Genomic DNA, 103,966 nt, shown 5'->3' on the forward strand with positions numbered 1-103,966 from the left:
CACGGCCGGATAAAAAACATACCCGATTTAATCTGGTTATTACTCCTGCCCAGAACCTAGAATATGCATATAATTATTTGATTTGGATAGAAACACCCTACATTTTCTAAAACTGTTTGAATGGTGTCTGTGAGTATAAAATAACTCATATGGCAGGCCAAAACCTGAGAAGATTCTATATGGGAAGTGCCCTGTCTGACCATTTCTTGGCCTTCTGTAGCCTCTTTATCGAAAATATAGGATCTCTGCTGTAACGTGACATTTTCTAAGGCTCCCATAGGCTCTCAGAAGGCGCCAGAACATGGAATGATAACTCTGCAGTCCCTGGGCGAAAAACAGTAGGGGTTTTGGAAAGTGGTCGTTCTGAGAACAATGACACTGGAGCACGCATGCATGTGACGACTCCATTTTTCTTCTTTCAGTGTTTGAACAGATACAACGTCTCCCGGTTGGAATATTATCGCTATTTTACGAGAAAAATCGCGTAAAAATTGATTTTAAACAGCGTTTGACATGCTTTGAAGTACGGTAATGGAATATTTTGACATTTTTGTCACGATACTCGCCGGCGCGTCACCCTTCGGATAGTGTCTTGAATGCAAGAACAAAACGCAGCTATTTGGATATAACTATGGATTATTGGAACCAAAACAACATTGGGTGTTGAAGTAGAAGTCCTGGGAGTGCATTCTGACGAAGAACAGCAAAGGTAATCCAATTTTTCTTATAGTAAATCTGAGTTTGGTGAGTGCCAAACTTGGTGGGTGTCAAAATAGCTAGCCATGATGGCCGGGCTATCTACTCAGAATATTGCAAAATGTGCTTTCACCGAAAAGCTATTTTAAAATCGGACACCGCGATTGCATAAAGGAGTTCTGTATCTATAATTCTTAAAATAATTGTTATGTTTTTTGTGAACGTTTATCGTGAGTAATTTAGTAAATTCACCGGAAGTTTTCGGTGGGTATGCTAGTTCTGAACAAAACATGCTAATGTAAAAAGCAGTTTTTTGATATAAATATGAACTTGATTGAACAAAACATGCATGTATTGTTTAACATAATGTCCTAGGAGTGCCATCTGATGAAGATCATCAAAGGTTAGTGCTGCATTTAGCTGTGGTTTTGGTTTTTGTGACATTATATGCTAGCTTGAAAAATGGGTGTGTGATTATTTCTGGCTGGGTACTCTCCTGACATAATCTAATGTTTTGCTTTCGTTGTAAAGCCTTTTTGAAATCGGACAATGTGGTTAGATAAAGGAGAGTCTTGTCTTTAAAATGGTGTAAAATTGTCATATGTTTGAAAAATGGACGTTTTTGCATTTTTGAGGTATTTGTAATTCGCGCCACGCTCTACCATTGGATATTGGTGAGGCGTTCCGCTAGCGGAACATCTAGATGTAAGTTAAATATGGTTTGTACTGTACTGAATAATCTGAGATACCCCTTTAAATATGGTTTGTGGAATCCAACAAGCTCTCATAGTCTCACGTCAGAATTAAAAGTTCATACATTTTTCTCAAATGTCAAATTTTGTAAATGTTCCAAACATCAAATTTCGAAGTGTTTAACTTAACTTTAAGTTTAGGCATAAACTCTGCATGTATAAAGTTAGGCTTAAATTTAGGCATAAACTCTGCATGTTTAAAGTTAGGCTTAAGTGTAGGCATAAACTCTGCATGTTTAAAGTTAGGCTTAAGTTTAGGCATAAACTCTGATATTTTAAGGGGTATCTCAGATTATTCAGTACAGTACAATCCATATTTAAGGGGCATCTCAGATTATTCAGTACAGTACAAACCATGTTTAAGGGGTATCTCAGATTATTCAGGCAATCTTCACATAGAAACTTCCTTCACTCGACGGGAGATAGAGGGATGGAGAGAGAGAGAGAAATAGAAACAGAAGAGAGAAAAAGAGAGAGAGAGAGAGAAAAAGAGAGAGAATACACATTAATTTCCATCTCTGAGCTGAAATGAAACATTTGCTCATTAGATCACTGTCGTTCAGATAATCTGCAATAACTGGAGTCCTATTCACAACAAGAGATGGAACCATGCCGCGTGTTTGTCCGCCCGTCCGTGTGTGTGTATGTGTGCCTGTGTGCCTGTGTGCCTGTGTGTGTGTGTGTGTGTGTGTGTGTGTGTGTGTGTGTGTGTGTGTGTGTGTGTGTGTGTGTGTGTGTGTGTGTGTGTGTGTGTGTGTGTGTGTGTGGGCCTGTGTGTGTGTGCCTGTGTGTGTGTGCCTGTGTGTGTGCCTGTGTGTGCGTGTGTGTGTGCCTGTGTGTGTGCCTGTGTGTGCGTGTGTGTGTGCCTGTAGAGGATAATATTAATTATCTGGGTGGACCTGTTATTCCACCATGCTCCCTCCCAACAATGGTCCATCTAATTTCACAATGTGTGTGTGTGTATATATATACGAATGTGAATTATCCTTCTCATTTAGTAATTAGAACGGCAGATACATTTGTGCTAAGTTACCTTTCTTTTCGTCTGTAATTTAATGCAAACAGACTTATGAAAGGTCCCAAGTTATAATCCGTTTTATTTTCTTCAGTTTTTCTATTAGTTCCTGGCCTCTCTCTCACACACACACCCCCACACACCAGACACACAGGAGCCCTAAACCAAACCATTCCCCTTCCCAAAACAGACATATGACACAAAGGTCTAATATATAGACACCCTGTAATGTAGCGGTCCACTACACAGTATACTATTTGGGACCAGTGATGGAACTAGGGATGGCAGGTAGCCTTGGTGTTAGAGGCAGGTAGCCTTGGGGTTAGAGGCAGGTAGCCTTGGGGTTGGAGGCAGGTAGCCTTGGGGTTGGAGGAAGGTAGCCTTGGGGTTGGAGGCAGGTAGCCTTGGGGTTAGAGGCAGGTAGCCTTGGGTTTGGAGGCAGGTAGCCTTGGGGTTAGAGGCAGGAGACAGGTAGCCTTGTGGTTGGAGGCAGTTAGCCTTGGGGTTAGAGGCAGGTAGCCTTGGGGTTAGAGCCAGGTAGCCTTGGGGTTAGAGGCAGGTATCCTTGGGGTTGGAGGCAAGTAATCTTGGGGTTGGAGGCAGGTAGCCTTGGGATTGGAGGCAGGTAGCCATGGGGTCAGAGGCAAGTAGCCTTGGGGTTAGAGGCAAGTAGCCTTGGGGTTAGAGGCAGGCAGCCTTGGGGTTGGAGGCAGGTAGCCTTGGGGTTGGAGACAGGTAGCCTTGGGGTTGGAGGCAAGTAGCCTTGGGGTTGGAGGCAAGTAGCCTTGGGGTTAGAGGCAGGTAGAGTTGGGGTTAGAGGCAGGTAGCCTTGGGGTTGGAGGCAGGTAGCCTTGGGGTTGGAGGCAGGTAGCCTTGGGGTTGGAGGCAGGTAGCCATGGGGTTAGAGGCAAGTAGCCTTGGGGTTAGAGGCAGGCAGCCTTGGGGTTGGAGGCAGGTAGCCTTGGGGTTAGAGGCAGGTATCCTTGGGGTTGGAGGCAAGTAATCTTGGGGTTGGAGGCAGGTAGCCTTGGGATTGGAGGCAGGTAGCCATGGGGTCAGAGGCAAGTAGCCTTGGGGTTAGAGGCAAGTAGCCTTGGGGTTAGAGGCAGGCAGCCTTGGGGTTGGAGGCAGGTAGCCTTGGGGTTGGAGACAGGTAGCCTTGGGGTTGGAGGCAAGTAGCCTTGGGGTTGGAGGCAAGTAGCCTTGGGGTTAGAGGCAGGTAGAGTTGGGGTTAGAGGCAGGTAGCCTTGGGGTTGGAGGCAGGTAGCCTTGGGGTTGGAGGCAGGTAGCCTTGGGGTTGGAGGCAGGTAGCCATGGGGTTAGAGGCAAGTAGCCTTGGGGTTAGAGGCAGGCAGCCTTGGGGTTGGAGGCAGGTAGCCTTGGGGTTAGAGGCAGGTAACCTTGGGGTTGGAGGCAGGTAGCCTTGGGGTTAGAGGCAGGTAGCCTTGGGGTTAGAGGCAGGTAGCCTTGGGGTTAGAGGCAGGTAACCTTGGGGTTAGAGGCAGGCAGCCTTGGGGTTAGAGGCAGGCAGCCTTGGGGTTGGAGCGTTGGGCCAGTAACTGAAAGGTTGGTTTGAAATCCAGAGCCGCCGAGGTGAAAAACATCGGTCACTGTGCCCTTGAGCAAGGCACTTAAACCCTAATTGCTCCAGGGGCGGTGAACAATGATGACCGTGACCCCACTCCCTGCAGGTGTCTCAGGGGGACCTGGGATATGCAAAAAGCACACTTCCATTACACACTGTGTGTACCAGGACAGATGCCTTCTACATCTGCATTGCTTTCTGTTTGGGGTTTTAGGCTGGGTTTCTGCACTTTATTTACATCAGCTGATATCTCAGCTTTATAAATACATTTGATTGATACAGGAAATTATTACTACTTTTCTGTCAAGGTTCCCATTGAACCAGTGGGGTTATCTTACCCATGGTAAATTCATCAGGTTTGGACATTGTCCTGTCCAATACAGGACTCATGCGGTGGAGTGTCTACGCAACCAATAATCGTTTAGCTGTCTCGATCGTTATTCTTGACAACGGAGATTTACAATGGTAACGCTGTACGTGTGTGTGTGTGTGTCTCAGACAATGTGTTTGTCTCTGGGCCAATTAAATCAGCTGTTATTGAACTGACTAACCTCTACTGTGACTGGACATAACTCAGGTCAGGAACTCATTTAAACTCCATGACCTGCTCTGCATCCCTCCTTTTCTCTGCGCAGCACTGGGCACTGGTCAACAGTATTATACTGGGCCCTGGTCAACAGTAGTATACTGGGCCCTGGTCAACAGTAGTGTACTGGGCCCTGGTCAACAGTAGTGTACTGGGCCCTGGTCAACAGTAGTGCACTGGGCCCTGGTCAACAGTAGTATACTGGGCCCTGGTCAACAGTAGTATACTGGGCCCTGGTCAACAGTATTATACTGGGCCCTGGTCAACAGTATTATACTGGGCCCTGGTTAACAGTAGTATCATGGGCCCTGGTCAACAGTAGTATACTGGGCCCTGGTCAACAGTAGTATACTGGGCCCTGGTCAACAGTAGTATACTGGGCCCTGGTCAACAGTATTATACTGGGCCCTGGTCAACAGTAGTATACTGGGCCCTGGTCAACAGTATTATACTGGGCCCTGGTCAACAGTATTATACTGGGCCCTGGTCAACAGTAGTGTACTGGGCACTGGTCAACAGTAGTGTACTGGGCCCTGGTCAACAGTAGTATACTGGGCCCTGGTCAACAGTAGTGTACTGGGCCCTGGTCAACAGTAGTGCACTGTGCCCTGGTCAACAGTAGTGTACTGGGCCCTGGTCAACAGTAGTGTACTGGGCCCTGGTCAACAGTAGTATACTGGGCCCTGGTCAACAGTAGTGTACTGGGCCCTGGTCAACAGTAGTGCACTGGGCCCTGGTCAACAGTAGTGCACTGGGCCCTGGTCAACAGTAGTGCACCATATAGGGAATAGGGTGCCATTCTGGTCAAAAGTAGTGCACTATATATGGAATAGGGTGCCATTCTGGTCACTTTAACATATGAAATATCACTTTAACATATGACACATCACTTTAAAATCACTTTAACATATGAAACATCACTTTAACATCACTATAACATATGAAACATCACTATAACATATGAAACATCACTTTAACATCAGAAACATCACTTTAACATCACTTTAACATATGAAACATCACTTTAACATATTAAATATCACTTTAACATCACTTTAACATATGAAACATCACTTTAACATATTAAATATCACTTTAACATCACTAACATATGAAACATCACTTTAACATCACTATAACATATGAAACATCACTTTAACATATGAAACATCACTTTAACATCACTATAACATACACTACCAGTCAAAAGTTTTAGAACACCTACTCATTCAAGGGTTTTTCTTTATTTTTACTATTTTCTACATTGTAGAATAATAGTGAAGACAAAGAAAACTTGCCTTGATGACAGCTTTGCACACTCTTGGAATTATCTCAACTAGCTTCACCTGGAATGCTTTTCGAACAGTCTTGAAGGAGTTCCCACATATGCTGAGCACTTGTTGGCTGTTTTTCCTTGATTCTGCTGTCCGACTCATCCCAAACCATCTCAATTTGGTTGAGGCCGGTGGATTGTGGAGGCCAGGTCATCTGATGCAAAAGGTACAATAGCAATTACACAGCCTGGAGGTGTGTTGTGTCAATGTCCTGTTGAAAAAGAAATGATAGTCCCACTAAGCCCAAACCAGATGAGATGGCGTATCACTGCAGAATGCTGTGGTAGCCATGCTGGTTAAGTGTGCCTTGAATTCTAAATAAATCACTGTCACCAGCAAAGCACCCCCACACCATCACACCTCCTCCTCCATGCTTCACGGTAGGAAATACACATGCGGAGAACATCCCTTCACCTACTCTGCATCTCACAAAGACATGGCGGTTGGAACCAAAAACTCTCCAATTTGGACTCCAGACCAAAGGACAAAATTCCACCGGTCTAATGTCCATTGCCCATGTTTCTTGGGCCAAGCAAGTCTCTTCTTATTGGTGTCCTTTAGTAGTGGTTTCTTTGCAGCAACTCGACCACGAAGGCCGGATTCACGCAGTCTCATCTGAACAGTTGATGTTGAGACGTTTCTGTTACTTGAACTCTGTGAAGCATTTATTTGGGCTGCAATTTCTGAGGCTAGTAACTCTAATGAACTTATCTTCTGCAGCAGAGGTAACTCTGGGTATTCCTTTCCTGTGGCGGTCCTCATGAGCCACTTTCATCATAGCGCTTGATGGTTTTTGCGACTGCACTTGAAGAAACTTTCAAAGTTCTTGAAATGTTCCGTATTGACTGACCTTCATGTATTGAAGTAATGATGGACTGTTGTTTCTCTTTGCTTATTTGAGCTGTTCTTGCCATAATATGGACTTGGTCTTTTACCAAAAAGGGCTATCTTCTGTATACCACCCTTACCTTGTCACAAAACAACTGATTGGCTCAAACGCATTAAGAAGGAAAGAAATTCCACAAATTAACTTTTAAGAAGGCACACTTGTTAATTGAAATGCATTCCAGGTGACTACCTCATGAAGCTGGATGAGAGAATACCAAGAGTGTGCAAAGCTGTCATCAAGGCTGTCACGTCCTGACCATAGAGAGCCTTTTTTATTCTCTATTTTGGTTGGGTCAGGGTGTGACTAGGGGGGGTGTTCCTATCTATGTTGTCTAGTTCTATGCCTGGTATGGTTCCCAATCAGAGGCAGCTGTTTATTGTTGTCTCTGATTGGGGATCATATTTAGGCAGCCATTTCCCAACTATGTTTTTGTGGGATCTTGTTTTGAGTTAGTGAATGTGCACCTCTGATGTTACGGTTCCTTGTTTGTTTTGTTTTGAAAGTTTCACCTAAATAAAGATGTGGAACTCAGAGCACGCTGCGCCTTGGTCCATCTCTCCACACAACCGTGACAAAGGCAAAGGGTGGCTATTTGAAGAATCTCAAATATAAAATATATTTGGATTTGTTTAACACTTTTTTGGTTACTACATGATTCTATATGTGTTACTTCATAGTTTTGATATCTTCACTATTATTCTACATTGTAGAAAATAGTAAAAATAAAGAAAAACCCTTGAATGAGTAGGTGTTCGAAAACTTTAGACCGGTAGTGTATGAAACATCACTTCAACATCAACTTTAACATTTTACATTTTACATTTTAGTCATTTAGCAGACGCTCTTATCCAGAGCGACTTACAAATTGGTGCATTCACCTATAATATCCAGTGGAACAACCACTTTACAATAGTGCATCTAAATCTTTTAAGGGGGGGGGGTTAGAAGGATTACTTTATCCTATCCCAGGTATTCCTTGAAGAGGTGGGGTTTCAGGTGTCTCCGGAAGGTGGTGATTGACTCCGCTGTCCTGGCGTCGTGAGGGAGCTTGTTCCACCATTGGGGTGCCAGAGCAGCGAACAGTTTTGACTGGGCTGAGCGGGAACTGTGCTTCCTCAGAGGTAGGGAGGCGAGCAGGCCAGAGGTGGGTGAACGGAGTGCCCTTGTTTGGGTGTAGGGCCTGATCAGAGCCTGAAGGTACGGAGGTGCCGTTCCCCTCACAGCTCCGTAGGCAAGGTCTTGTAGTGGATGCGAGCTTCGACTGGAAGCCAGTGGAGAGAGCGGAGGAGCGGGGTGACGTTTTAGAACTTGGGAAGGTTGAACACCAGACGGGCTGCGGCGTTCTGGATGAGTTGTAGGGGTTTAATGGCACAGGCAGGGAGCCCAGCCAACAGCGAGTTGCAATAATCCAGACGGGAGATGACAAGTGCCTGGATTAGGACCTGCGCCGCTTCCTGTGTGAGGCAGGGTCGTACTCTGCGAATGTTGTAGAGCATGAACCTACAGGATCGGGTCACCGCCTTGATGTTGGTGGAGAACGACAGGGCGTTGTCCAGGGTCACGCCAAGGCTCTTAGCACTCTGGGAGGAGGACACAAGGGAGTTGTCAACCGTGATGGCGAGATCATGGAACGGGCAGTCCTTCCCCGGGAGGAAGAGCAGCTCCGTCTTGCCGAGGTTCAGCTTGAGGTGGTGATCCGTCATCCACACTGATATGTCTGCCAGACATGCAGAGATGGTTGTCAGAAGGGGGAAAGGAGAAGATTAATTGTGTGTCATCTGCATAGCAATGATATGAGAGACCATGTGAGGATATGACAGAGCCAAGTGACTTGGTGTATAGCGAGAATAGGAGTGGGCCAAGAACAGAGCCCTGGGGGACACCAGTGGTGAGAGCACGTGGTGCGGAGACAGATTCTCACCACGCCACCTGGTAGGAGCGACCTGTCAGGTAGGACGCAATCCAAGCGTGCGCGGTGCCGGAGATGCCCAGCTCGGAGAGGGTGGAGAGGAGGATCTGATGGTTCACGGTATCAAAGGCAGCAGATAGGTCTAGAAGGATGAGAGCAGAGGAGAGAGAGTTAGCTTTAGCAGTGCGGAGAGCCTCCGTGACACAGAGAAGAGCAGTCTCAGTTGAATGCCCAGTCTTGAAACCTGACTGATTAGGATCAAGAAGGTCATTCTGAGAGAGATAGCAAGAGAGCTGGCCAAGGACGGCGCGTTCAAGAGTTTTGGAGAGAAAGGAAAGAAGGGATACTGGTCTGTAGTTGTTGACATCGGAGGGATCGAGTGTAGGTTTTTTCAGAAGGGGTGCAACTCTCGCTCTCTTGAAGACGGAAGGGACGTAGCCAGCGGTCAAGGATGCGTTGATGAGCGAGGTGAGGTAGGGGAGAAGGTCTCCGGAAATGGTCTGGAGAAGAGAGGAGGGGATAGGGTCAAGTGGGCAGGTTGTTGGGCGGCCGGCCGTCACAAGACACGAGATTTCATCTGGAGAGAGAGGGGAGAAAGAGGTCAAAGCACAGGGTAGGGCAGTGTGAGCAGGACCAGCAGTGTCGTTTGACTTAGCAAACGAGGATCGGATGTCGTCAACCTTCTTTTCAAAATGGTTGACGAAGTCATCCGCAGAGAGGGAGGAGGGGGGGGGGAGGGGGAGGAGGATTCAGGAGGGAGGAGAAGGTAGCAAAGAGCTTCCTAGGGTTAGAGGCAGATGCTTGGAGTTTAGAGTGGTAGAAAGTGGCTTTAGCAGCAGAGACAGAAGAGGAAAATGTAGAGAGGAGGGAGTGAAAGGATGCCAGGTCCGCAGGGAGGCGAGTTTTCCTCCATTTCCGCTCGGCTGCCCGGAGCCCTGTTCTGTGAGCTCGCAGTGAGTCGTCGAGCCACGGAGCAGGAGGGGAGGACCGAGCCGGCCTGGAGGATAGGGGACAGAGGAAATCAAAGGATGCAGAGAGGGAGGAGAGGAGGGTTGAGGAGGCAGAATCAGGAGATAGGTTGGAGAAGGTTTGAGCAGAGGGAAGAGATGATAGGATGGAAGAGGAGAGAGTAGCGGGAGAGAGAGAGCGAAGGTTGGGACGGCGCAATACCATCCGAGTAGGGGGAGAGTGAGAAGTGTTGGATGAGAGCGAGAGGGAAAAGGATACAAGGTAGTGGTCGGAGACTTGGAGGGGAGTTGCAATGAGATTAGTGGAAGAACAGCATCTAGTAAAGATGAGGTCAAGCGTATTGCCTGCCTTGTGAGGTTGGGGGGGAAGGTGAGAGGGTGAGGTCGAAAGAGGAGAGGAGTGGAAAGAAGGAGGCAGAGAGGAATGAGTCAAAGGTAGACGTGGGGAGGTTAAAGTCACCCAGAACTGTGAGAGGTGAGCCATCCTCATGAAAGGAACTTATCAAGGCGTCAAGCTCATTGATGAACTCTCCAAGGGAACCTGGAGGGCGATAAATGATAAGGATGTTAAGCTTGAAAGGGCTGGTAACTGTGACAGCATGGAATTCAAATGAGGAGATAGACAGATGGGTCAGGGGAGAAAGAGAGAATGTCCACTTCTCAGACGAGGAGAGAGCAGTAGGAGTAGCAGTGTTATCTGTGGTGATCCATGTTTCCGTCAGCGCCAGGAAGTCTAGGGACTGGAGGGTAGCATAGGCTGAGATGAACTCAGCCTTGTTGGCCGCAGACCGGCAGTTCCAGAGGCTGCCGGAGACCTGGAACTCCACGTGGGTCGTGCGCGCTGGGACCACCAGGTTAGAGTGGCAGCGGCCACACGGTGTGGAGCGTTTGTATGGCCTGTGCAGAGGAGAGAGAACAGGGATAGGCAGACACATAGTAGACAAGCTACAGAAGAGGCTACGCTAATGCAAATGAGATTGGAGTGACAAGTGGACTACACGTCTCGAATGTTCAGGAAGTTAAGCTTACGTTGCAAAAATGTTATTGACTAAAATGATACAGTACTGCTGGCTGGTGGAGTAGGCTAGCTAGCAGTGGCTGAGTTGTTGACTATGAACGTATAGCTGGCTAGGTAACCTCGGTAGTTTCAGTACTACACCTTGTCATGATACAAAGCAACTTTGTAGCTAGCTAGCTAACATAACACTAATCAAGACGTTCCTTGTAGTGTATTTAGTTTCAACAATGCTGCTCGTCGGTAATAGTTGGCTAGGTTAGGAAAAATGGCGTCGCGGGGGACGGAAATAGCTGGCTAGCTAACCTCGATGGCTGGCTAGCTAACAATTATCAATTAACAATTATCAAGCTATGACAAAGACAACTAGGTAGCTAGCTAGGTAACACTGCACTAGTCAAATCGTTCCGTTGTAAAGTATTAGTAACTACAGCGCTGCTAGTCGGTAACGGTTGGCTAGCTGGCAGTGGGTTAATGATGACTAGGTGTGTTGAGTAAGTCTGGCGCCGCGTCGCGGCTGGCTAGCACACCTCGATAATACTCAAACTCAAACTACACAATTATCTTAGATACAGAGACAGCAAAGACAACTATGTAGCTGGCTAACTAACACTAACACCACACTAATCATAACACGTTATGAAAGTGCCCACATCTTTATTTAATGTACATAAAGCAAGCCACACTTCGACTACCATGGGGAGAGAGAGAGAGAGAGAGAGAGAGAGAGAGAGAGAGAGAGAGAGATGTTTGGCCGCGGGGTAGAATGGATTCCGCTGCCTTCCGTTGGGTTCCACGTTCTCTGGTTGTTGTTGGGACAGTAACAACTGTTACCTTCAGGGGGAACAGCAGTGTGTGACAGATTCAACAGCACTGGTCCTCTAAAGACACAGAGACACACGTCTGTTCCTTATAGGCTTCACCAGCCCTACGGCAACAACACACACGAGAGACGAGGAGGCAGTCTTCAAAACACACTCAATATTCACAACACACACAGACACAAGCACCCCCACCAGCTCATATTGGCTGTGTTTAGACAGGCAGGACAATTCTGATCTTCTTTTCACTAATTGGTCAGATGTGAAAAAAATCGGATGCGATTGGTCAAAAGATCTGATGCGAGAAGATCTGATGTGATTGGTCAAAAGATCTGATGCGAAAAGATCTGATGTGATTGGTCAAAAGATCAATTAGTGGAATAAAGATTAGAATTGAGCTGCCGGTCTAAATACAGCCACAGACACATAGAATCCACACACACACACACACACACACACACACACACACACACACACACGGACCAGCACACCCTCCAAATCATTCATTTTCTACATCACTCTCTGTCAGCTGTTTACCAAAACAAGTGGAGGGGTGTCTGCGTTTGTGTTTGAATCCCAGATTGTCCCTTGAAATATGAAGATCCATTGATCCTCTTTGAGCCAGTTCAGATAACACCCTCCGGGCTCCATTAACTTAGATGGGTGACGCACCACACAGCCCCTCTTCTGTTTCTCCTCTACACTACTCTTCTCTACTCCTCACCTCTCCTTTTCTGTTTCTCTCCTCCTCTCCTCTTCTGTTTCTCCTCTCCTCCTCTGTTTCTCCTCTCCTCCTCTGTTTCTCCTCTCCTCCTCCATTTCTCCTCTCCTCTTCTGTTTCTGTTTCTCCTCTCCTCTTTTGTTTCTCCTCTCCTCTTCTGTTTCTCCTCTCCTCTGTTTCTCCTCTCCTCCTCTGTTTCTCCTCTCCTCTGTTTCTCTTCTCCTCCTCTGTTTCTCCTCTCCTCTGTTTCTCCTCTGTTTCTCCTCTCCTCCTCTGTTTCTCCTCTCCTCTGTTTCTCCTCTGTTTCTCCTCTCCTCCTCTGTTTCTCCTCTCCTCTTCTGTTTCTCCTCTCCTCTGTTTCTCCTCTCCTCCTCTGTTTCTCCTCTCCTCTGTTTCTCCTCTCCTCTGTTTATCCTCTGTTTCTCCTCTCCTCCTCTGTTTCTCCTCTCCTCTCCTGTTTCTCCTCTCCTCTCCTGTTTCTCCTCTCCTCTTTTGTTTCTCCTCTCCTCTTCTGTTTCTCCTCTCTTCTGTTTCTCCTCTCTTCTGTTTCTCCTCTCGTCTCCTCTTCTGTTTCTCCTCTCCTCTGTTTCTCCTCTCCTTCTCTGTTTCTCCTCTCCTCCTCTGTTTCTCCTCTCCTCCTCTGTTTCTCCTCTCCTCTGTTTCTCCTCTGTTTCTCCTCTCCTCTGTTTCTCCTCTCCTCCTCTGTTTCTCCTCTCCTCCTCTGTTTCTCCTCTCCTCCTCTGTTTCTCCTCTCCTGTTTCTCCTCTCCTCTCCTGATTCTCCTCTCCTGTTTCTCCTCTTCTCTCCTGTTTCTCCTCTCTTCTGTTTCTCCTCTCCTCTCCTCCCTCTGTTTCTCTCCTCCTCCTCTCTTCTGTTTCTCCTCTCCTCTTCTGTTTCTCCTCTCCTCTTCTGTTTCTCCTCTCCTGTTTCTCCTCTTCTGTTTCTCCTCTCCTCCTCTGTTTCTCCTCTCCTCCTCTGTTTCTCCTCTGTTTCTCCTCTGTTTCTCCTCTGTTTCTCCTCTCCTCCTCTGTTTCTCCTCTCCTCCTCTGTTTCTCCTCTCTTCTGTTTCTCCTCTCCTCTTCTGTTTCTCCTCTCCTCTTCTGTTTCTCCTCTCCTCTTCTGTTTCTCCTCTCCTCCTCTGTTTCTCTTCTGTTTCTCCTCTCTTCTGTTTCTCCTCTCCTCTTCTGTTTCTCCTCTCCTCCTCTGTTTCTCCTCTCTGTTTCCCCTCTCCTCCTCTGTTTCTCCTCTCCTCCTCTGTTTCTCCTCTCCTGTTTCTCCTCTCCTCCTCCGTTTCTCCTCTCCTCTGTTTCTCCTCTCCTCTGTTTCTCCTCTCCTCTTCTGTTTCTCCTCTCCTCTTCTGTTTCTCCTCTCCTCCTCTGTTTCTCTTCTCCTCTCCTCTTCTGTTTCTCCTCTCTTCTGTTTCTCCTCTCCTCTTCTGTTTCTCCTCTCCTCCTCTGTTTCTCCTCTCTGTTTCCCCTCTCCTCCTCTGTTTCTCCTCTCCTCCTCTGTTTCTCCTCTCCTGTTTCTCCTCTCCTCCTCCGTTTCTCCTCTCCTCTGTTTCTCCTCTCCTCTGTTTCTCCTCTCCTCTTCTGTTTCTCCTCTCCTCTTCTGTTTCTCCTCTCCTCTTCTGTTTCTCCTCTCCTCCTCTGTTTCTCCTCTCCTCTCCTGTTTCTCCTCTCCTCTTCTGTTTCTCCTCTCCTCTGTTTCCCCTCTCCTCCTCTGTTTCTCCTCTCCTCCTCTGTTTCTCCTCTCCTCCTCTGTTTCTCCTCTCCTCCTCTGTTTCTCCTCTCCTCCTCTGTTTCTCCTCTCCTCCTCTGTTTCTCCTCTCCTCTCCTGTTCCTCCTCTCCTCTCCTGTTCCTCCTCTCCTCTTCTGTTTCTCCTTTCCTCCTATGTTTCTCTTCTCTTCTCCTCTTCTGTTTCTCCTTTCCTCCTCTGTTTCTCCTCTCCTCCTCTGTTTCTCTCCTCCTCTCCTCCTCTGTTTCTCCTCCTCTCTTCTCGTTCTCCTCCTCTCTTCTGTTTCTCCTCTCCTCTTCTGTTTCTCCTCTCCTCTTCTGTTTCTCCTCTCCTCTCCTGTTTCTCCTCTCCTGTTTCTCCTCTCCTGTTTCTCCTCTCCTGTTCATCCTGTCTACTGTTTCACCTCTCCTCTCCTCTGTTTCTCCTCTCCTCTCCTCTTCTGTTTCTCCTCTCCTCTTCTGTTTCTCCTCTCCTCTCCTCTTCTGTTTCTCCTCTCCTCTGTTTCTCCTCTCCTCTGTTTCTCCTCAGTTTCTCCTCTCCTCTGTTTCTCCTCTGTTTCTCCTCTCCTCTGTTTCTCCTCTGTTTCTCCTCTCCTCTGTTTCTCCTCTCCTCCTGTGTCTCCTCTCCTCTGTTTCTCCTCTCCTCCTCTGTTTCTCCTCTGTTTCTCCTCTCCTCCTCTGTGTCTCCTCTCCTCCTCTGTGTCTCCTCTCCTCCTCTGTGTCTCCTCTCCTCCTCTGTTTCTCCTCTCCTCTCATGTTTCTCCTCTCCTCTCATGTTTCTCCTCTCCTGTTTCTTCTCTCCTCTCCTGTTTCTCCTCTCCTCCTCTGTTTCTCCTCTCCTCCTCTGTTTCTCCTCTCCTCCTCTGTTTCTCCTCTCTTCTGTTTCTCCTCTCCTCTCCTGTTCCTCCTCTCCTCTCCTGTTTCTCCTCTTCTCTTCTGTTTCTCCTCTCCTCTCCACTTCTGTTTCTCCTCTCCTCTACTCTTCTGTTTCTCCTCTCCTCTTCTGTTTCTCCTCTTCTGTTTCTCCTCTCCTCTTTCTCCTCTCCTTTTTCTCCTCTCTTCTTCTGTTTCTCCTCTCCTCTTCTGTTTCTCCTCTCCTCTTCTGTTTCTCCTCTCCTCTTCTATCCATGTATTTGTTTTATTTTCTTCTCTGTGACAGATAGATAGATGAGGAATTCCTGCAGGACCACTTAAAGGGGCGGGTTATTAAGTAGGCTTGCAGTAAAGAGACTGTCATGACGTTGGCCTGTGGGTAAGGTTTATGACCCCCCCATAAATACCTTTCTCCCTTCCCTCTCTCTCTGACTCTACTGAAGGACTCTTGAATAGCCTTTGTTAAACATAGAGAGTCTGGGAACATCAAACAAGTGGGGGGAAAGGAACCATATTTCGGTAATAGAACCAGTTGAAAATATGCGTTGGTACTTAATGAATAAGATGTCAGTTCGGTTGTCATCTGAGACATTATGACTGATGACTGGACGACATAAACTGTATCTGGGAAAGTCCACACATTCTAGTTATCAGATTCACATGGAATTGTTGTTCAATTTAAATGCAATTTAAATGAAACTATATGTGAAAAGATGAAATGTAATTTTAGCTTCCAAATGAGAGAATTGGGTTTTCATAAGGTTAGAGCCCTGCTCAATCAGTGGCCCGCCCCTGTGAAGAGACATGGGTTATAAACTATGAAACACACCCCTCTCTCCCTCCACTATATAAGCCCTTGATGAAAATGTAACCTCCTGTTCCGAGGACAATAGGACGATGGTCCATACGTTAAAAAGGACTAACATGTCAACTACAGAACTAAGCCAACCTCAGCGTGAGCTTTGGTTGTGAATGTTATGAACTTTGAACTCTTATTCACTAAAGAAGTGAGACATCCAAGCCGTTGAGTTAGCAACAGCAGCTGTAAACGTGGGCTAGGAAAGGACGGACGACGTATCCAATCTAACACACAACGAAGATACTACAATGTATCCAATTTACCACCAGAGACATTCTTCAGAGGACAGGAAGATCTCTGTTGGCCAACACGGCCAGCATCTACGACCAACCTACCGAAGCGCAGCTCAGAGTAAATATTTATTGCATTTTCCTTTTCCAATTGGGCGGTAATTTAGAATGTATAAGATACTGTATTTACGATAGCACAGCTTCTCCCTTGGTTCCGTCCACCAGGGACGTTTTCTGTATGACATAACTTGCATTCTGTGTATATGTAATTCTGTGTGATTAGTTAGGTATTTAGTAAATAAATAATTAAACCCAATTTTGTATTGCTGATTCAACTTGTTAGCCAGGGTTTGTAAAGATAACCAAGAATTTACAACTTTCAGATGAGACTGAAGTAAGGTGACGATTAATATTGACTGCTATTGATGTAAAATATTACTAGGTCTTTAAGAGTTTATTCAGAAGATAACAGCTCTATAAACATTCTTTCGTGGTGTCCCAACTTTCTAGTTAATTACATTTACATGATTAGCTTAATCAGGTAATATTAATTACAGAGAAAGGATTTTATAGAATAGCATGTCATATCTAAACGTTCCGCTAGCGGAACACCTGCTCCAATATCAAATGGTAGGCGTGGCGCGAATTACAAATTCCTCAAAAATCCCAAAACTTCAATTTTTCAAACATATGACTATTTTACACCATTTTAAAGACAAGACTCTCCTTTATCTAACCACACTGTTTACAGCGAAAGCAAAACATTAGATTATGTCAGCAGAGTACCCAGCCAGAAATAATCACACACCCATTTTTCAAGCTAGCATATAATGTCACAAAAACCAAAACCACAGCTAAATGCAGCACTAACCTTTGATGATCTTCATCAGATGACACTCCTAGGACATTATGTTATACAATACATGCATGTTTTGTTCAATCAAGTTCATATTTATATCAAAAAACAGCTTTTTACATTAGCATGTGACGTTCAGAACTAGCATTCCCACCGAACACTTCCGGTGAATTTACTAAATTACTCACGATAAAAGTTCACAAAAAACATAACAATTATTTTAAGAATTATAGACACAGAACTCCTTTATGCAATCGCGGTGTCCGATTTTAAAATAGCTTTTCGGTGAAAGCACATTTTGCAATATTCTGAGTAGATAGCCCGGCCATCATGGCTAGCTTTTTTGACACCCACCAAGTTTGGTACTAACCAAACTCAGATTTACTATAAGAAAAATTGGATTACCTTTGCAGTTCTTCGTCAGAATGCACTCCCAGGACTTCTACTTCAATAATAAATGTTGGTTTGGTTCCAAATAATCCATAGTTATATCCAAATAGCGGCGTTTTGTTCGTGCGTTCAAGACACTATCCGAAGGGTAAAGAAGGGTGACGCGCCCGGCGCGTTTCGTGACAAAAAAAATCAAAATATTCCATTACCGAACTTCGAAACATGTCAACGCTGTTTAAAATCAATTTTTATGCGATTTTTCTCGTAAAAAAGCAATAATATTCCGACCAGGAAACCCTGTTTTTGTTCAACGACGAAAAAATAAAAACATGGTGTCGGCTCGTGCACGCGCCCCCAGTCTCATTGTTCTCAGATCGACCACTATCCAAATGCGCTACTGTTTTTCAGCCATGGCCTGCAAAGTCATCATTCAAGGTTCTGGCGCCTTCTGAGCCTATGGGAGCGTTAGAAAATGTCACGTTATGCCAGAGATCCCCTGTTTTGGATAGAGATGATCAAGAAGGCCAAGAAATAGTCAGAGAGGGCGCTTCCTGTAAGGAATCTTCTCAGGTTTTTGCCTGCCAAATGAGTTCTGTTATACTCACAGACACCATTCAAACAGTTTTAGAACCTTTGGAGTGTTTTCTATCCAAAGCTAATAATTATATGCATATTCTAGTTTCTGGGCAGGAGTAATAATCAGATTAAATCGGGTACGTTTTTTATCCGGCCGTGAAAATACTGCCCCCTATCCATAACAAGTTAATCCGGCATAGCCAAAGACACGACAAGACCAACACCTTTAAATCACACACGCACGCACACACAGGAATAAACACACACATGTCCACACACAGACATGAACATACTTTGGAGCAGAGGGGAAGGGGTTAAAGCTGGCTGAAATATAATACTCATTAGGGCACCCTATAGGGCTCTGGTCAAAAGAAGTGCACTTTATAGGGAATAGGGCTCTGGTCAAAAGAAGTGCACTTTATAGGGAATAGGGTGCCATTTGGGACTAAGCCTGTTATTAGCCTTAGTGGTTCAAACGTTGCAGGTCTATCTCCCTTCCGGGGAAGTGTGTGTGTGTGTGTGTGTGTGTGTGTGTGTGTGTGTGTGTGTGTGTGTGTGTGTGTGTGTGTGTGTGTGTGTGTGTGTGTGTGAGTGAGAGAGAGTGAGTGTGGACATAGCAGCAGATAAAGCACCACAGGTCAGCTGTTGAAGGGGCCATTCACATTTTAACCATCAACCAAATAACAAATCACTGCATTCCTCCCAATGGCTCTTTAATATAATGACACGTGTCAAAAAACCAGATTGAAACAGCTGTGATCTCTCGACTACGTAAAATCAACGGTATGGTAACATCTGTGGGATGCGAGGACTAACGAGCATCAGTTGTTCCGGCTGGCAGGTTTTCTGTCAGATACTTGAACACATAGTGAACATAAAAATATACTGTCCCTTCTACTTTAATGTTTAACCTTCACTAGTATTTGTTTCAAGTGTATGTAGTTAGTTCCAGTAGTTGTCAAAGTGTCTTCCAGATGCTACACTGTGTGTTAATGTTTTATGGATTTGACAATTTGTCATTTTAACCTGAGCTGTAACCAGTCATTGTTAAACACAGTGCTCATTCCTCTAACAGTAACTGGAGGTAGAGCTGTAACCAGTCATTGTTAAACACAGTGCTCATCCCTCTAACAGTAACTGGAGGTAGACCTGTAACCAGTCGTTGTTGAACACAGTGCTCATTCCTCTAACAGTAACTGGAGGTAGAGCTGTAACCAGTCGTTGTTGAACACAGTGCTCATTCCTCTAACAGTAACTGGAGGTAGAGCTGTAACCAGTCGTTGTTGAACACAGTGCTCATTCCTCTAACAGTAACTGGAGGTAGAGCTGTAACCAGTCGTTGTTGAACACAGTGCTCATTCCTCTAACAGTAACTGGAGGTAGAGCTGTAACCAGTCGTTGTTGAACACAGTGCTCATTCCTCTAACAGTAACTGGAGGTAGAGCTGTAACCAGTCGTTGTTGAACACAGTGCTCATTCCTCTAACAGTAACTGGAGGTAGAGCTTTAACCAGTTGTTGTCCACTCCTGGCTTGTTAAATTAAACAACATTTACAGCTGTTTAATCATTGCACTAATTTGTCACTTGCAGACTTGTTTACATGCTGCTGTGTGTTTTGTTGCCGATCTTACTTTGCTACCTGACTACTTCACGGTTTTTACTTTTTCATTACCATATATTTTTTGTTTTTCCCTCACTCAACTTTTTTCGTTCAACTTTTTCACCCCGGAGGTTTTATCTGGACATGGTTCGTCAGGACTTCAAACAGCCGAAGCTAAATAACATTAACATGATGCCTTCTAATTGCAGTCGTTGTACTTATAATATACAGGAGAACGATCGCCTTACGGCGAGGATAGCTGTGCTGCAAGCCCAGCTTCAGACGCAATCGTTAGGCAAGGGTCATTTCAGTGTAGGAAAGGATGAAACAGCGTCTGTACCACCAGTAAGTACAGATAATAACGTTAGTATAAACCCCCTCGCACGGTCCCCGTAGCCGGACAACTTTCTCATGGCTTCTAGAGGGAAACGCTGTAGGAATGCTCAACCGGTGTCGCTTATTCAGCCGACAGAAACTTTCAACCGGTTCTCCCCATTAAGCAAGTCGGAGTCAGAGGCCGAAACTTCTCTGGTCTCTGCTCCTCCCGTTACGGGGTCTGAGCCGCCGAAGCCTCCCACCATTAGCTCTGACAAATTGAAAACCCTAGTCATTGGTGACTCCATTACCCGCAGTATTAGACTTAAAATAAATCATCCAGTGATCATACACTGTTTACCAGGGGGCAGGGCTACCGACGTTAAGGCTAATCTAAAGACGGTGCTGGCTAAAGCTAAAACTGGCGAGTGTAGAGAGTATAGGGATATTGTTATCCACGTCGGCACCAACGATGTTAGGATGAAACAGTCAGAGGTCACCAAGCGCAACATAGCTTCAGCGTGTAAATCAGCTAGAAAGATGTGTCGGCATCGACTAATTGTCTCTGGCCCCCTCCCAGTTAGGGGGAGTGATGAGCTCTACAGCAGAGTCTCACAACTCAATCGCTGGTTGAAAACTGTTTTCTGCCCCTCCCAAAAGATAGAATTTGTAGATAATTGGCCCTCTTTCTGGGACTCACCCACAAACAGGACCAAGCCTGGCCTGTTGAGGAGTGACGGACTCCATCCTAGCTGGAGTGGTGCTCTCATCTTATCTACGAATATAGACAGGGCTCTAACTCCTCTAGCTCCACAATGAAATAGGGTGCAGGCCAGGCAGCAGGCTGTTAGCCAGCCTGCCAGCTTAGTGGAGTCTGCCACTAGCACAGTCAGTGTAGTCAGCTCAGCTATCCCCATTGAGACCGTGTCTGTGCCTCGATCTAGGTTTGGCAAAATTAAAGATGGCGGTGTTCGCTTTAGCAATCTCACTAGTATAAAGACCTCCTCCATCCCTGCCATTATTGAAAGAGATTGTGATACCTCACATCTCAAAATAGGACTACTTAATGTTAGATCCCTCACTTCAAAGGCAGTTACAGTCAATGAACTATTCACTGATCATAATCTTGATGTGATTGGCCTGACTGAAACATGGCTTAAGCCTGTTGAATTTACTGTGTTAAATGAGGCCTCACCCCCTGGTTACACTAGTGACCATATCCTCACCCCCTGGTTACACTAGTGACCCCCCCCCCCCCCCCCCCAAAAAAAGACGTTTTCGTCTTTTGAGCTTCTAGTCATGAAATCTATGCAGCCTACTCAATCACTTTTTATAGCTACTGTTTACAGGCCTCCTGGGCCATATGCAGCGTTCCTCACTGAGTTCCCTGAATTCCTATCGGACCTTGTAGTCATCGCAGATAATAATCTAATTTTTGGTGACTTTAATATTCACATTGAAAAGTCCACAGACCCACTCCAAAAGGCTTTCGGAGCCATCATCGACTCAGTGGGTTTTGTCCAACATGTCTCTGGACCTACTCACTGCCACAGTCATACTCTGGACCTAGTTTTGTCCCATGGAATAAATGTTGTGGATCTTAATGTTTTTCCTCATAATCCTGGACTATCGGACCACCATTTTATTACGTTCGCAATCGCAACAAATAATCTGCTCAGACCCCAACCAAGAAGCATTAAAAGTCGTGCTATAAATTCTCAGACAACCCAAAGATTCCTTGATGCCCTTCCAGACTCCCTCTGCCTACCCAAGGACATCAGAGGACAAAAATCAGTTAACCACCTAACCGAGGAACTCAATTTAACCTTGCGCAATACCCTAGATGCAGTTGCACCCCTAAAAACTAAAAACATTTGTCATAAGAAACTAGCTCCCTGGTATACAGAAAATACACGAGCTCTGAAGCAAGCTTCCAGAAAATTGGAACGGAAATGGCGCCACACCAAACTGGAAGTCTTCCAACTAGCTTGGAAAGACAGTACCGTGCAGTATCGAAGAGCCCTCACTGCTGCTCGATCATCCTATTTTTCCAACTTAATTGAGGAAAATAAGAACAATCCGAAATTTATTTTTGATACTGTCGCAAAGCTAACTAAAAGCAGCATTCCCCAAGAGAGGATGGCTCTCACTTGAGCAGTAATGAATTCATGAACTATCTTTGAGGAAAAGATCATGATCATTAGAAAGCAAATTACGGTGTTTTAGTACTATATCTCTTGACACAATGATGAAAATAATCATGGCCTCTAAACCTTCAAGCTGCATACTGGACCCTATTCCAACTAAAGTACTGAAAGAGCTGCTTTCTGTGCTTGGCCCTCCTATGTTGAACATAATAAACGGCTCTCTATCCACCGGATGTGTACCAAACTCATTAAAAGTGGCAGTAATAAAGCCTCTCTTGAAAAAGCCAAATCTTGACCCAGAAATTATAAAAAACTATCGGCCTATATCGAATCTTCCATTCCTCTCAAAAATGTTAGAAAAAGTTGTTGCGCAGCAACTCACTGCCTTCCTGAAGACAAACAATGTATACGAAATGCTTCAGTCTGGTTTTAGACCCCATCAGAGCACTGAGACTGCACTTGTGAAGGTGGTAAATTACCGTTTAATGATGTCAGACCGAGGCTCTGCTCTGTCCTCGTGCTCCTAGATCTTAGTGCTGCTTTTGATACCATCGATCACCACATTCTTTTGGAGATTGGAAACCCAAATTGGTCTACATGGACAAGTTATGGCCTGGTTTAGGTCTTATCTGTCGGAAAGATATCAGTTTGTCTCTGTGAATGGTTTGTCCTCTGACAAATCAACTGTAAATTTCGGTGTTCCTCAAGGTTCCGTTTTAGGACCACTATTGTTTTCACTATATATTTTACCTCTTGGGGATGTCATTCTAAAACATAATGTTAAATTTCACTGCTATGCGGATGACACACAGCTGTACATTTCAATGAAACATGGTGAAGCCCCAAAATTGCCCTCACTAGAAGCCTGTGTCTCAGACATAAGGAAGTGGATGGCTGCAAACTTTCTACTCTTAATCTCAGACAAAACAGAGATGCTTGTTCTAGGTCCCAAGAAACAAAGAGATCTTCTGTTGAATCTGACAATTAATCTGGATGGTTGTACAGTCGTCTCAAATAAACTGTGAAGGACCTCGGCATTACTCTGGACCCTGATCTCTCTTTGAAGAACATATTAAGACTGTTTCAAGGACAGCTTTTTTCCATCTATGTAACATTGCAAAAATCAGAAACTTTCTGTCCAAAAATGACGCAGAAAAATTAATCCATGCCGTTGTTACTTCTAGGTTGGACTACTGCAATGCTCTACTTTCCGGCTACCTGGATAAAGCACCAAATAAACTTCAGTTAGTGCTAAATACAGCTGCTAGAATCCTGACTAGAACCCAAAATTTTTATCATATTACTCCAGTGCTAGCCTCCATACACTGGCTTCCTGTTAAGGCAAGGGCTGATTTCAAGGTTTTACTGCTAACCTACAAAGCATTACATGGGCTTGCTCCTACCTATCTTTCCGATTTGGTCCTGCCGTACATACCTACACGTACGCTACGGTCACAAGACGCGGGCCTCCTAATTGTTCCTAGAATTTCTAAGCAAACAGCTGGAGGCAGGGCTTTCTCCTATAGAGCTCCATTTTTATGGAATAGTCTGCCTACCCATGTGAGAGACGCAGACTCAGTCTCAACCTTTAAGTCTTTACTGAAGACATATCTCTTCAGTAGGTCCTATGATTAACCTGTTAGGGCTAGGGGGCAGTATTTACACGGCCGGATAAAAAACGTACCCGATTTAATCTGGTTATTACTACTGCCCAGTAACTAGAATATGCATATAATTATTGGCTTTGGATAGAAAACACCCTAAAGTTTCTAAAACTGTTTGAATGGTGTCTGTGAGTATAACAGAACTCATATGGCAGGCAAAAACCTGAGAAGATTCTGTACAGGAAGTACCCTCTCTGACCATTCCTTGGGCTTCTTGGCTCTGTTTATTGAAAATTTAGGATCTTTGCTGTAACGTGACATTTCCTACGGCTCCCATAGGCTCTCAGAACCCGGGAAAAAGCTGAATGATGTAATTCCAGCCGCTGGCTGAAAAACTTTAGCACCTTTGGTTAAGTGGTCTATCAGAGGACAATGAGCTGAGGCGCGTGCACGGGGCGACACCATGTTTTTAGTTCAAATCAAATCAAATTTATTTATATAGCCCTTCGTACATCAGCTGATATCTCAAAGTGCTGTACAGAAACCCAGCCTAAAACCCCAAACAGCAAGCAATGCATGTGAAAGAAGCACGGTGGCTAGGAAAAACTCCCTAGGAAAAACTCCCTAGACAGGCCAAAAACCTAGGAAGAAACGTAGAGAGGAACCAGGCTATGTTTCTCTCTCTTTGTACTAAAACACAGATTCCCGGTCGGAATATTATCGCTTTTTTACGAGAAAAATGGCATAAAAATTGATTTTAAACAGCGGTTGACATGCTTCGAAGTACGGTAATGGAATATTTTGATTTTTTTTGTCACAAAACGCGTCGTGCGCGTAACCCTTACTTACCCTTTCGGATAGTGTCTTGAACGCACGAACAAAACGCCGCTATTTGGATATAACTATGGATTATTTGGGACCAAACCAACATTTGTTATTGAAGTAGAAGTCCTGGGAGTGCATTCTGACGAAGAACAGCAAAGGTAATCAAATTTTTCTTATAGTAAATCTGACTTTGGTGAAGGCTAAACTTGGTGGGTGTGTAAATAGCTAGCCCTGTGATGCCGGGCTATCTACTTAGAATATTGCAAAATGTGCTTTCACCGAAAAGCTATTTTAAAATCGGACATAGCGAGTGCATAGAGGAGTTCTGTATCTATAATTCTTTAAATAATTGTTATGTTTTTTGTGAACGTTTATCGTGAGTAATTTAGTAAATTCACCGGAAGTTTGCGGGGGGTATGCTAGTTCTGAACGTCACATGCTAATGTAAAAAGCTGGTTTTTGATATAAATATGAACTTGATTGAACAAAACATACATGTATTGTATAACATAATGTCCTAAGATTGTCATCTGATGAAGATCATCAAAGGTTAGTACTGCATTTAGCTGTGGTTTGGGTTTATGTGACATTATATGCTAGCTTGAAAAATGGGTGTCTGATTATTTCTGGCTGGGTACTCTGCTGACATAATCTAATGTTTTGCTTTCGTTGTAAAGCCTTTTTGAAATCGGACAGTGTGGTTAGATTAACGAGAGTCTTGTCTTTAAAATGGTGTAAAATAGTCATATGTTTGAGAAATTGAAGTAATAGCATTTCTAAGGTATTTGAATAACGCGCCACGGGATTCCACTGGCTGTTACGTAGGTGGGACGAAATCGTCCCACTGGCCCTAGAGAAGTTAAGTGTAGTCTGGCCCAGGGGTGTGAAGGTGAACGGAAAGGCACTGGAGCAACGAACCGCCCTTGCTGTCTCTGCCTGGCCGGTTTCCCCTCTTTCCACTGGGATTCTCTGCCTCTACCCCTATTACGGGGGCTGAGTCACTGGCTTGCTGGTGTTCTTCCATGCCGTCCCTGGGAGGGGTGCGTCACTTGAGTGGGTTGAGTCACTGACGTGGTCTTCCTGTCTGGGTTGGCGCCCCCCCTTGGGCTGTGCCGTGGCGGAGATCTTTGTGGGCTATACTCGGCCTTGTCCCGGGATGGTATGTTGGTGGTTGGAGATATCCCTCCAGTGGTGTGGAGGCTGTGCTTTGGCAAAGTGGGTGGGGTTATATCCTACCTGTTTGGCCCTGTCCGGGGGTTTCATCGGATGGGGCCACAGTGTCTCCTGACCCCTCATGTCTCAGCCTCCAGTATTTATGCTGCAGTAGTTTATGTGTCGGGGGGCCAGGGTCAGTCTGTCACATCTGGAGTATTTCTCTTGTCTTTTCCGGTGTCCTGTGTGAATTTAAATATGCTCTCTCTAATTCTCTCTTTCTTTCTTTCTCTCTCTCGGAGGACCTGAGCCCTAGGACCATGCCTCAGGACTACCTGGCTTGACTCCTTGCTGTCCCCAGTTCACCTGGCCGTGCTGCTGCTCCAGTTCCAACTGTTCTGCCCGCAGCTATGGAACCCTGACCTGTTCACAGGACGTGCTACCTGTCCCAGACCTGCTGTCCCAGACCTGCTGGAACCCTGACCTATTCACCGGACGCGCTACCTGTCCCAGACCTGCTGTTTTCAGCAGGAGCGGTAGAGATACTCTCAAAGATCGGCTATGAAAAAGCCAACTGACACTTACTCTTGTGTTACTGACTTGTTGCACTCTCGACAACTACTATGATTATTATTATTTGACCATGCTGGTCATTTATGAACATTTGAACATCTAGGCCATGTGCTGTTATAATCTCCACCCGGCACAGCCAGAAGAGGACTGGCCACCCCTCATAGCCTGGTTCCTCTCTAGGTTTCTTCCTAGGTTTTGGCCTTTCTAGGGAGTTTTCCTAGCCACCGTGCTTCTACACCTGCATTGCTTGCTGTTTGGGGTTTTAGGCTGGGTTTCTGTACAGCACTGAGATATCAGCTTATGTAAGAAGGGCTATATAAATACATTTGATTTGATTTGATTTGAAAACAGTGCTCATTCCTCTAACAGTAACTGGAGGTAGAGCTGCAACCAGTCGTTGTTGAACACAGTGCTCATTCCTCTAACAGTAACTGGAGGTAGAGCTGTAACCAGTCGTTGTTGAACTCAGTGCTCATTCCTCTAACAGTAACTGGAGGTAGAGCTGTAACCAGTCGTTGTTGAACACAGTGCTCATTCCTCTAACAGTAACTGGAGGTAGAGCTGTAACCAGTCATTGTTGAACACAGTGCTCATTCCTCTAACAGTAACTGGAGGTAGAGCTGTAACCAGTCGTTGTTGAACACAGTGCTCATTCCTCTAACAGTAACTGGAGGTAGAGCTGTAACCAGTCATTGTTGAACACAGTGCTCATTCCTCTAACAGTAACTGGAGGTAGAGCTGTAACTATTACAGGGTGATGCACTATCCACTGTTGATTAAGAGTGGTGGAAATGGGATCTATCATTGTTGAACATCAATTTACCTAACGGTTTTGATATCCGTTCATCATTATCAATTAAACCTCATCGCACAACAAACTGCTTAATACTATGTTACTTTGTTTTCTTCAAACATACATACAACATTGTCCAAAAGTATCATAAAGTCCCCAAAAATGTTTACCTACAATCCTCTAGAAACAGAGCCAGGTGGCACTATTCATAACTTGCAAAAACGTAATAATTCTATATCAGCACAACACAGATAAATCAGTGTTTTTTACTCAAACATCAATGTCTGACTACTATATATATATATATACTGTACTAAATATATATACATACATACATACATACATACATACATACACACACACACACACACACACACTATTACTGTACTAAATATATATACACACACTATTACTGTACTATATATATATACACACACTATTACTGTACTATATATATATACACACACTATTACTGTACTATATATATATATATATATATATATATATATATATATATATACACACTATTACTGTACTATATATATATATATATATATATATATATATATATATATATATATATATATATACACACACTTTATTACTGTACTATATATATATATACACACTTTATTACTGTACTATATTTAGACACTTTTACTATATTATATATATACACACACTTTATTACTGTACTATATTTAGACACTTTTACTATATTATATATATACACAGTTTATTACTGTACTCTATATATAAATATATACACATATACACTTTATTACTGTACTATATTATATATACACTTTATTACTGTACTATTTATATATATATATATTTACTTTAATACTGTACTATATTATATATATATATATATATATATATATATATATATATATATATATATATATACACTATTACTGTACTATATTATATATTTACTTTATTACTGTATTTTTATATATATATTTACTTTATTACTGTACTATATTATATATATATATATATATATTTACTTTATTACTGTAAGTAAAGACAGACACATAAAATCAAGAACAACTTATTTAATAAATGTTAGATTGACGTTAAAAATACTAAATAATCATAACTTCTAAAGTTCAATAACTTTAGATTAGCAGAACACAAATCAATAAAGTCATATTAACTTAATAACCTAATGTTAACAGTACGCCAAAACATTACGTTTTTAGAAATCTTATTAAGATCGGAGTTAGAACCACTTCTATGACTTGAGTTCTACTGACCGTTGGAGATGTTTGAGTAGTCACTACTAAATGCATTTAATGAGTTACACAATTACTTTTTACAGGGTACGCAATATTTTAGTTCTAGGTTTCTGAGATAAAAACAGCTGAAGCCCACAGAGTACTGCTGTTTAAGGACATTAAAGGGGTCAGTCTGGGATTCATGAATAAGAAGTGGCTCGGCCCTTAGATCTTGGTGGTGATTTGTGGTCATGCCTGTGGCAGAATAGGGCTCAATCACTGGTCTTCAGGAAACACGAAGTTCAGAGAGAACACACACACACTCCCTAACATTATAAATATCTATGTGAATATGTATGAGTGGTAATGGATTGTGTGCCTTGGTGGGAGACAGGGTGTGTGTGTGTGTGTGTGTGTGTGTGTGTGTGTGTGTGTGTGTGTGTGTGTGTGTGTGTGTGTGTGTGTGTGTGTGTGTGTGTGTGTGTGTGTGTGTGTGTGTGTGTGTGTGTGTGTGTGTGTGTGTGTCTCTTTGATGTGGTCTGGCCTTCCAACGCTTTCCAAGATGGCCGACCAGAACACAGATACACAGCCTGGATATGGGCCATCTACTCTACATGGAAACACACACAGAGACACACACACACACACAGTACACACACACACACACATACAGTACTCAACATGAAAACAACACACACACTAAAGGGAGGGCGTAAAAGAGACCTGAAGGAGATTATGATGAGTTGGTTAAATCCTCTTTCTACTTTCCTATCCCAGTCTGTCTGCTGCTGTTGCTGCTGTGTGAACATCAGACAGACTAGTAAATGTTCTCTCCTGCCAACACAGAGATGAGAGCATACTGCAGACAAAGACTCTTTCAAATACCATATCCCTCTCTCGGTCTCTCTGTCTCTCTTTCTCTTTCCCTCGCTCTCTTTCTCTTAGTATCTCTCCCTCTCTCTTTAGGTCTCTCTCTCTCTCTGTGTTTGTATGTGTGTGTGTGCTCGTGCATGCATAGGAGCAAAACACCCCATAGGAAACACTCCATTCTCTACACATAGTCAAGGCCATATCGTTGATGTCACAATGGGTGAACTACAGTCAATGGCCAGGATGATGTCACAATGGGTGAACTACAGTCAATGGCCAGGATGATGTCACAATGGGTGAACTACAGTCAACGGCCAGGATGATGTCACAATGGGTGAACTACAGTCAATGACCCGTAATATTAATAATAATGGGTTCTTTCTTTATTGATTAAAGTGAGAGATTCACCTCTATCAAAGGCAACAGGTATTATCCACCTTGGTCTTTCCTTCTGGAGGGGTCTAGTCTGGTCTGAGTCACAACAAACACATACCTGGATGGAGAGTCCTTGTCCTTGTAATGAACAAATTAATGAATCATTACCTTCATTACCTGATTACCTTCATTCTGATTCCTCTGGAGAGCCCTCGTTCCCTCAGGGGAAAGGCTAACCAAACAAGAAAAGTCTATCACACCTTCCATTCCTCATCCTCCCTCCCTCCCTCCCTTCATCACTCATCCCCCCTCCCTCCATCTCCCCTCCCTCCCTCAACTCCCTCCCTCCTCCCTCCCTCCCTCTCTCCCCATCCCTCCCTCCCTCCCTCCCTTGAAAAACCACTCCACAATAGTTCCAATCACTCCCTCAGAGCCAGAGCTTGCAGCTCACGTCTATCCACCATCCACAACGCCCTAGCAAAACCCAGGTCTACTAGATGTAACACAGCTCACATCTATCCACCATCCCCGTCCACAACGCCCTAGCAAAACCCAGGTCTACTAGATGTAATACAGCTCACATCTATCCACCATCCCCAATGCTCTAGCAAAACCCAGGTCTACTAGATGTAACACAGCTCACATCTATCCACCATCCCCGTCCACAACGCTCTAGCAAAACCCAGGTCTACTAGATGTAATACAGCTCACATCTATCCACCATCCCCGTCCACAACGCTCTAGCAAAACCCAGGTCTACTAGATGTAATACAGCTCACATCTATCCACCATCCCTGTCCACAACGCTCTAGCAAAACCCAGGTCTACTAGATGTAATACAGCTCACGTCTATCCACCATCCCTGTCCACAACGCCCCAGCAAAACCCAGGCCTACTAGATGTAATACAGCTCACATCTATCCACCATCCCCAATGCTCTAGCAAAACCCAGGTCTACTAGATGTAATACAGCTCACCGTTGCCCCCTAGTGGCCGTCGGTTTTCAAGGCATCTCCCGATGTCCTGGGTACCGAGACGGACGTCGGATTTCGAAGTGGATGTTGAGCAACCTGACTGGTGCTGACCACCATCTCAGAGCCACGGAACACCACTGTCTCATCACTGTCTCTTCAGGCTGAGGAGTAGGTATCCCACATCCCTCATGTGTTTCACTATCCTCTTGATATCACTGTCTCTTCAGGCTGAGGAGTAGGTATCCCACATCCCTCATGTGGTTCACTAGCCTCTTGATATCACTGTCTCTTCAGGCTGAGGAGTAGGTATCCCACATCCCTCATGTGGTTCACTAGCCTCTTGATATCACTGTCTCTTCAGGCTGAGGAGTAGGTATCCCACATCCCTCATGTGGTTCACTAGCCTCTTGATATCACTGTCTCTTCAGGCTGAGGAGTAGGTATCCCACATCCCTCATGTGTTTCACTATCCTCTTGATATCACTGTCTCTTCAGGCTGAGGAGTAGGTATCCCACATCCCTCATGTGTTTCACTATCCTCTTGATATCACTGTCTCTTCAGGCTGAGGAGTAGGTATCCCACATCCCTCATGTGGTTCACTAGCCTCTTGATATCACTGTCTCTTCAGGCTGAGGAGTAGGTATCCCACATCCCTCATGTGGTTCACTAGCCTCTTGATATCACTGTCTCTTCAGGCTGAGGAGTAGGTATCCCACATCACTCATGTGTTTCACTAGCCTCTTGATATCACTGTCTCTTCAGGCTGAGGAGTAGGTATCCCACATCCCTCATGTGGTTCACTAGCCTCTTGATATCACTGTCTCTTCAGGCTGAGGAGTAGGTATCCCACATCCCTCATGTGTTTCACTAGCCTCTTGATATCACTGTCTCTTCAGGCTGAGGAGTAGGTATCCCACATCACTCATGTGTTTCACTAGCCTCTTGATATCACTGTCTCTTCAGGCTGAGGAGTAGGTATCCCACATCCCTCATGTGTTTCACTAGCCTCTTGATATCACTGTCTCTTCAGGCTGAGGAGTAGGTATCCCACATCCCTCATGTGGTTCACTATCCTCTTGATATCACTGTCTCTTCAGGCTGAGGAGTAGGTATCCCACATCCCTCATGTGTTTCACTATCCTCTTGATATCACTGTCTCTTCAGGCTGAGGAGTAGGTATCCCACATCCCTCATGTGTTTCACTAGCCTCTTGATATCACTGTCTCTTCAGGCTGAGGAGTAGGTATCCCACATCCCTCATGTGGTTCACTAGCCTCTTGATATCACTGTCTCTTCAGGCTGAGGAGTAGGTATCCCACATCCCTCATGTGGTTCACTATCCTCTTGATATCACTGTCTCTTCAGGCTGAGGAGTAGGTATCCCACATCCCTCATGTGTTTCACTAGCCTCTTGAAAGACATCGCTGTCAGTTAACCCTCAGTCGTTCTGAATAAGAGCGTACGCTAAATGATAAAACATGTCAATGTAAAAACGTCTATCCCTAGTTATTTTAAGGAGCAGATTCCTAAAGTGTGTCCTGCTGTTGTGTGGGCTGGCCACGCTGTGTGATTCTAGAGTACTGATCCGACTGTGTGTTCTCCAAGGTCATTCCCTTTATTCTCAGTGGGACGTGCCGGGCCTGCTGGAACCGTTTCTGTCCCACAGCCGGTGTGTGTCTGTGTGACGAGCTGTATCATTTGGCCTGACTCCACAGCCATAATGAGGTTCATAATAATGGAGTCTTTCTCTCTCTCCCACCTAGCACAGGAGGCTGGGGGCCCTAAATGGCACCTTGTTCCCTTTGTAGTGCAATCCTATCTACCAGGGTCGACAGGAGCCTTAAACAGCATACAATCCTCTCTACAATAGAAGTACATTATATAGGGAATATGTGGTCATTTTGGGAAGTACCAGAATACTTAATAAAGGACTGATCTGCGATCTGTCATTTCAACAGCCTGACCCTGCCACTTTGTTTGGTAAAATGAAGGATTATGCTGGGGAAATGTAACTTATTCAAATTGAGAGTGAGAGAGAAAGAGAGAGAGAGACAGGGAGGGAGAGAGAGGTGATATCTGCAATGCAGCACAGCTCTCTAGTGGAGAGGAGAAGCACGTCTAGTCAGTTACTACGGAGACCAAAACCAGGTTCACATTCTAGGTTCTAATTGTGTCTGGTCCTCTACTTGGTCTAACAGTCAAAACACTGACACACACATAGACCTCTCAGATCCAGAGTTACTACATTAGTGAGTCATTTAGCAGACTCTCTTTTCCAGAGCCACTACAGTAGTGAGTCATTTAGCAGACTCTCTTATCCAGAGCCACTACAGTAGTGAGTCATTTAGCAGACTCTGATCCAGAGTTACTACAGTAGTGAGTCATTTAGCAGAGACTCTGATCCAGAGCCATTATAGTAGTGAGTCATTTAGCAGACTCTCTGATCCAGAGCCACTACAGTAGTGAGTCATTTAGCAGAGACTCTGATCCAGAGACATTATAGTAGTGAGTCATTTAGCAGACTCTCTGATCCAGAGTTACTACAGTAGTGAGTCATTTAGCAGACTCTCTGATCCAGAGCCACTACAGTAGTGAGTCATTTAGCAGACTCTCTGATCCAGAGTTACTACAGTAGTGAGTCATTTAGCAGACTCTCTGATCCAGAGCCACTACAGTAGTGAGTCATTTAGCAGACTCTCTGATCCAGAGTTACTACAGTAGTGAGTCATTTAGCAGAGACTCTGATCCAGAGCCACTACAGTAGGGAGTCATTTAGCAGACTCTCTGATCCAGAGTTACTACAGTAGTGAGTCATTTAGCAGACTCTCTGATCCAGAGACATTATAGTAGTGAGTGCATACATTGTCATACTGGTCCACCGCTGGATATGAACCCATAACCCTGGCGTTGGAAATGCCACGCTCTACCAACTGATTCCACACACACACACACACACACGCACACACACACACACACACACACACACACACACACACACACACACACACACACACACACACACACACACACACACACAGTATGAGAGATGATGGGGAATAAGGTGTTTGTATTATGTTCAGTTAATTGGATTAGCAGGGCAGTGAGGATCTTTTAATATTTAATAACATGTCTTTAATCAGCAGCTCTGTATGGAAACTCATTAAGTCCTATGTGTGTCCTTACATTGTGTCCTCTTAGATTGGGAGCAACTCATTAGGTTGTGTGTAGTTTGTGGATGAATTCTTTATGAGACACAACATAACAATGTAACTGATATGACAGGGTTTGATAGGTTACTATGACTCACAACACAACAATGTAACTGATATGCCAGGGTTTGATGTGTTGTGACTCATAGTAACCTATCAAACACTGTCATATCAGTTACATTGTGTTGTGAGTCATAGTAACCTATCAAACACTGTCATATCAGTTACATTGTTGTGTTGTGACTCATAGTAACCTAACACAACAATGTAACTGATATGACAGGGTTTGATAGGTTACTATGAGTCACAACAATGTAACTGATATGACAGGGTTTGATAGGTTACTATGAGTCACAACACAACAATGTAACTGATATGACAGGGTTTGATAGGTTACTATGACTCACAGCACAATGTAACTGACATGACAGGGTTTGATAGGTTACTATGAGTCACAACACAACACAACAATGTAACTGATATGACAGAGTTTGATAGGTTACTATGAGTCACAACACAACAATGTAACTGATATCACAGGGTTTGATAGGTTACTATGAGTCACAACACAACAATGTAACTGATATCACAGGGTTTGATAGGTTACTATGAGTCACAACACAACAATGTAACTGATATGACAGGGTTTGATAGGTTACTATGAGTCACAACACAACAATGTAACTGATATGACAGGGTTTGATAGGTTACTATGAGTCACAACACAACAATGTAACTGATATGACAGGGTTTGATAGGTTACTATGAGTCACAACACAACACTGCTTTCATTGTTAATGCAAACAGTAAAAAGTACAGGTATGTTTATCCCTGTTTCATTCCGTTTGCTTCTGTTTTAGAAACGTCTTTCAACAGAATCGGTGGAATGAAAAAAATCAAAGCAAACTTAATTAGTCACACGCGCCGAATACAACAAGTGTAAACTTTTTGTAAAATGTAAAATAGACCAGGTAAAATGTTCTTTGTACATTGGTAAAAGTAGTTGTTCTGCATAGAGTTGTATGGTTTGTTAAACTTTTGAAATCAATCCTTTTTGTTTGGCATATATTTTAGAGTGAAAAATCTGAGTCTGTGTCATTCCGTTATTGTGGAATTTCCCCGCTGGTAAACAAACACCTCGGTATTGGTTTAACACACTGCCACTTCAACTATGAGACGGAGCAGCAGAGTGAAAACACACACACACACACACACACACGCACATTAATCTATACACGTCTAAGCCCTGTTACATTCTTTTCCGTGTTATAACTGATGTGCCTGTATGTGTGTTGGTGTGTTTCATATTCATTCTCACACTGTGGACGAGCAAAATGAGATACCATCATCATCATCATTACCACACACACAATGCTGACTCTGCCCACCTCTTATCTCTGTGGCAGGGTGTGAATGGAGACTAATTTGTTTTCAGCTAAACAGGGAATGAAATTATATGGTTTATCACTCTGAGAAAGAGAAAAAGAGGGAGGGAGGGAGGGAGGGAGAAAGAGGGAGGGAGAGAGAATAAGAGAGAGAGGGGGAGTGGAAGGAGGGGAGGAGATAGAGAGAGAGAGGACAGAGAAGGAGAGGGAGGGAGTAGAGGAGAGAGGGAGAGAGGACTGAGGGAAGGAGAGGGAGGGAGACGGAGGGAGGAGAGAGAGAGAGAGATCGCAGCAAAAGGATAAGGATATACTCAGGATTGTAAAGAGAATTAGAATGAAGTGATGATGGGTAATGTGGACCGTTCACATACTGTCTCTCTCATCCTCTACTTGAACTGCTACTTGTTCATAGGTCCAAGTTCCAAGAGCAGCTGGTAAAATGATGAGCTCCTAATATCTAGTATTTTATATCATATTTCAAATGACTTAGAGGAAGAGTACTTTTTGAGAATAACAAGTGAGTGAATGATAAAGGAGGAAGGACTAGGAATATAACATCAGAAGACAACTTTTATCCAGATAACTGGATAGCTAACAAGCTAACAGTTGTTTACACGTTGCTAGGGAGTTGCTAGGACAGTTTCTAGCTACTGGCTACCTGCTGTTAGCTAAAAAACCTAGCTAACAAAAAAGGACAATAAAAAAGGACAAAGGACAGGAAACTAGTACCTAAACTTACACAAGCAAAGACCCGGCCCATCACAGTACAGTACAACCAGACCCGGCACACCTCAGCACAGTTCTACTAGACCAGGCCCACCTCAACTCAGCCCAGCAGCTTCTCCAGACACACTGCCCTTCACAGCACCCTCCTCAATTCCCCCCACAACCTCCCTCCCAGGCTAGTTTTGGTTACCCTCCCTACTCCCATCCCCAGGACATGCCCGGGACTCTTGCCCCCAATGGCAGCCCCAACCCTGCAACAGGAGCCACACCAAGGCCTGCTGTGCACACCCAGAATGCAGCACTGGCAGCCGCTCCGGTCCCCAGCAGATCCACTCCTTTGCTGGGGGCTTCATCCGGGTGGACTGAAACCTGCCAACTCTGCTCTCCCAGTTCCAACTTGGATCTATTTGTGCTAACGAGGCGAAACAGTTGAATTGTTATGAACACAGCCTTCTGTCCGTCTCCAGCTGTTTGAACAGCATGCTAGCCTGTCCACTTTGTTCACATGTTGAAAAAAAAATAAAAAATAATGTCTCCATGTGTTTCAGTGTCCATATGACCCATTCTGTTGGACCAAACATCAAATGCAAATAACGAGTTGAAACCCACTTGTCAGAGAGGAAGATGTGAGGGGCTTGGTTTGTGTAAACAGAGAGGAAAAACAAAGCGAGAGGTTTCACTCTGTCCAAAATATGTCCAAAATAAGCCCAATGCATTTTTATGGGCTTATTTTGGACTTAAGCTTTTCGAAACCTTCCCGCCATTGGGGCAACGACTCCCATTGTTAGGAATTAGACATGAGCATCTCCTCACTATATTCTGATCTCCGGTGTAAATTGGAAGGCGTACACAGCACAGAAGGAGCGAAGGATACGAGACCAAAAACATGACATAACACAGAGCATGAAACATGACATAACACAGAGCATGAAACATGACATAACGCAGAACATGAAATATGACGACATACAGAACATGAAACAAGGCAGAACATGAAACATGACATAACGCAGAACATGAAACATGACATAACACAGAGCATGAAACATGACATAACACAGAGCATGAAACATGACATAACACTGAACATGAAACATGACATAACACAGAACATGAAACATGACATAACACTGAACATGAAACATGACATAACACAGAACATGAAACATGACATAACACAGAGCATGAAACATGACATAACACTGAACATGAAACATGACATAACACAGAACATGAAACATGACATAACACTGAACATGAAACATGACATAACACTGAACATGAAACATGACATAACACAGAACATGAAACATGACATAACACAGAACATTACTAGACAATAACAGCTCAAGGACAGAACTACATACATGGATGTTTAACATTATTGTGTTTTGATGTGATTCTGGTACCTTTTTGAATGGCCTCTTCTCCATCTGTTTGAGCAGAAATCACAGTCATTACTTATGCCTCATTTTTTTGTTTGATTGGAAAATGGTTGAAAGCGGCAAACACACACGTGTTTAAACATCTAATCTCACACCTGATTAGACCAGTCACAACGCATCTGTCTGAACAGGTTAGGGTGGCTAGGAACGTGTGGCTGATAGAGAAACAGAATGATTGGTCAGAATGATTACTGGCCAGAACTATTGCTTTGCAGTGACTCTCTCTACTCTCTCCCATTCTCTCCACACACACTATGGAACGATGTATATGTGATCCCTTAAGGAATTGAACCCACAACCTTTGTGTTACTTTGCACCACACTCTTACCAACTGAGCCACACAGGACCACTGAGAGGAGCAACGAAGCACTGTCTCATCCTCTTCTACTTCTACCTTTCAAGCTTCCCACTCACTCTCTCTCTCTCCATCCCCCCATCTCTCCCTCCATCTCTCATCTCTCCCTCCATCCCCCATCTCTCACTCTCTCTCTCTCTCTCTCTCTATCCCCCCATCATCTCTCATCTCTCCCTCCATCCCCCCATCTCTCTCTCTCTCTCTCTCTCTCTCTCTCTCTCCATCCCCCCCATCTCTCCCTCCATCTCTCATCTCTCTCTCCATCCCCCCATCTCTCACTCTCTCTCTCTCCATCCATCTCTCATCTCTCCCTCCATCCCCCCATCTCTCACTCTCTCTCTCTCTCTATCCCCCCATCATCTCTCATCTCTCCCTCCATCCCCCCATCTCTCACTCTCTCTCCATCCCCCATCTCTCCCTCCATCTCTCATCTCTCCCTCCATCCCCCCATCTCTCACTCTCTCCCTCCATCTCTCATCTCTCCCTCCATCCCCCATCTCTCACTCTCTCTCTCCCTCTCCCTCCATCCCCCCATCTCTCCCTCCATCTCTCATCTCTCCCTCCATCCCCCCATCTCTCCCTCATCTCTCCCTCCATCCCCCATCTCTCATCTCTCCCTCCATCTCTCCCTCCATCTCTCACTCTCTCTCTCCCTCCATCCATCCCCCCATCTCTCCCGCCATCTATCCCCATCATCTCTCCCTCCATCCCCCCATCATCTCTCCCTCCATCCTTCCCTCCATCTCTCCCTTCATCCTCCCCATCTCTCCCTCCATCCCCCCATCTCTCCCTCCATCCCCCCCATCTCTCCCTCCATCTCTCCCTCCCTCCATCTCCCCTGTCTACCCCCTTCCCTTTCTCTCCAGTGAATGCAGTTGATTGAGGGATGTCGCAAGGTCGAGGGGGGGTGTGTGTGTGTGTGTGTGTGTGTGTGTGTGTGTGTGTGTAGACAGTTGATTGAGGCGATGTCGTAGGGTCGAGTGTGTGTGTGTGTGTGTAGACAGTTGATTGAGGCGATGTCGTAGGGTCGAGTGTGTGTGTGTGTGTAGACAGTTGATTGAGGCGATGTCGTAGGGTGGAAGGGTCTTAACTCCAGGTCCCTGTAATCAGTGGATTACTCACTTCTTTTACTCTCTCACTCTCTCCATCTCTCTCTCTCTCTCTCTCCATCTCCCTCTCTCTCCATCTCTCTCGCTCTCTCCATATCTCTCTCCATCTCTCATCACTCTCTCAATCTCTCTCCCCATAGCTCTCTCTCTCCATCGCTCTCTCGCTCTCTCCATCTTCTCTCCATTTCTCTCGCTCTCTCCATCACTCTCTCATCTCTCTCCATATCGCTCTCTCCATCTCCCTCTCCCTCTCGCTCTCTCCATCTCCCTCTCCCTCTCTCTCCCTCTCTCTCCATCTCTCATTATATGATTTCATCCAGTGGATTATGTCGCCATCTTGTGGTAGTTTATATTTATATGCGTGACGTACCAGGAAGTCTGCACTTGTGCATGGGAATGCAAAAATGAAAACAAAACTACAAGCCACATTAAGGCCAGTGCCAAGCACGGGGCCAGCGTAACTAAAATGGGGTGTCTTCGGGGTTTGGAAAACTTTGTTAATGTGTGTGCGGATATTAAATAGGCTTACCTTGGTACTTTCAGAAGCTTCAAATCCAGCCGCCCCCTCTCTCTCTTTTTTGTGTCTTTTATGTCCACAACCCGTGCCATGGATTCTGACTGTAACCATAGCGACCAGAGCACAAAGAGTCTGAGGGCTATCGGTGAAGAGAGAAGAGGGGTACAGTCAGACAGAACCTCCATGTGAAAGATGACAAAAGAAGAAGAGCGACATTAATGTTTTGGTTAGTACTGGTAAGCCAAATATTGATAGGGACCATCCTGTGTCCCAAAAGCTACCATATTCCCTATGGGCCTAGGGCCCTGCTCTAAGGTAGAGCACTTAATTCTGAATTGGGTGCCATTTGGGACGAAGACCTTGGGAGTTAGTAGTTAATGGATTACAGGGAAACATGCGGTCAGTTATCCAGAGTCATTAAACAGCGTAACAGACGTCTCGGGGCCAGCGTAACGGACATCTCGGGGCCAGCGTAACGGATGTCTAGGGGCCAGCGTAACGGACGTCTCGGGGCCAGCGTAACGGATGTCTAGGGGCCAGCATAACGGATGTCTCGGGGCCAGCGTAACGGACGTTTAGGGGCCAGCGTAACGGATGTCTAGGGGCCAGCATAACGGACGTCTCGGGGCCAGCGTAACGGACGTCTCGGGGCCAGCGTAACGGACGTCTCGGGGCCAGCGTAACAGATGTCTCGGGGCCAGCGTAACAGATGTCTAGGGGCCAGCGTAACAGATGTCTCGGGCCAGCGTAACAGATGTCTCGGCGCCAGCGTAACAGATGTCTCGGGGCCAGCGTAACAGATGTCTCGGGGTCAGCGTAACAGATGTCTCGGGGCCAGCGTAACAGATGTCTCGGCGCCAGCGTAACAGATGTCCAAGGAATAATGTTGTCAGATGTGATGGTTCTTGGTAACTCTCCTGCGTTGTTCTTAAAGAAAGGACTGTCCAGCCAGGGGGTCCAGTTGGTGTTTATTCTGACTAGAGACACGAGGTGTTTATTCTGACTAGAGACACGAGGCGTTTATTCTGACTAGACACGAGGTGTTTATTCTAACTAGAGACACGAGGTGTTTATTCTGACTAGACACGAGGTGTTTATTCTGACCAGAGACACGAGGTGTTTATTCTGACTAGACACGAGATGTTTATTCTGACCAGAGACACGAGGTGTTCATTCTGACTAGACACGAGGTGTTTATTCTGACCAGAGACACGAGGTGTTTATTCTGACTAGACACGAGGTGTTTATTCTGACTAGACACGAGGTGTTTATTCTGACTAGAGACACGAGGTGTTTATTCTGACTAGAGACACGAGGTGTTTATTCTGACTAGAGACACGAGGTGTTTATTCTGACTAGACACGAGGTGTTTATTCTGACCAGAGACACGAGGTGTTTATTCTGACTAGAGACACGAGGAAGCTCGTTAGATGTGCAGGACAACAGTATGTTGATGTCTGTAGAGTCGTGATTCGTTGCTTGCATGTCAATATCAGACTGGGGATTTTGTAATCAAACATAACAATGACAAATAAATAGTCCGCCCAATGGTGGAGAGTCATAACTAGCCACGTTACGCTCCACTCAGTAGTTTGTAATCAAGTCTTTGGGTTGCGTCATGATTCTAGAATGCATACAAATGAGAAAAGAAACACCCACTGAAGAGTTGTGATGTTCTGAAGTAGTCTTGAAATGTTATTGTATCTTCAGCAGCAGCCATCGTCAGTGTCCTTTTCCAGATAATAAGGTAATCTGCCAATCGTGGGTGGGCAGGCTTTGCCATTTGGGACCAATGGGATGTCCGTTCCGTTGGCATGCTGGGCCAATACAACACCACAGGTATGGACCTCTCACAGTATCTGAAGAGAAATATATATTTGTAGACACTTTTATTTTTATTAGATATTTTTTACCAAGAACCATTCTTGATTCTAACACAAAGTGTAAAATACACTACAAAGACTCACAAGGTAGCTGTTATTTCAATTAAGAAACGTTCCAACTCAGACAAAAGGACCAATAACAAGAGACTAATCTTGCTGGGGGTTTCTTTAAATGGGGAGGAAAAAAATGTTTAAGACGGAAAGTGCTCCACTTGTAAGAAGACATTTAGAAATGTGTATAATCTGAAACAGTATGTGAGAACTCACTTTGGAGATAGCTCTCCCTCTTGTGATGAGAGTGGGATGACATTCACAACACAGCAAGGTCTGGAAAAACACCAGCTAACTCACACTGGAGAGAAACCTTATGCGTGCTCTGAATGTGGAACGACATTTAATAGTTTGTCTCATGCTAAACGGCATGAGAAAAAACACTTACTAAATGGGCCTAGCTATTTCTCCTGTGATCAGTGTGACAAGACATTTAGTAGTGTGAATTATCTGAGACCGCATGAGAACCCACTCAGGTGATATCTGTCTCTCTTGTGATGAATGTGGGAAGCGTTTTGCATCATGGCAAAGTCTGGAAAAACATGAGCTAACTTGCACTGGAGAGAAACCTCATGTGTGCTCTGAATGTGGAAAGATATTCCGTCATATTGGTCATCTTAAGACACATCAGAAAGTACACGGGAAAGAAACACAAGAAAATAAATCGAGGACGAGTATTTGTCCTCATTGTGGGAAAGGCTTTGATAATTCTGGGAAGTTAACCAGACACTTGAGGCTTCTCGCTTCAGAGAAACCTTACACCTGCTCATATTGCAGGAAGACCTATGCACAGAAGTCCAATTTAGACAGTCACATGCGGACCCACACTGGGGAGAAACCTTACCAGTGCTCCGATTGTGGCGAAATGTTTGCTGTTATTTCAACCATGAAAAAACGCCAGGAATTTCATGCAGCACACAGGGTGAAGCCTCATGCTTGCATTACGTGTGGGATGGGCTTTGCACGACATGAATACTGAAAAGAAACATAACACCATTCACAACGAAGAGAAACCTTACCAGTGCTCTGATTGTGGAAGGAGTTTAGGGCTTCTTGAGCAATTAACTTGGCAGCAGAAAAAAGCACATAGAGAGTCCATTCCCTTGCTTTGTTTACAAGCAGCATTTTGTTTCAATGCGCTATCTGTGAGAAAAGGTTTGACCGGGCAGCGTCACTGAGGGAACATCAGGAGATCCATTCCAGAGCGCCCAAGGACCAATAGCTGCACAGAGAACTCTACATAGTAGTTTCAACTGTCTGTACTAGAACTAGTTCAGAAGTATTATTTATCATGCATTGTTTGAACCTGTTTGTCTTTATACCATGTTAGTCATTTAGCAGACTCTCTTACGTATTGCTCACGGGCACAGACAGGTTTTCCACCTAGTCGGCTCTGGTATTCGAAACAGCAATTTTCCAGTTACTGGCCCAACGCTTTTAACTGCTAGCCACCTGCCTCCCTATAGCAGATTATACTGATACTATATACAGTTGAAGTCGTAAGTTTACATCCACTTAGGTTGGAGTCATTAAAACTCATTTTTCAACCACTCCACAAATTTCTTGTTAACAAACTATCATTTTGGCAAGTCGGTTAGGACATCTACTTTGTGCATGACACAAGGAATTATTCCAACAATTGTTTACAGACAGATTATTTCACTTACAATTCACTGTATCACAATTCCAGTGGGTCAGAAGTTTACATACACTAAGTTGACTGTGCCTTTAAACAGCTTGGAAAATTCCAGAAAATGATGTCATGGCTTTAGAAGCTTCTGATAGGCTAATTGACATCATTTGAGTCAATTGGCGGTGTACCTGTGGATGTATTTCAAGGCCTACCTTCAAACTCAATGCCTCTGCTTGACAGCATGGGAAAATCAAAAGAAATCAGCCAAGACCTCAGAAAAGAAATTGTAGACATCCACAAGTCTGGTTCATCCTTGGGAGCAATTTCCAAATGCCTGAAGGTACCACGTTCATCTGTACAAACAATAGTACGCAAGTATTAACACCATGGGACCACGCATCCGTCATACCCCTGTCATGACGTTGGCCTGTGGGTAAGGTTTATGACCCCCCCATAAATACCTTTCTCCCTTCCCTCTCTCTCTGACTCTACTGAAGGACTCTTGAATAGCCTTGTTAAACATAGAGAGTCTGAGAACATCAAACAAGTGGGGGGAAAGGAACCATATTTCGGTAATAGAACCAGTTGAATATATGCTTTGGTACTTAATCTATATGATGTCTGTTCGGTGGTCATCTGAGACATTATGATTGATGACAGGACGACATAAACTGTATCTGGGAAAGTCTACACATTCTAGTTATCAGATTCACATGGAATTGTTGTGCAAATTAAATGTTTGAATATGAAACTATTTGTGATAAGATTAAATGTAATTTTAGCTTCCAAATGAGAAAATTGGGTTTTCATAAGGTTAGAGGCCTGCTTAATCAGTGGCCCGCCCCTGTGAAGAGACATGGGTTATAAACTATGAAACACACCCTTCTCTCCCTCCACTATATAAGCCCTTGACGAAAATGTAACCTCCTGTTCCGGGTACATTAGGGCGATGGTCCATACGTTAAAAAGGACTAACATGTCAACTACAGAACTAAGCCAACCTCAGCGTGAGCTTTGGTTGTGAATGGTATGAACTTTGAACTCTTATTCACTAAAGAAGTGAGACATCCTAGCCGTTGAATTAGCAACAGCAGCTGTAAACGTGAGCTAGGAAAGGACGGACGACGTATCCAATCTAACACACAACGAAGATACTACAACGTATCCAATTTACCACCAGAGACATTTTTCCGAGGACAGGAAGATCTCTGTTGGCCAACACGGCCAGCATCTACGACCAACCTACGGAAGCGCAGCTCAGAGTAAATATTTATTGCATTTTCCTTTTCCAAATGGGCGGTAATTTAGAATGCATAAGATACTGTATTTACGATAGCACAGCTTCTCCCTTTGTTCCTCAGTCTTCCCGCTCTTTCAATCAAGCCCAACCCCCTCTCTTTGTGTAACAAGCCATCATACAGGTTCCGTCCACCAGGGACGTTTTCTGTATGACATAATTTGCATTCTGTGTATATGTAATTCTGTGTGATTAGTTAGGTATTTAGGAAATAAATAATTAAACCCAATTTTGTATTGCTGATTCAACTTGTTAGCCAGGGTTCATGAAGATAACCAAGAATTTACAACTTTCAGATGAGACTGAAATAAGGTGACGATTGATATTGACTGCTATTGATGTAAAATATTACTAGGTCTTTAAGAGTTTATTCAGAAGATAACAGCTCTATAAACATTCTTTCGTGGTGTCCCGACTTTCTAGTTAATTCAATTTACATGATTAGCTTAATCAGGTAATGTTAATTACAGAGAAAGGATTTTATAGAATAGCATGTCATATCACTTAATCCGGCATAGCCAAAGACACGACACCCCTCAGGAAGAAGACACGTTCTGTCTCCTAGAGATGAACGCACTTTGGTGCGACAAAGAACAAATCAATCCCAGAACAGTAGCAAAGTACCTTGTGAAGATGCTGGAGGAAACGAGTACAAAAGTATCTATATCCACAGTAAAACGAGTCCTATATCGACATAACCTGAAAGGCCGCTCAGCAAAGAAGAAGCCACTGCTCCAAAACCGCCATAAAAAAGCCAGAATACGGTTTGCAACTGCACATGGGGACAAAGATCATACTTTTTGGAGAAATGTCCTCTGGTCTGATGAAACAAACATATAACTGTTTGGCCATAATGACCATCATTATGTTTGGAGGAAAAAGGGGGACGCTTGCAAGCCGACGAACACCATCCCAACCGTGAAGCACGGGGGTGGCAGCATCATGTTGTGGGGGAGCTTTGCTGCAGGAGGGACTGGTGCACTTCACAAAGTAAATGGCATTATGAGGAATGAAAATTGTGTGGATATATTGAAGCAACATCTCAAGACATCAGTCAGGAAGTTAAAGCTTGGTCGCAAATGGGTCTTCCAAATGGACAATGACCCCAAGCATACTTCCAAAGTTGTGGCAAAATGGCTTAAGGACAACAAAGTCAAGGTATTGGAGTGGTCATCACAAAGCCCTGACCTCAATCCTATAGAAATTTTGTGGGCAGAACTGAAAAAGCGTGTGCGAGCAAGGAGGCCTACAAACCTGACTCAGTTACTCCAGCTCTGTCAGGAGGAATGGGCCAAAATTCACCCAACTTATTGTGGGAAGCTTGTGGAAAGCTACCCGAAACATTTGACCCAAGTTAAACAATTTAAAGGCAATGCTACCAAATACTAATTGAGTGTATGCAAACTTCTGACCCACTGAGAATGTGATGAAAGAAATGAAAGCTGAAATAAATCACTCTCTCTACTATTATTCTGACATTTCACATTCTTAAAATGAAGTGGTGATCCTAACTGACTTAATACAGGCAATTTTTACTAGGATTAAATGTCAGGGATTGTGAAAAACTGAGTTTAAATGTATTTGGCAAAGGTGTATGTAAACTTCCGACTTCAACTGTATATGCTATCTGTATCAACATAAATTGTATACTTTTTTGCTGTGTGAGTGAGAGGGAAAGGAAATCGAGACACAGATGTTCAACTGATTTTTGTAGTTTGTCTATAGTTGCATATAGCTATTTGTAGTTTCTTGTCTAGTTGCATTCAGCTATTTGTCGTTCTAATTCACTATGATCAAAGTTAGATGTGGGGATATTTTTGTAAGTATTGTGCAATAAAGTATCAACAGTAGGAAATAAATACCCACTGGTCCCATGTGTTTTACCCTGCTATCTTCTAGTTGTTGTTGTGTACATATGGCTTTCAAATGCCAACTCTGTTCCACTCCATATGGGTGATTCTACAAAAGTAGTGTAAATTACAATCCAACAGCCCCAAAAATATTTTAATAAGTCTTCAAACTTAGGACATTTCAAATAAAATAACATGTTATTCTTCATAAACAGGTGTAGACTAACAGTGAAATGCTTCCTTACAGGCCCTTCCCAAAAATGTAGAGAGAAATAATAGGAAAGCTCCACGAGTAACATAGGCCTCACACACGGTCGACGGCCCTCACACGGAACGTAGGCAATCCCTGGCCGCTCTCACACACACTGAGTAACGATAACTTGGCTCTATACTCACACTGAGTAACGATAACTTGGATCTATACTCACACTGAGTAACGATAACTTGGATCTATACTCACACTGAGTAACGATAACTTGGATCTATACTCACACTGAGTAACAATAACTTGGCTCTATACACACAATCAGTAACGATAACTTGGCTCTATACACAATGAGTAACGATAACTTGGCTGTATACACAATGAGTAATGATAACTTGGCTCTATACACAATGAGTAATGATAACTTGGCTCTATACACAATGAGTAATTGTCACGTCCTGGCCAGTATATAAGGTTAATTGTTTTGTAGTTTGGTCAGGGCGTGGCAGGGGGTATTTGTTTTATGTGGTTCGGGGTGGTGTGTTTGTGTAAAGGGTGTTTGATTTAGTATTTCCGGGTTTTGGTTTATGTTTAGTTAATTCTATGGTTAGTCTAGGTTGTGTGTTTCTATGTTTGGTTGATTGGGGTTGGGACTCTCAGTTGAAGGCAGGTGTTGTCTATCTGCCTTTGATTGAGAGTCCCATATATTAGGGTGTGTTTGTATGTGTGATTTGTGGGTGATTATTCTGTGTATAGCCTTGTGCCTTACCAGACTGTTTATTTGTCGAGTGTTCGTTTTTTGTGTTTTGTTATTTTGTATGTTCATTTTTGAGATTAATTAAAAATCAAGATGAGCATTCACGTACCTGCTGCGTTTTGGTCCACATTTTCTGATGACGATTTCGCATTATCGTCAGAAGACGAAGACAGTTGTGACAGAATCACCCACCACCAAAGGACCAAGCAGCAGAGGAAGGAGCAGACGGAGTTCGAGTTGGACTGGCGGGAGAAGTGGACTTGGGAGGAAGTTCTGGACGGGGCCGGACCTTGGCACCAGGCTGGGGATTATCGACGCCCGCAGTGGGAAATTGAGGCAGCCAAGGCAGAGAGGCGGTGGTACGAGGCCAAGTACGCGCTGAAGGAGAAGCACGAGAGGCACCCCCAAGAAAATTTTTTGGGGGGGCACACGGGTAGTTTGGCTAGGCGTAAGAAGAGCCGGAAGCCAGCTACTCGTGGTTATATGGAGGAGCGTATGGGGTGGAGAGCGCTATGTTTCGCTGAGGAGCGCACTATCTCACCCATACGCACGCACAGTCCGGTGCGCGTTATTCCAGCCCCTCGCAGGTGCCGTGCTAGAGCGGGCATCCAGCCTGGTAGGAGGATGCCTGCGCAGCGCATCTGGTCGCCGGTACGCCTCCGAGGACCAGGCTACCCAACTCCCGCTCTACGCACGGCTACCATCAGGCCCCTGCACAGCCCAGTCTGCCCTGTACGAGCACCCCGCTCGTACAGGGCTACTAGTTCCATCCAGCCAAGGCGGGTTGTGCAGGAGGTAAGATCTAGACCGGCTGTGCGCCTCCATAGCCCTGGGTTTCCAGCTCCTGTCTCTCGTGCGGACCCGGAAGTGCGTCAACCCAGTCCGACTCGTCCTGTTCCCGCTCCCCGCACTAGCCTGGAGGTGCGTGTACATAATCTGGTAAGCCCAGTACCAGCACCACGCACCAGGCTACAAGTGCGTCAACCCAGCCTCGCCAGTCAACAGTCATCGTCAGAGCTGCCCGCCAGTCAACAGTCATCGTCAGAGCTGCCCGCCAGTCAACAGTCATCGTCAGAGCTGCCCGCCAGTCAACAGTCATCGTCAGAGCTGCCCGCCAGTCAACAGTCATCGTCAGAGCTGCCCGCCAGTCAACAGTCATCGTCAGAGCTGCCCGCCAGTCAACAGTCATCGTCAGAGCTGCCCGCCAGTCAACAGTCATCGTCAGAGCTGTCCGCCAGTCAACAGTCGTCAGAGCTGCCCGCCAGTCAACAGTCGCCAGAGAGGTCAGACTGCGCTGAACTGCCGGAGTGGTCAGACTGCGCTGAACTGCCGGAGTGGCCAGACTGCGCTGAACTGCCGGAGTGGCCAGACTGCGCTGAACTGCCGGAGTGGCCAGACTGCGCTGAACTGCCGGAGTGGCCAGACTGCGCTGAACTGCCGGAGTGGCCAGACTGCGCTGAACTGCCGGAGTGGCCAGACTGCGCTGAACTGCCGGAGTGGCCAGACTGCGCTGAACTGCCGGAGTGGCCAGACTGCCCTGAACTGCCGGAGTGGCCAGACTGCCCTGAACTGCCGGAGTGGCCAGACTGCCCTGAACTGCCGGAGTGGCCAGACTGCCCTGAACTGCCGGAGTGGCCAGACTGCCCTGAACTGCCGGAGTGGCCAGACTGCCCTGAACTGCCGGAGTGGCCAGACTGCCCTGAACTGCCGGAGTGGCCAGACTGCCCTGAACTGCCGGAGTGGCCAGACTGCCCTGAACTGCCGGAGTGGCCAGACTGCCCTGAACTGTCCGGAGTGGCCAGACTGCCCAGAACTGTCCCGAATTGCCAGACTGCCCAGACTGTCCCGAATTGCCAGACGGCCCAGACTGTCCCGAATTGCCAGACTGCCCAGACTGTCCCGAATTGCCAGACTGCCCAGACTGTCCCGAATTGCCAGACTGCCCAGACTGTCCCGAATTGCCAGACTGCCCAGACTGTCCCGAATTGCCAGACTGCCCAGACTGTCCCGAATTGCCAGACTGCCCAGACTCTCCCGAATTGCCAGACTGCCCAGACTGCCCCCCGGCGATGCCAGACTGGCCCGACTGCCCCTCGGCGATGCCAGAGTGGCCCGACAGCCTGGAACGGCCGGAACCAGAGCCACCTCCAGAAATAGGTGGGTTGGGGAGGGGGGGGTGTAGCACAGTGCCGTCGTTGACGGCAGCCACCCTCCCTTCCCTCCCTTTAGAAAAGGGGACTTTTTGTTGGTGTTGCTTGGGGTTATTTTTTGTTAAGGTGCTTCTGGGGTAGCACCTTTAAGGGGGGGGTACTGTCACGTCCTGGCCAGTATATAAGGTTAATTGTTTTGTAGTTTGGTCAGGGCGTGGCAGGGGGTATTTGTTTTATGTGGTTCGGGGTGGTGTGTTTGTGTAAAGGGTGTTTGATTTAGTATTTCCGGGTTTTGGTTTATGTTTAGTTAATTCTATGGTTAGTCTAGGTTGTGTGTTTCTATGTTTGGTTGATTGGGGTTGGGACTCTCAGTTGAAGGCAGGTGTTGTCTATCTGCCTTTGATTGAGAGTCCCATATATTAGGGTGTGTTTGTATGTGTGATTTGTGGGTGATTATTCTGTGTATAGCCTTGTGCCTTACCAGACTGTTTATTTGTTGAGTGTTCGTTTTTTGTGTTTTGTTATTTTGTATGTTCATTTTTGAGATTAATTAAAAATCAAGATGAGCATTCACGTACCTGCTGCGTTTTGGTCCACATTTTCTGATGACGATTTCGCATTATCGTCAGAAGACGAAGACAACTGTGACAGTAATGATAACTTGGCTATGTACACACTGAGTAACGATAACTTGGATCTATACTCACACTGAGTAACGATAATTTGGATCTATACTCACACTGAGTAACGATAACTTGGCTCTATACACACAATGAGCAACGATAACTTGGCTCTATACACAATGAGTAATGATAACTTGGCTCTATACACAATGAGTAATGATAACTTGGCTCTATACACAATGAGTAATGATAACTTGGCTCTATACACAATGAGTAATGATAACTTGGCTATGTACACACTGAGTAACGATAACTTGGCTCTATACACAATGAGTAACGATAACTTGGCTCTATACACACTGAGTAACGATAACTTGGCTATATATACACTGAGTAACGATAACTTGGCTCTATACACAATGAGTAACGATAACTTGGCTCTATACACAATGAGTAACGATAACTTGGCTCTATACACAATGAGTAACGATAACTTGGCTCTATACACAATGAGTAACGATAACTTGGCTATATACACAATGAGTAACGATAACTTGGCTATATACACAATGAGTAATGATAACTTGGCTATATACACACTGTCAAGTAGAATAGGCCAGAAGGTTAAACTGAAAAACCTAACCTCTTTTCAAATAAAAAGATGGCAGAGACGCAAAAGTGCTTCTGGGTGTTTATTTACATAGTGAATCCAGAAGAAAAACAACAGTACTGCCATCAAAAGTATACATTATGGGACAGCTTAAAAACAATGCTGCCCCATCAACAGCTCAATCCAAAATGGTCCCTCCTTTGAACTGAGAGGCTCTTTTTGTAGGGGAAGCCACTCCCTTCAGAACATACCAAACACTAATTAATTAAGCAATTACCATCATCAAAGCCTACGTTTTCCACTCAACTAAACATAAATGATATACACTGCAACACATTTCTCATGATACAATATACCAATATAACACATTTATAAAATCCCATCCCTACTGACATGGAGTCTTCCAATATGCCCATTCACGTGAACCAGGCATTCGGGACAGGCACTACAAAGCCAGCCCGATTACCGTAGCTCTGGTCCTTATCCCAGCATACCCGGAAACTACAGAGACGGAGAGAGAGAAACAGAACCAAACAAACAACATGCTCATCCATAACATTGATAAGTACAATAAACGTTGCTTAAATTAAACATGAACACTTGTCTGTATATTATTTATACCATAAACTGTTACTGACGGGAGGTAAGAATAAAGTGTTTAATGTATGTACTAAGATAGCGAAGTTAAATTGTGTGTCAACTAGAGGTCGACCGATTATGATTTTTCAACGCAGATACCGATTATTGGAGGCACAAAAAAAAGTCTCTGCCGATTAATCGGGCGATTTATATATATATATATATATTTTATTTTTTTGTAATAATGACAATTACAACAATACTGAATGAACACTTATTTTAACTTAATATAATACATCAATCAAATCAATTTAGCCTCAAATAAATAATGAAACATGTTCAATTTGGTTTAAATAATGCAAAATCAAAGTGTTGGAGAAGAAAGTAAAAGTGTAATATGTGCCATGTAAGAAAGCTAACGTTTAAGTTCCTTGCTCAGAACATGAGAACATATGAAAGCTGGTGGTTCCTTTTAACATGAGTCTTCAATATGACCAGGTAACAAGTTTTAGGTTGTAGTTATTATAGGAATTATAGGACTATTTCTCTCTATACCATTTGGATTTCATATACCTTTGACTATTGGATGTTCTTATAGGCACTTTAATATTGCCAGTGTAACAGTATAGCTTCCGTCCCTCTCCTCGCCCCTACCTGGGCTCGAACCAGGAACACATCGACAACAGCCACCCTCGAAGCATCGTTACCCATCGCTCCACAAAAGCCCCGGCCCATGCAGAGCAAGGGGAACAACTACTCCAAGTCTCAGAGCGAGTGACGTCACCGATTGAAACGCTATTAGCTAGCCATTTCACATCGGTTACACCAGCCTAATCTCAGGAGTTGATAGGCTTGAAGTCAAACAGCTCAATGCTTGAAGCATTGCGAAGAGCTGCTGGCAAACGCACAAAAGTGCTGTTTGAATGAATGCTTACGAGCCTGCTGCTGCCGACCACCGCTCAGTCAGACTGCTCTACCAAATCATAGACTTAATTATAACATAATAGCACACAGAAATACGAGCCTTTGTTCATTAATATGGTCGAATGTTAGCAGGCAATGTTAACTAAATATGCAGGTTTAGAAATATATACTTATGTATTGATTTTAAAGAAAGGCATTGATGTTTATGGTTAGGTTTGGTGCAACGACAGTGTTAAATCATCACCCGTTTGGCGAGGTTGGCTGTGATTCGATGAGAAATGAACAGGCACCGCATTGATTATATGCAACGCAGGACACGCTAGATAAACTAGTAATATCATCAACCATGTGTAGTTAACTAGTGATTATGTTAAGATTGATTGTTTTTTTTAATAAGTTTAATGCTAGCTAGCAACTTACCTTGGCTTCTTGCTGCCCTCGCGTAACAGGTGGTCAGCCTGCCACGCAGGCTCCTCGTGGAGTGCAAAGTAAGGCAGGTGGTTAGAGCATTGGGCTAGTAACCGGAAGGTTGCAAAAACGAATCCCGGAGCTGACAAGGTAAAAATCTGTCGTTCTGCCGCTGAACAAGGCAGTTAACCTACTGTTCCTAGGCCGTCACTGAAAATAAGAATGTGTTCTTAACTGACTTGCCTAGTTAAATAAAAGGTCTAAAAATGTTTTTTTTTTAAATCAAAATCGGTGTCCAAAAATACCGATTTCCGATTGTTATGAAACTTGAAATCGGCCATTCCGATTAATCGGTCGACCTCTAGTGTCGACCCACATTGCTAACGGAGCAGAGAAGGGGGCGATGAGTGTGTGTGTGTCAGTGTACCAAATGCGGCCAGTGACGGACGTCTCCGTCACACACACTGAGTAACAATAACTTGGCTAAATACACAGGGGGACCAGTACTGAGTCAATGTGCAGGGGTACGAGGTAATTGAGGTAGATATGTACATATAACTAGGAATAAAATGGCAGATAATAAACAGTAGCATCAGCATATGTGACAAGTCAAACTTAGTGCAAAATAGTGTCAATGTAGTGGTGTAATAATGATGTACTGTTTTATCTTCTGTTGTATGTGTGATGTAAGTGCCTTAATGTGTTCAGACCCCAGGAAGAGTAGCAGGAATGAATGGGGATCCATAATAAATACAAAATGCAGGTAGTTAACCAAATGCCACATTATGAATCTTTATAGAGCATGATATATAGTTATAGATGATTTGTGAAGCATTTATGTAGTGCTTATGAAGCCTATATGAAGTCTACATAACATGCACTTAAAATAAAACGGGACCGCATTTATATTAATATAGTACAAAGTCATTGTTTATACACCTATTTCTATTGACGTGGCTGTCCCAAACAATGAATTCTATATTTCGTGGCTGTCCCAAACAATGAATTCTATATTTTTAGAATACACTTATTTCTATAGAATAGAACATCTGTTATTGTATTCAAAGATACAGATCCAATTATTAGTTTTGTTTATTTTGAAACGTCTTTCCTCACTTTATGATGTCACTACCGAAAATGAAATGACTGTAGAATGAATGTGCCTTAAGCCACACCCCTACAAATATCACCCAGGTGATGGGATTGGACCACTCTCCACTATGGCCACATGGTGAGTTAGTCTGTCTGTAAACATTGTGGAGAAAATAAATGAGCAAGTTGGTAAATCTTGATGTATTTTTAAAGAATATAAAAGGTCTCATCTTTGTATATGTCTGTGACAGCATGGGCAGCGCCATTGAGGCTATCTCCATTTTAAAGTAGCATGTGCCATGCTGTACCAACTGAGTTAGAGGACCAGCATGTGGCTAGTGGACAAAGGGCACATTTCAGGAAAAAGGGAGGAGTATTAGGATGCGTAGCCAACCAGCTGGCTCCAACCCTCCAAGAGCCCAAACATTATGGGGCGGCAGGTAGCCTAGTGGTTAGAGAGTTGGGCCAGTAACCGAAAGGTTGCAAGATCGAATCCCCGAGCTGGCAAGGTAAAAAATCTGTCATTCTGCCCCTGAACAAGGCAGTTAACCTACTGTTCCTAGGCTGGCATTGAAAATAAGAATTTGTTCTTAACTGACTTGCCTAGTTAATTTTTTATTACATCTATTTGGGCAAAATATAATGGACCTCCATAATGTGCAAGAGTCGCATTAGCTTTCCGAAAGCTAAATTTTTCAAAACGCAGACCATCAAAAAAAATCTGAGTTTTAAACCATTTCACCTGTGTTTTATGCTGAAAGTCAAGTGTTTTTTTGCTTCAATAGAGTGATCACAACTATAGTTTTCCAAAACAGAAAATACATTAGTGCATCACATTTGGAAGAAAATAGATTCATTTTCATCATGTGACAACAGAAGTGCAGGGCTACACAGCAACATTTGATTGGTAAATTGAACACTGGGTGTACAATTTAACACTTTTGTAGTGTTTATATGGAGAACCACCAAAAAGTGTTGAATTTACACTTTTGAAAGTGTTGCTCTTTTAACACAGATACTTTCCAACACCAGTGGCATTAACAGTGTACACTACCTCAGTGTTAAAGGTACACTGTTATGGTGTTCCCTAATACCTTGTATTTAACATATACTTTTTATTTTTGCCTTTCGATGTGAATTGTAGAGTTACCACACGTGACTATTGGTTAGTGACAAAGACATGGTGGTTGCATTTGTTCATTTTCAGTCCTGTGGCCTTCAAGTGAGATCCTAAGTGAATGTTAACAATAACACGTAATACAACATAATTCATAAGCCATTATTGAGGGCCTAGTTTTACCCTAATACATTGGCCTGAAACTCATGGTTTACAGGCAAAATCAGGCCTGCAAGTCCCATTATGCTGGCTCGCAAAGTGAGTGGGGATAACCAACATTTGGAATTTTATTCACCCGCAGCCTGCATTCAGAATGACTACCGGGTTGGGAAGACTACGGTATGAGACTACCTTAAGCATTGAAACTTGAACAACCATTTCAGTAACGGGTGCAATAAATCCAAATAACAGACTGGATTAGCTTAGAAAAATGCATGTTATTTATTTAAGCATAAGATTAATTAATCAAATCAATGTACATGCAAAAAAACAGATTTTTAGAATTGTGTGTTTAAATATCTAACTGCAATAGAGCATGCTGGGAAATATGATTGCCGTGGTTTTGGTTTAAAACGGGTTATTAACACCAACACTGGGGTTCTTTTACACCAATTAGTTAATTTAACTCATGAACCAACACTAGAAAATGTTACACTGAAACGGCCAGTTCAAGGAAAAACACCATGTTTACACTATAACTCAAAAGTAAAATATCATGCACTCACACACTTCTGTCAGTGTTTCAGATGGTGAAGAGGGGCCTAGTGGTTAGTGTTGATCCAATCCCTGAGCTGACAAGCTAAAAATGTTGTTCTGCCCCTGAACAAGGCAGTTAACCCACTGTTCCTAGGCTGTCATTGTAAATAAGAATTTGTTCTTAACTGACTTGCCTAGTTAAATAAGGTTACATTTTTACAAAATTTAAGAAAGAAACTGAAGAAGAGGTGAGACTTCATCTACTAATCAATCAGTGTTCCTGCTGATTGGTTCAGCTGCTGTTTAAAATCTGTAAATTATATGGTGCATTCAAGACCACTGGCCAGGTCGCAGTTGTAAATGCAGTTGTAAATGAGAACTTGTTCTCAACTTGCTTACCTGGTTAAATAAAGGTGAAATGAAATAAAAAAGACCACTGGGAACTTGAGAAACTAGCTCGGACTGGGAAACATGAGCGGAGACTGGTGTTGGATGACAGTGCACAATGATTTTTCACAGTCTGCACTTTCAAGCCGTACCACTGAAGATCTGTATTATTGTGGAATTAATTGAAATTCAAAGCTAATTTCCCATTGAGCCGACATATACAGTGTTTACTGTGAATGCAGTGTCTGCGAACGTAGTGAATTAACCTATGGCGTACACATCCTGGCTCAGTGGCCAGTCCAGTTGATTTCACACTATCAGAGGTGAGGAACACTGCTGAGAGGGAGCAGAGGCTGATCATGTAGTCATCCATCACTGCAGTCACAGTATAGAGTCAGAACCACCATGCTAAACCCCCCACTAAGTCACAGTATAGAGTCAGAACCACCATGCTAAACCCCCCACTAAGTCACAGTATCGAGTCAGAACCACCATGCTAAACCCCCCACTAAGTCACAGTATAGAGTCAGAACCACCATGCTAAACCCCCCACTAAGTCACAGTATAGAGTCAGAACCACCATGCTAAACACCCCACTAAGTCACAGTATAGAGTCAGAACCACCATGCTAAACCCCCCACTAAGTCACAGTATAAAGTCAGAACCACGATGCTAAGCTTTAAATCTCTGGCTTAGTGGTAACCAGGGTTGGGGTCAATTCCATTTCAATTCAGTAAAGTACACTGAAATTCCAGTGATCTTCAATGCTTTTTAAATGGGGGAAATTTGGAATTGGGTTTACTTTCTGAATTGACTAATTGGCCCCAACCCTGGTGGAAACATCAGTGTGTCACAGGTCTTGGGTCAGACACTGGTAGGTTTGCGTACTGTGTGTGTCCCGCGAGATGACTTCACCACTCAGTACATACAGTTTTATCAGTTAGAACTACATGACCAATATGGAGCAGAGACAGAAATGACTGAGGCCAAGCAGTTACACACATCACTTATTGGCCCTGTTCAATCTCTCACACAGAGAGACAGAACATGAAAACTGTGTCAACTTCTTTCCTAGGGCACTTCTAACTATCTGTAGTTGTGACTAACAGGGACATGTGTTTAGTTCTGAGAGAAGGACACTAAAATCAGCTTGATGATTAGTTGACCATTTGAAATCAGCTGTGTACTGCTAGAGCAAAAACCAAAATGTGCACCGAGTTTGGGAAACCCTGTCCTATGCACTTGTGGAGATCTGAGAGCATATGATTGGTGTAAGCAACATGATGAAACTTCCACCTAGCCTATCAGAGGGCAAAGTGGAGCTATTACCAGATTGCTTACACCTGTCAAATCCTCTCCGATCTCCACAAGTGAGTAGGGGTTGATTTAGGACCGGGTCTTTGAGAGAAGTGAGGGAAAACACTAACATACCAGAAGCTATCCTCCTAGAGGACAGGGATACACTTTACATTGCATCATGGCTAAATATATACAAATAAACCTTAATACATGCAGCTACATGACAGAGATATATTCCTATACAGCGTTGAGATGAGACCCATAAAAAAACTGAGGCTAAACAATTATAATTTCACAAACATCTTTATTGTCCCTGTTTATACACACAGAGAGACAGAGAGAGAGACAGAGAGAGAGAGACAGAGAGAACAAGAAATGGACAACTGTGCCAACTTCTTTCCTAGGACACATCTAATGATCTGTAGTTGTGACTAACAGGGACATGTGTTTAGTCCTGAGAGAAGGACACTAAATCAGCAAGAAGAAGTACGTAGTGATATAGCATTACATTGACTCAGTTTCACAGTACTAGTAGTATCTGGTATCAGGATCAACAGCTTAAAATTAGTGATGCACCGATTATATTTTTGGCTGATACCGATATACGATATTTTCCTTGCTAAAAAAACAAAACAGATACTGATAACCAATATGAACAATTTTTGTGGCCTTTTAAGCATTCTAGTACAGTTAAATAGTTAACACACACACACACGGACGCAGCGGTCTAAGGCACTGCATCTCAGTGCAAGAGGCGTCACTACAGTCCCTAGTTCAAATCCAGGCTGTATCACATCTGGCCGTGATTGGGAGTCCCATAGGGCGGTGCACAATTGGCCCAGCGTCGTCCGGGCCGTCAATGTAAATAAGAATTTGTTCTTAACTGACTTGCCTAGTTAAATAAAGGTTACACACACACACACTGATCAAAAAGTTATTGTTGGCATTTACGTATGTGCCCATTACCAGTAAAACATAATCAAAGCATATTTCTTAAACTTACTTGCTGTGCTGTTTGGTTGTTCATTTGTTCAGTCGTTTCATTCTCAACCAGGATTTCTCATGCTATGGAACGCCGTTTGGGGTTTTGCGTGTCAGACGTGTCAAATAACACTATTTGACATAATAATTTAGCTCGTTCATACATTTTTTACGTAGTTATTACACATTGATTACACTATCACTTGTATTTCATATGTCGCAACGATTCATCGATACGTATGCTATGATGCTGGTAAACCTGTCTCGCGCGCACCTACAGTGCTGGACATTAAAAAAAAAGCTAGCTAGCTCATGGATGCGAACAATGTTCTTCCCCAAAAACATAGCAAAACGACAATCTGTTTCAGTAGCTGTAGTTAGCTAGCTAGCTAACTATATAGCTAGGTGTCATCATCTAAAATAACCCTAATTTATAAGACCGTTCTTATTTGATTAAGGGTCGGACCCATCTATGTGAAGCTAGCCACAATAAGGATTGGCCACAATAGTGGACTTTGCGGTTAGCCTTCAAAATAAACGTTTGGCATAATTATACTATATGTATTAATTTGCATCACTGTCAATTACATACTTTTATTTTGAAGGCAAACTGCAAATTCCACTATTGTGCCTAATCCTTATTGTGGCTAGCTTCACAACACATAACCCGGTCCGGTCGAGCCTCACTAGCCAGATGAAGCTAGCTAGCTGCTTACAACTTTAGCTTTGGGCAACAGGGTTAAGTAGCTGGCTAGCTATTTATTTTCATGAACTGAATTTCAATTTCAATAGGCGAACAACAAGTAGCAACCGCGCTAATACTTACAAGGATTCCTAAATCATTGCTAAGAATAATTAAAATGACTGCAGCTTATACTGGTTGTACAGGCTGGTTGTATTGGTACCAAGCTAAAGCTAGCTACCCCAGAAGTTGCGGTCAAACAAATGATGCTTTATTACCAACGCCGTATTGTAAACACATCGTTCGTGGCCGGTGTTTGCAGACTTTTTTGTACAGCTTTGACAGTGCTACTGTTTCTTATTTGATACGCAAAGACACAAGCGTTCCATAGTATGTATGTCGTAAAGCTAATAGCAGTGATGCTATTACTGTGTACCTCTGGTAGGGCAACATCTAAAAAAAATAGAGCACTTGGTAGTGTGTACCGGTGCTCTACGAGTCGGCGAAAGGCAACATCACCCACGACAGAGAACGGTTGATTGTCAAGGGGAATGAATTCTATCATCTTGGATTTAATGGATTTCGCCTTTGAGTTGTCTCGCTGAAATTTTCTTACTCTTTCAAATGACTGCTTGACTGCTCGAGCCACACGGCAGACATTGTGGGCTAGGTTAAGAATTCTGTGTTGTAGGTGTAGCGCAAAATTTTATGTGGCGTCATTACGTCATGTACCTACATTACATAGGTATATACGGTAGCTTTGCCATCGGTTTTTAACATAGGTGTTAAACTAGACATCGGCCGATACCGATGTTGGCATTTTTAGCTAATATCAGACGATTCCGATATGTTCACCGATATATCGCGCATCCCTACTTAAAACCTCTTAAAATAATGTAAGAGAAATAGAGCCTACAGAGAATACTTTCTGATATTCTGACTTCTTGTACAGACACATGGTACTAGTTACTGTGTAGAGTTCTCTGTGCAGCTATTGGTCCTTGGGAGCTTGGTCCTTGGTGACCCTACCGTGGATACGCTGGTGATTTTTGAGGGTTGCCGAGCGAGCAAACCCCTTCCCACAGTCAAGGCATTTGAACGGTTTCTCTCCAGTGTGGGTTCGCAAGTGTCTTATCAGATTAGATGTACTAGTGAAACTCCTCGCACAGTGAGAACAGGTATGAGGCTTCTCACCTGAATGTACCATTAGATGTTCTTTAAGACGTTGTTTAACAGAGAAACGTTTCCCGCACAGAGAGCAAAGATACGGCTTCGCTCCAGTGTGGGTTCGCAGATGTTTTGTGAGTGTATCCCCATCAGCAAAACTCCTCCCACATTCAGAGCAGTGGTACGGTTTCTCTCCAGTGTGGGTTCGTATGTGTCTTTTCAGGATAGGTGTATTAGCGAAACTCCTTTCACAGTGAGAACATTTATAAGACTTCTCACCTGAATGTACCAAGAGGTGTAATTGAAGTTGTTGTTTACCAGAGAAACATTTCCCACACTGGGAGCAAAGGTGGGGCTTCTCTCCAGTGTGTACTCGCAGATGGACTGCTAAATTCCCCTTATCAGCATATCTCTTGTCACATAGGGAGCAGTGGTAAGGCCTTGTATGCTTTTTCTGATGAACAATCAGGGTGTGCTTTGAAACAAAACACTGTTTGCAAACAAAGCAAGGGAATAGCCTCTCTCCATGTGCTTTTTTCTGGTGCCGAGTTAAATGATCAAGCAGACGGAAGCTCTTTCCACAGTCAGAGCACTGATGCGGTTTCACTCCAGTGTGAATGGTGCAATGTTTTTTTAAGTATTCATGTCGAGCAAAGCCCTTTCCACAGGTAGTGCAAACATGAGGCTTCACCCTATGTGTTGAATGAACCTCTTGGTGTCTTTTCATTGTTTTAATAGCAGCAAACATTTTGCCACAATCGGAGCACTGGTAAGGTTTCTCCCCAGTGTGAAGTCTCACATGTTGGGTTAACTTTCCAGAGTAACCAAAGCTTTTCCCACAATGAGGGCAAATGTACAGTTTGTTCTCAGTGTGGCCTCTCTGATGTCTCTTTAGGTGATCAGCCCGACGGAATCTCTTTCCACAATCAGAGCACGCATGAGGGATGGAGTGACTCATCTGGTGTTTTTCCAGAAGTTTTAGTGTAACAAAACTCTTCTCACACTGGTCACAGGGGTGAGATCGGTCTCTTGAGGGGTTTTTCTCATGTTTTTTAGACCGACTGGTAAATGTCTTGTCACAAGAGCGGCGGAGGGCCTCATCGGATGGCCCCGGCGAAGACACGGGGAGGGCCTCATCGGATGGCCCCGGCGAAGACACGGGGAGGGCCTCATCGGATGGCCCCGGCGAAGACACGGGGAGGGCCTCATCGGATGGCCCCGGCGAAGACACGGGGAGGGCCTCATCGGATGGCCCCGGCGAAGACACGGGGAGGGCCTCATCGGATGGCCCCGGCGAAGACAGGGGGCTCCTGTTTTCGTCGGTGTGACCTGTCAATACAGGAAAGTGGTCCATGGTAGTGTTCATAGTAGCCTCAGCAGAGGATCCCAGTCTGGTAGAACTCCCTGGATGATCCTTTAGATCTTTTGGGATTGTGACTTCATCAGAATCAGCGTTCAGTGTTGAAGTCTCCTTGGCCAGAGAGAGATGTTCATTCAGGACCCTGTTCTCCTTTGTCTGATTGAACTACCTGGATGGTAGAACTCCCTGGATGGTCCCTTTGTTTATCACAAGTGTAGAGGTCAATGTACTCTTCCTCTTTCACTACAATTAACAAGTCACATGGCTTGCATTTTCATGGCTTTACCGTCCGACTCCGACAGGCTCATACTCGGGTTAGGATCAGTAAGAGAAGCTTTGCCGGTGTCAGCCAGGCAGACTAGTTAGTCGATTGAAGTAACAGCAACAGTCCCGTGAGTCCTTGCAGTCTTTTTTACACGTTTGGTGTAAGCATCAAGAAGGGGTCTTGGTAAAATATATATATATATATGGCGAGAGGTGGTCTTCACTCTTCAGATACTCTGAGATGTCTGGTGAGATCCGGACCTGTGTGAATGGGAGAATATAGTCAGACGAAGAAAACAAAGGAGACAGGGCTACTGGCTAGCTACCAAGCTGAAGTCAAGTTTAGCGAGTGAACGTTATTTATATTGAGGGATACCTGGAGGTAAATAGGACCTCTTTGAGCTGAAAATGTATGGCCCTCCCCCTGAGGAAAATATATTTCTACCTGGCCCTCCCCGAACATTTGAAAAAAGTGAAAACAGTTTTTTTTAAATGTTTGCAAATGTATTAAAATTATAAAACAGATACCTTATTTACATAGGTATTCACACCCTTTGCTATGAGACTCAAAATTAAGCTCAGGTGTATCCTGTGCCCATTGATCATCCTGGAGATGTTTCTACAACTTGATTGGAGTCCACCTGTGGTAAATGTAATTGATTGGGCATTATTTGGAAAGGCACACACCTGTCTATATGAGGTCCCACAGTTGACAGTGCATGTCAGAGCAAAAACCAAGCCATGAGGTCGAAGGAATTGTCCGTAAAGCTCCAAGACAGGATTGTGTCGAGGTACAGATCTGGGGAAAGGTAGCAAAACATTTCTGCAGCATTGAAGGCCCCTAAGAACACAGTGGCCTCCATCATTCTTAAATGGAAGAAGTTTGGAACCACCTAGACTCTTTCTAGAGCTGACCGCCCGGCCAAACTGAGCAATCGGGGGAGAAGGGCCTTAGTCACGGAGGTGACCAAGAACCCGATGGTCACTCTGACAGAGCTCCAGAGTTCCTCTGTGGAGATGGGAGAACCTTTCAGAAGGTTCCCCCGGGGGGACTCCAATCAACATGAAGAAATATCTCAAGGATGAGCAATGTCAATAGGATGCAACTGAGCTCAATTTCAAGTCTCATAGCAAAGGCCCTGAATACTTACGTAAATAAGGTATTTCTGTTTTGTATATTTAATAAAATGTGCAAACATTTATAAAAACCTGTTTTCACTTTGTCATTATGGGGTATTGTGTGTAGATTGATGAGGTGGAAAAAAGGATTTAATCCATTTTAGAATAATGCTGTAATGTAACAAAATGTGGAAAAACTGAAAGGGTCTGAATACTTTCTGAATACTTAACTTTTTTGTTTTGCTGCTTTGCACCCCAGTATCTTTACTTGCACATTCATCTTCTGCACATCTATCACTCCAGTGTTTAATTGCTAAATTGTAATTACTTCGCCACTACGGCCTATTTATTGCCTTGCCTCCCTAATCTTACCTCATTTGCACACACTGTATATAGATTTTCTCTATTGTGTTATTGACTGTACGTTTGTTTACTCCATGTGTAACTCTGTGTTGTTGTATGTGTCGAACTGCTTTGCTTTATCTTGGCCAGGTCGCAGTTGTAAATGAGAACTTGTTCTCAACTGGCCTATCTGGTTAAATAAAAGGTGAAATAAAAAAATATTTATATATTTATATATATATATATTTTATATATATATATATATATTTAAAAAAAACATCTGGATCAGCTACGGGTATATTCTCCACAGTTTACAAGGTCCAGAAAGGTACACTAACAGGCTACTCATATGGTGAATTTTGATCTCGCTCCCTCTCTCTGACAGGGACATATTCATTCTGGAAACCCTTTGATAACCAAAATGGAAGCAAGCAGAGCAAAACAAGTGTTTCTATTGACCAAATTCAGTTAGGTCCCTTAAGTACTCGATATCATTGAACGCGAAGACCGACGAAACATCCATTCTATAACGACATTAATGAATGTCACTTTGAAAGATACATTCTAACCGAGAGAGAGAGAGAGAACGCGGACAAACTCTCCAACCGAACAGAACTCTCCAACAAGGATCCCGACACACACTGAGCGTAAATATATATTGATTGCAATTGTTCCCGAATGAGTGAGCGTTCATGTGCAAAGGATTAGCATATCAATTGTTAATATTAATGAACTCTGTGTGCCTCCTCAGCTGCCCTTTATGACCCTTTGTTTAACAAGACACCAGCCATGCCTGTTTAGCCCACTAGGGCACATTTCTCTACCAATTCTTTGTGACGATAATTACTGTTTGTATGCTTTCTGTGAATTACTTAGTTTAGTAAATAAATGATTTTAACCTCTTGACGTTCGCCTAGGATAGAGGGCGCCACAGCGCATTTAGAAAAAAAATGGTTCCCATTTTAAACAGCCTACTACTCAAACTCAGAAGCTAGGATATGCATATAATTAATACTTGTGGATAGAAAACACCCTAAAGTTTCTAAAACTGTTTCAATGGTGTCTGTGAGTATAACAGAACTCATATGGCAGTCAAAACCCCGAGACAGATCGAAACAGGAAGTGGAATTCTGAATTGCGAACTCAACTTCATCACGTTGCCTATTAATCACACCGTGAGCTATGGTTCATTGAGCACTTCCTATTGATTCCACTAGATGTCCCCAGTCTTTACAAAGTGGTTTGAGTCTCCTACTGTGAAAACTGAATGAATGAGACGCTGTTGAAATTGGTCACATGAGGAGGGCCATCACCATTATGACGCCGGCGGCCCTGGCTTCCCTCCCATTTCGAAACGTTTTGAAAGACAATGCAATCATCCTCCTTGAATCTTATTGGCTCTCTTGTTGAAAAACGCCCTGAAGATTTATGTTATACAACGTTTGACATGTTTGAACGAACCTAAATGGGAAAAAAATGCATTTTCTCGAAATGGCTGTCCCGCGGCCGACGGAGCATTTGGATCAGCCTTCAGACGCGCTAACAAGAACAAGCTCTTGGAACATAAAGGAGTAATTTTTTTGAACGAAAATACATTTGTTGTGGACCTGGGATTCCTGGAAGTGCTTTCTGATGAAGACAACCAAAGGTAAGGGATTATTGACAATAGTATACAAGACTAGATGTGATATGCGATTGTTCCAAGATGGCGCTGACCTGTAACGTTAGCCTATTTTTCAGAGTATCGCATCCCCTTTCATCGTAAAGTATGATTACCCAGTAAAGTTAATTTTAAATCTGGCATTACAGGTGCTTTCAAGAGATATTCATCTATAAATCTTAGAATGACAATATTACATTTTAAAAATGTTTTCGAATAGTAATTTAGTAAATTGTAGCTCTGTTTCATCGGATGCATGAGGGAAAATAGTTAGTCAACGTTACGCACCGATGTAAAATGCTGTTTTTATATATAAATATGAACTTTATCGAACAAAAGAATGCATGTATTGTGTAACATGATGTCCTAGGTGTGTCATCTGATGAAGATTGTCAAAGGTTAGTGCTGCATTTAGCTGTTTTTTGGTTATTTGTGATGCATGTGGTTGGTCGGAAAATGGCTACGTGGCTACTTTTACGACATACTCCTCTAACATAATCTAATGTTTTGCTTTTGCTGTAAAGCCTTTTTGAAATCGGACAACGTGGTTCGATTCAGGAGAGGTGTATCTATAAAACGATATAATTTGAAAAAAAAATTGAAAAAAAAAAATTATTACATTTTGTTATGCTAATGGCGATATTGTCTTGAACGCACTAACAAAACAGAGGATATTTGAACATAACTATGGATTATTTTGAACCAAACCAACATTTGTTATTGAAGTAGAAGTCCTGGGAGTGCATTCTGATGAAGACAGCAAAGGTAATAACATTTTTCTTATAGTAAATCTGATTTTGGTGAGTGCTAAACTTGGTGGGTGTCTAAATAGCTAGCCCTGTGATGCCGGGCAATCTACTGAGAATATTGCAAAATGTGCTTTCACCGAAAAGCTATTTTAAAATCGGACATAGCGAGTGCATAGAGGAGTTCTGTATCTATAATTCTTAAAATAATTGTTATGTTTTTTTGTGAACGTTTATCGTGAGTAATTTAGTAAATTCACCGGAAGTTTGCTAGTTCTGAACGTCACATGCTAATGTAAAAAGCTGGTTTTTGATATAAATATGAACTTGATTGAACAAAACATGCATGTATTGTATAACATAATGTCCTAGGGTTGTCATCTGATGAAGATCATCAAAGGTTAGTGCTGCATTTAGCTGTGGTTTGGGTTTATGTGACATTATATGCTAGCTTGAAAAATGGGTGTCTGATTATTTCTGGCTGGGTACTCTGCTGACATAATCTAATGTTTTGCTTTCGTTGTAAAGCCTTTTTGAAATCGGACAGTGTGGTTAGATTAACGAGAGTCTTGTCTTTAAAATGGTGTAAAATAGTCATATGTTTGAGAAATTGAAGTAATAGCATTTCTAAGGTATTTGAATAACGTGCCACGGGATTCAACTGGCTGTTGAGTAGGTGGGACGATTTCGTCCCGCCGACCCTAGAGAGGTTAATTGATAAACATGTCTTCAAGTTAATGGTGCCCAAAGACACGACAGTAGCAAGTCCTCCAACCCCAGATACATACAGAGAGCCCAGCCATCCACATGGACTGTTGTCCTCCCCATTCGGTAGCAACTCCTCAAACACCAGATTTAATCCATTCACATTTTTCCCCATTGAGGAACCATCTCCTTTCGACTAAAAAATTCCATTGTCAAAGTTTGATTAACAAATTTTCCCACGAAGGACCGCCGCAACACCTTCCTGTTCAGCTGAGCACAGCACAACAAGGTGAGTCCAAAATGTCTTGTATGCTGCTGCATAAATGATGTAATATGCCAGGGAGATATGTATACTGTAGCTAAGAAAGTAATACTAAGTGTATGTTGGGCTACTAACAGCTTACTACACATGTGCCTCACCCTATTCTTAATTTCACCTGTACTGTTCTGACTTGGTTGTGCACATGTAACCAAGAGCCTGTTTTAGAGAAATGTAATCATTGAATATTGTAAGAGCATTCATTGTCTGCTTATATTAGAAGTCGACCGACTATGATTTTTCAACGCCGATACCGATTAATCGGACGATTTTTTAAAAATATATATATTTTTAAATGTATTTATTTATTTGTAATAATGACAATTACAACAATACTGAATGAACACTATTTTAACTTAATATAATACATCAAACAAATCAATTTAGCCTCAAATAAATAATGAAACATGTTCAATTTGGTTTAAATAATGTAAAAACAAAGTGTTGGAGAAGAAAGTAAAAGTGCAATATGTGCCATGTAAAAAGGCTAACGTTTAAGTTCCTTGCTCAGAACATGAGAACATATGAAAGCTGGTGGTTCCTTTTAACGAGTCTTCAATATGCCCAGGTAAGAAGTTTTAGGTTGAGGTTATTATAGGACTATTTCTCTCTATACCATTTGTATTTCATATACCTTTGACTATTGGATGTTCTTATAGGCATTTTAGTATTGCCAGTGTAACAGTATAGCTTCCGTCCCTCTCCTCGCCCCGAACCAGGAACACATCGACAACAGCCACCCTCGAAGCATCGTTACCCATCGCTCCACAAAAGCCGCGGCCCTTGCAGAGCAAGGGGAACAACTACTCCAAGTCTCACAGCGAGTGACGTTTGAAACGCTATTAGCGCGCACCCTGTTAACTAGCTAGCCATTTCACATCGGTTACACCAGCCTAATCTCGGGAGTTGATAGGCTTGAAGTCATAAACAGTGCAATGCTTGAAGCATTGCGAAGAGCTGCTGGCAAATGCATGAAAGTGCTGTTTGAATGAATGCTTACGAGCCTGCTGCTGCCTACCACCGCTCAGTCAGACTGCTCTATCAAATCATAGACTTAATTATAACATAATAACACACAGAAATACAAGCCTTTGGTCATTAATATGGTCAAATCCGTAAACTATCATTTCGATAACAAAACGTTTATTCTTTCAGTGAAATACGGAACCATTCCGTATTTTATCTAACGGGTGGCATCCATAAGCCTAAATATTCCTGTTACATTGCACAACCTTCAATGTTATGTCATAATTACGTAAAATTCTGGCAAATTAGTTTGCAACGAGCCAGGCGGCCCAATCTGTTGCATATACCCCGACTCTGCGTGCAATGAACGCAAGAGAAGTGACACAATTTCCCTAGTTTAACATTGCCTGCTAACATGAATTTCTTTTAACTAAATATGCAGGTTTAAAAATATATACTTCTGTGTATTGATTTTAAGAACGGCATTGATGTTTATGGTTAGGTACATTCGTGCAACAATTATGCTTTTTTTGCAAATGCACTTTTGTTAAATCATCCCCCGTTTGGCGAAGTTGGTTGTCTTTGTTAGGAAGAACGTCTTCACAGTTCGCAACGAGCCAGGCGGCCCAAACTGCTGCATATACCCTGACTGCTTGCACAGAACGCAAGAGAAGTGACACAATTTCCCTAGTTAAAAGAAATTCATGTTAGCAGGCAATATTAACTAAATATGCAGGTTTCAAAATATATACTTGTGTATTAATTTTAAGAAAGGCGTTGATGTTTATGGTTAGGTACACATTGGTGCAACGACAGTGCTTTTTTCACGAATGCGCTTGGCAAAGTAGGCTATGATTCAATGATAAATTAACAGGCACCGCATCGATTATATGCAACACAGGACAAGCTAGATAAACTAGTGATATCATCAACCATGTGTAGTTAACTAGTGATTATGTTAAGATTTATAAGATAATCAAAAACATACATTTAATGCTAGCCAGCACCTTACCTTGGCTCCTTGCTGCACTTGCATAACAGGTAGTCAGCCTGCCACGCAGTCTCCTTGTGGAGTGCAATGTAATCGGCCATGATCGGTGTCCAAAAATGCCGATTAACGGTTGTTATGAAAACTTGAAATCGGCCCTAATTAAAATCGGCCATTCCGATTAATCGGCCGACCTCTAGCTTGTATGCCCACTTTATTTATCCTATGGTTATGACTTGGTGTACAGGGAGAATACTGTAAGAACGGCCCATGTTCTGATTTCTGTCGCTGTACATTTCAAAAGTGCTGAACAAAGTTATTGACTACGTCCGTCCTAGCTCGCTCATTAATGTCTTAATTTAAATTATGGATTGCTTGTTATCCGCTTGTCATCCCCTTATGCCATAGTTTGTACATCTCAATTGTCAGTAGAAACCACATTTGTTTAAGCAAGTCAGCCATATCAGCTATGTTGTTTTATTTAAGGCAGTAAATAAGGCTGAATAAACTGATTCACTGCCAGACAAGGTTCCGCTGATAGCCAGGTGTAGCAGTGGTAAGATGTTGTAACTGCTGTTGGGACAGCTTTATGTAGGTCCTAACATTTTGTGGGCACCTTTTGTCACCGTTATAATGCAATGAATGTATTGTTTAGTGTTGTGTAGTGGCTTTGCTGGCATGCAAAACAAATACGTTTTTTTGCCCCACCAAGATTCCCAACAAGATTTCCATGCTAAAATCGCCACTGGAAGGGAGAAACTCTTCATCAAAGAACAGCAGTATGCATGAAGTGAATGTATTTTCTCCATCCACCATACAGGTCAGTCAACCTGCACCAACCAATCCATCGATCTCTTACATTATATCCTCTTCCGTTATTTCTTGCGGCACTACAAGCGATATTTGATTCGCCAGATACTCGTTCTGGATTCGCCAAGCACAAAGAGGGAATGATCGAACAGCCAATGGAAAGATAAAAGCGAAATGCCCACCCAGCCGAGCAGCAGAGGGGGGGGGGGGGGGGGGGGGGGGTTGTGCGCCGAAGTTAGTCTAATTCCATAACTAAATTCCAAAATGCTGACATTTAATCGATTACAAATTACATGACCCTTCCCTGGACAAAAATACATAAATACTAAACCCTCCACGTGACAAATGGAAAAAGCATCACCCTTAGACAACCTAGCTAGGCTATTATCAACATAGTTAGCTAGCTAGTTACAAATCATTGGCGAACCCCACACCTTTCTGCCTTGTTCATTTACTCACCAGTTTCCGAATTCCCCTTTGGCAATATAACGTTAGCTACCTAACTTATAAAACATTTTATTGTTGCATAGATCTTCTGTGGCCGTTGTGGTTGTTTTGTGTAAACTAGTTCCGGTGAGGGAGGACGCGGTTGCTTTGGATTGGCCCAGCGTGTCAACTGAACAGGCACATCTGATTGGTCCCAAGTCGCAAAGCCCACCCACGCAATCTAGTTCGCGTCAATGCACCTTTGAATAGGTGGCCAGCTAGCTAGTACACTACTGAATACTTCTAAATTGACATTTTAAAAACTAACTAGATATTTTAAGCGCAGCGTCAATATTAGAATAACATTTATTTTTGTCGGGTAGCTACAGGCAGATCGACTGTTCAATCAATGAGATGCTTAATGCACTGTTGTACTTTATGTTCGTGACAAGGTAAAACGCTAGAATTGTCCAAAAAAGAAGTGCCAGGCGCGCCGTTGCCATTATCGCAGAAACTGACGGCCTCCTGGGCTTTTCATGCACGACAGCGTCTATGGTTTACCGAGAATGGTGCGACAAACAAACAAAAAACATCCAGTCAGCGGCAGACCTGTGGGCTAAAACAGCTCATTGATGAGAGGTCGAAGGAGAATGGCAAGAATCGTGCAAGCTAACAGGTGGGCCACAAACAGGCAAATCAACAGTACAACAGTGGTGTGGAGAACGGCATTTCGGAACGCACAACTCGTCCTTGTCTCGGATAGGCTATTGCAACAGACGACAACACAGGATTCCACTCCTATCAGCTAAAAACAACAAGACGAAGCGGCTCCAGTGGGCACGCGATCACCAACGTGTTGGTCCACCAGCCACTGTGGCAGGTATACACAAAAATCTATCAGCCACTCAGATTTTTGACCAGACCAAATATTTTTTGTTGTTGCTAAAATTACACCAACAAAACACACACACAAATAATGTATGTAATAAATGTATTACTAGTAAGAATTCATGTGGTATATTGTTTAATTTCATTTGTTGTGGCCTGAGTCTTAATTTACTGCAGTGGGCTGAATCAGGGTCGCAGAGAGTGTCTCTGTTCGTCTTAAACAAATCTACTTTGAAACCAATGTCTACACCTCACACACATGGTTATGGGCTTATATAGATATATAGACTTTAAATGTATTCAGTTTTGAGTTTGCATCCTAATATTACACTTAATATACATCACGAAGACTGAAATATTACAAAACCTTTTGACATAGAAACGATATAATGTTTAATAGTGAAAAATACGAATAACATTCCACCCATGAGGCCACTAGAGGGCGATTTGGTCATTTGACTGTAGGAAAAAATATCACAGATGAGACTTCTTCGGTGGGGTTTATCAGCAGTTGGCATCCAACGTTATGGTGCATTATCGCCACCTACTGTACTGGAGTGTGGGCCAGAGTCAGGGAGAAACTAAATCCTACCTGCCAGCCCGTTGCTCTTAAAAAACATAACAAAATATTTGAGACTGTATCTAATGACGTTCTACTCAATATACTCTTTAAACTAATTTCCTGTATCCCCTTCTCCCTCATACTAGATCTCGTCCTCTCTCTTTCCCTCCAATAATGTCCACACTGTATCAGTACACAGTCCACTGTCTCTGTTTCCTGGCAATACTCACATTTTCCTGTTGGAAGCTTTCCTATCACATGTAAGGTCTTATTCAACTGGCTGTGTCCCACCCTTCATCTTGTAAATATAGCCTCCTCTCTTCTTTCCCTTCCTGCCGTTCACCCCTCCCCAACTTTCCTCTACTTGAAATAAATGCCGGCCCTTAGTTTTTCTATTCTACTGCTCCTGCCATCTCTGCGCCATCACTGTCCATATCATGCTTTTTGCCTCTGCCTTGCTCATTGAAACTACAACATCCCCACTACTAAGTGCTTGTTTAGCCAGTATATCAACATCCCCACTACTAAGTGCTTGTTTAGCCAGTATATCAACATCCCCACTACTAAGTGCTTGTTTAGCCAGTATATCAACACCCCCACTACTAAGTGCTTGTTTAGCCAGTATATCAACATCCCCACTACTAAGTGCTTGTTTAGCCAGTACATCAACATCCCCACTACTAAGTGCTTGTTTAGCCAGTATATCAACATCCCCACTACTAAGTGCTTGTTTAGCCAGTACATCAACATCCCCACTACTAAGTGCTTGTTTAGCCAGTATATCAACATCCCCACTACTAAGTGCTTGTTTAGCCAGTATATTAACATCCCCACTACTAAGTGCTTGTTTAGCACGTATATCAACATCCCCACTACTAAGTGCTTGTTTAGCCAGTATATCAACATCCCCACTACTAAGTGCTTGTTTAGCCAGTATATCAACATCCCCACTACTAAGTGCTTGTTTAGCCAGTATGTCAACATCCCCACTACTAAGTGCTTGTTTAGCCAGTACATCAACATCCCCACTACTAAGTGCTTGTTTAGCCAGTATATCAACATCCCCACTACTAAGTGCTTGTTTAGCCAGTATATCAACATCCCCACTACTAAGTGCTTGTTTAGCCAGTACATCAACATCCCCACTACTAAGTGCTTGTTTAGCCAGTATATCAACATCCCCACTACTAAGTGCTTGTTTAGCCAGTACATCAACATCCCCACTACTAAGTGCTTGTTTAGCCAGTATATCAACATCCCCACTACTAAGTGCTTGTTTAGCCAGTATATCAACATCCCCACTACTAAGTGCTTGTTTAGCCAGTATATCAACATCCCCACTACTAAGTGCTTGTTTAGCCAGTATATCAACATCCCCACTACTAAGTGCTTGTTTAGCCAGTATATCAACATCCCCACTACTAAGTGCTTGTTTAGCCAGTATATCAACATCCCCACTACTAAGTGCTTGTTTAGCCAGTACATCAACATCCCCACTACTAAGTGCTTGTTTAGCCAGTACATCAACATCCCCACTACTAAGTGCTTGTTTAGCCAGTACATCAACATCCCCACTACTAAGTGCTTGTTTAGCCAGTACATCAACATCCCCACTACTAAGTGCTTGTTTAGCCAGTACATCAACATCCCCACTACTAAGTGCTTGTTTAGCCAGTATATCAACATCCCCACTACTAAGTGCTTGTTTAGCCAGCCCCCCCCTACTAGGCGTGCCAGACATCCCCCACTACTAAGTGCTTGTTTAGCCAGTCCATCCCCACTCAGGCGAGCCGATCCCCCCACTACTAAGTGCTTGTTTAGCCAGTATATCAACATCCCCACTACTAAGTGCTTGTTTAGCCAGTACATCAACATCCCCACTACTAAGTGCTTGTTTAGCCAGTATATCAACATCCCCACTACTAAGTGCTTGTTTAGCCAGTATATCAACATCCCCACTACTAAGTGCTTGTTTAGCCAGTACATCAACATCCCCACTACTAAGTGCTTGTTTAGCCAGTATATCAACATCCCCACTACTAAGTGCTTGTTTAGCCAGTACATCAACTACCTCGTTCCACTCCCACATGAGCTGGGACCCATGTAAATATTATCTGTGTATATATATATATATTGTCTAATCCTGCCATGGGTTTGTAGCACGTCATTAAGCAGGTCTTGTCTGCTACGTGATACAAAGGACTGGAGACTCATCAATACTGCACATGAATCAGAGCAAATAACTAATCTGTCTGGCTTAACTTCCTCCACCCACTGCAAGGCCAACAGTACGGCCATCATCTCCACCGTATATACAGCCAGATGATCTGTAATACGTTTCCTGACTCTCACCCCACATTCCTGCTCTACAAATGCTGACCCAGTAGGTCCTGTCCTTGGATCTTTTGAACCATCTGTGTAAATGGCCATAGAATTCTGATACACAGTATCCAGACATCTCTTAAACCAACCAGATGGATCAACACCCTCCCCATCTTTCCCTAGTCTCTCCAATACTTCTAGAGCTACTACTGGAGGTGGGAGGAGCCATGGTGGATTCACCGGGATAGCTACCGTTGGACTAAACTCCCTTCCATACAGTCCCATCTCCTTCGCCTGGGTGTTACCCACCCGCCCAAAGCTCGTGTTCTGTCTTCGCTCATGTTCCAAGCATAGCCCTTTCGCAGGATGAGATACCCCATGTCCCTGTAGGCTGACCCAATAGTTCATTGCCAGCTGCTGTCTCCTAATCTGCAATGGCATTTCCCCCATCTTCACCTGTAGTGCAGCCACTGGAGACGTCCGAAACGCCCCACTACATATTCTGAGTCCTTGTCCTTGTATGACATCTAGCCTTTCCAATGAGGTCCGGGCTGCCGAACCATACGCTATACTGCCATAGTCTATTACAGATGATGTCCAGGCTGCCGAACCATACGCTATACTGCCATAGTCTATTACAGATGATGTCCAGGCTGCTGAACCATACGCTATACTGCCATAGTCTATTACAGATGATGTCCGGGCTGCCGAACCATACGCTATACTGCCATAGTCTATTACAGATGATGTCCGGGCTGCCGAACCATACGCTATACTGCCATAGTCTATTACAGGTGATGTCCGGGCTGCCTGAACCATACGCTATACTGCCATAGTCTATTACAGATGATGTCCGGGCTGCCGAACCATACGCTATACTGCCATAGTCTATTACAGATGATGTCCAGGCTGCCGAACCATACGCTATACTGCCATAGTCTATTACAGATGATGTCCGGGCTGCCTGAACCATACGCTATACTGCCATAGTCTATTACAGATGAGGTCTGGGCTGCTGAACCATACGCGATACTGCCATAGTCTATTACAGATTGGATCAATGCAACATACATGGTCCTCAATGAGGAACTCCCAGCCCCCGACTCCTTCCCCGTCAGACAGCGCTTCACATTTAGCACCTTCTTAAACTTTCCCACCACTCTCGATGTGTTCTGCCCAGGTCAGTCCTGTATCAAAGTATACCCCAAGGAACCTGAAAGCCCCCACCCTCTCCAAGTTTCTCCCATATAACCTCAAGCATACCTCATCTACCACCTTCCTCCTGGTAAAGAACAATGTCTGAGTTCTCTACAGAGAACATGAATCCCCACATTAATGCCCACCGCTCTACCTCATCAATTGCTTCCTGTACCTTCCTGACTATATATGGCACATTTCTTCCTCTCTTCCATAAGGCCCCATCATCTCCACCACCACAACTCCCGGTTCCTGTTGCGTCATGCAGATGGCAGAGTCAGGATTTGGGGTAAGCAGCATGAGTCCATGGCCCCATCCTGCCTGCTGTCAATGGTACAGGCTTGACTACTGTAATGCTCTCCTGTCTGGTCTACCCAAGAAAGCCATTGGTCAACTGCAAAACATACGGAATGCTGCAGCATGGGTACTGAAGAGAGCACACTTTACACCGGTTTAAGGTCTCTGCACTGGCTGCCTGTGTGGGGAATGTTTTCCTGGCACATGTTAGATCCCTCAATACCAATTGAGCAACGTTTCCATGCCCTGAAGAATTCAGGCTGTTCTGGAGGCAACAAGGTGTGTGTACCTAATAAACTGTCTACTGAGTGTATATTATTTATTTTCTGTTCATTCTTTTTTGTAGTTTGTTAACGTTCATTATCCTTTCTCCGCAATGGAATTTAAAAGCGGTTTTCTTTTGGGAAATTGTTCAACCCCATCCAGTTGACGGCAATACACCGTTTTGGGATGTAGGCTAGTCCGCCATAAAACCAGTCTTGTACCCTCTACTTTTTTCCATATATCACAGTTTTGTTTCTTAAAGCGATTTGTAATCGTTTGAATTAATGGTTCACACCTTAGATTTTTGTACCTATTCCATGTATGGAACCACGATAACCAGCATGTTGCAGAACATGTGTATGCTAAAAATGAGTGAAGTGTCACTTCCGTAAACCATAACTGCGGAAAGGGGGGCGCAGCCCGTTGCAGCCCTAGGCTGCCCTTTAAATACATCACTCATTGCTTCAAGCCACACCCTGGCACATCCACCGAATGGAGAAAATGTACCTCAAAGTCTGTTCAAGAACATTTTCGGGAATGTGTGGTTTAGTACAATCCGTTCTGCAACGTAGAAAATGTTCAAGTGAACTGAATGAACCTCTGTTTTAACCTTTGAAACTAGTTATATTAACCAATGTAATAATTCCATGCGGAAGCATTAAAAAATAAACAAGTTCATGGGACCTGCGCCGTTGCTAACTACTAGTGCCGCTGTTAACTAGCAACACTGGTCCCATTTTTGCAAAGAGTTATGGGACAGCCTATTAGTGGGGACGTGGAACGTTCAGGCTGCTGTACAGACACTATGGAGGTTCTAGTCTAGAGCGCCCGGTTACATTGTGTTTTAAGAGCATTTTTTTACTCTCTAAATGGTTAAAAGAGTGTGACATAGATCTCATTGTTGCAATAGTTTGTGAGTGGGCAAAATAGACTATCATCTTAAATTGACATGTTGAATTACACTGAACAAAAAATATATAAACGTAACATGTAAGGTGTTGAGCTGAAATAAAACATCCCAGAAATGTTCCATACACACATCCCTGTTAGTGAGCATTTCTCCTTTGCCAAGATAATCCATCCATATCAAGAAGCTGATTAAACTGCATTATTATTACACATGTGCACCTTGTGCTGGGGGCAGTAAAAGGCCACTCTAAAATGTGCTGTTTTATCACACAACACAATGTCACAGATGTCTCAAATGTTGAGGGAGCTTGCAATTGGCATGCTGACTGCAGGAATGTCCACCAGAGCTGTTGCCAGAGAATGTAATGTTAATTTATCTACCATAAGCCGCCTCCAAAGTCATTTTAGAGAATTTGGCAGTACTTCCAAACAGCCTCACAACCGTAGACAACATGTATGGCTTCGAGCTAAAGGCTAGAGCTGCCGCTTTCAAGGAGCGGGACAGTAATCCGGACGCTTATAAGAAATCCCGCTATGCCCTCAGACGAACCATCAAACAAGCAAAGCGTCAATACAGGATTAAGATTGAATCCTACTACACCAGCTCTGACATTCGTCAGATGTGCCACTTTTGTGGCATTAATCCTGGCTACAGCGCACTCCGGATCTGTGGTTACTACAGGTTCTCATCTAATCGACAGGTATGTCGTTTACCCAAATTCGTTTTTGTTTGTCTTTGAGAAGAGCGCAAACGGCACATGGAGACGCTGTTATTGTCCCATTTTTCACTGATTTCAATATCAACGTGAGTGATTAATTTGTGTGAGCTATTGATTATAGTAGAACAAGCTAATCAATTCGAGGACGCTTGGCAAATATTTGTATTTATTATAGATTAGCTGCTCCCACTCTTTCTGGGGTCCAGCAAAAATAAGTCAGTTATACAATTTTAACAACATTACAGATTTCACGACGTTAAGTGTGCTCCCTCAGGCCCCTACTCTACTACCATATATATACAACACAAAATCCATGTGTACGTGTGTATAGTGCGTGTGTTATCGTGTGTGTATGCATGCGTCTGTGCCTATGTTTGTGTTGCTTCACAGTCCCCGCTGTTCCATAAGGTGTATTTTTATCTGTTTTTTAAATCAAATTTTACTGCTTGCATGACTTACTTGGAATAGAGTCCCATGTAGTCATGGCAGTGTGTAGTACTGTGCACCTCCATAGTCTGTTCTGGACAAGGGGACTGTGAAGACACCTCTGGTGGCATGTCTTGTGGGGTATGCATTGGTGTCTGACCTGTGTGCCAGTAGTTCAAACAGACAGCTCGGTCCATTCAACATGTCAATACCTCTCACAAATAAACTCAGCAAAAAAAAGAAACGTTCTCTCACTGTCAACTGTGTTAATTTTCAGCAAATTTAACATGTAAATATTTGTATGAACATAAGATTAAACAACTGAGACATAATCTGAACAAGTTCCACAGACATGTGACTAAAAGAACTGGAATAATGTGTCCCTGAACAAAGGGGGCTCAAAATCAATAGTAACAGTCAGTATCTTGTGTGGCCACCAGCTGCATTAAGTACTGCAGTGAATCTCCTCCTCATGGACTGCACCAGATTTGCCAGTTCTTGCTGTGAGATGTTACCCCACTCTTCCACCAAGACACCTGCAAGTTCCCGGACATTTCTGGGGGGAATGGCCCTAGCCCTCACCCTCCGATCCAACATGTCCCAGACCTGCTCAATGGGATTGAGATCCGGGCTCTTCGCTGGCCATGGCAGAACACTGACATTCCTGTCTTGCAGGAAATCACACACAGAACTAGCAGTATGGCTGGTGGCATTGTAATGCTGGAGGGTCATATCAGGATGAGCCTGCAGAAAAGGTATCACATGAGGGAGGGGGATGTCTTCCCTGTAACGCACAATGTTGAGATTGCCTGCAATGACAACAAGCTCCGTCCGATGATGCTGTGACACACCGCCCCAGACCATGAAGGACCCGCCACCTCCAAATCGATCCCGAGTACAGGCCTCGGTGTAACGCTCATTCCTTTGACGATAAACACGAATCCGACCATCACCCCTGGTGAGACAAAACAGCGACTCGTCAGTGAAGAGCACTTTTTCCTGTCTGGTCCAGCGACGGTGGGTTTGTGCCAATAGGCGACGTTGTTACCGGTGATGTCTGGTGAAGACCTGCCTTACAACAGGGCTACAAGCCCTCAGCCCAGCCTTTCGCAGCCTATTGTGGACAGTCTGAGCACTGATGGAGGGATTGTGCATTCCTGGTGTAACTCGGGCAGTTGTTGTTGCCATCCTGTACCTGTCCCGCAGGTGTGATGTTCAGATGTACCGATCCTGTGCAGGGGTTGTTACACGTGGTCTGCCACTGCAAGGATGATCAGCTGTCCATCCTGTCTCCCCGTAGCGCTGTCTTAGGCGTCTCACAGTATGTACATTGCAATGTATTGCCCTGGCCACATCTGCAGTCCTCATGCCTCCTTGCAGCATGCCTAAGGCACATTCACGCAGATGAGCGGGGACCCTGGGCATCTTTCTTTTGATGTTTTTCAGTCAGTAGAAAGGCCTCTTTAGTGTCCTAAGTTTTCATAACGGTGACCTTAATTGCCTACCGTCTGTAAGCTGTTAGTGTCTTAACGACCGTTCCACAGGTGTGTAACCGATGTGAAATGGCTAGTTAGTTAGCAGTGGTGCGCGCTAATAGCGTTTCAGTCAGTGACGTCACTCGCTCTGAGACCTGAAGTGGTTGTTCCCCTTGCGTTGCAAGGGCCGCGGCTTTTGTGGCACGATGGGTAACGATGCTTCGTGGGGTGTCAGTTGTTGATGTGCGCAGAGGGTCCCTGGTTCAAGCCCAGGTTGGGGCGAGGAGAGGGACGGACGCTATACTGTTACAGGTGCATGTTCATTCATTGTTTATGGTTCATTGAAAAAGCATGGGAAACAGTGTTTAAGCCCTTTACAATGAAGATCTGAGGTTATTTGGATTTTTACGAATTATCTTTGAAAGACAGGGTCCTGAAAAAGGGACGTTTCTTTTTTTTCCCTGAGTTTACAAGTAGTGATGGAGTCAATCTCTCTTCCACTTTGAGCCAGAAGAGATTTACATGCATATTATTGTTAGCTCTCTGTGTACATCCAAGGGCCAGCCTTATATGTGGCACCTGGCCACACTACTAGGGCCTGTAGGACCTGCCTTGTTAATAGTGCTGTTAAGAAGGCAGAGCATCACTTTATTATGGACAGACTTCTCCCCATTTTAGCTACTGTTGTATCAACATGTTTTGACCATGACAGTTTACAATCCAGGGTTACTCCAAGCAGTTTAGTCACCTCAACTTGACCAATTTACACATTATTTATTACAAGATTTAGTTGAGGTTTAGGATTTAGTGAATGATTTGTCCCAAATAAAATGATTTTAGTTTTTGAAATATTTAGGACTAACTTGTTCCTTGCCATCCATTCTGAAATGAACTGCAGCTTTTTGTTAAGTGTGGCGGTCATTTCAGTCGCTGTAGTAGATTACATGTATAGTGTTGAGTCATCCGCATACATAGACACACTGGCTTTACTCAAAGCCAGTGGCATGTCATTAGTAAAGATTGAAAAAAGTAAGGGGCCTAGACAGCTGCCCTGGGGAATTCCTGATTCTACCTGGATTATGTTGGATAGGCTTCCATTAAAGAACACCCTCTGTGTTCTGTTAGACAGGAATCAAATTATCTCACCAGTCTAAGGTACTGCATCTCAGTGCAAGAGGTGTCACTACAGTCCCTGGTTCGAATTGTTAATGTTGCGACAGTTCGTTTCTGGTAACAGAACAAAATAGTCAGCACATAGTAACTTCTGATTTAGCTGTACTTTAATTAATGCAAACACGTGTATGGTAAATGTGTCGTTCGTATACGGTCTCTCTGTGACACCTCGCAGGGCAAAACAGAAGAAGAGCACGACACCTCCTTTGTTCTCTGTTTTATACTGAGAGATATTTCCCACTCAATGCTGGCCTGTCCGAGGGAGGAGGAGCGTGGTTTAAACTTGCTCCTCCTGTCGTCGGCGTGTAGGCTGATCCCAGCGTCGTGACGCACTTCCTGTTGCCGGTTGTAGTTCTTGTCTTCAACAGTTGATATACTCGTAGTTTATGTACTTAGCATAGCTTCCCCAGTATATTATAAAGGTTATGCATACAAATAGCCAGTTCAACCCTAACAGAATCCAGGCTGTATCACATCCGGCCATGATTGGGAGTCCCATAAGGCGGCGCACAATTGGCCCAGCGTCATCCAGGTTGTCATTGAAAATAAGAATTTGTTCTTAAGTGACTTGCCTAGTTAAGTAAAGGTTAAATAAATACAAAAATATTTATTCACATTATAGCAGGGGGTGTAAAGCCATAACACATACATTTTTCCAGCAGCAGACTATGACCGATAATGTCAAAAGCCGCACTGAAGTACAACAAAATGTTGGTAATCTTGTCAATGAAAAAATTATGAAGTTGTTGGCAATATCAGTGGGTTTTGTGATGAATGAGCCATCTGATTCAATGAATGATAGAGCTGAGGTTTTCCATTTTTGGCCAAAATTTCATTTAAGGTGCTCCAAAAAGTTTTACTATCATTCTTTGTCATTTATCTTTGTTTCATAGTGTAGTTTCTTCTTTTTACTCAGTTTAGTCGCATGATTTCTCAATTTGCAGAAACGTTTGCCAATCGGTTGTACAGCCAGACCTATTTGCCATTTATTTTGCCTCATCCCTCTCAACCATCATTTTTCAATTCCTCATCAATCCACGGGGATTTAAGTTTTTAGTCATTTTCTTAATGGGTGCATGCTTATTAGTAACTGGGATAAGCAATTTAATAAATGTATCAAGTGCAGCGTCTGGTTGCTTCTCATTACACACCCCGGACCAACAAATATTCCTTACAACAACATTGGAATCACTACAACTTTTTGTATGACCTCTTATACACTATATTAGGCCCAGCCTTTGGAACTTTGGTTTTCCTAGATATGGCTACTGTATTTTGATCACTACAGCCGATGGATTTGTGTAGAGGGTCATTTTTATGTTTTGGTCTTCAAAGTATCACAACCTATTTCTGCATATTGATTATGAATTTGGACATTGAAAACTGGTGTTTTGACATTGGGTTGTAAATCAAAAAAAATATGACAACAGAAAGCAGCAACAGTATAATTTAAGTTATGTTTTATGAATATAAATGGTACTTTTTACAGTTTCTCGATCGCTTTGGCTCATTTTTTGAAACAGTCTTAACATTTTGTAAACTAAGTGCAATTGTCACAACTGTTTTATGGGACATCACAACTCTATTGCATGTCTGGAAAATGTAGTAACTCCCCCCCAAAACATTTAATTCATGCTTCAAAATCTAGTTATTTTTCAGTAAATTGGCCCAATGCCACCAAAATGAAAATTAGTTTTTGTCATCGTGTGAGCCGTACTGGTCAAAATGTTTGGATGTTTTTTCACCATGGCAGTCAACCCTGGAAATGTTTTATATACACATTTCAGTTTGTTCTACTTTTTTGTTGACACTGACTGTTTACTGTACTAGACCAGATCTCCTTGCGTGGCGCAACCATCCCCTGCATTGATCACATGTGATGTCCTCACAGGCATCATTCACGGCATCTAACAGAGACATCTGATCTTGTGCCTGATAGTCATATACTTTCCACCTCCGTGCTGAAATAAACCTATTCTATTGGATTCAGGAATGGGGAGGATGGTGGAAGAACTCCATTGTTATCCTTTCATGCGCTTCAAACCATTCCCTAACAATGTTGGTTCGGTGGAAGCTGACATTATCCCACACAATTACATGATTTGGCCAATCTGGTCTAACTAAACCTCTGATGTTCTGGTGTTAGGTCTCTGTAAAGTGTATTTAGGAAGGACAGGAGAAGTTGGGTGTTATGGGGCCCAATGTGTGGAATATGTGTGCTGACGCCATTCTCAGAAATGGCAGCACACATTGTAAAACTGCCCCCACTTTGGCCTGGTGTGCCAATTGTGGCTCGGTGTCCAATGAGATTGCGGCAACGTCTCCTGCCTTTGGCCAGATTGAACCCAGACTCGTTCCACAAAAACAAGAATGTGGGTCATTTCATGTCCTTCCAGCTCCATTACTCTCTACATAGTAACACAGAAACAGAATATAAAGTTAGTTTTATATAGCCTATTCTAGAATCAGACAGTTTAGTAAAGTAGAAATATTTTCTGTTCTTACGGGTATCTACAACTTGAAGTACATACAGGCATCATTGAAGTACAGTAGAACTCCCTGTACAATATACCATGTGTACACCAGTGGTTTACCTGGACACACCGGTACCGCAGCTCCTACCTGGACACACCGGTACCGCAGCTCCTACCTGGACACACCGGTACCGCAGCTCCTACCTGGACACACCGGTACCGCAGCTCCTACCTGGACACACCGGTACCGCAGCTCCTACCTGGACACACCGGTACCGCAGCTCCTACCTGGACACACCGGTACCGCAGCTCCTACCTGGACACACCGGTACCGCAGCTCCTACCTGGACACACCGGTACCGCAGCTCCTACCTGGACACACCGGTACCGCAGCTCCTACCTGGACATACCGGTACCGCAGCTCCTACCTGGACATACCGGTACCGCAGCTCCTACCTGGACATACTGGTACCGCAGCTCCTACCTGGACACACTGGTACCGCAGCTCCTCCACTCTGTCACTATTCCTCTCAAATGGCACCTTGTACAGTTGTTTCATAGTCATTTGATTATTTTTTCAAAACTCTGTCTATAGTGGAAATGCTGACAGAATTGATATTTGCGAAGATATTGTCATTTAGGATTGCACTTTGGATCGCTCTTATCCTGATGGAATTGTTGGCTATAACCATTTTGCAAATTTATTGTTCTTGCTGATGGCTGAATACTGCTGCTCTGCCACCAGCATGAGGTTGTGGTGCAGTCCTATATATGACATGTAGAATTCACAAATAGACCATGTTACAGATAGAAAACACTATTCAAATGTTTCTGTATATTCCTCATACATATCTTATGGTACATTGTGATTTTCAGACTTGCATTTACAATATTTGCTGTATTGTTGTGAATGAAATGCTGTAACAAAAGTAAAGAAGGAGTACATATTCACCTGTTTTCCCTACAGAATGTTTACACAATGACACTGTGGACCGGTTTACATTAGGCTGTACTCTCTGACCAGCCTCTTCCATTGTAAAACCATGGTTTGTGACACTGTGGACCTGTTTACATTAGGCTGTACTCTCCGACCAGCCTCTTCCATTGTAAAACCATGGTTTGTGACACTGTGGACCTGTTTACATTAGGCTGTACTCTGACCAGCCTCTTCCATTGTCAGACCATGGTTTATGACACTGTGGACCTGTTTACATTAGGCTGTACTCTCTGACCAGCCTCTTCCATTGTCAGAACATGGTTTATGACACTGTGGACCGGTTTACATTAGGCTGTACTCTCTGACCAGCCTCTTCCATTGTCAGAACATGGTTTATGACACTGTGGACCGGTTTACATTAGGCTGTACTCTCTGACCAGCCTCTTCCATTGTCAGAACATGGTTTATGACACTGTGGACCGGTTTACATTAGGCTGTACTCTCTGACCAGCCTCTTCCATTGTCAGAACATGGTTTATGACACTGTGGACCGGTTTACATTAGGCTGTACTCTCTGACCAGCCTCTTCCATTGTAAAACCATGGTTTATGACACTGTGGACCGGTTTACATTAGGCTGTACTCTCCGACCAGCCTCTTCCATTGTCAGAACATGGTTTATGACACTGTTACGAATCCCTTTGGCCCAGCAGTCTAGGGGGGATGGATACGAGACCCGTAACATAAATCATGCAAATTATAATAGTGATAAAGAACAGTGAGAACCAAAAACCACAGACAACTGAAATCTACCGTCAAACTCAAAAGGTTTATTTTAAACACACGGTAAAGGGGTGTGAGAAAAGGGGCTGAGCTGGACCCAAGCAAAGAAACAATAATCCAAAACACCCCTAAACTAGACTAGCCTCTATGGGCTAGGTGGGACGCTAGCGTGCCACCCGTGGTGCACTCCATCAACAGCAGGTGCATTTCAAGAGCGGCAAATTTGAATCCAAATAAATGTCAAAATTCAAATTTTTCAAACATACAACTATTTTACACCCTTTGAAAGATAAACATCTCCTTAATCTAACCACGTTTTACGATTTCAAAAAGGTTTTACGGCGAAAGCATAAATTTAGAGTATGTTAGGACAGTACATTTACAAGAGTTGTGTGTAATGTTTTGTCAAGTCAAAGACAGGGTCACCAAAACCATAAAACCAGCTAAAATGATGCACTAACCTTTTACAATCTCCATCAGATGACACTCCTAGGACATTATGTTAGACAATGCATGCATTTTTAGTTCTATCAAGTTCATATTTATATCCAAAAACAGCGTTTTACTATGGCATTGATGTTGAGGAAATCGTTTCCCTCCAATAACCGGCAGTCAAGTCAGCGTCACAAATTAAATAATTAAAATTAGAAAACATTGGTAAAATATTATATTGTCATTTAAAGAATTATAGATTTACATCTCTTGAACGCAATCAACTTGCCAGATTTAAAAATAACCTTACTGGGAAATCACACTTTGCAATAATCTGAGCACTGCGCCCAGAAAAATACGCGTTGCGATACAGACTAGACGTCATGTTGGGGAGATCGAAAATACTATGTAAATAATCCATTACCTTTGATTCTCTTCATCAGATGTCACTTCCAGGTATCACAGGTCCATAACGAATGTAGTTTTGTTCAAAAAAGCTCATCATTTATGTCCAAAAATCTCCGTCTTGTTAGCACATGATCTAAGCCAGCCGGACTTCTCGTCATGAACGAGGGGAAAAAATATATTTCCGTTCGTTCAAACATGTCAAACGTTGTATAGCATAAATCATTAGGGCCTTTTTTAACCAGAACATGAATAATATTCAAGGTGGACGAATGCATACTCTTTTATAACGTATTGGAACGAGGGTACCCAACATGAACTAGCGCGCCAGGTGTCTAATGGGCCATCATCGTTCCATGGCTCTTGTTCGGTCAGATCTCCCTCCAGAAGACTCAAAACACTTTGTAAAGGCTGGTGACATCTAGTGGAAGCAATAGGAAGTGCCAAAATATTCCTCAGCCCCTGTGTTTTTCAATGGGATAGGTTTAAAGTCAATACAACACATCAGGTATCCACTTCCTGTCAGAAAATGTCTCAGGGTTTTGCCTGCCAAATGAGTTCTGTTATACTCACAGACACCATTCAAACAGTTTTAGAAACTTTAGAGTGTTTTCTATCCATATATAATAAGTATATGCATATTCTAGTTACTGGGTAGGATTAGTAACCAGATTAAATCGGGTACATTTTTTTTATCCAGACGTGCAAATGCTGCCCCCTAGCCCTAACAGGCTAGCCTACCTCAAGAACAGCTAGCTAACTAACCAAAAATACAGTGGGTGGTCCGCCCAGTTCTAACTAGGGTACTTAGACAAAGTATTCCTACGGGTAATGTATGCCCATGGGCGACTTGTCTTGGTACCCCCTTTTCACACCAAACAACAAAACAATACTCACAGGATAACCGGACAAATGTAGTTGCAAAACAAAAGAGATCAATACAGAGATAAAGCGATGGATAGAGCTGGGGACAGAGAGAGCTATTGAGAGAATGAACACAAAGATTGATCTCAGAGTGAGAATGAGCTAGAGAGAGAGCAACTGACTGGGGTTTTTAAACCATGGGAAAGGGGCTGTGATTGGGTGAGGGAAGAGGAGCAGGTGTCTTCTGTTTGGGGACTGATTGGGGAGTGATGATTGTCACCTTTGAGGGGAGAAGGAGAGAGAAACGAAACACACAGGATACTTGTATCCGTAACAGTCACTGTGGACCTGTTTACATTAGGCTGTACTCTCTGACCAGCCTCTTCCATTGTAAGACCATGGTTTATGACATGGTCCACAATTGTGGCTCTGATTTCATCAGGGACTCTTATTCTTTGCCTTCTACCTCTTCCTCTATTCTCTTCCCCTAACACCACCACGCATTCTTACACACCTTCTTATTGCTCTTCCACCAGCATGTAGCTGCTGTTCAGGGTAGTGATGTTCCTCCATGTTCAGAAATGGTAGTGATTGTGCTGTGGGCAAGCACCATATATATGCTTCCAAACTTGATTGGTAAGATTGTGATTCATTACTATGTCACCTGGCAGGTAATTTGACAATTTAGCAGACATCACCAACATTCCATGTCGTAGATATTTATGGAATATGGATGTATATCTGACTGATTTTGATAATTGAATGGATCATTTTGCATGTGATGGCTCACACGATGACAGAATGTTTAGAGTTGTGAAGAGCATCACAGTTTCACTGAGAATCAACTCAGCAGTTTTGATCAGCCACATGCATGTAGTTATTGTGCAAATTGTAGACAATTGTATTTACTCTTTTGCACACGTGCCAAAACATGTCAGTTGCTTAAATGAATAAGAAATTCAAATCTGGTGTGAACAAGAACCTAATTGTTCAGAGATTTTTAACTTATTGTTTTGAAAAAAAATTACTCTCATTTCAGAATTGAGCCAAAGCGATTGAGAAAAACGTAAAAAAAATACATTAAAAAAGATTCTACTGAATCAGAGAAACACTGCTGAATGAGGCCAAAAATTTGCTGTGAATGATTGATTTATATGATATATTAGTGAAATTATGAAAATGAGTTTGTCTTGGCTAATAATAGAATCCAGTCCCCCTGAGCCCAGACATCAATTCAAAGTCAATTCCACGTTGGTTCAATGTAATTTCATTGAAATGACATGGAAACAACGTTGATTCAACCAGTGATTAAATTAAGCAAGCAAGCTTATCTCAATTACTTCGTTAGACTCTTGTATTGCCCTTGATCATGATTTGCAGTTCCATTACATTACACCGAAGAGTCATTGGACGAAGGCGTCTTCTGTATGGGGAAGTTTTGTTAATTAAGAGCCACAATGCTCGGTCTGAACATTAACAAGCATCGCTTGCGTTTAGGTTTTGGAAACAGAAGGACCTTATCTTTCATATCTGCATTTTTTTTTTTTTACAAAAGGTTCAATTGATACACACCTTAACATTTTGTTGTTGCAAATATGTTTTCAGATTTTGTCTGTGGTTGTGGTTTGCGCAAATATGTAAGCTAGTTCAAACCCTCACCCTTTCGCGACTGCTCGCCTCTCATGTCCTTTCCCAGCCTCCGTACTTTCTGCTGGCCCCGCCCCTTTGTTGCTTCTTCTCGAAAGCGTACAGGCCGCTCTTTGAAAAGCTAGCTAAATAGCTAACTAGAAGACTATTGAATACTTCGAAAGGGAAACATAAAACTTGAGCTGGTGAGTAAAGCATTAGATATATACCAATGGTCATAACGGGTCGCCCAAACGTCGTTATTAGTCGTTAGGTGTGCATAACCACTAGCTAGCTATCTGCTCTTCAGACCAGCTGCTGTTTAGCTTGGTAGCTAGCTAGCTAATAGCTCATTCTAACCCATTTGAAGCTGTGCTCAAACTCAGTCGATACACAAATACAATTATTGTTTTCTGACTGGTAACTACATGCAGATCGATTTTAGCTGTATAGAATCAACGAGTTACTGTTGTACTTGATGTTCGTGTTAGCAATGTAAGTTAGCTTGTTAACTAGCGGAATTATGATTCCAGGTTGGATCCTTCAAAATAAAAGCCCTCATAGGAATATTGAAATGAATTACTGGTCACTGATATTGTTCTATTTAGTAAAAACAATATATTTACAATGAATGATAGAAAATGTAACGATTTGACACACTTGACAGCAATGGAATCTGACTATACATGTGGATCTTGGATGGTACAGAGTGTTTTTGTATTACACCACATTCTCCTATCTACACAGGTGACCTCACAAGGAATTCCCCTCCTGCTCTGGTGGGAGGAAGAAGATCCAGTGTTGTGAGAACTCAGAACCTGGAATAACTTGTCTTGGTCGGAGACTCACATAGCAGCACTTGCTAAAACTCCCAGTGGGAAGAGAGATCTAGGAGACCTTTGAATCCATATGAAAGGAAAGACACCTGACCCTATTTTTGACCAAGACGCATAGTAACTCATCAGAATAGGATCATTAAGAATCTTCTGGGACAAAATGGACCGAGAGAAGGGAATGTTGATGGATGAAATCGAAAAGGGTTTATGGAATTTAACCGAGGACAATTTACGTTACCTTTGTGAACGTCATGGACACGGTGGCAAAGATGGCTTCAAAGTTAAAGCAATGGATCACCGGTCGTTGCGGCGAAAAATCCTGGAGGAAATGTGGGACAATACGGATTCAATGAAATCAGAGGAGCAGGGAATATCTTGGTTAGTCCAACTGAAGGAGGACATCAGAAAGATACAGGAGGATGCTAGCAGTGCTGATGATGATGATGCTGTAGACTGTGACGAAGAATGGAACGGAGAGGGCGGGGTTCAGTTACCTAGCAATGGGTTGGAGGTGGAGCCCATGAGTTCCAGCCAATCTGATGATGATGGCGCTGTAGACTGTGATGAAGAAAGGGACGAGGAGGTCAGGGATTGGATGGCTAACGATGGGCTGGAGGTGGAGGTGTCTCCAGAGAGGCACACACCAGAGCAGAGAGTGAGAGGGGTGAGTATTTGATTTCCCAGTCTTACATTTTGTTTCGCAAGTCTTTCTTTGATTCCTCGACTTCCCTTTATAAAAGGATCTGATGTTCCTCCTCTTGGTCTTTCTCCACATCTGGGGTGTAATCATTATTCCAAACAGTTGCAAAACGTTTTTCAATGGAAAAAGTGTTTTATATTAGACAAAGTCGGGTAGATCGCTCCCCGTTTTCATTCCGTTGACTTCTGTTTGTGTTCCAGTGAATACACCCCTGGTGTTCCTCCTCTTGGCCATTCTCCTTCAATGGATTTTGAGAAGTAGTTTGAATAATTGAGGATGAGAGGAATTGAGGAAAGACTTGACGGGTAGGAGATGGTTTCCCACCCTGTTTCATTCGGTCACTATTTTTACAATTTCCAGGACAAGCCTCCCCGGCCCCCCTCCTCCCTCTCGAAGTCTCCGGGTCGTGCGTCCCGCGGTAGCGCTCTACTGCACTGTCTGAAGAAGAGGGTGTCTGTGCAGCTAGACGACAGCAAAACAACTCGCACAGGAGAGAAATCTCACAGCCTGTCTAGTGCTAAACGATGCAAGAAAACTCTCCCAGGAGACAGACCTAGCTCCCATATCTGTGATCACTGTGGGAAGAATTTAGGAAGTCAAAAAAGCCTGAAAAGCCACATGCGCGTTCATACCGAAGACAAACCTCATGAGTGCTCCGAGTGTGGGGAGACGTTCCGTCTGTTAAGAAGCCTAAAAAAACATCAGAAACTTCACACTGGTGAGGTTAGAGGGACGAAAAAAGTCAAAGTTCCGCATCCGTGTCCTCACTGCGGGACGATGCTAGCTTCCAAGAAAGAATTAAAGGATCATCTGCGAATCCGCCACACTGAAAAAACTCAGCTCTGCTCTGAATGTGGCAAGAGATTCTCTAGCACCTACGCCCTGAGGAAACACCAGCGACTACACACTGGGGAACAGCTCCACCTCTGCCCTGACTGTGGGAAGACCTTCTATACTCAGGCACACTTGATATCTCACCAGAGGGTCCATGCTGAACACAGGGAAAGGCCGCATGTGTGTCCTGTCTGTGGGAGGGGCTTTACAGCAGCTTCATCCTTGAAGTCACATCAGAGTATTCACACTGGCGAGAAACCTTACCTCTGCTCTGAATGCGGGAAGAGTTTCAGAACATTAGGACACTTCACAACACACCAGAAACAGCATGTAGAAGCAAAGCCATCTTTCCCTTGCCCTGTTTGCAATCAGTGTCTCTCAACAAAGCGCAACCTGATATTTCACCAGAGAATGCACACTGGAGAGAAGCCTTACCACTGCTCTCAGTGTGACCGGCGCTTTGTTAATGAGCAGAAATTGAAAAGTCATCAGCGTGTACACACTGGAGAGAAGCCCTACCTTTGCTCCCAGTGTGGGAAAAGTTTCGCTCTTTCACAAAATCTTAAAAAGCATCTCAGGGTGCATTCGGGTGAGAGGCGTTACAGATGTACCTATTGTGTAAAGAGTTTCATTTCTTCATCTGGTCTGAAATCACACCTGCAAACACACACTGGAGTGAAACCCTGCCACTGCCCTGAATGTGGGAAAGGTTTCTCAGAGAAGAGGGCTCTAAAGAATCACATGCTCACACACGGGAGAGAAACCGCTCCAACGTTCCAATGTCTGTGAGAATGTAACTCAGCACCAGGAGATACACACTGGGGTTGAAGAGCATAAATAACTGCCATTAGACTGAGTCGCTCTGCATAAGAGCGTCTGCTAAATTACTAAAACATTTAAAAATAAAACATAGATATTGTACACCGCTGCCTTCCCGACTCCCACGTGATAGTTCATTTCTGTCTTATTTTCTCTGAAAAGGCTTACTAAGAAACTACCATAACTAGTTATTTTGTGTCTTGGTGTTCTGTTTATGAATTGTCTGCTTGCTTTGAACTGTTCTATCGAGCCTGACTCCAGAACCTGTTTTGTGTATGTATGTATGTGTATGTATGTATGTATCTGTGTGTGTGTGTGTGTGTGTGTGTGTATATATGACTCCCATTTTGGCATGTATTTAGCAGTGTATGGTGCAGTACCAATGTGGCCACTAAAAGGACACCACTTGCCTGTTTTTTAATGTTGTGAGGTTGCTTCACTTTTCTTCTACTATGGTGGGCTCGCGCTATGGCAGTTTTAGAAGAAGTCTGCCAAGACAACTGTACAAATCTGAACGAAGCAACAAGATAAATACATTATGGCATCTTATTCCCGAGGTAACAAACACGCCTGCACTGATCTGTCTCGTATCTTTTGCAAAGAGTCATGGGATTGATCAAAAGGACTCCGGCTGTTATAACGTTAAAAAAATAATACTGAAGTGAAGTAAATTCCTTTGTAAAAACAGGCTGAATTTAAGCGAAATCAATAATTTTTTTTTTTTTTTTTTGCTGAGGATATCTTACTTTTACATCTAGCTACGGTGTTTTTGTGTTTGTACAAGCAGTACTTCTAACTTAAATTTGTCCAACACAGACAAACGAAGGGGCCAGGGTTCAGGTCTGGAAGCACGCTTTCCACTGTACCCAGAGGGCAGTTTCAGTACTGCAGTTTGCCTGACATTTGGCCCACAAAGACCATTCCCATTGATGGTCCCATAGAGAAGTCAGATTTCAAATTCCTAATAAGATACTTTACCCGTCACCTTTGTGCACAAAATATCAGTTGAGGCCATCTTTTTCTCCATCACTCACAGCCGAAGACATTAACATTTTACATTCAACCAATGTCTGCCATGTTTAGGCCTCTCGAAAGGCCTCCCGAGTGGCGCAGCGGTCTAAGACACTGCAGTGTTAGAAGCGTCACTACAGACCCTGGTTCGTTCCCAGGCTGTGTCACAACCGGCCGTGATCGGGATAGGGCTAGGGCGGCGCACAATTGGCCCAGCTTCGTCCAGGTTAGGGGAGGGTTTGGCCTAGGGTAGGCCGTCATTGTAAATAAGAATTTGTTCTTAACTGACTTGCCTAGTTAAATAAAAATATATATTTTTGGATGACGTGATGATGTCATCACTGCTCGCGGTGCTCCCTGTGCGCATTGAGTGCTAGTGTGCATGTGAGTTGGCCCCAGTGAAAAGGATGCAACCCGGAGATATACAGTGCGACAGGTAACCTAGCGGTTAAGAGCATTGGGCCAGTAACCGAAAGGTCGCTGGGTCGAATCCCTGAGACGACTTGGTGAAAAATCTGCCCTTGAGCAAGGCATTTAACCCTAATTGCTCCTGTTTTATATAGACCATCCACAAGTCAGCGTTTTGTGAATGTGAGTAGGTTAAGTTGAAAACAACAGTCTTCCATTTTGGATGCAGTCTCCAGTTAATTTATAGGCCGAGGCTACGAATATAAAGTTTTCACTCCCGCCTCCGTCCCTCCCCTTTAGAAACATCTTTCTCAAAACTAAGGATACAAATAATGTTTTGCGTATGTGTTTATTTTACACACACATTCAAGTTTCTCTCTTTAATCTATGCTTTACTCCCCCTCTTCTGAACCCTCGACCAATGTGATCGACATGGTACTGTAGCCTCTGTAGCCTCTGTCTATAAACTCTGGCGATTTTGAAAGAATATTCCCAAAATATATATGTGAAGGCTAACTGTCTGTTGTGACGGATATTGCCTTGAATAAGGCGCCGTCTACACACTGCATTGGAGTAAAAACGATCAGCGTTTTGTGTGATGATGTCATCTTTATAGTGATACTGCCATGTAGCCAGAGTTACTGAACACTAAATACTTCCTTCATAAGCTAGCTAGCTACTGGCAACATTGTTATCACAATAAATGAGTTTGTATTAATAATAATAATATCCATGAATTAAATGGCAGTTTAGAAGAAGTCTGAAGAAGCAACTAGCTACATATGTGTTTATATATTTATTTAAAGGTCTAGGCTCCAATTCTTCTGAATGACTATCTCTATCCACTTCTTGTAATGTGTCATTGTTTAATAACTAATAAATGATATTTTAACAGACCCACGTTATGTTCCCCGGGCGCCGAAGACGTGGATTTAAGGCAGCCTACCCGCACCTCTCTGATTCAGAGGGGTTGGGTTAAATGCATTTCAGTTGAAGGTATTCAGTTGTACAACTGACCAGGTATCCCCCTTTCCCCTGGACTCCCAGGAGTCATCTTTTAGTTCTACATCAATACATGCCCAATTCATAATGTAGATTATAGTGTTCATAGTGTAGTCTGTAGTTTTTAGCTTACACTGTTCATAGTGTAGTCTGTAGTTTTTAGCTTACACTGTTCATAGTGTAGTCTAGTTTTTAGCTTACACTGTTCATAGTGTAGTCTAGTTTTTAGTTTACACTGTTCATAGTGTAGTCTAGTTTTTAGTTTACACTGTTCATAGTGTAGTCTGTAGTTTTTAGCTTACACTGTTCATAGTGTAGTCTGTAGTTTTTAGCTTACACTGTTCATAGTGTAGTCTCGTTTTTAGCTTACACTGTTCATAGTGTAGTCTAGTTTTTAGTTTACACTGTTCATAGTGTAGTCTAGTTTTTAGTTTACACTGTTCATAGTGTAGTCTGTAGTTTTTAGCTTACACTGTTCATAGTGTAGTTTTTAGCTTACACTGTTCATAGTGTACATACTGTATGTGAAGTGTGTAAATGCTGCGTGTATATCTTGTCCGTATATTCTGTTTATTGTCTGTCTGAAGCCTATATTCTGTTTATTGTGTCAGCACCATATCACCAAGTCAAATTTCTGTACATGCAAATGTGTTTGGCGAATAAAGGTGATTCTCCGTTCCATCTGTTGATTGGAGGGGGAAGTTACAGATGTTGACATGTCTCACACAGTTGTTCATGTAAAGTTTCATTGTGGTGTTTTTTTTTTATGTTTAAAAATTAAACACATGTTTTTCAAATAATAAGTCATGTTTGTTCCTGCTTGGCCCCAGTGGTGAGATTGGTTTGGATGCATGAAGTTGAGCTAATTTTTCGGTCTTGTATCGATCTTTCTTAATCCAGGGTTTCCCAACCAATCTCGGTCCTCTGGACCCCAACGGGTGCCACGCTTTGGTCTTTGCCCTCCGTACCACACAGCTGATTCAACTAATCATCAAGATTTGACCATTTTAATCAGCTGTGTAGTGTTAGGGCAAAAACCAAAACGTGCACCCTTTGGGGTCCCGTGGACAGAGTTTGGGAAACGCTGGCCTAATCCCGCGGAAACTAGATCGGTTTGAAGTGGATAGAAAATGGTATGTGCTCATTAGTTGCAGACCATAGCAAACAGTTTTGCAACATAAAATGCTATGCAATGAAAACTAGTTGCGTTTGGACAAATCCCTAGTGACTACACCCAATACATTCATTTATAGATCATTTCATAAAACTACTTTCAAATTTGCTTTCACCACCCCATTTGGTAAATTGCTCAATCTTAAACATAAAACTAGTGAAAATCACCAGTAAACTCACTGAACACTCCTTTCTCTGTGCTGTGTCATTACAGAGGCATGTACTCATTTGTACGTGTACTGAGTAATTGTTGTTCTAATTAACTATGATGCAATATAGTGTATCTATGTCCTCAATGAGCATAGTTGTATTGCTATTCTCGACTCTCTCTACCCTCGGCCTTCTGCTCTCATGTCCTTTCTGCTAGCCTCGCCCCTTTGTTTTGTTCTCATCTCGAACGAGAACAGGCCGCTTGCGTTTGAACAGGTAGCTAGAAGACGACTGAATACTTCCAAAGGATAATGTTTCAATCGAACCGGTAAGTAAATCATTAGGTATCTACTAACGGCCAGAAGGGGTCGTCCAAAATATGTAATTAGCAAGTAGTTAGGTTTACATAACCGCTAATTTAGCTGGCTAGCTGCTCTTCAGACTAGCTGTTTTGTTTTAGCTTGGTAGCTAGCTAGCTAATTGCTCCTGTAAACAATGTTTAAGCTGTAGTCAAACTGAGTCGATATTCGAATAAAATGATTGTTTTCTGACTCGTAGTTACAGGCATATCGATTGTAGTTATATGAAATCATCAACGAGTTACTGTTGTATTAGCCATGTTAGCTAACGTTAGCTGCTTCTTCTTCTTTAGGATTTGGTTGGCGCATCGCATCCAACTTTTAGGTGCGTACAGCGCCACCTACTGTACTGATGTGAGGCCATTCGGTCAACGTACATTTAATTGGTATGGTAATACAAAATTGAGGAAAAGGAAAATTGCCCTGCCAACTATTAGCCCTCTATTAAAAAACACCACCCCATTCCACTATTTAACACCACCTCTTCTATTAACACCACCTCTTATATTCTACTCCAGACCGAAGGGTCTGAGAGGACAAAACACTACCACTCAACACCCCCCTGCAACTGTTTTGCAGTAAATCCTTGCAATCCCAAGTACTTCTCAGCAACTGCCACCACAACCTCTATTTTCTGTGACTTCTGATCCACCGTAGTAGCTGTTGGATCCTTCCAAATAAAAACAAATATGGGTCGCTGCAGCCCAATATGGCGACCGGAGTATGGGAGAGTGGGTGTGTCGGAAGGAGTGGCTGTATAAAAAGCGAATCAGCTAATTGGGCAGATTTGTTGCCATTCAAGAGCGTTTTGGGTGGCACAGCGAATCGATAAGGCGGCGACCAGTGTTGTATCGGCCTGCCTGCCAACTTGAAGTTTTTCCTACTGGGTATCACGGTCGTGTCGCCGGCGGCAGCTAAAGTGGCCATGTTTTTCTCTCACAAGATTTTATCTCAAGTAGAATAGCAGCCTACACAAGAAATAACTAATACTGATAACCATCTAGATGCCACCTTGATACATAGCCTACATGCAGTCTGCTACTCAATGGGGAGGGAATGAACGGAAACACCGGGACACAGTGCCCTTCGCTACCGCTTGACAAGCACGACTGTCCAGCACCGGCCTGGGAAGTAGCTACCTAGTAGCCAGTCACAGTAAGCACACGCATACAACTCATGAAGCAACATTTGAATCAAAAATAAACAATCAGTTTTCTAACTGAAAATGTATAATTTTTTGTGTAAAACTAACAGTGAAATACGACTGACTCATCCTCTGGCTTCAGAACAGAAGTCCAAACTCTCGTGGTATGGTAGCTCAATGTACGGTTGTTGCGTTTTAAGAAACGGAAGGGGGAACAACACAACTTATAGCAGAGTGCTTTTGACACACCCACCCATTACATTTTTACAATTTAGTCATTTAGCAGACGCTCTTATCCAGAGCGACTTACAGTAGTGAATTCATACATTTTTTTTTATTTTCTTTTAGTACTGGACCCCCGTCGGAATCAAACCCACAACCCTGGCGTTGCAAACACCATGCTTTACCAACTGAGCCACATGACACACCCACTAATTTCCTTTCAACACACCCACCCCTTTTGACACGCCCACTACTTTCCTTTCAACACACCCACCCCTTTCGACACACCCACTACTTTCCTTTCGACACACCCACCCCTTTCCTTTAAACTGATGGGCGATTCACGACATACAGTACCAGTCAAGAGTTTGGACACACCTACTCATTCCAGGGTTTTCCTTTATTTTGACTACATTGTAGAATAATAGTGAAGACATCAAAACTAGGAAATAACACATATGGTATCATGTAGGAAACAAAAAAAGTGTTAAACAAATCAAAATATATTTTATATTTGAGATTCTTCAAAGTAGCCACTTAACATTCTCTCAACCAGCTTCATGAGGAATGCTTTTCCAACAGTCTTAGAAGTTCCCACATATGCTGAGCACTTGTTGGATGCTTTTCCTTCACTCTGTGGTCCAACTCATCCCAAACCATCTCAATTGGGTTGAGGTCAGGTGATAGTTTGTAAACAAAATAAATGTAAACAACACTATATAGTCTCAAAATATAGTTAAAACTGTAATTTAGATTTCATGGATGGTCAGTCCTTGCATCTATAGCTCTGTCAATGAATTTGAGAGTGGTTAGATTTCTCCTGCCCCATCCCTCTGCTTTTTATCAAAACAGGGTCAGGGATGACGCTTTGTTATTGTTTTAACTGCTGATCGGTGCTTTAAGTAAAAAATGTAAGGTTGAGAATCTAATGTAGAAAATGGTTTGATTTGACAGACTCTGCAAAAATAGAATGCCGCTACACATCTAGATTAGATGGTAAAAACTGGGTTTTTCTCTCACACCATGTTCTCCTACGTCCACAGGTGACCTCACAAGGAGATTCCACAGGTGACCTCACAAGGAGATTCCACAGGTGACCTCACAAGGAGATTCCACAGGTGACCTCACAAGGAGATTCCACTGCTCTGGTGACAGGAAGAAGATCTGGTGTTATGACAACTCCAGATATGAGTTCTCAATTTTTTTCTTAAAACTGCATAGTTGGTTAAGGGCTTGTAAGTAAGCATTTCACTGTAAGGTTTACACATATATTTGGCGCATGTGAAAAATAACATTTGATTTGGCACAGGAGAGAGACACCTCACACTTGTTGCAGCTCCATTCAATAACCAGTTGTTATTGCTACTTTTACCAAGAAACATTCAAACTCTGCTGGGACAAAATGAATCGAAAGGAGGGAGTGTTGATGGATGAAATTGAAAAGAGTTTATGGAATTTGACTGAGGACAATTTACGCTCCCTTTGTGAACATCATGGACATGATGGATCTGAAGTTAAAGCAATGGATCACCGCTCTTTGCGGCGTAAAATCATGGAGGAAATGTGGGACAATACGGATTCAATGAAATCAGAGGAGCAGGGAATATCTTGGTTAGTCCAACTGAAAGACGACATCAGAAAGATACAGGAGGATTCTAGTGGTGCACCGTCGAGTCCCCTCCAGGCTGAGGATGCTGTAGACGGTGATGAAGAGTGGAGCGGAGAGGGAAGGGCTGGGTTACCTAGCAACGGGTTGGAGGCAGAGTCCATGAGTCCCAGACAATCCAACGACGCTGCAGACTGCGACGTGGAGGACACGGATTGGTTACCTAGCAACAGACTGGAGGCGGGGTTATCTCCAGAAAGGCACACACTAGAGCAAAGAGTGAGAGGCGTGAGTATTTATTTTCCCAGTTGGAAAGGGAGTATTTATTTTCCCAGTTGGAAAGGGAGTATTTATTTTCCCAGTTGGAAAGGGAGTATTTATTTTCACAGCCGTAAAGGGAGTGTTTATTTTCCCAGTCGGAAAGGGAGTGTTTATTTTTTTTTCCCAGTAAGCTAGGGAGTGTTAATTTATTTATTGTCCCAGTCGGAAAGGGAGTATTTATTTTCCCAGTCAAAGTGTTTCTCAACAGTCCTTCATTGATTCCTCAACTTCCTTCTATAAAAGACATTGGAGGAGAATATCTGAGGTTCCTCCTCTTGACCTTTCTCCTTTTTGAGAAGGAGGTTACATAATCGTGGATGAGGGGAATTTAAAGACTTCAAAATTAATTGACAGGTAGAAGAGCATTTCCCACCCTGATTAATTCCATCTATATTTTGTGATTTACAGGACACGTCTCTCCCGCCCCGCTCCACTCTCCCAAAGACCCTGAGTCGTGCCTCTCCCGGAAGCGCCTTAATTTGGGGTCTGAAGAGGGTGTCTGTGCAGCTGATGGACTGCAGGAAAACACCAGAGCAGAAAACCCACTCCTATGCTCAAGGCGGGAAGAGTCTTGCCACAAAAGACATTCTGGAGCGACATCTGCTAACTCACAGAGAGAAACAGAAAAATATATGCGCTGAATGTGGGGAAGTATTCAGTACATTTTCCAGCCTTACCAGGCATCTGAAAACTCATACTGGAGAGACATGTCATGTTTCTGAAACCACATGCTCTGAATGCGGAAAGACATTCAGTACACATTCCAGTCTTAGGAGACATCTGCTAACTCACACTGAAGAGAAACCGTATGTTTGCCCTCGTTGTGGGAAGAGTTTCAATGATCCAGGAAACTTGAAGAAACACATCTTTAGAACTCACTCAGGAGAACATTTTGAAGAGGAACCTTCTGAAAACAATGTTGGTTCCTCAGAACATGATGGGGCTGTGAAGAAACAAGTCCTTCATCCATGTGCTCACTGTGGTAAGAAGTTGTCAACCAAAACAAGACTAAAGATTCACCTGAACACCCACACTGGAGAGAAACCTCATGTCTGCCCCGAATGCAGGAAGAGCTTTGCTTTCCGTCCCTCCTTGACCAAACATCAGAAACTTTGTCATTCAGAGCACGGAGGAGTGAAACGGCACGAATGTTCAGTCTGTGGGAAAGTCTTTAATCAACCAGGAGCCTTGAGGTCCCATCAAAGAACCCACACTGGAGAGAAACCCCACCTCTGCTCCGACTGTGGAAAGAGTTTCTGTTTTCGTTCGTCTCTGAGAAGACATCAGGTACTCCACGCAGGAGACAGTGCGAAGCCCCACGTGTGCTCTGTCTGTGGGAAAGGCTTCAGAGATTCTGGATACTTAAAAAAACACCAATCTATCCATTCAGGAGAGAAACCTCACCTCTGCTCCAATTGTGGAAAAACTTTCACATCCTTCCTTAGCTTAACAAATCATTCCAAATCACATCGGCTAGATGGAAACCAATTCCAATGCTCTGAATGTAAGCGCCATTTCCCAACAAAGGAACGGCTGTCAAGCCACCAGAGGACGCATACTGGTGAAAAACCTTTCTGCTGCTCCCAATGCCACAAGCGCTTCTCTCATTCAAATAGTTATCAAAGGCACCTTCGTATGCACTCCGGTGAGAAACCCTTTGTGTGTCCTCTCTGTGGGAAGCGATTTAACGACTCTTCAAACCTTAGAACACATGTTAGAAGACATAAAGGAGAAAAGGTAGGAAAGACACAGGTCTCTGAGCCATGCCCTCACTGTGGAAAGAGGCTGGCTTCTAAGGCAGGGTTAGAGACTCACCTGCGAATCCACACTGGAGAGAAACCTCACCTCTGCGCCAACTGCGGCAAGCGCTTTACCTTCCTCTCCGCCTTGAGAAGACATCAGAAAACGCAGCACAGAGAGCAAGTAGCAAAGCCGCACATCTGTTCTGTCTGTGGGAAAGGCTTCGTGGAGTCTGGAGCGCTGAAGAAACATGTGGTGACCCACGAGGAGAAACAGCACCTTTGCTCCGATTGCGGGAAGAGTTTCAGGGTGCTTCAGGCCTTGTCGATTCATCAGAGAACCAAGCATCAGAAAACAAATGAGCAAGTAAGAGAGAACAATTCGTACCTCTGCCTTACTTGCGGCCAGGAATTCAATTCAAAGCATAGATTGGTAATCCACGAGAGAAAGCACACAGGAGAGAAACCTTACCAATGCTCCCAGTGTGGTAGGTGCTTCGCTGATAAGACTAATATGAGGCGTCACCAGACGGTGCACACAGGAGAGAAACCATTCCAATGCTCCGTCTGCGACATGAAGTTCTCTCAAGTCGCCTCTTTAATACGGCACCGGCTAATACACTCGGGTCAGAAACCGCACCACTGCACTTACTGTGACAAGAGTTTCTCTCAGTCGAACACGCTAAAAACGCACATACTAACCCACACGGGAGAGAAACCGTACCAGTGCCCCGACTGTGGGAAGGGTTTCACTGAAAAGAAAGCCATTAAGAAACACCAACGCGACACACACGGGACAGGAGCACACAGCAACGCACTGCTTTCTCATAGAGATTGAGTCAAGACCGGAGTCCTCGAGCAAAGCCCTACCGATGTCCTGACTGAAGAAAATGTTTCTCAGAGAAAAGAGCTCTTGTGAAAAACCAGAAGGCACACCGGAGAGACAGCGCCCCCTATTGTTTCATTTTGAACTGAAGGTTTTGAGAATGTTTTAAAATAAACATGTGCTTTTTAAAATAATGTTTTTTTTCTCCACTTGGCCCAAATTGTGAGTCTGCTTTGGATGCAGTCATGAATTTGTGCTCAGAACATTTTCTGGTCTTGAATGTGATGTTTATTTTTGTATGTTTAGCTGTATAGATTAATCCTCTGGAAGCTAAAGTGGTTTCAAGTGGATAGAAACATGGATTTACATGGATTTATATATTGATATTTCAATAATACTATTGCATTCAACAGCTGGTTTTGGCAAATTGCTCAATCATAAACATAAACATTCTAAACGAACTAGTCAAATCACCAGCAAACTGAACACTCCTTTCTGAGCTGTATCATCATGACATGGGCTATTACCCAACGTGGGTAAAACAGGTCATTTCATTCATGTGTACGTGTATTAACTCAACAATCATCCTACTGAGTAATGTTTCTTTTTATTTAGTGATAAAGTCTATCCATGTCCTCAATGAGGATATCTTCATTAGTTTTCTCATCTCTCTCTTACCTCTTTACATGTGATAGGAAAGCATCCAACAGGAAGATGTGATTACTGCCGGGAAACAGAGACAGTGGAGCATGTGCTGATACAGTGTGGTCAGTAGGAGAGAGACTGATACAGTGTGGTCAGTAGGAGAGAGACTGATACAGTGGGGTCAGTAGGAGAGAGACTGATACAGTGTGGTCAGTAGGAGAGAGACTGATACAGTGGGGTCAGTAGGAGAGAGACTGATACAGTGTGGTCAGAAGGAGAGAGACTGATACAGTGGGGTCAGTAGGAGAGAGACTGATACAGTGTGGTCAGTAGGAGAGAGACTGATACAGTGTGGTCAGTAGGAGAGAGACTGATACAGTGGGGTCAGTAGGAGAGAGACTGATACAGTGGGGTCAGTATGAGAGAGACTGATACAGTGGGGTCAGTATGAGAGAGACTGATACAGTGTGGTCAGTAGGAGAGAGACTGATACAGTGTGGTCAGTAGGAGAGAGAAGGAGAGAGACTGATACAGTGTGGTCAGTAGGAGAGAGACTGATACAGTGTGGTCAGTAGGAGAGAGACTGATACAGTGGGGTCAGTAGGAGAGAGACTGATACAGTGTGGTCAGTAGGAGAGAGACTGATACAGTGTGGTCAGTATGAGAGAGACTGATACAGTGTGGTCAGTATGAGAGAGACTGATACAGTGTGGTCAGTATGAGAGAGACTGATACAGTGGGGTCAGAAGGAGAGAGACTGATACAGTGTGGTCAGTATGAGAGAGACTGATACAGTGTGGTCAGTATGAGAGAGACTGATACAGTGGGGTCAGAAGGAGAGAGACTGATACAGTGGGGTCAGTATGAGAGAGACTGATACAGTGTGGTCAGTAGGAGAGGGAAGGAGAGAGACTGATACACTGTGGTCAGTAGGAGAGGGAAGGAGAGAGACTGATACAGTGTGGTCAGTAGGAGAGAGACTGATACAGAGTGGTCAGTAGGAGAGAGACTGATACAGTGTGGTCAGTATGAGAGAGACTGATACAGTGTGGTCAGTAGGAGAGAAACTGATACAGTGTGGTCAGTATGAGAGAGACTGATACAGTGGGGTCAGAAGGAGAGAGACTGATACAGTGTGGTCAGTAGGAGAGGGAAGGAGAGAGACTGATACACTGTGGTCAGTAGGAGAGGGAAGGAGAGAGACTGATACACTGTGGTCAGTAGGAGAGGGAAGGAGAGAGACTGATACACTGTGGTCAGTAGGAGAGGGAAGGAGAGAGACTGATACAGTGTGGTCAGTAGGAGAGAGACTGATACAGAGTGGTCAGTAGGAGAGAGACTGATACAGTGTGGTCAGTATGAGAGAGACTGATACAGTGTGGTCAGTAGGAGAGGGAAGGAGAGAGACTGATACAGTGTGGTCAGTATGAGAGAGACTGATACAGTGTGGTCTGTAGGAGAGAGAAGGAGAGAGACTGATACAGTGTGGTCAGTATGAGAGAGACTGATACAGTGTGGTCAGTAGGAGAGAGACTGATACAGTGTGGTCAGTATGAGAGAGACTGATACAGTGTGGTCAGTAGGAGAGAGACTGATACAGTGTGGTCAGTAGGAGAGAGACTGATACAGTGGGGTCAGTAGGAGAGAGACTGATACAGTGTGGTCAGTATGAGAGAGACTGATACAGTGTGGTCAGTATGAGAGAGACTGATACAGTGTGGTCAGTAGGAGAGGGAAGGAGAGAGACTGATACAGTGTGGTCAGTATGAGAGAGACTGATACAGTGTGGTCTGTAGGAGAGAGAAGGAGAGAGACTGATACAGTGTGGTCTGTAGGAGAGAGAAGGAGAGAGACTGATACAGTGTGGTCTGTAGGAGAGAGACTGATACAGTGTGGTCAGTATGAGAGAGACTGATACAGTGGGGTCAGAAGGAGAGAGACTGATACAGTGTGGTCAGTAGGAGAGGGAAGGAGAGAGACTGATACACTGTGGTCAGTAGGAGAGGGAAGGAGAGAGACTGATACACTGTGGTCAGTAGGAGAGGGAAGGAGAGAGACTGATACACTGTGGTCAGTAGGAGAGGGAAGGAGAGAGACTGATACAGTGTGGTCAGTAGGAGAGAGACTGATACAGAGTGGTCAGTAGGAGAGAGACTGATACAGTGTGGTCAGTATGAGAGAGACTGATACAGTGTGGTCAGTAGGAGAGGGAAGGAGAGAGACTGATACAGTGTGGTCAGTATGAGAGAGACTGATACAGTGTGGTCTGTAGGAGAGAGAAGGAGAGAGACTGATACAGTGTGGTCAGTATGAGAGAGACTGATACAGTGTGGTCAGTAGGAGAGAGACTGATACAGTGGGGTCAGTAGGAGAGAGGAGAGAGACTGATACAGTGTGGTCAGTATGAGAGAGACTGATACAGTGTGGTCAGTAGGAGAGAGACTGATACAGTGTGGTCAGTAGGAGAGAGACTGATACAGTGTGGTCAGTATGAGAGAGACTGATACAGTGTGGTCAGTAGGAGAGGGAAGGAGAGAGACTGATACACTGTGGTCAGTAGGAGAGGGAAGGAGAGAGACTGATACAGTGTGGTCAGTAGGAGAGAGACTGATACAGAGTGGTCAGTAGGAGAGAGACTGATACAGTGTGGTCAGTATGAGAGAGACTGATACAGTGTGGTCAGTAGGAGAGGGAAGGAGAGAGACTGATACAGTGTGGTCAGTAGGAGAGAGACTGATACAGTGTGGTCAGTATGAGAGAGACTGATACAGTGTGGTCAGTAGGAGAGAGACTGATACAGTGTGGTCAGTAGGAGAGAGACTGATACAGTGGGGTCAGTAGGAGAGAGACTGATACAGTGTGGTCAGTATGAGAGAGACTGATACAGTGTGGTCAGTATGAGAGAGACTGATACAGTGTGGTCAGTAGGAGAGGGAAGGAGAGAGACTGATACAGTGTGGTCAGTATGAGAGAGACTGATACAGTGTGGTCTGTAGGAGAGAGAAGGAGAGAGACTGATACAGTGTGGTCTGTAGGAGAGAGAAGGAGAGAGACTGATACAGTGTGGTCTGTAGGAGAGAAACTGATACAGTGTGGTCAGTATGAGAGAGACTGATACAGTGGGGTCAGAAGGAGAGAGACTGATACAGTGTGGTCAGTAGGAGAGGGAAGGAGAGAGACTGATACACTGTGGTCAGTAGGAGAGGGAAGGAGAGAGACTGATACACTGTGGTCAGTAGGAGAGGGAAGGAGAGAGACTGATACACTGTGGTCAGTAGGAGAGGGAAGGAGAGAGACTGATACAGTGTGGTCA

General features: G+C 43.6%; 1 protein-coding gene and 2 non-coding genes across 3 annotated transcripts; 2 read left to right on the forward strand and 1 right to left on the reverse strand.

Annotated features, from left to right (window-relative positions):
• Positions 1–56,855: 56,855 nt before the first annotated feature.
• LOC106593054 (uncharacterized) lies at positions 56,856–69,254 on the reverse strand. Its single transcript, XR_014382152.1, has 2 exons — positions 69,140–69,254; positions 56,856–61,286 (listed from the first exon to the last, which is right to left on the reverse strand). It is a non-coding gene; the product is annotated as an uncharacterized LOC106593054 (transcript).
• Positions 69,255–86,925: 17,671 nt separating this feature from the next.
• On the forward strand, positions 86,926–93,273 carry LOC106593542 (uncharacterized). The gene is made up of 3 exons (XM_014184884.3): positions 86,926–87,064; positions 87,606–88,358; positions 88,755–93,273. Exons 2-3 carry the CDS (start codon positions 87,855–87,857, stop codon positions 90,015–90,017), a joined length of 1,767 nt encoding a protein of 588 aa, XP_014040359.3. The 5' UTR covers positions 86,926–87,064; positions 87,606–87,854; the 3' UTR covers positions 90,018–93,273.
• A 564-nt stretch (positions 93,274–93,837) lies between these two features.
• LOC106593608 (uncharacterized) lies at positions 93,838–100,663 on the forward strand. Its single transcript, XR_014382154.1, has 4 exons — positions 93,838–94,119; positions 94,444–94,475; positions 96,560–97,410; positions 97,852–100,663. It is a non-coding gene; the product is annotated as an uncharacterized LOC106593608 (transcript).
• The last annotated feature ends 3,303 nt before the right edge of the window (positions 100,664–103,966 follow it).

The sequence above is a fragment of the Salmo salar genome, chromosome 02 (assembly GCF_965601325.2).
Source record: "Salmo salar chromosome 02, fSalSal1, whole genome shotgun sequence".
Taxonomy (NCBI): Eukaryota; Metazoa; Chordata; class Actinopteri; order Salmoniformes; family Salmonidae; genus Salmo; species Salmo salar.

Coding starts and splice junctions, on each gene's coding strand:
- LOC106593542 (XM_014184884.3), top strand. CDS start 87,855: ATGGACCGAGAGAAGGGAATGTTGATGGATGAAATCGAAAAGGGTTTA. Junction 88,359..88,754: donor CAGAGCAGAGAGTGAGAGGG/GTGAGTATTTGA, acceptor TACAATTTCCAG/GACAAGCCTCCCCGGCCCCC.